The sequence below is a fragment of the Podarcis vaucheri genome, assembly GCF_965113315.1.
Source record: "Podarcis vaucheri genome assembly, chromosome: 10".
In the NCBI taxonomy this organism is placed as follows: domain Eukaryota; kingdom Metazoa; phylum Chordata; class Lepidosauria; order Squamata; family Lacertidae; genus Podarcis; species Podarcis vaucheri.
In genome coordinates this window covers 55,506,454-55,616,826 of record NC_138748.1, presented here as the reverse complement: position 1 = coordinate 55,616,826, position 110,373 = coordinate 55,506,454, and the positions used below count along the sequence as shown (strand labels likewise).

The 110,373-nt window shown below is 45.3% G+C and overlaps 2 protein-coding genes across 8 annotated transcripts; one reads left to right on the top strand and one right to left on the bottom strand.

Annotated features, from left to right (window-relative positions):
- Nucleotides 1–6,275: 6,275 nt before the first annotated feature.
- WASHC1 (WASH complex subunit 1) lies at nucleotides 6,276–74,766 on the top strand. Of its 2 annotated transcripts, none has more exons than XM_082240566.1 (11): nucleotides 6,276–6,433; nucleotides 34,928–35,082; nucleotides 58,173–58,284; nucleotides 60,585–60,731; nucleotides 64,339–64,475; nucleotides 66,334–66,469; nucleotides 67,263–67,467; nucleotides 68,562–68,708; nucleotides 69,439–69,597; nucleotides 72,115–72,183; nucleotides 73,978–74,766. In XM_082240566.1, exons 2-11 carry the CDS (start codon nucleotides 34,934–34,936, stop codon nucleotides 74,127–74,129), a joined length of 1,413 nt encoding a protein of 470 aa, XP_082096692.1. In that variant the 5' UTR covers nucleotides 6,276–6,433; nucleotides 34,928–34,933; the 3' UTR covers nucleotides 74,130–74,766. The 2 variants fall into 2 exon arrangements, with proteins under 2 accessions (XP_082096692.1, XP_082096691.1); XM_082240565.1 differs by lacking the exon at nucleotides 6,276–6,433 and adding an exon at nucleotides 34,623–34,649.
- A 1,617-nt stretch (nucleotides 74,767–76,383) lies between these two features.
- Nucleotides 76,384–110,118, bottom strand: DDX11 (DEAD/H-box helicase 11). 6 transcript variants are annotated; one of them, XM_082240475.1, is made up of 27 exons: nucleotides 110,001–110,118; nucleotides 105,180–105,323; nucleotides 104,374–104,592; nucleotides 103,186–103,272; nucleotides 102,522–102,679; nucleotides 101,664–101,715; nucleotides 100,993–101,100; nucleotides 98,369–98,456; nucleotides 96,478–96,683; nucleotides 95,513–95,665; nucleotides 95,337–95,383; nucleotides 94,388–94,467; nucleotides 92,973–93,017; nucleotides 92,775–92,842; nucleotides 90,775–90,813; nucleotides 89,880–90,000; nucleotides 89,163–89,297; nucleotides 88,632–88,744; nucleotides 84,127–84,199; nucleotides 82,797–82,900; nucleotides 82,291–82,440; nucleotides 81,049–81,117; nucleotides 80,789–80,889; nucleotides 79,958–80,042; nucleotides 78,788–78,863; nucleotides 78,187–78,341; nucleotides 76,384–76,535 (listed from the first exon to the last, which is right to left on the bottom strand). In XM_082240475.1, the coding sequence occupies exons 2-27, from the start codon at nucleotides 105,321–105,323 to the stop codon at nucleotides 76,488–76,490; spliced, it is 2,724 nt and encodes a 907-aa protein (XP_082096601.1). In that variant the 5' UTR covers nucleotides 110,001–110,118; the 3' UTR covers nucleotides 76,384–76,487. The 6 variants fall into 6 exon arrangements, with proteins under 6 accessions (XP_082096601.1, XP_082096599.1, XP_082096600.1 ...); XM_082240473.1 differs by lacking the exon at nucleotides 110,001–110,118 and adding an exon at nucleotides 108,434–108,532 and having other exon boundaries at nucleotides 105,180–105,326; XM_082240474.1 differs by lacking the exon at nucleotides 110,001–110,118 and adding an exon at nucleotides 107,131–107,263 and having other exon boundaries at nucleotides 105,180–105,326.
- Between the last annotated feature and the right edge of the window lie 255 nt (nucleotides 110,119–110,373).

Here is a 110,373-nt window from a genome sequence, read left to right as displayed (position 1 = left end):
ACTGACATTTTCAGCGCAATCCAGATTGTTTTATCCCTATCAAGCTGACAACGTGGTTGCCACTGCAAAATGATGTCATCTGCGTATTAGGGACACTGTGCACTCAATTCAGCATTTTTACAGTTTCTGCAGTAACTCAGAGGATTATCCAGAGATGTCATGTCAGGGCTAGTTCAAATATAATCAGGAACAGGTCACGTCATGCTAGACTTTCAATCACCACAGCATTGTATCATAATGCATTTGGCAATGAGCTTCCTCTTAACAATATCACCTATACCCTATAGCTGAAGAGCCAAGAGACACACACAAAATGGTGGGGACTAGTCCTACCATCAGGCGAAGTGAACCAGCTTCCTCACGTAGGAGATGCTGAGGGCAGGGAGTAACGGCAAGGTGGCAGAAGAGAAAGGTGTTTGTGGCATGTGGTCAACCCTTTGAACTCTAAACAAACCTGCTGCTTTGGGAACAATGGAGGGTGTTGTTCCATTACCACTGCAATGGGGCAGAGACTCAACTGCTAGTCTTCTGAGCTTTGTACACGACTGACTCTCTCTGTCTTTTTCAACCTTAGGTGACCAAATGTTGTTGGGCTACAAATATCGTCCCTAGCTAGCAGGACCAGTGGCCAGGGATGATGGGAGTTGTAGTCCAACAATATCTGTGGACCCAAGGTTGAAAAAGGCTGGAGCAGGGAAGAAAGAAGAGGGAGGAAACATTCCACACAGTGCTTCACCTCAGGTGACTGAACCTAGTGGGTGCCTTCAGATATGGATCATAGATTAGTTGGCTCTTAATCTCGGGGCAAAAATATTCCTGCATTGCAGGGGGTTAGACTAGATGACCCTCATGGTTCCTTCCAACTCTACAATTCTATGATTAGGCAGCCATAATTCTTACCAAGAATTTTCAGATCGTTGAGGCCGGGGCCACCTAGCAAGTTCACGGCAGAGGTGAGATTTTAATGAAGTACTTTCTGGTTCAGCTTGGCTGCTGTGCTAAATAATTTCTAGGATCTCATCGTACACGTAAACATTACAGCCTCAGTTCATGGACTCTAGTACAATCAGGCAATTAGATATGTTACTGATAGCTTAATACCTTGATGGTACAGTGTTAATTCCCTCCAGCCCAGTTTTTTTTTTTTTTTAAATGAAATATCCCAACCTGCCTCATTCTGGGGTTTCTTTCTATCTCACCACCGGCTTCCTTCCCATTCTCAGCAGGGTCCTGTGGTCTTGACAGCTGCCAGTTCCCCCCATCCTCTTAACGCTGGGTTTTCTGAATTGGATTGAATTGGATTTTTATCTGAAGTAATTGTGAAGCACTTGAAGAGCTTTCCATCAGCCACAGAATAAATAAAAATGGATTGGAATAGATTGGATTACTGCTGCTTCATCCGCTCCCTTCTTTCTGGTTCTGACAGGCTCCTACACCCACACATGTGCTCCGTGCTCAGAGTTGCTTACAGCTTGTTGTCTCGCAGGCCTGGTCAACACACGCAGCAGGATGAGGTGGCGGAATGAACTGAATTTTTTCTTTGGCTTATGATTGCGTTTTTGAAGGCTCTCCTGGGCTATAGAGCCCTCCAAGAATAGAGGAGGCGGATGGACAAACAGTAAGGGAAGCTCTTATGCCACCACGATATCCTGAACTTGCAGGGCTGGTTGCGAGGACGTTCCACCTCATAAGGGTCCACCTTAGCCTCACGACACCTGTCCAAGCATGTAGAAGCCTACCCCTTTGGTACTTCGCCTTCCCCTACACCTGACTAAACTACCATCCTTTTACACCTCACCCACCCCCTCACCTCTCCCCTCCCAGCTTGCCCCCAACATATCTGTGAAACACCTCGCCCCACCTCCCTTAAACAGCTTGCCTGGGCTGCCTGCCACCCTGTTGTCGTGCAGACTGCAGCATGATGGCAGCCTTACATGTCTGTCTGTCTCTCTCTCTCTGTGAGTGTGTGTGTGTGTGTGTGTGTGTGTGTGTTGCTTTCAACTACTCTTTGTGCACCACACCAGCCTTTCAAGTTCATGTTCCACTATTTTTATTATTATTGTTATTATTATTATTATTGTTACTATTACTATTAATATAACCACTGCTAGGTCGCTCATGGGAGAGCTGAGAATCACTTTTAAAAAAGGATCCCCCTACCTGCAAATGAATCAGTCAAGAAACTCAGCCAATTGTTCATTTATTTCAACTGCGTTTTAATTGCTCGGAATCACAAAGGAGTTCCGGAGGGAGGAAAGAGCAAGCACGTGAATGTGAGTCACCACTTCCCAGCGACTTCCTTTATTTCTTTTTCTCTCTCACTCCACCCCCCCCCCCACCATTCAAAGCAGTAGTACACAGAAGTGGGAAGACAAAAGGAAAGGAAAGCAGAGGAGATACTTTGCTGCAAGCTGCAGGCCCCCAGAACGAACAGGAAACAATGCGTCTGTGAAAAGATGGGTTCTGAGAATGCCAGCACACCTACCTGCTCAAACTGCAGCAATTTACACCCACGTTGAACATTCCTTTCTTACTGCTGGCATTACCACTTCAATGAGGAATAAAACAATTTCTGTTTTTCTCTGCTTTATCCCAGGCTGCAAAGAAAAGTTTTGTCTAGCTGGTATTTCCCTGCATAGAGTTGGGCCAGCTTTACCCACAAAAGCCTTTCTCCCCAGAACAGTAGCCACACACACACACACACACACACACACACACACACCCCTGAATTGCTTTTATTTATTTTATGTATGTAAAAACATTTACCGTATTTTTTGCTCTATAAGACGCACCAGACCACAAGACGCACCTAGTTTTTGGAGGAGGAAAACAAGAAAAAAAATATTCTGAATCTCAGAAGCCAGAACAGCAAGAGGGATCGCTGTGCAGTGAAAGCAGCAATCCCTCTTGATGTTCTGGCTTCTGGGATAGCTGCGCAGCCTGCATTCGCTCCATAAGACGCACACACATTCCCCCTTACTTTTTAGGAGGGAAAAAGTGAGTCTTATAGAGCAAAAAATATGGTATATACAGCTTTCCTTCCTGATAGGTTTTCTGGGTGGTGTACAACCAATTAGGTTGCAATACAAAAAAAGCAATAGTAAAAGAGAGACCGCTGTGATGGACCATAAACTAAGTGCTGCTGCCCCTGCTCATTCCACTTGTCTGGGTGGAATGTGTCACGGAACTGTGATATTACTTGTTTACATTAATTAATTAATGATAGTGTCTCCAGCTTGCCTGGGTGGAGAGAGAGGTGCATGGAAATCTCTTGACTTTTACGTAGCTGGAATGCAGCAGACTGTGCATAGGTAAGAATCACATTCATTGCTCTAGGCCATGGGTAGGCAAACTAAGGCCCGGGGGCTGGATCCGGCCCAATCGCCTTCTAAATCTGGCTCGCGGATGGTCCAGGAATCAGCGTGTTTTTACATGAGTACAATGTGTCCTTTTATTTAAAATGCATCTCTGGGTTATTTGTGGGGTGGAGGAATTCGTTCATTTTTTTTTCTTTCCAAAATATAGTCAGCCCCCCCCCACAAGGTCTGAGGGACAGTGGACCGGCCCCCTCCTGAAAAAGTTTGCTGACCCCTGCTGCCTCTGATCCCAACCACCATTGCCACATGGTTTCCAAAAGGTTCCTCATGTGGGAATCACCACTGCATTATGGGTTTAATGTTGAGTATAAACATAAAGCTAGCTGTCAGAACACCAAGGCAGGAGAGATCGTATTGATCAACAAGGAAGTGCTGTATATCCACTTCCACCAAAAAGTGATGTCACCATACTTGTTTTGTGGACACAACTAATCACCTGTTGCATTTTTGCTTGCACTACAGCTGTTACGAACAACAGTGTCAAATTTCTTGCAACATAAAGAACAAAAGGCTAGTATTTACTGTATTAAATGTGGCCTAAGTGTTTGTGAATCAGATGCATAAAATGTTACCCTTAGTTGGCATATACAGTGGTACCTCAGGTCAAGTACTTAATTCGTTCCGGAGGTCCGTTCTTAACCTGAAACTGTTCTTAACCTGAAGCATCACTTTAGCTAATGGGGCCTCCCGCTGCCGGAGCACAATTTCTGTTCTCATCCTGAAGCAAAGTTCTTAACTTCTTAACCCGAGGTACTATTTCTGGGTTAGCGGAGTCTGTAACCTGAAGCGTATGTAACCCGAGGTACCACTGTAATCTACACAAGGAGATACAGTGGTGCCCCGCAAGACGAAATTAATTCGTTCCGCAATTTTTGTCGTCTAGCGAATTTTTCGTCTTGCGAAGCACGAAATCCCATAGGAATGCATTGAAAATCAATTAATGCGTTCCTATGGTCAAAAAAAGTCCAAACAAAGCCAAATTTGGTACAACAACAGTTTATTAACTGCTCTTTAAAGTCACACATACTGTAAAGAGCAGTTCAAAAATTTAAGGGAAAATAAATTAACTTTATAAACAAAACATGTCTTTGTTTTTAGACAAAGAAAAAAAGTCGCGAGACGTTTTCGTCTTGCGAAGCAAGCCCATAGGGGAAATTCGTCTTGCGAGGCAAATCGCGAACGAAAAAAACTTTCGTCTAGCGAGTTTTTTGTATTGCGAGGCATTCGTCTTGCGGGGCACCACTGTACTGATAGGGGTTGGGTTAGGAAATGTACCCCTTGTGTCTTTGGATCCTCTCTACCTACAATTTCTCTCTGTAATGTGTGTGTGTGTGTGAGAGAGAGAGAGAGAGAGAGAGAGAGGGCGAGAGAGAGAGGGAGCTCTGCCAACTGTGACAATTAAGAACATCCTTTTGGATCAGGCCAATAGCTCACCTAGTTCAGAACCCTGTTCTCAGTGATCAAACAGATGCCAGTGGGAAACCAGCAAGCAGGATTCGGGCACAGGAGCACTCTCCCCTTCCTGTGGTTTCCAGCAACTGGTATTCAGAAATATTGCTGCTTTTCACTGTGGAGGCACAGCATAGCCATTGTGGCAAGGCCTCGCCTCCATTAATTCATCTACTCCTATTTTAAAGCCATCCAAGTTGTTGGCCATCACTGCCTACTGTGGGAGCAAGTTCCATAGTTTAACTATATGTTGGCTTCATTCATTTGATGAAACAAGCTATAGTTCATGAAAGTTCATGCCAGATTAAGGCTGCAATTCTACACAGTACACATTTACTTGGGAGTAGGTCCCGTTGAACTCAGTGCTGGGTTTCCCTCAGAATAGACATGTGTAGGAGTGCACATTGTTCTTTGGCACATCACATTAAGGAACATAAAGAGAGCCATGCTGACCTGTAAGCAAAATTCCAAAATTCATAATAGGGAAATACATTGATTAGGCCAATAATAATAATAATAATAATATTTATTTATACCCCACCCTCCCCAGACAAGACCGGGCTCAGGGCGGCTAACACCAAATATAAAAACAATTGATTGAAATACAGCTTAAAAACCAAGATTAAAATACAACATTAAAACATTAAAATGCAGCCTCATTTCAGTGGAAAATCAATCAAAAACCTTTTTGGGATAAAAACGTCAAGTCTTCACCAAGGCTAACTATCCAGACTGGTCCTACATGGGCCAGAAAAAAGCCAGGGAAGTCCCCAATTAGGAGTTCCAACACAGAAGGAGAAAGGAAAAAAGAAAGAGGGGGAGGGAAATTCATTCCAAGCCAAAGGCCAGGCGGAAAAACGTCCACAAAATAATGGGCAAGCTTTCCAGCAGGGAGGGGAATTGGCAGCAATGAGGCTCTGGTTGCACCAAGACCTGCTGAAAAGAAGAAAAATACAGCGGTTGATATTTCTGGCTATAAAAGTCCCCTAACTTCTCTCATAAATTTTATTTGTATGCTAACTTTTCATAGTTCAAGCCATGCCCAAGGCGGCTTGGAATATGAAAAAAGTGCATAAGTCAAACATAACAAAAGTAGTCATAAACATCAAAACATAAAAAATACACAATTTTCACATAAATCTCAAGACCTAAAAAAACACGTAAACAAAATTAATACCGATAACAGCAACAATTCCCAGCCCCTTAAATTACCCCTGCCCAAGAGTCTCTCTCCCTGAAAACAGACGGTTGCTTATCATGCTTATAAACTATACTGGCAACTTTGTTCCGCGCTTTATACTGTATTAAGAAGGCAGGCTGCAGAAACGTGCAAGGCACCACGCAGATCGCAGCAAGAGGACGCCTAGACCGAGTTCGAGAGATCAGATCTTTTGGGACCTCCGATGATCCGTAGGCACGCGGAGTCTTGCCAACGGCGGGCGGAAGCAAGAGCCGCAGGAGCCGGTGAAGCAGCCGAGCGCCCTTGTTGGGGCGGAAGTGAATTTAAGGTGTGGGCGGAAGTCCCGCGTCGTGCTGCTTCCTCGCTGCGTCCCTCACCTCCTCGGTTGCTAGGAGTGGGGCGGCCTGCCTCGAGTCTCTCCGTGCAGGTGAGAAGCCGGGAGGGTCCTTCGCAAGGCTCGCCCACCTGGGCGACGGGGCGGCGGCCTCGCCCGTTCACCTCTCTCTCTCTAGGGCGGCGAGCGAGGGCCTCTCGTAGGGCAGGAGCCGCCGCTTGGGGTCTGGCTCCAGGGCAGGGCGGTCGGCTGCTCGTTTAGGGCAGCTGCCTTTGAGGAAGGTTTGGATGCGAAGGGCCGGAAAGGGGAGCGGGCTATTGGGAAAAGGAATCCGCGTGCCCTTAATTTACCACGTCAGGCCACTTTTAATCCGTGTTTTATGAAGAATAGTTTCCCAGTGTCCGTCGCTCGAAAAGACAGAATTCCAGCCTCCCTCTCCTCACCTGCAATGCATTACAGAGTGATTTTCTCTCTCACACCCACCCTTTAACAACAGCGCTTTTCCTATAAACCGGCAGCCTTCTGCAACGTTTTGTCCCATGTTGTTATTATTGTTGTTGTTGTAGTTTATTAGATTTGTATAGAGTCGGACACGACTAAATGACTAAACAATAACAACAACATACCCCCCCTTCATCTGAGGATAATAGGGCGCTTTACAATCTTCTTTGTCACCATATCTCTACACTACAAACTGGTTCAGTAATTTTCTCCCCACCACCACCACCTGGGGAACCCTGACAACGGTAGTTCTGTGATGGAACGAGAGCTATGTCTTTTTATTTTATTTTCATGATTCATTTCGCCCGTACAGTGGTGCCCCGCAAGACGAAAAACTCGCTAGACGAAAGAGTTTTCCGTTTTTTGAGTCGTTCCGCAAGACAAATTTCCCTATGGGCTTGCTTCGCAAGACGAAACATCTTGCGAGTTCTTGCAAGTTTGTTTCCTTTTTCTTAAAGCCGCTAAGCCGCTAATAGCTGCTAAGCCGCTAAGCCGTTAATAGCCACTAAGCTGTTAATAGCCGCTAAGCCACTAATAGCCGTGCTTCGCAAGACGAAAAAACCGCAAGACGAAGAGACTCGCGGAATGAATTAATTTCGTCTTGCGAGTCACCACTGTAGCTTGCTTTTTCTTTTGTGTCATGCAGGTGGGGGACCTGTGGCCCTCCAGACGTTTCTCCCATCATCCCTGAACATTGGTTGTGTTGGCTGAGGTCAATGGAAGTTAGGAGTCCAGCAACATCCAGAGGGTCACATATTCCCCATCCGTCTATAGCGTATTTGGGGCTTCCCTATAATATCGCACCTGCTGACTGGCCCCAGTTCAGCTTACACTGCAATCCTCTTCACACCTATCTGGAATTATGCGCCTTTGAAGTCAGTGGGATGTGGTTCTGAGTAGTCAGTAACAAGCTGAACGCAAGTTAGTGCTGTGGTGTCATTGCAAATGAGGTTAATGTGATTTTAGAACCATTGTTTTAAAGTTATGGGAAGCAATAGTTCCACTTTGTTCTGCACTTTGTTCTGACTTCATCTTGAGTACTGTGACCAGGGTTTTTGGCACCACACTGTAAGAAGGAGTTGCACACTAGAACAGGTTCAGAGGAGGGCCTGCAGTGCTCATTAGCATGAAGAAGCATGAGGAGAAATTGAAGGAACTGGATATGTTTAGCAAGAAGATGGTGGAGGGGCTGATAGTATACTTCTAGGGCTTGGAGGGTTGTCATGTAGAAGAAGGTAAGGACTTGTTCTTCCTCAGAGGGCAGTGCTAGGTCATGTTTCAGAGGGTATAGTTTTATTGAACTTCTTGATGTTAAAATCAGTTTGATAATGGAACAATTCAGAGTATTGGGGACTCTTGCTTACTGGAAGTGGGTCGAGCTGTGTGTTGGGAGCACCCTATTTGGATTTCCCGTATCAAACAGGAGGTGGACTGAATGGTCTATAAACTGGATGGCCGATATCATTCTATAATCTAGTTGTAGGATTGTGCTGTTATCTTCAGCAAGCCTGAGATAAAATATGCCTTTGAGACTGTCCCATGGGACATGGATACCAAACAGAGAATCCTCAGTATCCTTGCCAGTATACATGATTCTTTGGGTGGCACCATGACAATTAATTTAGTACAAATCAATGTGATTTGTGCTGTGAATGTGTTGTGTGTTTGTGACTTGACTTGCACAAGGCTGTTTGGGCTGTTGATTGTTTAAAGGGCAACTTGTATGAACAAAACATTGACCTCTCGTAGCTTATAGGGCTTGTGTGTGCCCACCCATAGAGTGTTGCCGTAACAAGATGTTTCCGTGTGAGAGTTTTTTTATTACTTGTATTTGCAATGAGCATGGGAAGCCTACATGGTTACAGTGTACATCTGGCTGCCTTCTGTCCCATATGGATAACATTTATACACACATGAAATTGCACTGGATAATTTCAAACATGCTTTTTTGGAATTGTTTGGAAAAGCCTCAAACAGATTTTATGCTATAGATGAAAACTAATATAGCTGTTGAGTCTTCCACTCTCAAGAACTATAGTACTTAGGATTTCTGAGTGAGAAAAGTTCCTTTTAACTTGTCTTAGTGCTAGCGTAATAACATTTGGATGTAATGTTAAACCATAGTGTAGTGCTACACAAATGAGCCTTAAGTTCATGCTTATTGCTGTGCTCTGGTGCAGAAGCAAGGAAACCAAAAGCATCTGTTTCTGTTTTCAACTAGCCTCAATTTGTCAAAGGGTATTTTCTGATCTTGGATGGTTTTGGAAAAACAGTGGCTAAAATAACTACCGGTACAGTTTGTCCCAGTTCAGGTGAAATGATAACGTGTGGTTAGAGAACTGGATGCTTCCAATCTTCTTGTTTCTGTGTTGGGGTGGGGGAGGTATGCATGAGTCTCAGGACCATAAACTGTGGTTTAGTGTTACATCCAAATGCAGCTACAGAAGCCGCCACGTAAAATAACAGAGAATACTCTGTTGTTTTTGCCCACTTTGACAGCAGTCTCTGAAGTCTCTACCAACTTTTGTTGACTGAGATCCTGAGAGGTCAGAGACTGAACTTTTAGACTTTCTGCGTGCAAAGCATGTTCTTCGTCAATGAGCAATGGCTCTCCAATATTGCATTGGCATAAATGCTGGGTGGTTGACCTTTCCAAGTTGTTTCAGACAGCTTGGATAAGCTTGGACTAGCAGGCATTGGGAGTTGCTTAAATTTATTTTGATTTTGTTTGAGAAATTTTCTTCACTATGATACTTTTAAAGAGGACTTTTTGTGTATTTGGAAAAGTTGTCCAGATGCTGAGGTGCATCTCATTGAGTGCACGCTCCTACTAAATGTGGCGTGAGCACCTTCCCTGGGTCCCTCTTTCATCTTGTTTTTGTGTTGCTTCTTGCTCTCATCTAACATTCATGGTTCCGATTGGGCTGCATTTTGTTCCCAGGCCTAACTGCTCTCACTTCTAGTTTAGAGGAACAGTCGCCTCAGCCACAGAAAGAGGATTTAATGTAATGTGTGCAAAGCCATGTTGCCAGCAGTTGTACGGAGTCAGAAATCCACATATTAACCATTGAAGTTGTCCATAATTACTGATATTTTCTTACAAGATAAAGGCAGTCTGTGAAATAAATACCATGTGTACTGTCATTTAACGCGGCAGCAAAACTATCGCATGTGTTGTGAAAGGGATTTTCTTAGCGGCATAAATGCAGTCCTTTTGAAAAAGAGTCCGGCTGGCTTATTTAGTAGATAATCATGATTAGCTGAGATGCTAGTTATTTGCCCAGAGGTATGTTAACTGAAAACAGATAACCTGCAGAAAGAACGGAAATCATTTATAGAGTACGTATATACAAAATTATTGTAAACAAATTAAGACGTTAGCAGGCTTAATATAAAAACGTGCAGCAGTGGAAAATAAATGTATATGGAACATAAGGGATAAATAATAAATTGGTTTGATTTGGAAATGCAGTAAAATATAAAAATAAGGAGCCACAGAAAGAGGGGGAGTGGAGTCAAGATAAGATATATATGATAAATTGTTTGCATTTCAGGGTTTTTTGATATTGTAAAACTAATTTTGTAAACAAAAATTAAAAATGAAAACAGATAAACTGCACACAGGGTTTGAGTGCATTTTAAAGCCTCTCTCTTACAATTCAGCAAAATGTTTACAGAGCCTGACTCCAGTCTGAAGATTCTATTTCAGTGGGTCCATTCATTTCAGTGGGTTTTCTCTATGACTTAGTCACATACCACCCACTGTATAGACACCTACCCACTGAAATTATTATTTCATGCATCTGACAAATGATTCATCGTTAAACTTTCACCTTTTAATCTCTACATCTTCCCTCTGCACTGGAAAATGCAATATTATTGCATCTGTTGTTAACATTGAACAAGTTATATTTTATTTTTAAATGTTAATGTAGGTTTATATAAGCAGCAGAGCCTAAGCAGCCTGTAGGGGCTGACGGAGCAAATGAATGAGACTCTGTCCAAAGCAGGCTGCACATTGGTGACTGTGGGTTGTCTTGGGGGGAGGGGAAACACCCCTGAAAATGGAAAAAAAGTGCCCCATGTTGGATGGGCCATCTAGTAACATCAAACTATCACCTGTGGGTTGTGATCTGCATTTTGAGCAGCACTTTCAGGTTTCGCAAAAATATTTCTCTTCTGCATCATGCTAACATGACTGCCCCTTTGGAATATATTTTTTCTCATTTGTTTTTGTTGGGCTGACTCTAGGAGTGGATTAGGGGGATAGGTGCAAGCCATTCAGAATGCAGCTTTCAGAAGAAAGCTGTGGGGTATACATTGCTCAGTTTTAATTGATGCGTCTTGAATGAGATAGGACCAGCCTCTCCAGAGACTCTTCCTCTCCCCAGTTGCCTCCTACTTGAGGCATTAGAAGAAGCTGCAGGGTGTTGACTGGTTCTCATTACCCAGATCTCCAGCTGGTGGCATGCATTAAAGCTCTGAATATTACTTTGTGAAAGATTCATCTGTATACTGAGTGCTTGCAGTTAAAGCAAGTGATGGATTGAGCTGATGACTAAGCTTTGCAAAATGTACCAGTATTTTGTCTCAAAGCATTTTCTGTTTTGATGCTGTATTAAACCCCCTTGTGTTCCTTGTAGAAATGATTTCACGAATACAGTTCTGTTGTAAATTTCACCTTGATGCTCCTGAGCCTTGGCTTGTAAATACAGTGGTGCCCTGCAAGACAAATGCCTCGCAAGACGGAAAACTTGCTAGACGAAAGAGTTTTCCGTTTTGGAGGTGCTTCGCAAAACGAATTTCCTATGGGCTTGCTTCGCAAGACGACAATGTCTTGCGAGTTCCTGCTGGTTTTTTCCCCTCCCCACCCTTTTTCTAAGCCGCTAAGCCACTTATCAGCTGATCCGATCAGCAGATAAGCCACTAATAGCGCTAATCCGCTAATCCGTCAATGGGCTTGCTTCGAAAGACAAAAAAACCGCTAGACGAAGAGAATCACAGAACGGATTCTTTTCGTCTTGCGAGGCCCCACTGTAGTCTCTTACCTGGTCAAATGAAAACTCTCCAGGCAAGCTGCTTTTATAAAATGGAAGCAACCTGGTACTCTCCAATCCCCAGTTTGGACTTTCACTATGCCATATATAGCATAAGGTATGAACAGAATAGGTAATAAAAACATTGCAGCCTGTTAACATTTGTACGTGTAAAGGCAGCAACCATTTTAGGCGTCTCCAATTGATGCACACAAAAAAATGGTTGCTGCCTTTACACGTACAAATGTTAACAGGCTGCAATGTTTTTATTACCTATTCTGTTCATACCTTATGCTATATATGGCATAGTGTCCAATTGATGGGCGTCTCCAATTGATGCACAGGGGGACGTGGGTGGCGCTGTGGGTAAAACCTCAGTGCCTAGGACTTGCCGATCGTATGGTCGGCGGTTCAAATCCCCGCGGCAGGGTGAGCTCCCGTCATTTGGTCCCAGCTCCTGCCCACCTAGCAGTTCGAAAGCACCACTAAGTGCAAGTAGATAAAAAGGTACCGCTTTATAGCGGGAAGGTAACGGCGTTTCCGTGTGCTGTGCTGGTGCTGGCTCGCCAGAGCAGCTTCGTCACGCTGGCCACGTGACCCGGAAGTGTCTCCGGACAGTGCTGGCTCCCGGCCTCTTAAGCGAGATGAGCACGCAACCCCAGAGTCGGTCACGACTGGCCCGTACGGGCAGGGTTACCTTTACCTTTACCTTAATTGATGCACAGTTGCTGATGCAAGGGTCCTTTTTGACCCAGAATAGAGCAGAACAGGGGTGTAATGGCAGGGCAGAACAGGGCTGGGGTACAGCATGCTTATTCATGCTCCACCAACATGCATGGGGGCTGAGAACACAACCCCCACACAAAATAGTTACCATCTGTAATTCCAAAGTTGGCAGTACATGTTAAGAACATTTTAGATATGCAAACTATTGAGGGGGTACTTATTCTTAGAGAATCCTGTGGGAGAAGCTGTAGCTCTTCTCATTTTAGAGGTACGGAAACTCAAGCTGAAAAACGATGGCTTGCTTCACAGTACCATATCTTGGTCATTCTTTGCACGGCCCTGTAAACCAATTCATATTCTTTTTACCGTATTATAGATAATAGGGCTGCTGTGGAGAGATGTTGGCTTACCTCAGGAAACTATGGTTGAGCAAAAATCTGGGACTTTTTATATAAGAGTCTTCCTCCATGGCTCTTCTTAAATTATCATCTGGTTTCCTTATCAATATTAATGTTACTGTTCTATTATACCTGCAACATATATCTTACCTTACTCAGGTTTGGGGCATCAGAGTTGTTTTATTACGTTTTTTTACGTTCTTGCTTTGGAGGATTGTACTTGTTGTCTCCACAGTAATTCTTTTAAAAAATAATAAAGAAGAAGAACCACCTTCATAGATTAGCCTGAAGCCTTATCTATGAATATATTCTGTTTCCTACAGTGACTAACCATATACTTCTGGGAAGCCCAGTGACAGAACATGAGGGCAGTACTTCCTCCCTCCTGTTCTTGCTCCCCTGTAGCTGGTACTGAGATGCCTACTGTCTTTATGAGACATACAATCTGATTCACAGCTCGGTCTCTTAACCATTAGAGCAGGAATGGGAAATCTCTGGCCCACCAGGTGTTGTTGGATTACAGTTCCTGTTATAGCTGATCATTGGCCATGGGATTTTGAGTAGACGAGCATCTGGAGAGCCACAGGTCCTTGGAGAAGACTAAGCCACCTGAAATAATGTTACTAACCACTGACGACACTAACTCTGCATTTTGATCCGCAAACACTGGGGATCTCAATCAACCCTGCCTCTATCCTCTCATTACTAATGTTTGTAAAATGAATACAGGTGCTGCTATGATGAATGCCTTTGTTGTGATCGAAATTCTCCACTGCCTAAAGTAAAATAAAAAAAAAGAAATGACTCAGTGAACTGTTAATAGCATTTGCAGTGGTGTTAAAATTTAGTTTTGTGCTCAGAGGGAGATTGCTGGAAGGCAGACGTGCTGTGGAAAATGCTGTTACAAAGCCCACATCAGCAGAGGTGGGCACAGCAAACACTTTTGCATGCCGACCCATAGATCTTTGTTGAGATTTTTGTAATGTATGTGGAACTCTGAGAGGCTGAACAATACCCTGAAGAGGCGAGTTTAATACTGCATCTTCAGAGTCCTTGAGAGGAGTGGTTCTGTTACTGATAAAACAAAAATGTCATCTCCAGATCTTTTTGGCAACTTGGCTGTGTCTGCTACTTCTTTCTTTATTGGGGTAGATTTCACCATACAATAGCTGCCCTTGCAAAATGAGACAGTCTACACAATGACCACTATCAACAGTGCTGAGATGAACATTTCTACTATATTCTACTAATACTAAACTCTGAGTGTCAATCCTTGAAAAAGAGGAGTTAACATCAGGCTCGGGAAACCTGGGGTTTACAGCACTACAAAAATGTTTTGTTTTTTTTTATAATATTTTTTTTATTACGTTTTTTACAGAGATAACAAAGCAATCAAAGAATAGAAAGAAAAGGATAGGAAGAAAGAAAATAAAAAAGAAAAGAAACACGACCACTTCAATAACTTATTTCAAATTTCCATTGGACTTCCCCCGTCCCCCGCATAATGCATTCTTGACAATAAATTTATCAGCAAATTATACCCTTATTTCGTGTATTTCTTTATATTTTCAATTACAATTTAGATTTAAATCTCTTACTCACCATATACTCTAAAAGTATACCATAATATCATTTTTACCCATTTAAATCTTGGTTCTTTCATAAATCTTATCAAATTTCATAGATAGTTAAATTTCGTTACTGGGGCTAGATTCCCAATCATACGACATCTTATGTTTCATATAACTTATAATACTTTTGCAAATAGTCTTTAAATTTTTTCCAGTCCTCCTCCATTGCTTCTTCTCCCAAGTCCCGGATCCTTGCAGTCATCTCGGCTAGTTCCATGTAGTTCATCAATTGCGAGTGCCAGTCCTCCAGTGTGGGCAAATCTTGGGTCTTCCAATGCTTAGCGATTAGAATTCTTGCTGCTGTTGTAGCATACATAAAAAAAGTTCTATCCTTTTTAGACACCTTCTGGCCGACAATGCCCAGAAGAAAGGCCTCTGGTTTCTTGGGAAAGGTGTACTTGAACACCTTTTTTAACTCATTGTAGATCATTTCCCAGAAGGCCTTCAGTCTTGGGCAGGTCCACCAGAGGTGAAAGAATGTCCCCTCAGCTTCCTTGCATTTCCAGCATTTGTTATCGGACAAATGGTATATCTTAGCTAGCTTAACCGGGGTCATGTACCACCTGTATACCATCTTCATAATGTTTTCTTTCAAAGCATTACATGCAGTAAATTTCATACCGGTGGTCCATAACCTTTCCCAGTCTTCAGACATAATATTATAACCAATGTCCTGAGCCCATTTTATCATTGCTGATTTAACTGTCTCATCCTGAGTGTTCCATTTAAGCAGCAAGTTATACATTCTCGATAATAACTTGGTCTTTGGTTCAAGCAACTCTGTCTCAAGTTTCGATTTTTCCACCTGGAAACCTGTTTTTTTATCTAACTTAAAAACCTCATTAATTTGGGCATAATGCAGCCAATTTTGCACCTTATCCTTTAATTTTTCAAAGCTCTGCAGTCTCCAATTACCTCCAATATTTTCTATTATTTCCCAATATTTCGGCCAATATGCCTCCATATTGGTTGTTTTCCGAGCTTTGGCCTCTATTGGTGAAATCCACCTCGGAGTTTTGCTTTCCAATAAGTCTTTGTATTTTTTCCAGACCATATATATTGCTTTTCTGACAATATGGTTTTTAAACATTCCATATGATTTACCCTTGTCATACCACAAATACGCATGCCAACCTAACGAATTGTTAAAGCCTTCCAGATCTAGGACATCAGTGTTTTCTAGTAAAATCCAATCTTTCATCCAGCAGAAGGCCGCCGCTTCATAATATAACCTTAAGTCCGGCAGGGCAAACCCCCCTCTCTCTTTTGCATCAGTTAATATTTTAAACTTTATTCGGGGCTTTTTGCCCTGCCAGACAAACCTAGAGATGTCCTTCTGCCACTTTCCAAAGCATTCCACTCTGTCCACAATCTGCAAGGCCTGAAACAAAAACAACATCTTTGGCAAAACGTTCATCTTTATAGCTGCGATTCGACCTAACAAGGATAATTTCAGTCTTGACCAAATTTCTAAATCTTTTTTAACTTCTAACCAACATTTCTCATAGTTGTCTTTAAATAAATTCAAATTCTTAGAAGACAGATTAACTCCCAGGTATTTCACTTTTTTAACAATATTTAGTTCTGTCTCTTTCTGGAACCCTTCTGTTTCCATAGCCGTCAAATTTTTCCCTAACACCTTAGTTTTTTGCTTGTTCAGCTTAAAACCCGCCACCCGACCAAATTTCTGGATCAGTTCCAAAACTCTTTTTGTACTGGGTTCTGGCTCCTGTAGTGTTAAAACCAGATCATCTGCAAATGCTTTCAGTTTATATTGTTTCGCTCCGACCCGTATTCCTTGTACCTGCCGATCCTCCCTTATCATGTTCAGCAAAACCTCCAGGACTGAAATAAACAATAAAGGGGATAGGGGGCACCCCTGTCGTGTCCCTTTTTCAATATGAAGTTCTTCTGTCACCACATTGTTCACTATCAACTTAGCTTTTTGTTCTGAATAGATTGCTTCTATTCCATTCTCAAACCCCCTTCCCACTCCCATCCCTTCCAAATTTTTCTTCATGAATTTCCAGGAAATGTTGTCAAAGGCCTTCTCCGCATCAATAAAGATTAACACTGCTTTGGTGTTGATATTTGTTTGTAAAAGTTCCAAGATATCAATAATGTTCCTGGTATTATCAAACAAATGTCTACCTGGGAGAAAGCCAGCCTGGTCTTTATGAATTACTTCATTTAGTACTTTTTTAAATCTGTTAGCCAAAATATCTGCAAATATTTTGTAATCCACGTTTAGGAGTGAGATGGGACGGTAGTTCTTAAGTTGAGTCTTTTCAGTTTCCACTTTAGGTATCAATGTGATGAATGCTTCTTTCCACGTATCTGGTGCCTTCCCTCCCCCCATAATCTGGTTGCAAACCTCCTCTAGTGGTTGTATCAAATAGTCTTTTAACGTCCTATAATACTTGGAGGTGAGTCCATCAGGTCCTGGAGATTTGCCTAACTGCATATTCTGAATGGCATCCTCAATTTCCTGTTGTGTTATTTTACAATTCAAGATTGATCTCTTCTCTTGAGATAGTTCTGGAAGGCCATTTTCTTTCAAAAATTGTTCTATCTCGGCTGCATCCTCGGATCCTTGTGTGTACAGTTTTTTAAAATATTTCTGGAAACACTTTCTAATTTCTCCGGGTTTCTGGATGTTCTTTCCTTCAACTTCTAGATTGGTAACATAATTTAATTTTTGTCTCTTTTTCAACTGCCAAGCTAGCAGTTTCCCACATTTATTTGCCGACTCAAATGATCTTTGTTTCATTTGTTTAATTCTCCATTCCACTTCTTGGTTAATCAGTTGCGCATATTGTGACTGGTGGAATTTAATTTCTCTTAGAGTCTCTTTTGATTTTGGATTCAGTCTTAGTTTTTTCTCACCGTCTCTTATCTTCTCCAATATCTTGTCTTTTTTACCATTCCAGAATTTTTTCTTAATCGTATTCTGTTGTATCAGAAACCCTCTCATGACAGCTTTACTCGCGTCCCAGATTGTTCTTTTTTCCACCGAGGTATTTAAGTTGATTTCAAAGTAGTCCTTTAAAACTTTTTGGGCCTTCTTTACAATCTCTTGATCTCTTAGCAGGTTGTCATTCATTTTCCATCTGAAGGAATCGGCAGTAGTAAATCTCATTTCCATTTTCAGAGCGTTATGGTCGGAGCAAGTCTTTGGGCAGATTTCTATTTTTGTAGTCTTAGGTGCCAGCCCTCTAGTTGTCCAAATTTGGTCGATTCTTGTCCATGACAGGTGGGCTTCAGAAAAGAAAGTTCCTTCTTTACCTAGGGGGTTTCTCGTCCTCCATAGATCGATTAAATCCATATTGTCAGTTAGTTCAAAGAAAGTTTTTGGTAGTCTTCCATCTTTAGTCAGATTCTGATTCTGTGACTTATCCATCAAAGTAGAGACAACCCCATTCATATCTCCCATCATTATGATGTTGGAATAGTCCAGATAGTCCAGTAGTGTCTCATGTAGCTTCTTATAAAATTCTGATTTCCCCTCATTTGGTGCGTAGATTCCCAATATCAAAACTTTTTCTCCTTGGGTCGAAATTTCAATAGCCAGGATTCTTCCTTGTTCATCTTTGAACAAAAATTTTGGTGAAAGGTTCTCTTTGGCGTAAATCACCACGCCTCTCTTTTTGACTCTGTCTGATGAGATAAATTCTTGGCCTAATCTTTTATTTGTTAACACCTTCCTGTGTAGCCTGGTCACATGGGTTTCTTGCAAACAAATTATATCCAAATTCTCTTTCTTTAAGATATGGAAGATCCTTTTGCGTTTTTCTGGGGAATTCGCGCCGTTAATGTTCCAACTATACAGCTGCAGAGACATCTTGTGTCAATCTGTTGTTACTCTTGTTGGGTGTCTTCTTTTTTGTCCGAATCCGAGGGTGGTAACTCTTTTCCTAACTCTGGTGGTGGCCAAATAGCTGCCGCTCCTTTCTGTAAGTCTTCTCCGTGATCGTGTAGGAACTTCTGGCTGTCCTCTTTCGTTTTAATTTTTATCTTCTTTCCTTTGTATTTAAATGAAAGGCCTTGTGGAAACTCCCACCTGTAAGGTATTCCGTTACCTCTCAAAAGTCCAGCTAGGTCCGTGTAGTTAGCTCTTAGGTCTAGTAATTGTTTAGGAATATCCTTGTAAATTTGTGCTCTTCTATCCTGGATCACAAGTGCTTTGTTAAAATGTAAATCAAGTAGCTTGTCTCTCTCCTGTTTAGTCCTTAAAATAATCAAACAGTCTCTAGGCCTGTCCTTCCCGGCAACTCTTCCCAATCTAAATGCAGTCGTTATTTTGAAGTCTATGTCTTGATTTATACCCCAGAATTTGGAAAATTCTGCCGTTAGAAAGCCAGTCAAATCCTCTTTCTCAATCTCTGGGATAGAGCGTAATCTCAAATTATTTTCCCTGTTTCTCAATTCCACCAAAGACAGGTAGGCCTGCTGGTCCGTAATATGTTTGTGGAGCGGCCTAACCTCTCCTTTCAGTTCCTCCACTCCTTTGGCTGCAGCTTCTGCTTTCCCAATCGCAGCCTCCGCCAATTTTCGATTTTCAGATGTTACGTCGTTTAAATTACCAATATCTTGTGAGTGCTTAGCCACCTGTTCTGAAAGTTTGGTAATTGAGGATGTGGCTAAATCAATTTTTGCAGTTTGATCATCCACTTTTTTATTCAAAATTGCGAATTGTTGTAGCATTTCCTCTAGCAAAGTGTTAGATCCTCCAGATGCCATATCCTCACCTGTTGGTTGTTCAGCTTCTTCAGCTGGAGTTGTTGGTAAGGGTGCAGTCTGTAAAACAGCAGGGACTGAAGATCTACGTCCCTGAGAAAACAGGGTTGTTTGTGTCAATTTGCCTTTCCCTGCCTTCGACGCAGCTCTTGTTTTCACTCTGTCGCTCATTCCACACCTGTCTTTGGATTCAAGGTCAAACTGTCAAAAGTTTCATGAGAAAGACAGGCCTTGGAGTAAACAATCAAACCACAGAGAGACAAAGCAAAGTTGGTTCCCAGAGAGTTGTAAATCCCAAACTCCACTAGAGGGAGTAATGTTACAGTTCAGGAAAGAAGAAACAAAGTTTCAGTCGCCATTAAAGTTCCTTCAGTTAGGTAAATTAACAGTAATCCTTGGAAAAGACCTTTTCCCTCTGGCAGAGCTCTCACAATGTTGCCACAAGTTTCTTAAAAGGTGCAAAGTACAGTTGTTTAGTTGTATCCAACAGTAATGCCTCTAAATATCCATTTCAGATTTGTAAATGTATCCGCAAAATAGCCTTTTGTCCCGCTGCAAGTCCGGAGACTGGGGGTTTTAGAATCTTTAGGATTTTTAAAAGTCTAGCAGAGGAGAAAGTCCCCAGATGCAGTGCAGAAAATAACAAGAAAATAAAAGTAACTTGCCTCCTTCAGTTTCCAACTTCTCTAGACGTATGATGTCTCTCACTTTAAAAGCCTCTCTGTGCTGCTTCCAGCTTGTCAGATCTTTGCCTTTGATCACTAAGCATCATCGGGAGACGGACTTCCTTTTTCTCGTCTCCCGCTTTCAGCCAAATTCATAGATTTATAATCCAATTTTGAGTAAATCTTACTCACGAGTAGTTGATTTGTAATCCAATGTAAAAGGAAGAAAGGTCGGCGCTCATCAGTAACAGCCGCGCGGCTTCACTCCCGCAGAAAGAGCGATGAACCCACAGCACCGCTTCCCCTCCGCGCTTCCGAAACCCCTTACGGGGTCCCTTCTTCGTTTCGGGGGTCGCTCTTGGTGCCCGCCGGATCCCACGGCCACGAGCTCACTCTGCTCGTGGTTTTTCTTAATGGGTCGTCGCTTTGCCGCAGCGAACGACCCTTTTCTGCGGAGCCCCTCTTCGCAGCGCAAAGAGGACCGCCATTACTTGCTTCGCGCCGCCTCCGGAAGTCCAAAAATGTTTTGTTAAAGAAAATAATACATTGTAAAATCCCCTCCCAAACTGCTCAGTGTCTATGGAATGATGGGTAACTCTGGGGTGGGGTGGGGGCACACAGAAAGCCTGGGAGGAAATGCAGTTGAATATCCTGGCTAGAACCTTGCAGAGGAGCACTCCATGTGGCAACATTTTTTTCCTGCTCTCTGTAGCACAAAGTTCCTCAAGTGTTTCTGCCAGCCCTCCATTCACAGGCCAGACTGACCCCCTGCACCCAACCACGGACGGTGTGACAACTGGCCTTTCTGTACAATCTCCTATTGCTGCTGTGGCTTCAACTAGGCTTCAGGCCCTCATGAGTTGGCTATGAGATGTGTGAAAAAGCACATGAAAGGTTTGCTGTGCATTTATTGTAATCCTTAGATGAGCAGCCTTGTGAGACGAGCTGCGAACTCACCAAGGAGTTGGCAGGCACCGTGGTCCCCTCTAGATCCTGCTCACTTGTCTTAGTGGCTTGGCCACTGTCATCAGCCACAACCTGCTAGAATGAGGACCAGAGGTTGACAGGACTTTTCTCCTCATGGCAAACCTTACAGAACAATTCAGAATAACTTATGAGACAAGCACTTTGGGAACCTATTTCCTTGCTTGTCTGCCTGCATTTTTGGTGTCCATAAAATGCAAACTCCTGTTTCTAAGCTCTATTGCCTGCACTAATTTGTTCCTGTTGCCTTATTTACATTGATTACTTTGGCTCCTTTGGTTGCTTTATACTTGTTGGCTGATTTCCCTGGTTCCATCAGATCTGTTCTGCTCTGCTGCTGTTGCATTGCCTTTGGCAAGTTTACAATTGTGGCTGACTTGTTGCTGCTGAGCGTAACTTTCCCCTTTCTTCTGTATGTCCACAGAATACAGTGGTAGCTCAGTTTACGAACTTAATTCGTTCTGGAAGTCCGTTCTTAAACCAAAGCGTTCTTAAACCAAGGCGCACTTTCCCTGCTGAGGCCTCCCACTGCCAGTGCCCTTCCACCGTTCGCTAACCGGAACACCTACTTCCAGTTTTGTGGAGTCTGTTCACCGAATTGTTCATTAATTGTTCGTAGACCGAGGTACCACTGTTTTCTCTGCCACACCCAAGTTTTTGGGTCCCAGTTCTCTCTTTCCCTTCCTTTCTTAGAAATACAGCTGCTTTTTCATTTGCAGAAACCCACTAGTTACTTAAATATAACTTTAATAAGCATGTGAGTCATAAACTATGGGACAGTAGTACTGTGTTTGAAAGAATCCGGGTGTAATATGCATCTATTCTGTTTCTTTTCCCATCCACCCACAACTTTTGGGGCCCAGATGGGCTTCTTTCTTACATTGGCCCACTGTATTTACAGCTTTGTAAATCTTGTTTGTCCCTTGCATGGGGTCTTAACAAGTGTGATATCTCTGCTATTCAACTACTTAATTATCCTACCTGGTTCCTTGAAAAACATTTTTACTAGTTTAAAGCTGAAATATTAGTGGAACTAGCCTTTTTTTTTTTTTACACCAATGGTATTGATTTTGTAGCCTCATGTTTTTTCGCCTCTAACCATGCCCACTTAGTACCTATTCCTTTTTTAAAAAGAAGATAATTTTAACTTCTAAACATTATAATTAGCACCTACCACTAGACCTTATGACTGCCTGCAAAGAGAATACATATATTCTCAGGAGTGGCCTATTAATAAGTACTAGCAAAAGAGCTGCTGCTGGGATGCTTATATAAAGGACAACTTAATACATAGCGGATAATGTCCTCTTTCCCACTGAGCCCCCAAGTGCAGAAACTTTGATCAAAAGGTGTGTTAGGGGATACAAGGCTGTTAAGGATTTCCTTAAAGGTAGAATGGTAAGGGCTGTAAAACTTTTGGCCTGGAGAAATAATGTCCTTTTCAATTGGGAATAAGCCACAATGGCCTGGTTTGCACATTAACACTAAGCCAGAGCTTATTTGAGCATGTTGTAAACCAAGTCCAGCCGACTAACTACTGTTTGTTTCAGCTAACAAGCCATGATGTGAAGCTATGATTTGTTGCTGATATATGATCCATGGCTTACTTTTAACTGTGGTTTGGTGTTATGTCTGAATACAGTGGTAGCCTTACTTAACCATGGTTTGTTTAGCTACCCCACCCCAAACATTCATCAAGTTACAATGGCCAAGGGCAAGAGCTGCTGGAAAACAGGGAAAGCTTTAGTGAAAAAAGATGTGACTTGTCTGTGGGACAACTCATAGTATTATTGCATGCCATTCCAATCTCTGAGGGATGTGAGATTCCAGGTATTCTAGGAGCTTACCCTAAGGTTGATGTTTCCTTTGGAATGAGGTACAATGAAGTTTGTGGTGTCTTTATGATATATGGTTTATTTACTACCTGAGCCCCTGATGGAGGGGTTCACAGCATTAACACCCCAAGATGATCTGTCTTCTCCTATAGCCATGGCCTTGGATTTCAGCGGAAATCGTGCATGGCTCTATCCCTCAGCCTTTTCAGTCTGCCCCTTTTTCTTCCAGCTTTTAGCTCACATAACTCAAGTCTCCACTCTTGCCTTTTGTCTATTCCAGCAATTGAATCTATGCTGGATCCAGGAATTAGAAGCAGGGCTCAGGCATACAGCTTACTCCTCCAAAAAAGCAAGCAAGCAAGCAAACCCCCAAACCCTCATAGCAGTATGTTGAACAAACCAAGACTAAAATGGGCCATAGCTTAGTATTATGCAAAAGCAGCCACTGGCAATGTGATATACATTCCATATTCTGAATCAAAGTAGAACCCCCCCCCTTTGAGCAGCTGTTTTACTCTACCTGGCAGGGAAATGTACGTGCAGCTTTAGATTACTTTCATAATGCTGCAGAGCTCTCATTGCCTATGTAGGTCAGCTGTCTCTAGCAGCCAATACTGTGGGTAAGCGTTCTCTGATTCATCCATCTGATTATATTTCCTCCCTTGGATTTTTCTGGGGAGATTGCCAGCATGGGTCTTGTGGGTCCTGGGGGTTTGTGTTCTCTCGCACCACGGTCTCACACCGTCCAAACAAGAAATGCCACATCTCATCTTGCAGGCTCAAGGAATCCCCACGTTTACGTAAATGTGTGATTTTCTTTTTCCATCTTTCACTTTTCTCCCCAACGAGGGAATGAGCAGGGAAGGAAGCATGCAAACCCAAGACTTTCTTCCCAGATACCATTTGAGAGTGGCAGAAAACCTGAGTGAGGCTGCGCCTTTGCAAGCACACTGCTGTAACTGTCTGCTACTGTAAAATGTATGTTTTCCAAATTGGAGAAGTTAATGAAAACGTCAAAAGCTTTGACGCATTTCATCTCATGCATCAACATAATATAAACCATTCAGCTGAAGCATAATATTTAACACTTGTCAAGTGTGCTTGTTGGAACTTCATTTAATGCCCCATCCTTGGCAGCTGGATTCAAGTCAGTTTATTTCTTGCTCAAAGGTACAGGCATTAGTTGTGAAGATCCCAGGAGAAGCACCATTAAAGGGATGGAAGCTCATGGTTATATGAATGAATTGCTGCTTGCAAGATGAACTAGGGTAGAAGTGGGCAGCATCTTCCATACTCTCTTATCACAATGAATCTTCGGGTATTCATAAAACATTTCACAGCATGAAATGTTTTTCTTGTGGAATGGGAGAAGGGGTATTGTTTCCCATGTAGGTAGTCATGTTAGTCTATTTCCGAAAGAGCAGCAAAGAGTCTTGTGGCGCCTGAAAGGCATAACACATTTTATTCTGACAAAAACATTTGTGGACTAGATATACATAACATGTCCTACGTTAGGAGGCATATATACCCATGGTTTAGGAGGGATGCGTGAGAATCTTAAGCTTTGATACTCGTGGGGTAAAAACCCATTATCTCTATTCAGGCCACAGGTGATAGAACTGAACGGTGGTTTCATGCTGGCTTCTCCCTTTGAAGTTCCTTTGCTCAAGAAGGCCACTTTAAGGTAATTATATAGGTGGAATAGCTCAACACTTTTGCTGAAGTATAGTCAGCGCTGAAATTTTCATAGGAATGGGAGCAGGAATGGAAAAAGATCTGTTTGAATACAGGAAAGTATTTTTTAAAATGGTTAAATCTCACGTAGCTCTCTAGGGAGCATTTAGGCCTCAAGGGAGCACTTATGCTCACCTTTTGCCTGATGAATGAGAGACAGCACTTACTTGACTTGTAAAATAATAAAATGTAGTAAACTGGGGTTGTTTTCAGCACTACATGCACATTATCTCTTTATCTCTGTAATCCTCATAGCCACCGGGAAAGCTAGGCTAGTATAATTACCGTATTTTTCGCCCTATAAGACGCACTTTTTCCCCTCCAAAAATGAAGGGGAAATGTGGGTGCGTCTTATGGGGCGAATGCAGACTCCTTGGCTTCAGCGATAGCAACACGAAGCCTCCGAAGCCTGCGCTCCGGAGGCTTCGCGTTGCTTCAGCTGAAGCCAGGAGAGTCTGCTGTTTGAGGCTGGCGGTGGGGAAAGCAGTGCTTCCCCCATCGCCAGCCCGAGAGGATGGGGGGCAGCAGGAAGGCGCGCGACGCCTTGCCGCTACTCTCCAACCCGGCTTCGAGGCTGGCGGTGGGGAAAGCAGCGCTTCCCCCATCGCCAGCCCCAGAGGATGGGGGGCAGCAGGAAGGCGCGCGACGCCTTGCCGCTACTCTCCAACCCGGCTTCGAGGCTGGCGGTGGGGAAAGCAGCGCTTCCCCCATCGCCAGCCCCAGAGGATGGGGGGCAGCAGGAAGGCGCGCGACGCCTTGCCGCTACTCTCCAACCCGGCTTCGAGGCTGGCGGTGGGGAAAGCAGCGCTTCCCCCATCGCCAGCCCCAGAGGATGGGGGGCAGCAGGAAGGCGCGCGACGCCTTGCCGCTACTCTCCAACCCTCCTTTGGGCTTTTGCGGGAGATGGGGAAATTCCCCCACCTCCCGCAAAAGCAGGCAAAAGCCGCGCGCTCTTTAAAGGGGTTCCGCGGCTTCTGCTGGCTTTTCTACGAGGGGGGGAATTCCCCCACCTCCTAGAAAAGCCTGCAGGAGCCGTGCACCCTTTAAAGAGCGCGCCGCTCTTGGGGGCTTTTCCCCAAGGAGGGAGAAGGGACTGACTGGCCGAATCAGTCCCTTCTCCCTCCTGCGGGCTGGCGTGGTGTAGTGGTTAAGAGTGATAGACTCGTAATCTGGGGAACCGGGTTCGTGTCTCCGCTCCTCCACATGCAGCTGCTGGGTGACCTTGGGCCAGTCACACTTCTGTGAAGTCTCTCAGCCTCACTCACCTCACAGAGTGTTTGTTGTGGGGGAGGAAGGGAAAGGAGAATGTTAGCCGCTTTGAGACTCCTTTGGGTAGTGATAAAGCGGGATATCAAATCCAAACTCTTCTTCTTCTTCTTCTTCTTTTGCAGGAGATGGGGGAATTCCCCCACCTCCTGCAAAAGCAGGCAAAAGCCGTGCACTCTTTAAAGGGGTTCCCCGGCTTTTCTAGGAGGTGGGGGAATTCCCCCACCTCCTAGAAAAGCCTGCAGGAGCCGTGCACCCTTTAAAGAGCAAGCGGCTCTTGGGGGCTTTTCCCCAAGGAGAGAGAAGGGACTGACTTGCCGAATCAGTCCCTTCTCCCTCCTAGTCGAAAAGCTCACAGGAGTCAAGTGGGGCTCCTGTGGGCTTTTGCGGGAGGTGGGGGAATTCCGCCACCTCCCGCAAAAGCAGGGAGAAGGTCTTGGAGTAGCGCACAGGCTGCGTGCAGCCTGTCCGCTGCTCCCAGAGCTGCGGGGGGGGGGGAATCATATTTTTTTCCTTGATTTTCCCCCCCTGAAAACTAGGTGCGTCCTATGGGCCGGTGCGTCTTATAGGGCGAAAAATACGGTATCCTCTTAATAATGGCCTTCTTAAGGACTGCTTGTGAGAAGGACTGCTTGGCTGAGAAATTTGAACTGGAGGCTTCCTGACTCACTTAGCTGTAGCTTGTGAATTTTTTATTTTTTAAAAAAACCCAAAATGCAAATTTGGCATCTGGTTTTTTTTACTGTCAGCTTTCTTTAGCTTTATCACAGCTCAACAGGCAGCTGCCTGGACTGGCAGAATTTTAGGAGCACCAGGGTTATCATCCCATCCCAGAAAAACAGGGATTCCCCAGATTCCAGTTCCTTTCTCTGCTCCATGCAAGTAATGGGGATTTTAGTGAATATGGAGCAAAGAAGGCAAATCATACTGTCCTTTGGTTCCCCCCCAAATGCTTGAGATATGCCAGACTCTTATTATGCTTCATAGCTTAAATGTACCCTTGTATTCAAATAAGGGATGGGACATGGCTAGTTATTATTTGATTGATTGATTGATTGATTTAATAAAAAGATATACACTGCTTGATTCTAAGAAACCTCAAAGCGGTTCACAAAAAGATAAAACAATAAAATCGAGGGGGAAAATCACAGCCATACTTTAAAACATACAAAAGTTAAAATACTAAAACAGATTAAAATCACCCCAGCTTTCTAAGCATCTGGGTAGGCTTCCCTAAACAAGAATGTTTTTATCAGGTGTTTTTAAAAGGACAGTAAAGGCGCCTGCTTGATCTCAATAGGCAGGGAGTTCCAATGTTGCAGGTGCTGCCACACTAAACAGTTGAGTTCCTACAAATGCGGCATGGGTATTCTGTGGCATCTTTATTATTCTCATTGAGAACCAGCCTGATTAACTTCCAGGTATAAAGCACACACTTGCAGTAGATTAAAGAGGATGGACAAGAGTTATAGCGTTCCTCTTCCTTCTCCCGAGAGTAATCTGTTAAGAAAACAGCAAGGTTGTGTTCTTTGGCTGCAGAGCAGGAGAGCAAAGCAAATTGTTTTTTAGTGCTGGAAAGCAATTTTGTCTCTTAATAACCTCGGTGCTGACCCCATCCTGAGATAATCTTTGTCCAGAAGCAACCCAACCTGCCTTTATTTTCTAGCTTATTGATTTCCAGGGCAAATAAAAAGCTGGGCCTGAAGAAATAGGACACGTCCCTTGGCAGCCGTTCCCACTGGGGTGTTTCCTACTGGTGATTGCTACGTGCTATTAAGACCCACTTCCTTGCAGCTTTGGGGTGTGTGTGAGAGAGAGAGAGAGAGGGAGAGAGAGAGAGAGAGAGAGAGAGAGAAAATACAGAAGCACTCAGGGCTGCCTCAGTTTGTAAGGAGCACAGATTCTCTCTTTAGTGCCAAGTGTAAAAGATTGGTGGGATGAGCACGATGGGTTTGGCCATGGTCAGGCTGCATAGGGTTTCCTGTACAGTGGTACCTCGGGTTAAGTACTTAATTCGTTCCGGAGGTCCGTTCTTAACCTGAAACTGTTCTTAACCTGAAGCACCACTTTAGCTAATGGGGCCTCCTGCTGCTGCCGCTCCGCTGGAGCACGATTTCTGTTCTCATCCTGAAGCAAAGTTCTTAACCCGAGGTAGTATTTCTTGGTTAGCAGAGTCTGTAACCTGAAGCGTATGTAATCTGAAGTGTATGTAACCCAAGGTACCACTGTACTCAATGCAGTGACTACAGATTAGTTGGCAATGACTACATATAGAGGGAATGTGCTCTGGTTTGTAGGAAATAAGCGTGAATGGGAAAGGAAGGGAGAAAACTATTTAAAAAACAGGCCTATTTTACACTGGCGGGGCATACTTCTATATCAGCTTTGCATTAAAGTGGCTTCCCCTCCCAAAATTGAAACACTGAACGAGAGTTCCTGCAACTTCACATGACCGTTAGTTCCTGAATTTCCTGGAGAGAGAAAATAGCTATGAAGCCAAGTTTGGGAAGAAGACGTGTTCTTTATCTAGTTATGGACTCTACTGTGTCTTCATATGACACTTTTACTTTAATTTTTCTAACATGTGTAGTGTGGGGCAGGGGTAAGAACTCAGTCTGGAAACTTCTCCAACAGCCTATCCACAGAACCTATTCCTGCTTTATGTGGCAAGGGTTTTTGCTTTGCCATGCGCTTGACATAGATCACAGAATGTGAAATTGAATACCGCTACACTAGCAAGCCACGGGCATTCAGGGCATCGTGACATGTGTTTGTCTGCATCCCACTGTGTGTTTACCAACACAGTTTTCCATTTTATAGTTTATAACATACGTTTGCCAGGCATATGCCAGTGCATGTGTGGCAGCACCCTCATTGTGCCGCGTGAATTGGGAGCAGTGGTATTTCGTCAGTAGGGCAAGCGTGTGCTTTTATTTACTTTTATCTAGAAGGACTCAAGAAACAGAGCCATCTAATGTGGTGTTGTTCATTCAGATGCCCCAAGCACGTCTTCATAAACACAAGAAGAGCCTGCTGAGTCTGGCCAGTGGCCAACCAGGTGCCTGTGGGAAGCCTGAGGACTGTGCGCACTCTCACCTCCTGCAGTTTCCAGCAACTCGTGTTCAGAAGCATCATCTTGCGTACTCTGACCCTGGAGGCAGAGTGTATCTGCTGTGGCTGGTGGATAGGCTAGTTCCCTCCACATACAAAGAAAAGTAAGCTTAGGTCAGATACAGAAATATAACCACCATGCCTTCCGAATTCCAATGAAAATTGCTGAGAAATGAGTACAGTGGTACCTCAGGTTGCATACGCTTCAGGCTACATACGCTTCAGGTTACAGACTCCACGAACCCAGAAATAGTACCTCGGGTTAAGAACTTTGCTTCAGGATGAGAACAGAAATCGTGCTCCAGCAGCGCAGTGGCAGCAGGAGGCCCTATTAGCTAAAGTGGTGCTTCAGGTTAAGAACAGTTTCAGGTTAAGAACGGACCTCCAGAACGAATTAAGAACTTAACCAGAGGTGCCACTGTATTCTGAATTTACCTCCTAAGAAAAGTCCTAAAAGGGGGGTAGCCAACGTGGTGCCCTCCACATGTTGGACTACAACTGCTCATTGGCTCTGCTGGCTGGGGCTGATGGGGGTTGGAGTTCAACAACATGGACTGTCTTTTTCTTAAAAGCGCTTTTTAGTGTGGGGTAGGGAGTTTTGCGTCTGACTGTGAGGCCTCAGTGCCTTGCATCCATGGGACCAGATAATGGGGAAGTTAGCTTTGAAGCTGGCCTTTTCCAGTGTCTTGTCAATTACTGACGAAAATAGGAAAGGATGTCAAAATGGCTAAGGTGTTCCTTAAGATCAGCACTTATCTGTCTGGAAGGAAGTATATTGTGATTGAAAGGACAATGAGGGTGAGACAGCTCTTGCTTCACTGCTCTCTTTCTGAAAGGTGATGTGCCAGCTTCTTTTCAATAAAATACCTGGGCAAATTTTTAATTTATATGCAGGTTAGTGGAGTCCAAAAGCCCCGCCCCTTACAAAACAGAGATCCCTGTGTTGAATTTGATCCATTCAAGACTGGTACAGACCACACCACACCCTGACAAATCCACTAATACTCATTGGCTCCCCCAATCCTGGCTGGAATTTGCTCAGCAGCAACCCCGGGGAACAGGGATTTTTAAGCTTTACCAATGAAAATCACAGACTCAAGGGTGCACCTGAAACAAATCACTTAGGTTTTTTTTGTGTTCAGAGCTTAATGGTAACATGAAAGTTTATAGAATTTATAGGAGATAGGTTACCTAAGATAAATATCAGAAAATAAAGCAAGTTATATATGATGAAATTCATAGCATCTTAAAACAACTGGATATAACACAGCAATGAATTAGTGGTTTAATAATGGTATGAACTAATGAATAGTATTGGCAATGCAATCAGTCTCCTAACTCCGTTCAGCTTATCTGGTTGTGAAGCAGTTGTATGTTTCCTAGTATATTAGATTAATAAAATTCATAGTTACCAATTGAAGGCAGTAGGCTAGGCTTTGTGGTGTCCAGTTGGGTGAAGCATGCAAAGCAAGGCAAATAACACAGCAAGAAAGAAACCCTGAATACACCAATTAGTAAGAGAACCAGGAGGGTGGACTTTTCCATCAATTTTGCATTGATTTTGTTATGGGTACACCCATTTAAGATGTAGACTGTGAAGTACAATAATATTTGTTGATGGGGTAAGAAAGTAACTGGGACTCCTCCTTTACCAGTGGGTTTCCACACAGTACACTTTGACACATCCCAGCCTTCGCTTGACAAAACATGATATGCTTTCGCCTTTGTTTTGGCTTTGCGACTTTTTTTCTGCTGCTGTTACCATAATGCCAGCATTTCAATTAGTACAGCAACAAAAACTTGCACAGAGATCCAGGCAGCTTACACAAACATATCACAGACACAACAGTGGCATCCATCTTGATCCATCATGGCTGCTCAACTTGCCGTCATAACTGCTGGCTATGCATGCATAGCTGGGCCGAGGTTAACACCCTGATAGGGTCAAGGAATGGCTGAACTCCCTTGTGGAACTGGGCCTACCATATCTGACAAGGTTATGAAAACTCCGCTTGTAGCAGCCAATGGAAGATGCTGCTGGCACTTGAAGGTCACTAATACTCTTCATGCAAAAGAAGGAGGGATTTGAAAAGAGTGGGGAAGCTGTGACCTTCCAGCTGTCATTAGACTTGAGCTCCCACCAGGATGAGAGCCATAGTCCAACAGCATCTGGGGGACGACAGGTTGCCCACCCCTGTCTTAAATGTTGAGCTGTTAAATCGATTGAGAAAAAGCCTTGAGAAAAGACTTGTCTAAAGCACTCATGGGACTCTCTGTGTTAGGATCAGTTATTTAATGGAATGGGAGATAATTTGAGGCTTTCTTCTCTGATAGACACTGACCCACAAACAGAATTAAACAAGCATACATACAAGCTGGAACAGATAGAGTCGGTCAGTTTTAGTTGACCAAATACTTTAGAAATCCATAAAGTTTCTGCCACGGGGAACACTGAGTTTGTTCAAAATGAGTCCCTGAGCTTAAAACTTCTCTTTTTTGTTGTGTGTGTGCATGTTGCTACAGGTGGGGAGAGTGATGTTGCCCTCAGGTCTTGCTGGTAGACTTCCCATGGGCATCTGGTTGGCTACTGTCAGAAAAGGGTGCTAGATGGACCCTTGGCCACTGTCAGAAAAGGGTGCTAGATGGACCCTTGGCCTGATCCAGCAGAGGTCCTTCCTTCTTATGTTTTTTTTGTTGTTTCCTATTTGATGTCGGCATAGCTATAGCGTTCTGAGCGCGGGGGAAGCTATCATGTAATGCTCTCATGCAACCACGCATTCCAGAAAAGCCGTCATGAAGATGGCTGACGGAAACCTATTACCGTATGTAGCTAAATGGGCCTCAGGAGGATCTTTGTCCCACCATCCTTCACAGACACGCTGCAGTCCACCTTGGCGAAATTTGCAGCCGCCGTTTGGAAACTCATGGTTTAAACCATTTGTATGTGAACATTTTGTCTCTTGTGTGAATCAGGAAGTTAAACCTTCTGCGTTCCAGCTGCCTGCTTGTGGGACACGCTTTGAACTACTGGCTTTCTGTCAAGGGAAAAGATAACCACCATATCTTTGAAAGCTGCGGAACTGTTTGCCTCTTCTGCCAGCTCCTCTGTGTACTTGGACGGGCTGTGCCTGCCCACTTTAATTAGCTCATCCTGAGACTTGGGAAGGAGGGCACAGCTGGAGATAACAATTCCCTGTTGGGGGACTTGCCCACTTTAGATCTTGGGAGGCTAGCTCCACCTGGCCTCCCTTGCTGCAGAACAGTGCATTTTGACAGTGAATGTGGCCCAGAGCTGTTTGAATTAAGTTGATGTTGGTTCTTAAGATCTTTATCCAGGCTCGGCTCATCAGCACAGAAGCTGTATTTAGAGAAGTGCCAGGTAATGAGAACAGCCAAACAGCCTGTGAAGTGCAATCTGCTGGAGGGCCTAATTACACCTATACTTATGCTTTTCCCCCAAGCTCTTCCTTCCACCCATCAGATGATGATTAGACCTATTTATAGGGGCAAGTTTCTTATTATTCAGTGCAGTGAAACTCATGCCAATCAAATCAGTACCATCTGCATCTTTGATTGCTGCTTAATAACACCATGGAACACAGTTTAATTAAAGCAGGGTATAAATAGACTTCAGCTCTCCCCCCCCCAAAAAAAACCCCTTCTTCATTTTGTCTTACCTAGGTATCTGCCACCTCCTTGCTTATTCTAAATAAATGCAAATTGAAGGTTGCTTGACTTGGAGATCAACACATCTCCACCCTCAAATAGCTCTGCTGAATCAAGAGTTTATCCTCCACTCTCCAAAGATTTATCTATCTGATTTGTGCTCCTTCAGGACAGAATACATAATGCTTTCCCCCATTGGATGCAAATACAGACAAGAGGACCAATAATCTGCTGGGCAACGCAGATAGGATTTGACAGAATGGCAGTGTAGCTTCAGAAGGATTTGCATTTTCCAAAAACTACATGCAAATATCAAACTGCTAATAGAGCACTAAGGAACAGCATTTGTGGGTGTGCTTAAGAAAGCTTGGGCAGAATTGCTGGATGTTTTCTGTGTCCACAAAACTTTCAGATCTGAAGTCTGCTACCGTGAAGGGCTTGTGACAACTATCCCCTCCCTCCTCTTCGTCCAGAGCACTTTTATTTATCTGTGGCACAGTGAACATTACAAAACATGCAAATGGTACAGGTACCCACAATCACAAATTGGTAGCAGATCTAAACTCCTCCTAGGACAAACACTAGGGAAGCAGGGACAATTCATAGTACTAATATGCAACACTCAAAATTATCAGTAGAAATTGAGATTAACACCACCAGCAAAATACTATTGTGGATGATCCTCTTTGCAGTCCATAGAGGACATCTTTAGAAAATTGCAGTAAATTTGTTGCCTAAAGGTGGCGACTTCGTTTGTAATGGTTTGATTGTGGTGCGCCAACAGATCACAGAAACTATCAGACAGGGTCCAGCCAGTTCTTGTCCTCAAAAGGTTCAGATCTCTCTACAAGGGACTCGTTATACCATGTAGGCTGTGCCTGCACTTTCTCGGATCCTTGAATAGCTAGCCAAGCAGACGCAACCTTTACATGGACAGTTTGTATGCACATAAGCCCTCTTGGACACTGTGCTAAAAAATTGTCTCAAGTGGGATCAAAATGGCTGATTCTGCTCTCTGTGAGTCCATTCAAACAAAAGGTTAAATACACTCCTATATCTCCCACTTGTGTTTGCTACTTCCAGAACCTCAGCACAAGTTGCTGTTGTTTTTCAACCTGAGGAAGCTCACTGTGGTTAGATGTGTTCCAAAAAAGCGTTCCAATTCTTCTACTTGACATCCCTGCTGTCCTACTACTTCTCATCTGGAAGTGAGGTGTAGCCCTCTCAAAATGGGCCACTGCTTGGCCCACTTCTGTCTATCACAAGGGGAGATAAAAGCCTCTTTGACAACTTTTCATTTTTTTAAAAAAAAAAATCGCAACTTCAAGGGTGTTTCTGGCTTCTCCTGCCAGTCTGTCGTTTTGAATTGATACTGCTCAACACTCCTGACTTATTTTGATGATGGAGCTGCCAAATCCTATGACCCACTGTCTGATGCTCTCTTTATCACTTCTTCATGGGGGGAACAATCTCAGAAGGTGGTGGAGTAAATTCCAGTTTGTCGGATGGGCTCTGTTGGCCTAAGCTTTTTCCTTTCGCTTTTGTCTTACCAGTCTGCCTTCATCTCCTAGTAATAAATGAATCCCACTTGGACTTCTGGGCATGTGCTTCTAGAGGAGTGAAGCTGGTGCTAGAGGTTTGCTGGGTTGACCAAATGCCTGGGCCCCTGAGGTTCACTTTGATCTTCTCAAGCACCCAGTGGAAAATGAAGGGTTGCGTTCCCCATCCCAAATCCTCTGTAGCCTGACAGTCCCCAAATCCTGGTACAGGCCCTGCAGAGGAGTAAATCGGGGAGCTCTAATTTCATGTAGCAGCACTTGGATTTTCGCAATTACTAATATTGTGTACAAATAATGGTTAGAGGCACTAGTTGGTGCATAGGGTGTGAGGTTGAGCAAAACCAACTAACTCACTAATGCAGTTGTGTCTGTGAATTTGATCTGCTCTTGCATCTTTGAAATAATTGCCATGGGCTTATGATCCCAGACCCTCTAGAAGTCCAGAGGGATGGACTTGGAGGCAACAATCAACGCTATCAAAAGCTTTCTGCCGTAGAGCGTTGCATGGCACTAGAAAACTCGGGGGTTGGCAAGGCAACCTTTTGGAACTGGTTGTTGGACTAGAACTCCATCGTCCATGGCTATTGGCCATGCTGGCTGGGGCTGATGGAAGTTGTTGTCCATAGCATCTGGGGGGCACTAGGTGTGGGGCGGCTAGAACAGAACTCTACTCCCAGGAATCAGGATGCTGACATGGGCATGAATAAACTTTTAACAAGCTGTTGGTTGTCTTCTCAGGCAAAAATGGCTACTGTGACCCGGAAGTATTTCCTTGAGGGACAGACGTACTCTGTTCCCCTCATCCAGCCTGACCTCCACAGGGAAGAAACTATTCACCAGATAGCAGATGCACTTCAGTACCTGCAGAAAGTCTCAAGCGATATCTTCAACAGGTATGGTTCAGCCATATTGTGCGGTGGGAAACGGAGAAGTACATTGTGTGTGTGGGGGGGTGCTTAATCACCCACTTGGGTTTTTTTAGCCTCTGGGTGTCTGGCAGTCCAAGAAGTGAAGAAAGCTCAGATCTGAATAGGCCCAGATTGCTGCCTGCCCTCACATCTCTGTGTGATGGATCCGTGTTATGAAAGCAGCAGCTCTGTGAGTCCAGGCAGCCCTTGCTCCTGCCTCGTCCCCCACACAACAGAGGAGGTTGATTAATGCCTAACAAATTAAGAATTGAAAAGTCTCCCCCTGCCCCCCCAAAAAAAACAGATGATCAAAATTCTGGTAGCTCTCCCAGCAACAATAATATGTTAGGAAAGTCTCCTGTAGGCCCCCGGCTATGCAGAAATCTAGTCCAGAATCTCTTCCACAGGAATGTTGACGGTAACCAAAAATGTGTTCGATATTTTGCTTGGTGCCACCTGTTAAGATAGTCTAAATGGGCCCTGTTCTGCATTACTTCTTTGTGTGCTGTTGAATATCTATAGCAGGCATGGGCATCCTGGCCACAGTCCCCCATGCTCAGCCTTCTGGGGCCAACAAGGTTGGCCAGACATTCTCCACTCCATGCTGACAAACCAGAGGCCTTATCACAGGTCAAGGACACATTCCAGTTACATGAAATCAGTAGAGGAGGGTTCAGAGCAGGGCCAGTTAAGAGGTATAGCAAGGATGTGTGTTGCCTGGACAGAGTCCCAAAGACCATGCAGAAAGACCTGGGGCCACATTCGGAACTCCAGGCCTGAGGTTCCCCACCCATGACATAGCAAGTAGCAGGGCCTTACAGCAGTAGCCTCATGTTTATGGAGCAATCTCCATCTGTGTCTCCCCCAGCAGCTTTTAGGAAACATGGCAGAGTCTGCCTACCTTGTAAAATGAGACTGAATTACTATATTGGGCAGTTATTGCATTATGATTTGAACTGTCACTGAGACACAAGTGTTACTCTGACGTTGCTTAGGTTTTTTTAGTCTATTAAGTTGCTGCTGTTCTTAAATGGAGTGTTGTGTATCTATTCGTGGGCTGCCTCGAGCATATGGAGACGTGGGATATATAAATGGTCTAAATTAAACAAATCAACCTTCCAGTTGCAGTGGGGCTGTCAGAATTTGGAATACCGCAAATGGGTGTTGGGGGTGAGGGTGCCACTTTCCAAATATAATTCAGCTTTCAAGAAAGCGGGTGCGATTTAGACTTCAGGCGTTCTTTGTTCTTACAGTTTTAATTCTGAGCACTGTTAGGCTGTGACAAATTAAGTGCTGTTGCATCAACAGCTACAGCGACTGCAAGATCTTATTTCTGTACCCTTGTCTACATGCACATCACAAATGTAGCCTTGGATCTGTGTGGTTTTAAAACAGTACAGTGGTACCTTGTGTTACATACGCTTCAGGTTACATACGCTTCAGGTTACAGACTCCGCTAACCCAGAAATAGTACCTCGGGTGAAGAACCTTGCTTCAGAATGAGAACAGAAATTGTGCTCCAGCGGCGCAGCAGCAGTAGAAGGCCCCATTAGCTAAAGTGGTGCTTCAGGTTAAGAACAGTTTCAGGTTAAGTACGGACCTCCGGAACGAATTAAGTACTTAACCCGAGGTACCACTGTAATGTGCACTGAAGAGGCTAGTTAAGGTAACTGCTGAGAAGTGTATAGCAAAGCCACTCATTTCACCCACCCACCACAAAACAAGTCAATGTTAAAAATGCAAACATTCCCAGTGGCCAGGAATTGCAAGTGGAGCTTGTGCTGTTGCAGTCAGGTCCTGCTTGCCACAGGCCTGTCAAGTCCAGCATTCTGCTGTCATAGTGGCCAACCAGGTGCTTATGAGAAGCTCACAAGCAAGACATGAGATTAGCAGCTTTCTCATGATCCTCAGAAACTGCTATTCGGGGGCATTCTGCCCCAGATGCTTCCCCTTGTACAGAAGCAGAAGGCAGAATGTCAGGAGGGGATGTCTAAAAAATTATGGCAAAAGATAGAGGCAGGACTCCAGTTCACAGGTGGCCCTTTTTCTTGAAGTGGTCTTACATTTTACACTGGGGTGACTAACCTGCAACCCTCCAGATGTTGCTGAACTACAACTCCCATCATTCTCAGCCAGCCCAGTCAGGGGTGATGGGATCTGTTGTCTGGCAACATCTGGGAGGGGTACAGATTAACCACCCTTGCCTTCTAGCCACGGGAACGTATGAGTTATTTCTGTATACCGCAGTGCCCCTCCCATCCTTCCCCGGGAGAAAGGGCTCCCTCTCTTAGCATGCCTGTCACACTCAAATCTCGGAACGCCAGCCGTGGCACTGCTCCCTTACTCTTGAGTGCACTTCTGGCTTGTAATTACTAATTCTTTCCTACAACAGGAGAGACTCCATCAGGCCTTTTGTTTGCTTTGCCTTTCCTTGGAGCCCTCTGATATAATTAATAATGATTCGGTAATTATGCAGGCGTCTGATTAAAAGTTCCATAACCTTGGGTGTTCTGTGCCAATCAGAGGGAAAGCTTTCAAGGTGAGAATCTCACCACTTAGCAGAGAATGACCTTTTCTTTCTGTTATCTTGAGATAAGGTGTATGGATCTCACATTTGGGGGTGGGGGAGAGCTCTGGCTTATCAGGGTGAAGTGTTAAGCTTTGAGCCTTCAAAGAGGGAGTTGTGCTGAGGGTATGGATTGGAGTGCCTCTGGTGCAGCATCTGCAGTGAACTGGTCGGAAGGACTCTCTCTGGGCCTTATATCACACCATTCCAGGACTTCTTTGGGGTGAATGTGCACTAAGATTTTCCCCTCATCCTAAAGGTGTGTTTGTCTGTAAGGCAGGACTCTGCATCTGCTGGTGTTTTACTTCCACCTAAACGCCAAAAGGGAACGCGGGTGGCGCTGTGGGTAAAACTTCAGTGCCTAGGACCTGCTGATCGCATGGTCGGCGGTTCGAATCCCCGTGGCGGGGTGAGCTCCCACCGTTCGGTCCCAGCTCCTGCCCACCTAGCATGAATGAATGAATGAATGAATGAATGAATTTATTACGGTCATAGACCAGAAGAAAGGGGAAAAAAACAACAAAAAAAAACAAAAAAGGCAGCAATAATTTACAAGGGAATGATGGTGTCAGTTAAAAGTTGTAAAATTATACATAAAAACAATACACATATACACACACACACACACATATACATACTCATATATGCACTACAGTATATGTATGGGCTTAAAAAAGGGGGGGGGCTTATCCAGGGGTCAGATCTTTTACTTTTTTACAGCTAATGCCCTCCGCTTGATCGCGGCCGCAGAAAACTTGGCCACTTTCAATGTTACTTCTGGGTTTTTGTCTCCTAGTAGGATTTTCAGCCGCTGAGATTCAGATCGACCTGGAAATTTCTGAACGATAGGGGAGATAAACAGTAACCTGATATCCCCGTAAAGGTCGCAGTGTAACAGCACATGTGAAGCCGTTTCCACCTCCTTCAGGCCACATGGGCAAACTCGTTCAGCATAGGGTGTGCCCTCGTATCTGCCCTTTAGTAAGGCAGATGGCAATACATCAAATCTAGTAAGGGTAAACGCCCGCCTATATTTTGCGATTTGTAGGTCCATCAAATATGGGGTTAGATTAAACCCTTTTCCATAATCTTGGATAGTTGGATATTTATCTATCTTGCTCATATGGTCCTGAAGCTCTACATCTCCTATTCGCTGGCTCACCATCATTTTAGCCTTTTCAAAGCCTGAGGCTATGAGTTCTTGTGAGGAAAGCCCCAGGCCCCTCAATTTTTCATAAAGCGACAACCTCCATTTAGACTGGAACGGGTCTAGTAGAGTCAATGGAGCCACTCCCACTGGGAAAAATATGAGTTTTAGCCAGAAGTGAATCTTCAGGATCCATATCCTGGCATTAATAGGGAGTTGGCCAACCTCCAGCCTAACGGCAGTGTTAGAGACACAGGTAGGTAACCCTAGTAGGGAACGATAAAATTTAGTTTGTACAGATTCCAGGGACTTGAGTTTTTGACAATTAAATATCTGGGTGCCATACGTCAATTGTGGAAGTATTTTTGCAACAAAGACCTGGGAGGCAGCAGGAACATATTGACCTCCTTTTCTGTAAAAGAATCTTAAGCCCACCTAGCAGTTCGAAAGCACCCCTAAGTGCAAGTAGATAAATAGGTACCGCTTTATAGTGGGAAGGTAAACGGCGCTTCCATGTGCTGCGCTGGTGCTGGCTCACCAGCTGCAGCTTCGTCACGCTGGCCACGTGACCCGGAAGTGTCTTCGGACGGCGCCGGCTCACGGCCTCTTGAGCGAGATGGGCGCGCAACCCTAGAGTCGGACACGACTGGCCCGTACGGGCAGGGGTACCTTTACCTTTACCTTTTTAAACGCCCAAAACTGCAGAAACTTGACTCCCAAGGCTTTCAGCGTATGTTTTGAAAAGTTTCTAGATGCCATGTGTAAAGATTTTATTGGAAAAGTGTGTTGAAATCTTGAAGGCCAGAGGAGTTGAATAGCATTCCAGTGATCAGAGGGTGTGCTGCAGTAGCCTTATGTAACTTATTGTCTCTCCCCTTGACCATCACACACCTGTCGCTGTACCATAAGCTTCCTAATCCATAACCAGCAGAATAAATGGCGCAGATCTGCAAGATGTTGGGGCTGCCATTTAAAAGCCCAGAACATGCACAATCCTTCTCGTGTGTTCCATGATAACCAGTTCAAAAACTCTTTGCATAGGCCAGGGCAGGTATCCAGCAACTAGATACAACCCAGATGCCCCTGAGCTTGCAAAACAGGGAGGCCATGTTTCCTGCTGTACAGAGGAAAATCCTCTATTTGAAGGGCTGTCTAACTCCAGTGCAGTTTTAAGATAAAGCAGTTCTAAGAAAGGGAGGGTGGAAGGGTTCCTGAAACAGCCCATCAATGGCTAGCACTTGGATTTCAGACTGAGCAGGCAAACAGGTCACATGCTTCACAGTCTTCCCTGCTATATACATTAGCATATGAAAATTTTATGTTTATTTGTGCCCTGTCCTGCCCTTCTTGGTGATCCGTAAGTCACCACTCTATTGCAAAACGACTACCGTGTGCTCCAGTTGCACATTAAAAAGGGGGAAAGTGGGAAGCTAGAGACAGAATGGTTGCTGTCTAGGACATCTGCATCAAGAGTTGGACAACTTTCCAGCATTTTGAAGTGAAGCATTGAAAACCATAATTGGAAGTAGTTTGGATGTCTGCTGGTTGGCCATCATTATCCAGGCAGGCCAGAGATCCTGCACACAGAGGCGTAGGAAGGTCAGGTGGTACCCAGTGTGGAAAATTTCTTGTCACCCCCCCCCATTGATTTGATTTTTTAAATAATTTTTTTGCCTGCAAAGATGGTTTTACATTATTTCATATTTTCTTACAAAGGAATGTGGATTCTGAGCCTCTGATAACAAGGAGGCGACTATGGACAGATACTTAAATCTACAGGATGGATTGTGTTATTTTATTTATATTTATTGTTTATTTATTTAATAAAATTTATTTTAAGAAACCTGCAAAGTGGTTTACCAAAACAAAAAACAAAAAATCCCCATAGCAGTAAAATCAAGAAAAATTAACAATCCTACTTTAAAAGATACAAAAGCTAAAATATTAAAGATTAAAATTACTTCAGCTTCCTAAGCATCTAGGTATGCTTGCCTAAAGAAAAATGCTTTTAGCAGGTGCCCTTAAAGAGTCTAGCAAAGGCACGTGCTTTGTTGAAATTTCAGCCTTCACGACATAGGAAAACGGTTAAGTAAACAGCTGTTTTCGTGGAGGAGGGTCGAGATATTAACTGATATGCATGAAATTTCATATGTAGCTATATAATCCCTAGTGCAGTAAAATAAGACCTTTGGAGCAGGCATTATATAAAAAAAAGTTTTTTATGAACCGCCCTAGTAGGGCAGTAATTGTTCCTTGATAATTTGTCACCCCCCTCCATGATGGCACCTGGGGCGGACCGCCCCCCGCCTCCCTTTCCTATACCCCTGCCCACACAATGACCTAATTGCTCACCTCCCTCAAGAGAGTTTCCACAGCAGCTTGGGAGACCAATCCTAGCCAGTCCTTATAAATTGCACAGGACTCTGTCCCCTCGTATCCTGGGTTCCAGCACTTCAGTTAAACAAATGTTCCCAAAGACATGCTGAGTACATGAGTTGCTCAATGTAGTTAGGTGGCAGGCCAGAGTCCGAGCTCTTTTTTAAAAAGCACATAAAAATGGATGAATTAAGTTTTATCATGCCACAAAAGAAGTTCACGGCACAATGCATTTGTTAGTCTTTAAGGTGCCAGGAGGCTTTTCACTGTCCTCATAACAGACCGGCGTGGCTACCCTTCCAAAATGGAACACTGTCCCTGCTGCCAAGCAATACCTGCTAAAAACGTACTGGGGAGAGTTGTACTTGCCACCCTTGCTCACCATAATGCTGTGTACACATGTCGTGCCGAGTGATGCTTGATCGATGCCACGTGCGTTTTGAAGAGTCTGGGATTTTGCAGGCAGGACTCTTTGCTTCCGAAAGAAACTGAAGGAGGTTTTTAGTGGCACTTGAAAAACAAGTGGCCTCTGCTCTGTAGCCTGAGACCTTTGGCTCAAGCCGATTATCAGATCAACTTTGGATGCCACCAGGGCAGTGCTGGCATGGTAGGCATACCATTCCGTAATGGCTGGCAACACTCAGCAGCACCATTTTATAAGCCTTACCGGCATAGCTGCTTGTGGGACTTACAGGGCATTTTGACACCTTCCCTGTCCTTCCTATACTGCAGTTAGCAGGACCTCATAAGCAACATCCACAGAGGGCCAACCCCAGGGATCTTGGATGGAATTGCAACTGGCACCAGTATATTTCTTAAAATGCAGCATAGATTTCAGAACAAGAGTCAAATGTCGTTGAATGAGAGCCATACACCCACCAATTAGGGACCAGTGCCCTGGGAGAACAGAGCTTTGTATCGCTTAAGGACAACTTGTTCTAGCATCTCTGCATGGTGGCTCTCAACTCCCCAGGAAGGCGTGTTACTCACTGCATGTGTATGCTTGCTGGCCCCTAATGTATGTATACCCTCTAAGCAGTTCAATAGCATAACGTCTCTTAAGCCAGCAAATTGTGTTCTGGGAAATGCCAAGTGCAGAAGGTTGATATAGTTAGCCCCTACATGCTTCGACTCTAAATGCCTGGTGTATTTAGCAAATCTGGCTGCAGTTCTTCCTTTCCCCATATATTATACGAAGGTCAGGCTTCAGGGGAACGGTCTTCAGCTTGCTAGTATAGTTAGCACTTAAATGGCAGGGAAGGGCCAGAGCGGAATGGTAGAGAGTCTGCTTAGCATGTGTGCAGGAAGTCTCAGCTTCAGATCCAGGTAAAGCTGGGAAATACACCTGTCCGAAATGCTGGAAAGGTGAGCTAGTTGGACCAGTGCTTTGACTCTGCACAAGGCAGCTTCCTGTGCTCATACATAGCACATCCAAGAGAGAGTCCCTATGGAAGTTGTGTCCTTAATCAGCTTTGGCTGTGGCCAACTTCCTTAAATGTGGGTCATGCTTGTCTAGACAGGTTGCTCTAGGGTGGGGTCCTCTGTCATGGCAGCTTGGTCCGGATGTGTTTGGCTCATTCAGCTACCCACTCAAGGGCTGAACATGCCTCTCCTAAGAAATTGAGGAGGCCCTAGAGGAACCACTCGCTTCCCAGGAGGAAAGAGTCGTAGAGATGTGAAGGCTCAGGAAAAAAGTGGGGAGGGGACCCCATTTTCCTTAGTTCTTCTCCTGAAGCCAATTTTTGCCCAAAAAATTGGACTGTTACATGTGAAAGGATAGAGAAGCTTGTTTCAGTCCCAGCATACCTTCAGTTTTTAGAGGTCCATTCCTGGATAGCTCAATTGGTTAGAGCATGGTGCTGATAATGCCAAGGTTGCAGGTTCGATCCCTGTATGGGACAGCTGCATATTCCTGCATTGGAGGGGGTTGGACTAGAATTCAGGGGTCAGCAACCTAAGGCCCATGGGCCAGAGGCGGCCCACGGAGGCTGTTTAACCGGCCCATGAGCTGCCCCCAAAGTGAGCTGCCTATTCGGCAATTCCCCATGCTAAACCAGCACGGCGCGGGGACTCTTTTCTGCAGCTCCGGAAATCGCTCCTGCGCATGCCCAGACGCCGGAAAGCGCTTCTGCACATGCCCTGATGCCAGAAATTGCATCTGCGCAGGCTGATTTTCAGCATCTGGGCATGTGCAGAAGCGATTTCTGGCACCGTGGACATACGCAGATGTGATTTCTGGCATCATGCTGCGCCAGCCCGGTCCACGGAGGATCTCTGCAGGAGTGATCCGGCCCATGCCCAGTGAGCCTTGCTGACCCCAAGACTAGATGATCCCTAGGTTCCCTTCCAACTCTCCAATTCTATGAAATTTGACGACAAATGCAAAGAAGTAGCCACTGATAGTGATAGCTCAGCAAAGGAGACTGATTAAATTGGTTGGTGCCTGACATAACCTTTATTTGGGAACTTTGTGTGAAGGATGTATCTGGTTTGCTCAGGTGAAAGGGAGGGTAGTGGGTTTTTTGTGGTGGGTGGGGCTGGACAGTGCTTCTTTTCCATTATAAAAAAACCCCTTAGATATTAGCAGGTATGAACAAATTTGACAACCATCTCAACATCAATGCTATCTGCACACTCCTTTAAATAATTCAGCAACACTCTCACCAAGGAAGTTTATCTCCAGTTGCATGATATACCGGCCCCCTCCCCACCCACTTTTTTCGGGTCTCTTGTGATTTGCAAGAAGGCATTATATGCAGGTTTCCTTTGCCAGTCTTGTTTATCTTAATAAAAGCGGGAAGGCCTGCCTTTTCCCATCACAGTCAACCCCTAAGCCCTCCCACTGGAGTTCAATTTCATGTTCTTTTCTTATGGGTACGTTTCTTCCATTCATTGGGCCCCCAAGGAGCAGATTCAGAGAAGTCACTTCACTTTACAGGCATGACTTCAGTCAGAGGTTTGGTGAGGAGGGAGCTGTCTGGAAATATAACACTCTGCAGCTTGAAATATCTCTTGCTGCAAACTCCCAGCAACCAAGTGGGGAGGGAAGGGAGAAGAAGTGCGAAAGGTCTGCTCTTCACACTTGGATGGAAGATTACGCTATCTCTCCCTCTCCCTCTCTCTAGTCTTTCCTTTTTGACTAAATGTACTGTCAATGGGCCGTGTCTGAAATTAGAAAGGGCTTGGAGGCTGGGGGGGGGGCACGTAAAGTCTTTTGTTAACAGACTCATGAAAAAGGACAAATCTCTCAGTAGTTTGGGGAGAATAAATTTCTCTGTGACCGGAGAGCACCAAGGATGTCAGGAGAACTACACAGGACCCGTAACTGCATGGACAGATTTACTACCGTATTGGCCCAAATATAAGCAGCATCTGAATATAAGCTGCACCTTTAAAATTCAAGGGGGGGGGGGAGAGAGAGAGAGGGAAAAAGACAATACCTGAATATAAGCCGCTCCCTTAAAATTCTGCAGGCACTCACACCTGTTCCATTTTACCGTATGTCTGTTTCAGCAGCGATATCGTAAAAGCCAGTTTTTGTAAGGTCGCGAATTTAAGCTACACTTTAACTTTTTATGGTAAGAATTTGGAAAAAAGTGAGGCTTATATTCAGGCCAATACAGTATGTGTGAACACAACACAACTTTATTCAGGGAGGTAGCCATTTTAAAAACCAATGTGGGTGCCAGAGGCCTTGTTAGGGGGTGGCCTAGGGACTCCAAGCCCTGGGTCTTTGGGGCAAGATGCCTAATCTCCAATTCTTACCCTAGGGTTGCCACACGTCCACAACTTCCTGGACATAGCTGGTATTTTGCCCTCGTAAACAGTGTCTGGGTGGAAAGTGTAGATTTTGTCGAATTTCATTAAAAATAGCTCAAGAACTCTTTCTTGTTGAAGAAGCTCAACAACTTTGGGCAAAACTCAACAACTGTTGTGTCCATATTTCCACTTTTTTAAAATACGACAACCCCATCTTACCCCCTTTTAAACTTAAATTTTGTTTTCTTGCTTTAAAGGGTGGGTGGTTATGTAGCAAAATGCAGTGCTAGTGATACCCAAGTTGACTATCAATGGATTTTATTTAGTACTATCATTCCTGTGGATTTTTGGCGGCACGTTGGAGCTTCCCCTCCCTTTCTTTAAAAAAGAACTTTAAATGAACTAACACCACCAGCATTATTTTACTTTTTAAAATGCTAGAGCGGTGTGCAAGACCCTTCAGATCAGGGATCTGCCTTGTGCTTATGCTGCTTTGTAAAACACCATGTAGACAGATAAACTAAAATCTTAAGAACAAACGAGCAGCTTATACTGACTACAAAAAGGATAAGGGAGTTAGACAGGAAGACCTATAGGAAGGGCAAAGATGAGGATGGAACAGCAGGCAGAAAAATCCAAGCCGAGCGGCAAAACGAAGAATGCAAACAAGAGGTTGGGAGATGAGAAATGGGTAAAATCAACAAAGAGAACATTGCAATAGTGCAGATGTACGATAGCAAGAGACAGCCGGAAGAACAGCAGCGTTGACACAGAAGGAAGACTGGATCTTAGAGATTGTGCAAATGGAAGTGGCAAACTTATGAACTGATTTGAAATTGAAGAGTGAAAAATACAGAGGAAGGAAAAGCTGCAGGAAGTTAGAAGTGTGCAGTCTACAAAGTGTATGTCAGAAGTGCTACTTTTTTATTATTAAAAAAAGGATAGGTTTGCGTCTCATCCTGAACATGCAGCTGTAATAATACTCATGTCAGTGTCATTTAATGAAGGTTGACGCCGGAGTCAGCTTCCTTTTATATACTTGCTTGAGTATTGTTTAGCGCAGATTTGACAACCATCTTCCAGTCTCCAGTTTTCCAATAGCACAATAAAGATTCACAGATTTTACATGAAGGTCCCACTACTATAGATCTGTACAAGAAACACACGTTGGCATCTGTCTGTCTCAAAAGATAATAGAAGAGTGTGCCGTTGGGGGTCAAGTCAAGATGTTGGAGAGTTACAATGCCTGCTGTGGCTGTAGAGACCAATATGGAAGAGACTTGTTTTGTTGCAGCTGGGCAGGCAGAAGAAGGCATCCGTGCTGATGCAAATGTACCATAGCGTTTCTTCTTTCTACACTCCTCCCAGTGGTCATTCCTCCTCTGGTCACTTCTGTGGATTCATGACCTGACTTATTGTCTCCAGGCGCTGTTGGTTGTTGAAATCTGACCTTACCCGCTGAATTAAAGCTCGGTTAAGCAAAACAACTCTTTTCTGTGCATCTGATAAGATCCAATTCAGCGGGTGCAATTGAATTTTCACAGGGCACAGCCGTGGAACAGTAAGAAAAGCTCTTGGACCCGGGGGAATTAATTGTTACATAATACAATTGAAATACGGGTCAAGTGAAAGTGTGGGTGATCCCTTGGTGTCACCAATCCCAAGCTGTGGGATTGGGCAGGCATCTCTACTTTTGACTTCCAGGTGTCTCTTGAAGACTTTTTTTAAATGTCAACAGGCCTATGCAATTGTTTAACATCTTCTTCAGCATCCAGTTATTTTAATGATTGTTCTATACAGCCAATAACCATATCACACAAGAGTTCTGTTCCCGCCCCCCACATGTGTCAACAGGGCGCATATAAGCAGTTTTTTGCCCCGCCTCAATTTCACCCCCGTTCTGCCTTCTTCTGGGTCCATTGCATCAATTGGATGTGCCCAAAATGGCCTCCGCCTGAATTACTTTAAGAGTTTTTAAGTGTTGCTGTACGCCTTTCTGATGTTTTGCAAGAGGGCAGTATGTAAGAAATAAATAAATAAAATAGTTCTCCACACAAAAAAATAGTTCTATACAGACTGAAAATTCCATTTGGTTGCAGGAGGGGAGGTTAGGGTAGAAGTCTTCTTCTATTGGACACACTGGCTGTCTGAATGGGTTTCCCCCCCCCCTCTTGTATGGGGGAGCATTCAGTCACGTGAGCCCCCACTTTGCTCCTTGAAGTGGTCCAGTCCAGGCAGAAGACTGGTTCTCTCTGAGAACCAGGGGCAAGGGGCTGTAGCACACATTATGCAGCAATAATGGAGCTGCTGGCTATCCCAGCTTCCTGACAAGTGTGCCAGCATGTAGGCTTATCATCTGTTACTTTTTCAGTGTACATATAAACAACATAATGTGTGAGGAGCCTTGTTTAAAGACAGCTTTTACCCATGACAGATGGCCAAGTTGACTTGCTTTTATACTAAAAACCTCCAGTAACTTAAACCCTTGCCTGTTTTTAAGTGTCATTATGATAACAAAAAATGGGTGAGCATGCAATGGGGCTTTTTAAAATAATAATGCAAGTGGAAAGCTGAGTTAACAATAGATGCCTGCAACCGCAACTTGCAAAATGTATATAAACTGTTTTTTCCAGAATGATAGATTTTGTGTACTTATGTAACTGTCTGTTCAATATTTCCAAGTCAATTTTACAACGTTTAATTCGTCAAATCAGTCAGATGAGATCTTGTTTTGTTCCATCACTGTTTCTGCATCAATAGAGAAGTTCCCCGTCAAGGTTATGAGCAGAATTGGTAAACATACTGAGAATCACCGTAGATTTTCTCTCCCAGACCCATTTAAACTAGTGCTCTGTAGAAACTTGTTCTCTCAAAGGTGTTGCGTTGCTGCGAAAAAGGCTTCCATTTTTCTACTGCTTTCTCGGGTATTATTATTAATATTATTAATTGTCTTTTATATCCATCTCAGAAGGGACGCGGGTGGCGCTGTGGGTTAAACCACAGAGCCTAGGGCTTGCTGATCAGAAAGTCGGCGGTTCAAATCCCCGCGACGGGGTGAGCTCCCGTTGCTCTGTCCCTGCTCCTGCCAACCTAGCCGTTTGAAAGCACGTCAAAGTGCAAGTAGATAAATAGGTACCGCTCCGGCGGGAAGGTAAATGGCATTTCTGTGCGCTGCTCTGGTTCTCCAGAAGCGGCTTAGTCATGCTGGCCACATGACCCAGAAGCTGTACGCCGGCTCCCTCGGCCAATAAAGTGAGATGAGCACTGCAACCCCAGAGTCGGTCACGACTGGACCTAATGGTCAGGGGTCCCTTTACCTTTACCTTTATATCCATCTCAAGGCAGTTGACAAACGTACCCTTTAAACAGCTACAATACCAAAAAACAAACAAACCACAATTAAAAATAGGCTTAGAAACAAAAATGAAAACCTAAGGCAAAATAAGCACCTTTTAATCTAGCTGGAAAAATGTGTCAAAACAAAATGTATTTAATAGTTTCTGGAAAGTACACACAGTGGGTTCTCTAGCCACACTGAAAGCCTTGATGTCAGTTACTGTGCAGTGAGCTACTGATATTTTGGGGTCTTTAATGAGAAATTCTCCTGCAGAACGCAGGTGGTCTCTCAGGTAACCCAATCCTGATCTGAATAGGGCCCTTATACTGTATGTTAGTACCAAAAATCTTCCAATTAACCCTTGTTCAGCTCCATCCTGTGCTCTTAAGGCGATGTCATTAAAGAGCCCTGAACTACACAGAGGAAACCGTGTCCATCGTTCTCCCTACCCCCTCCCAGAAACTAGGGCAGTGCTTTTGGAGGAAGGAGCTGCATAGTGGACTCATTCAGTGTGGCCTAGGACAGGGACGTCCAACTCCCAGGGGGAAAAACTGGCAGTGATCTGGAGTTCAGAGTTGTTGAACTTTTTTTAGGGGAGGAGCAGAAAGTTGTTGACTTTGGGGAGGGGCTTCTCAAAGTCCTTGCCCTTTTTTAAAACAGTAAGTGTGCAGAATTAAAGTGTGCTCACCAACAGCATCCGCTAACAAACGAACACAGTGCGACAGCATACAAGAAAGGAACGCAGGGAAAGGAATGCAGGGAAAGACCGAGGGGGGCGGAGGCATTGTTATAAACAATGCGAGTGATCCTGTGATCGACCACGGTAATCTGGGGATTGACCTGTTGATCGCGATCGACCAGTTGGACACCCCTGGCCTAGGATGTTTGACATTACCTGAGCACCGTAAGACGGAGAGGGTGTATGGGGTGTTAGGGGAAGAGGAGTACCTCTGGTGGGGGACACCTTGTACTCTTTCTGGGGTACTTTGACCACCTGTGGTCCCCACCCTTCACTCAGCTCTCACCAGTGGCTACTAGAAGCTATCAGCATGTGACAGTGGCCGCACCCCAAGAATGGCTTTGACTGGACGGCTAAACCTCGGTGAATTAGGAACTTCCCCTGCATGCAAAGATAGGCTTTGACCGGTTGAGCAGAATAGACCATCCAGTAGTACGTCCAGTGGTCAAGGAGGCGTGCACTTGCTGTAGAGGGAAGTGAGGGGCAGATGGGGTTCGTCAACCTGAGAAAGTAGCCCATCTAGGAGAAGGAAAGCTCTGGTTGTAAACCTCCGCTGTCTTACTGGATATCTTTGGGAGAAGAAAAGGCTATGGAGTAAACCCTGCACAAATCTGGAGTGGAGTCCCTAAGACAATTGGATGGCGTCTTGTACATCTCCTTCTGGCAACTGCTACAGCCAAGCTGGTGCCAAATGTATTGCTCTACTTTCCTTTGGACCACATCAGTGAGGCCAAGAGGGGGGTCTTGTCGCATGGGCAGCCCTGGACCTCCAGGCACACTCGCCCAGGCTTCCACCCCGGGAGGTCACTTTGGTGCTGCTAAGGAGCAGTTTGATTTCACCTCTGGAGGCGCACTCCATTGTTGCTCAAGACAGACGGATGCCAGCAACAATAAGATTCTGTAGCCCTTCCCTGCTGGAGCAACATGAAGAAGATATTTTAAAAATTGGAGGTCTGAGAACTGATACCTTTTTATTTTATTTTTTATTTTTTTTAAAAAAAATTATTAATAATTTCAAAATTACAGAAAAGAAAGAAAAAAATTACAAACAACACTACAATACATAGGGGGAAAAACAAGAAAAAAAAACAAGACATAAAAACCAATGCAACAATACAGCAAAAAGATAAAAAAAGAAGGGGGGGAGACACAAATCCCATATTACATATCTTTAACTTCCATTTGCTTGTTTCATTGACCTCCTCACACTTCCCTTTTTGTATTCTAGTTTGATTGATTATTTCAGCAAATTCTTTCCATCTTTCTCAATTTTTACTAACTAATTTATCTTAACAATTTAACCTATTAATTAACTCAACAAATCCTTTCCATCCTTTCCCCATATTCTGTTATTCAAATTACCTTAAGTTATTTAACCTTATCTTACCAAAAAATACTTTAGAGCTTAACGCATAATACTCGATTATACATAACTCCTGATATCTTTTCTACTAGAGTCATATAGTTTCATTCCAACATTTCCCCTAATGTTCATTAATTTTAGACTAATTCCCTAGGGGGGGGGGAAATTCTTTATAAATTTTCTTCCAATCTTCATCCAACGTCTCTTCTTCCTGGTCTCGGGTCGTGTCAGTCCTTACTGTCCATTCCATCTAGTCCATCAACCTGGTAATCTAATGTCCGAGGCCCTTAAGTCTCTTCCATGTCCCTTCTGCAGATCTTCTTCTTCTTGTTTATACTTGCACTTTTCCTTGTCTTTTGTTGGTCTCTTTCTTAGTTTCTTTCCTTTCTCGTTGGGGAGTAGGTCTCTGGGGGATTCCAACCCAAAATTATCTTCATCTCCCTTCATCCAACCAGCCCATTCCCCAGAGTCCCACTCCTCACAGTCATCAATGTAGTCCAAAAAATATTTAAAAACATCTTTCGAGGTCTCTCCAAAGTTAAGAACCTCCTCAGCTCCAGACTCCCCCTGGCCGACTCCAATTTCAATCTTCAAAGACAGCGGCTTATGCTCCTATAGGGCCTCGGGTCTCTCCATTTATATTATTTGAGGTGCAACCGCAACCTCCTCCATTATCCTCTGCACTTGCCCAATCAGTACAGGTTCCTGAGTTGGTCCCTCAATAGTTTCTGTATCAATATTCCCTGTTTGTCCACAGTTATTAACCACAACAGTCATCAAATCCATTTTCTCATTCATCAAATCCATCTTCTCATGCATCTGTTCCAGCAAGGCACTTGTCTTGCATAAAGCAAGCACCAAAACTTCCTCCCAGCTCATATTTAGTCAAGGTCAAAAGGGACTGGTCCCACGATCTTAATCTGACAGCTGTAGAGTCCTCAAGTAGACTGCAGCAACAGTTTAGCAAGCTCCCGCTAGAGGAGACAATTTCTATTTGTATCCATTTTTTTTAAGGCAAGTCCAACAAAGGAAAATTACTTTCATTTTTCAGATATTTTGTTTCTTTAGAATGCAGAAGGCAACATTGGAATCAATTTATTTCTCTTCTTTAGCTATCTGTCAAAGTATTCCATTCACAGTCAATGAACCTCTCCAAGAATTTCTGTCTCTGACACCCCGTTCCCAGGTTAGAGACGATGGAAACTTATATTTCTTCACTCCCTCTCCTGCAGGCGTTAAGCAAAGTCCCCCCCCCTTTTTTCCTGCTTCCAAGGGGGTTTCAGTAATTATAAATGAAGGAAATTTAAACTTTTTAAACGACTTTCCAGGCTTTAGCTTACAAGGTTTTTGCTTCAGTCTATGTACAAAAAGTGGAAGGCGGACTTCCTGTTTTGAACCTTCCCGCTTCGGTGCCAAATTAAGATATTTCTTGATCCAATTTTCCGTTTCTACTCACAGGTACTTGTTTTAAATCCAATTGTCCACAGGAAAAAGTCAGCGCTCTCCGGTAATGGCTGTGTGGCTTCACTCCATGAAAGTAGCAATCAGTTCGCAGCACTGCGCCGCTCACCCCACTTCACTCCGGAGCCCCAAAATGGGGTTCCCGGTGCGCTCCTGGTGCCCTGCCGAACCCCAAGTTCCCAGGCTTCCTCCGCCTGGGATTTCTAGCGGGTCCCCACCTTCGCCGCGGCGGGAAGACCCAGTTTCCACAGAGCCAGTTCCTCTGGTTGGAGGAACTCCGCCATTCGCCGATGGCGCTAACCCGGAAGTCGAACTGATACCTTTTTAACTCTGGGGAGCAACTCTATTTAAACGTAAAGTTTGGAAATCAAAGCAAATAGATAGGGTGAAAACATGCCCTGTTGAATCTGCTGCAGAAAAAAACACACCCTTTCTCCATGTACTGGTAAGTGTATGGGTGAGATGTCTTTATGTCTGCCTGTGTGCAGCCTGACAGCTCTGATCTTTACAATTCCCCACAAGGCAGTTTAGCACCTCCCTAAGTGGGACTGTCTGCTAGCATTTCAGCACCTGCAAATCAGGCTCAAGGAGTAATCAAAGTGTGATAAACATTAATTAGGATAATCGCCAATAGCTTAATGGGGGTGGAAGAAGAAATCTTGATTACGTTTTCCCCTCATGGGAATTCTACCCGTCAAGTTTTTGATTGCACTTACTCAGACATGAAATAAGACGTGGAGAAGCTGCTTTGAATGTGAAAGGGGGGAAAGAGGCAAACAAGTAGGACTGGGATGTTTTTCCCCCCTTGTGACCGAACACTTGAACTTATTTCGCTTTCCTGTGGGGAACACACACGCAATAATTTGTTGCCTTTCAAACTTTTGAGGGAAAATTGGCATTTATAATGGTCTTTAAATGCATCCCTGATCACCCATAAATTGGAAGTGTCTGCTGTTTCCCTCTGTGCTTTCATGAGCAAATAATTGACTGTATAGAATAAGTTTTGTGCGGGGGTTTTATTGAATGTGCAGCACTCTTCAAGGGCACCGATGTCTCCAACTCTCTCCTGACAGTTGTCTAGGCTGGTACCATGCTTGAAGGAGAGAATCATAGAATTTTAGAGTTGGGAAGGGACACCCAAAGGTCGTTTAGTCTGACCCCCTGCACTGCAGGAATCACAGCTGAAGCATCCATGGCAGATGGCCATCCAACCTCTGCTTAAAAACTTCCAATGAAGGAGAGTCCTGCAACTTCTGAAGAAGTCCATTCCACTGTCAAACAGATTTTACCACCAGAAAGTTCTTCCTGTTGTTTAGTCAGAATCTCCTTTCCACAGTCCTACCCTCTGGAGCAGGAGAAAGCAAGCTTGCTCCATCCTCCATGTGGTTTTGTATCTATTGTGGCATTTTATGCATTGGGACTTGCAGTTATTTTTATTATTCATAGTTTAGTAAGTATTGTAATTATTAAGAGTGAATTTCTAATTACCATTTGCTGATGTTTTGAGAGTTAATTTTATAGTGTATTATTATATTCCAATAGATTATTAAATATTACTTTATTTGATATAAGTCGTTTCATTTTAAAGTTAGGTTTTATTATTACCTTTTATATTGAATCAGATTATTATAAGCTATGCGTTCTTTGTGGTATATTTTGATGCTGTAAGTCGCCATGTGCATAGCAATATTGAAGGGCGGCATACAAATTAAAAGTCAAATGAAACGAAATGAAAATTCATTCTTGGCCCTGCACCCCAGTAGTGCTGTGGCTGCCCCACACTCTTGAACTCATACGCGCGCACACACGCACACACACCTCTCTGCCCACCGCAGTGCTGAGTCTATACTTCAATTCCCCCTTTTTACTGTTGCCACCCAAACCTTGTGTGAACACAATAGTTTCTGTCTGGAATTCAGCCTTGTGCTCACCCTTAATCTGCCATTTTGCATGTACGAAAGATGGGCTTCAGGAGCTCCTATGCTTGGCGTCTGCCAACCTGCAAAACCACAGGGCATTCCTGCTGGCGACTGTTCGGTTTCAGCACCCAAGGCTGGCAGCTGTACAGACCACCTTTCCCTTCGCCTGCCCCCCTCCTCTTTTACTGCTCTATCCTATACATATGCAGTAGGTCTTAGGGGGACAGTCATTTAATACTTGAGCTGTTTTATCCTCTTGTGCTGTTCATTTCTCATTTCGTTCTGTAATGTTCTTTCTCCTTGACTGATCATTTACTTTTCTACTTGAGACATGAAATTGGAGTTGCTTGGTATTCTGGGAAGGTCTACTTCGCAGCTTTCCTTGACGTTTCTGGTGCTCAGCTGTAATTGCCTAACCTCCTCCCATTCTTTCGGGGGCCCTCTCTTTATTGGAGTGAGTTATTGTTAGTCGATTTGTGCCTGCCTAGGACCCAGCTACTGATTACAAATGACCCTTCGGTGACTTATCTGCCTCAGGCAGTTAGTGCCGGCTGGTCTCTTGTTTATCGAGCAGTTTGGCACATATTAATTGCGAACACCGACCTTCATTTCTGAGCCATCCCTAGCCCTGTATTGCCCTGTGAATCCAAGACCTTATAAACCACACTGGAGTTCACTCTCTTTAACTCCTAATATGGCCTCTCTATCTTATTCAGGCCCCTCTTCTATCACTGCATGCATCAAATCCAGGGGCAACAGCTGCTACCAGAGCATCGGTGCCTTATCCCATCAGACAAAAGGCACTGCATAGTTGTGAAGATCACTGATGAACAAAGTTATGCTCTCACTTATGCATTAAGAGTATGGATTGACAAAGTTGCCACAAAGCATGGAGATTCTGGAAATGCACTGGTCATCTGTATACAGGTTAGAATTGGGAGCTTATGAAGAGGCCAAACAGACAAATCCAGTGTCCATTTAAGTCCAAGGGTAGCCAATGTTTTGCCCTGCAGATGTTGTGAACTAACTTCTATCAGCTCCAGACAGGATGGTCAATGGATACATCCTGAGAGATGTAGTCCATATCAACCGTAGGCCACCATGTTGACTACCCTGATCAAGCCTTAGCATCCTGATTTCAACAGTGGCTAACTGGGTGATTCTGAAGGACCAGCTAACAAGGGCATGACAGCAACAAGGGCATGCCCTGCTATTTACCTGCTGGTATTCAGCGGTCCATGGAAGCTGAACATGGATAATTTTTCAAAGTCTTAACGCCAAGGTTGCCGGTTCGATCCCCATATGGAACAGCTGCATACCCCTGCATTGTAGGGAGTTGGACTAGATGATCCTCAAGCTCCCTTCCAACTTTATGATTGTATAAGGAGCTCAGGGTGGCATACACTTTTGTCTTCCTGTTCCATATTTTGCCTTCATAGCAACTCTTAGGCCGGGACTGGGGAACCTGTTGGGACTCCCAGCTCCCGTCAGCCTCAGCTAACATAGCCAGCGGTCAGGGATGATGGGAGCTGTAGTCCAACAACATCTAGAGAACCTCACATTCCCTATCCTTGCATTTGACTGTGAGATGGTGACTGACCTGAAGTCATCCAGTGAGCTTCATGGCTGAGTAGGGATTTGGACCCAGGTCTCCCCAGTCTTAGGTTGATACTCTAATAATCAAACCAGGGACGAGGAATCTTTTCTTGTTAAAGGTTGCATTCCCTCAGGATTAAATTGAAAGGGGACCTTCCTTCCTTCCTTCCTTCCCTCCCCACCCAGCGGGCTACCTGGGGAGGGTGAGATCACTCTCTTGCCAAAGATCTGGACAGATTGCCTGCAGAGCAATGGCTTCACAATTGGAGGCAGTAATGCTTCTGAATACCAGTTGCTGGAAACCACAGGAGGGAAATGTGCTCTTGTGCTTGGGTCTTGTTTGTGGGTTTCCCCTGGTTTGCTGCTGCCTGCTGTTTACCATTCTGCTACAGAGTCCTGGCCATCTGAGACCCTTATCGGTGCTCCCCCCATCACCACACTATCTCTGTCCTTCTGCCTTGAACAGATTTATATTCTAGTGCTTTTGCAATTCAGAGAAAAGGGGCAGATGTTGGTTTGTTTGAACTGTAGGTTGGACTCACACCTTTATCTGCCTCTTAAAGAAAGGACCTCTGCCGCTCTCTGTTTCTAAACGTGTCCTTAAGACTCACCTGAAAGGAATCCTTGATTTTTCATAGCAGAACTTCAGGCTGTACTTAGAGAGGAGACATAACACGGCATTCCAGCTGGTTAAGTCAAGGAAGCCCTAAATATAGTATAAGGTGAATATAAAATGCATTGCGGATCACCAGCCCAACTACAATTGGGGTGCATGCAGATGACTGTTTGCCAAGTAATTTTTGCCATCCTGTTACACTGTGGTTGTGATTCCCTGTAACCACTTGGGAAGTAAGTCATCTTCATCTGCATTGGCTTGCAACTTGGGAAGGAAACCTTGGCAAGCTTCTGTATCTGATCAGAAATTTAAGGAGCAGGAAGAGGAAGGCAATACCAGTGACCAGCTTGCCAAGTGGTCATATGCATGATGTGGTGACTTCTCAATTATTAAAATGTTCTCTGTCTTCATCCTTAATTCCTGTTTGAACCCCATGGAGCTTCAGTTGGTCACAACTCATTGCCCTGGTGCTCTGAGTGTTGACATGCTTCCTTTGTGGATTGAGAACCCTTGCAACAATATCAGTATCATGTGGGAAGAGGACAGAAAGGAAGAATAATAGAATCACAGAGTGGTAGAGTTGTAAGGAATCCTGGGGGTCATTTAGTCCAATCCCCTGCAATTCAGGAATCTATTGCCCAACACAGGGCTTGAACCTGCAACCCTGAGATTATGAGTCTCATTGCTCTACCAATTGAGCTACCCCAGGAGTTAAAATGTGAAAGGCTTAAAGGCATGTGCTTTGCATATTTAAGATCCCAGGTTTAGTCCTTTGGGTTTTGAGTTTAGGGATCTTAAGATATCAGACCCGAAGGCCACAGAGAGCCTATTCCATTCAGAGTAGATAGAACTTGGGTGGGCGGGCTGCTAGTCTGACTTGGAATAAGGCACATATTCATTCGAAAAGGAAAAGGTAAAATGATGCTGGCATGCTTAGCTGTGCAGTTTATTTCCTTTTCATGTGGAAGTTATTGGAGGTGCCATTGTTCACTGTGAGGCAGCTTTCGAATTCAAAGTGTTCTTCTTGTTGTTTCAATATTTTATGAAATATTACAAATACTCAATGACAGTAAATAGCAGTGAAAGTTCCAAACTATGGTAGAAATAAATAAAAATTTCTTGTTCATAGTCACACCTGTAAGTATAGAGCCTACTCTAGGATGCAGTGCAGAAGTAACAGTGTGTATCCCTCAGTTTCTTGGTTTTATTTTTAGGTTCTCTACAGATGTGTTGTGAATTTGCTGCCCTAGCAAGGCTGCAGTAACAATCACTTTGTACACCTCCCTTAGTCAGCAACAATTGGATTATTGACTTGGGGATCTTATATGCAGTTTGAGCACTTGTATGTGCCTCGGGCGGAGATTTTGCTGGCACTGGTGAAAAGCTCGGAAGGATTAAATTTGGGTGGGAGGGGTAGGTTTCTTAATGGGGGGAGGGAGTAAAGGAAGGTGCAAAATGAAGCAATGTTAGTTATTTGGCCTGCCCACTACATTGCCACTCCAGCAGAGCTGGATTCTAATATTTTCCCATCAAAACAAAACCAAGCACTGTCAGACCCTCAACCCTGTCGCTTGCTCAATCCTTCTGTCATCTAACACAAGCAAAGTGTTCGCCTGCTCACTCAGCACTGCCAAATCTTGGAGGTGGTTTATAGAGGACAGTGTAAACAACCACATTGAGATCCAAGAAAGCTAAAATGTTTGGCAGACGGTAGCACAGGGATGGGGAACCTCAGGCCTAGGACTCCAATACGGCCCTCCAGCCCTCTCTGTGTGGCCCTTGGAACTCTCTGCAGGCCACATCCTTCACTAGCCCAATTTCACACTCAAAGGGCCTTTGCCCAGCCAGAATGTGTGCCTGAACTCTGATAACGCCTCTTGTTTTTCCAGACGTAGGTTAAAGAGTGGTGTGTGAATGTGTGTATAAAGGTAAATTTTGCATTAGTTGGTCTGCCCACTTTTGTCTCTGACCTCACCCACCACCGGCATGTGGCCCTCCAAAGGCTGCCCAGAAAGGAATGCGGCCCTCGGCCTGTAGAATGTTCCCCGCCCCTGCTGCAGACAAATGCAGAAATAGCAAGAATAGCTGGTTTCAGAGGCCACAGGAAAAGTCTGAAAAGTGTAGGTGGCTGAGCAGTTAAGTGGTTTGTTGGCTTAACAGTTGAGTATTTTGTCTGAACGTTGGATTGTTTCTTAGGATTTCCCAGCAAGTGGAGGCTAGCCGGACACAGCTGCGGGCTATTGATGAGAGAGTCACTCTTGCTCAAGCCAAAATCGAGAAGATAAAGGGCAGCAAGAAAGCTATCAAGGTACCGCATGCTTGCTGTGGCTACTCTTCTGAAATCCCTAACACTGGTTTGACTAAAGGGCCCAACTTATTAAATATGGGAATCTGGTGTTGGTGGATTCTTGCAGTTGCCCAGTCCAGATTTCGCCCCCTGCTCTTGGCCTCTGTACTGGAAGAAATGTTTTCCCTGACCTGATGGTCCAAATATATTCCGCATGCAAGGAAAGCCAATGTCATGCCCTCCAAATATTGGTGGACCTCACCTCTCGTCATCCCTGACCATCGCCCTTGCCAGCTGAGGCTGCTGGGAGTTGGGGCCCTATACGTAACACCAGTGTCCCCTTTATGGACTTTAGTTATCCTTTGATTTGGGTCGGAGGAAGAGGAAGTTTTCACTGGCAGAAAAATGCAGGGCATTACAACCACAAATTCGAGGTGTTTGGAATTTTTCAGAGCTCTTATGCTGAAGCACTGCACAGCTCTAAGCTCATCTGCAGCAAGACTCTCTTCTCTTTTTGGAGGAGTGGGGGTGGAATTCTATTGCCTTTAATCTCCCCAATTCAGTTTCTCCTATTAAATCCTAGAGCATTACTGAGCCCAAAGGATGTTTCTCAATAGATGCCCCTGCTTTCCAATATTCCAAAGTCCTCTTCTCTTTTATTATTTCTGCCGCATTTCTCCTCCTCCCTGAGTGCATAAAGTGCCTTGCAGTATTTCTATCTTTCTTTCATTGGCAAATGGCTGAGTTTGAGCGTTAGAAGTCAGAGATGAGGGTTCGCCCACAGTCACTGGGGAGCTGTTTAGCTGAGACAGGGCTTAAACTGATTTCCCCCGTCTGGAATCACATTGACCCACAAGGGGTCTCGCTAGTTACATTGCAAGTGCTCCATTCTCATATTATGCCTATGAGTTTGAGTCCACTAAGTGCATTGTTGTAAAGGGTTCTCCTGGGAGGGTGCCCTTAGACAACCCCACCTATTCAGGAGTTCCTTGGAAGAGAGATGCTGAATGACCAGGATAAAAACCACCCCTGCCAGGTAGTACCTGCTGCCACCTGTTAGTCCCCCAGCCTGAGCCAGGGGAAACTCAGGCTCTTTCTGGACATCCTTGGGATTCTCAGAGGCAAAAGACAGACCAATCGCTGTCCTTTGAGCCCCGAGCCCACAGTTACTCAACAGCATAACACCAAGCACCCAGGTACCAGATTTAGAGCCACAGCAGGATAAGTGCAATACTTTATTCAGGAGGGTATAAGCATAAAACCCACTGCCAATAAAAGACAACTAAGAAAAGGCTAAGGACACGGGTGGCGCTGTGGTCTAAACCACTGAGCCTCTTGGGCTTGCCGATCAGAAGGTCGGCGGTTCGAATCCCCGTGACAGGGTGAGCTCCCGTTGCTCGGTCCCTGCTCCTGCCAACCTAGCAGTTCGAAAACACATCAAAGTGCAAGTAGATAAATAGGTACCGCTCTGGCGGGGAGGTAAATGGCGTTTCCGTGCGCTGCTCTGGTTCTCCAAAAGCGGCTTAGTCATGCTGGCCACATGACCCAGAAGCTGTGCGCCAGCTAATAAAGCGAGATGAGCACTGCAACCCCAGAGTCGTTCGCGACTGGACCTAATGGTCAGGGGTCCCTTTACCCTTTACCTTTAAGAAAAGGCTAATGGTTCAAAAATGCATTCAGGAATTTGAGTGCAGAGGAGGAAATAACAAAGCCAGCTTCTCTTACCCTAATACCAACCATTAAAGTCATGGGCCCCACTGAGGCAGCAGGCTACACCCAGGCCTGCATAGAAGTTGCAATTCACGACCCTTCTTTGAGCCAGGGCGATCAGACCAAAGTCGGAGACCATTTTAATAGAGAAGGGTAGATTTTGCTTAGCCAATCAGGGTCTTGGGGCATCTCCCCTCTATCGCTGGAGGCTGTACGTTCAGGTTGACCATGCAGCTGCTCAGTTAATTCCTGCGCATAGTGACCTTGGCACCAGACACCCACAGGTGGCAAGATGAACTAATTAATGGAGCTTTTCCCCCTCAGTGGAGACTGTACTCTAATTCTCAATAAAAAGCCATTTTAACATGAGTCAAAAAGGGGGAGTGATTTCTTTGCAAGTATATTTCATATCTCAGAGTGCCTCAGCATGACTTGTAGGTTTATTGCACTGGTAAGGAATTGAAAGCACCCAAATGCCGTTCATGAGTCCTAACTTTGCATTAACAGACTGATCCCATATGTGCTCTTTCCATCGCCACATTGCATGTGTCCAGGCAACATGCCCTTTTCCTGTTCGGGTTCTACTTCTCCCTTTGCGTTTGTCGTCCCAGGTGTTCTCCAGTTCCAAATACCCTGCTCCCGAGCGGCTGCAAGAGTACTCCTCTATTTTTGCCGGTGCTGAGGACCTGGATGCACAGAAACGACCAAGGCGCAAGATTCAGAGCAAGCACAGAGTATTAGATGAGAAAACTCTGCAGGTGAGGCAGACAGCTTGGCAGCATCCTGTATCCGCAGGGATGGGACTCTTCTTGGGTTTGGATTGTGAATGGCTGGGATGTGTGGATGAAAGCCTTAATTGGGGCGGCAGGAATAGCATTAGGAGAACCCTAGGGAATCAGAAGTATGGCAGAGAACCGGGGGGTTCTCTACCCCTGTTGCTGTATCAGGGTACCAAATCAGGGTGGCAAGTGTGTGTGCATGCATGCACATACGTGCGTCCGTGTGCCCTACTGACTATTGGCAAACGGAGAGGCCAATAGTGCCTTGAGTGCCAAGGAAAACAAACATGGAGTCCAGGCACGCTTCCCTGCGCAGCTCTGCTGCCTGTCCGTGCTGATCCAAAAATCCTTCCGGCCTCTGCCTCTTGCCGTTAGCAGAGATAAACACAGCGGTGAAGCAAATGCAGCATGTGGGTAATAAATTCACACACACAGGCGTTCCTTATCTTGTTAGCCTTTAATCTTGAAGTAAACCAGATCTTACATCTGTCCGGGTGACAAAGCACACATCTTGCACCCTCTCTTCGCTAAAAGCGAAACCAGACTGAAACTCTCAGAGTCAGACCACTCCCTTTAGAGTTTCTGACCACGCCTCAGGAAAGAGACGTCACCACAGAACTCTTTAACCCTGTGAGTTCTGAAACCAATAACACTGACTGTGTCACCCAGAGGTGGGGGACAAACTGCTTTCTGAGTTGTTTGGGGCCCACAGGGACAGGCTGAGGAAGAAGAGAGGAAAGAAGCTCTCAGTTCCCTTGGTAATTGTCTACTTCTCCCAGGCTCTGGTCTGGAGGTTTTCAAATTCTTATGCCTAGGAAGTTCTTTGGATAGTTCTTAAGGTGTTCTCCATAACGTGAGCTTCCTGTTCACAAGGAGCTCCATTTCAGAGTGTTCTGCCCTCGCTAGAACATTGGAGCTACTGAACCAGAGTCTGTGCCCACAAACCTGGAGTATTTTTCCTTTTAGCAAGTAAGTTTTATAATGCAACTGGCAGTTTCTCCGGCTCTTAGGATTCCCTCTGGGATTCCCTTGTTGGCTGCGGAGAATCAGCCAGTTAAGTACCCGAGAGTGGCAAGCAATATAGCTCACCAATCATTTTACAGGTCTTATTTTAGCCAGGGAAACGTTCTTATCCTCAAGAGGAGTGCCAACATGTGATGCTGCCTTCCTCGGACGTGGCTAACATGCAGTTCTGGGACCTGGAACAGATGGGAAAGCTCTTCTTCTTTTTTTCAGACCAGAGATCAACTATAAACTGCTTCTGGGCGCACTCTTTCTTTCCTCCTTCCTAGAGAACCCAAAAATAAAGCTGCCTTTGAATTATTCAGCGCCTTAAACTTTCCTGCAGTTTAATGGAAGCAGAGTCTGTCACAGTAAAAAGTGACATGAATATTTCAGACTGGGCTTGGAAGTCATGGGAAGTGTGCGGAGAGCTTGTTAGCCCACCCAAAGGCAGGGCTGCTCCCAGCTGCTCCCCTCTGGCCCTCGCTAGTCAGCTGGAGTCTGCCAGTGACATTTTTCAAAGGGAGGCTGATAAAATATGCCGTGTGCTTCTCTCTGAAGGACACATAGCAGGCATATCTGGAAGCATGTCGCTAGTCCTCACAAAGATGGCCATTCAACTCTCACATATTCTCATGAAATGAAACAAAAACAACACTCCCCACCACTGAGTTAAGAGTATCAGTTAGCAAATAATAATAATTTATTATTTATACCCCGTCCATCTGGCTGGGCTTCCCCAGCCACTCTGGGCGGCTTCCAAAAGAATATTAAAATACTATGATACATCAAAGATGGCGGGGAAAGATCTCTGCCAAGAATTTTAGTGAGCCACTGCTGCTTTGGGCTGGGTGGGCAATCTAGTCTGTTTCGCTTCCCACGTGCAAGGCTCCAGTTTTAAAATCCGGAAAGTACGAGTTGGGAAGACCTCTGTAGAGCTAGCACCACAGTGGAGTATAATTCTCCATTTGATATTTGAATACCTGCTGAACCCATCACACCTATGCTGTAGCGGGGAGGCAAGAGCGAAGCTACACCGTCATGAGAGATGCGAAGCAAGACCCATCAGACAGAGTGGCAGGCATGCAGTGCTAATTGAAATTTATCAAAGGGAGGCTTTTGCAACCACTCGCTGCTCCAGGACTAAGCGAGGACAGGGAATGCTGCTAGCAAAGGCATCAGCACTCTGTGGTGCTTAAAAATTAAATGTTGATGCATGAATATTAATGCTCAGAGGGACGGTTTTATTTCTGAAGTTTATTGACCCCTTCCCCAATAACAATTCGTCCTTTCCTTTTACCTTGGAACATGTTAAGATGTTCATTTCTCAGTGTATTTCAGTTTATCTACAGAGTCTCTCTCTCTCTTACTCAAAAGTGTGTGTGTATGTGTACCATATATCATAGCATCATAGAGTTAGAAGAGACCCCGAGAGTCATCTAGTCCAACCATATCCAATTTGAAACCATATGGAACCCTGCTTAGCTTTTTGCAAATGTGCTAGCAGTTTTATTGCTGCACTACTAGGTATATATGTGTGTATACACACACACACACACAGAGGGAGAGAGAGAGTGTGTTTTATTGAGGAGATATAGCTATATTTCCAATAAAGCAGTACCATAAAACAGAAATACAATATAAAAACAAGTTCAATGACATTATGAAAACAGATGAAGCAGGAATTTAATAGTAACAGAGTCCAGTCTTATGGGTCTCACAGAGCCTGGGCAAAAAGGTATGTCTTTACAAGACATCTGAAGCAACTGATTTGTGCTGCTCAACGTACAGCAAAGGGAAGAGCATTCCACAGTGCAGGAGCAATGGTGGGAAAATGTCTATTTTGAGGGTCACCACCCTGTGATACTCTGAAGGCTGCAGTGCCATGGGCAAAATTCCCAAAATTATCTGAGCTATCTAACAGATCTATGCAGGGGCAAACCGTCTTTCGGGGTTTCAGGTCACAGTCTTCCATGCTGGTAACAAGACCCTGAACTACACATGCCTTTAACCAATCAACCCCCCTATATCCTTAACCTCCCCCCACCTCCAAATCACCCATTTGGCTTTGGGAAGAGAGCAGGGGAGGCTACTGCAGAGTCAAAGAAGACATGGCAGGCACCATTTGGAATAGGTGAGATGGTGAACTCAGATAGGATAGGGAGGCCAGCTTGCATGTTTTGATTTTTTACCTTTGAAGTGTTAGAGGAAACGTCTTCTTCCTCTCTTCCATATAAGTACTTGGCTGTAATCATTCCTATGCATTTGTGGGAGGGGGGAATGCAGTGCTATATTTGGAGGACAGAGTTGCAGTGGGTGGGTGGCGGAAAACCTGCCCTCCAACCTTGGCGGGGACTGCACAGGGGGTTCCCTGAGCTGGAACAATGTCTCTTTCAAAGGCAACCCCAGAGTGCACAGGGAAGGAGCAATACTGTTTGACCCACCCCTCTCAACCCAAGAGAAAGTGTGGCAAGCAGTGCAATGCGCTTGAGAGACAGAGATGGCACCCCATTTCCTGGGAAATGGGCAAAGAACCCGCCGCCTCGTCTACGTTGTTGACAGGTGCATTGCTTCTGTTTTGCAGGAGAAACTGAAGTACTTCCCAGTTTGTGTCACTGCAAAAGTCCATCAGGAAGACGATGCAGAAGAAGGTCTCGGAAGCCTCCCTGGGAATATTAGTTCTCTGAGTTCTCTGCTGCTCTTCAATACCACAGAGAACCTGTAAGTGTTGTCTGCTAATTGATGCTTTTTGCTAGTCCCAAGTGGACTGAAATACCTGCTGTGAAGGACGCTGACACCCTCCTGCAGCCCCAACCCAATATGGTAGCTCACTACCAACAGATGAACCTCCCCTCCTTTTTTCTTTTCTTGCCACTGCTCACTTATGGCAAGGGATGAAGGATTCTCACTTCCTTACAGTGGTCTTCTTGGGAAGACTGCCAGCCAAATTCAAAGTCTCCTGCCTGGTCCCTTTGGCCCGCCACCCCTTCTGATCTCCCACACACGTTAAACCAGTAGCGTACCTTTTTTTAGCTGAAATAGTCCAAGCAACATGAGGGACAGCCAACATCTGAGTGTGCCCAGTAACCAGTACAGCCCAGAAATCCAATTAAGCAGTTTATTTAAGAGGTGCATTTTTTAAAAGTGGAGAGAAGGGGGAGAAGCAGAGAGCGTGCGCAGTCCAAAAGATAATAAAACACTGAACTGGACTAATTCATTCTAAACTAGGCAAACAAACACAGCACACTGTAATCTCTGAAGATGGCAGCTCCTGCAGCTGGTTGCAGGATTGTTGGCAGCATTTTATTTGTAAGGGCTCTTAGCCTGGATGGGCTCCTGACTGACATGTGACTCCAGGGTAGCCAGTCAGAGAGGCTACACAGAGCCAGGAAGGTGCAGACGACACCTTTCTGGAAATTAAGAGATTGGGCAGCTTCAGTGTTGATTTCTGCCCAAGTGGTCCAGCTTTCCTTGTAGACGGTCAGCTTCTCAGGAGGAGCTGTGACTTTTCTAATGGACATAGTGAAGGACTGGAGAATGTGGCTGTCTTAAAGGAAACAGGCTAGGGCAAGGCAGAGCTGCATCACACCCGCTGAACTTGTTTTATTTCTGAAGCAGCCACACCTGAGAATCCCTTAGTCCTGTTTCTCCCTGTGTAACCCACCCATCTGAAGCCTGGTTTCCTTCCCAGCCTCTTCCTATTATGCAGATTCTCCTCCCTCCTTCCCACCCACCATCTTCCTGTTCCTCCCCCCCCCTTTTTTTCTTTTTTTGTCTTCTCATAAATAATTGTGCTTATAACATTCTGAAGCACCAGCTGCGTGTGCACTTGAAAGAGGTGTGTTCTTGGGGCAGTGGATTTGCCCTGGACAACAGTATAAAAAGTAAGAAATGAAAAGGGAGGGGCAGGTTTGAGCAGGAGAAATGTCAACAGGTTGATAGATGTGTCCCTGCTCTTTCACGTTCCCCTTTATGGTACCCTTAGATCTCAGTTCCTGCTCTATGCCTGTGGAAGAATACTTGCCCTTGACTTGGGCCCTAGCTGGTGCAATGTTATGCAGTTTTGTGGCCCAGTGAATTAAATGTGAGCAGGATTTTAGACGTTTGTCTGCTGCGGTTTCCCTGGGCAAGGTAGAATCTTTTAACCTTAGTTTTTCATCAGCAAAATGGGAGCAATGATGATCTGGCTAGAGAGCAGGAACAAAATTTAAGGAAGTAAAGATACAGATATGTTTCAAATCTTCCTCTGACTTGGGAGCTGCTGTTGTCTGACTCTTCAAGGTTAGTTTTTGAAATTCTTTTTTTAAATTTTTCAAATAAGTTTTGTTATCCTACAATAAATCGCTGGTAGAGCTGCTGTCTGTTGTGTTGCTTTGAGGGAGATCTGTGCAGGTTCAGGCTTGTGGCAGCATTTCTTGGCTCTCTGTGGAGTCTGCAAGAAGGTGAAATCCTGATAATTGGAGCAGGAACTCATTTTCATTTTAGTCTGGCCCCACATTCCTGCCTGCGTGAGTCTGCTGTGCTCTGGTTGAGATGGACTAATGTGATTCTTCCTCCCCCCCCCCTTCTTTGTGGCCAGTTACAAGAAGTATGTTTTCCTTGATCCTCTGGCTGGAGCGGTAACCAAGACCCATGTGGCTCTAGCGACAGAGACAGAAGAGAAGCTCTTTGATGCCCCGCTCTCCATCACCAAGAGAGGACAGCTGGATCAGCAGGTGAGACATTCTGGGGTGTGAGGTTGAGGAGCCAGGAAAGGTTTAGGTTTCTTAAATGTGTGCGTTGCTTCCCACTCTGAATGTCCCAAAGCGATTTATAACCACCGTAGAATAATATTGCAGTGATTAAATCACACAAAAATTATTAAAAACAGATTTAACAGTACTGTTGTTATCACTGATGCTGCCCAGGAATGAAAAAAATGCATTTGCCTGATGCTGAAATGACCAGGTTGGTGCCAGGCAGAGCTTTCTGGGGAAAGCATGCCATAAGTTGCAGGAGGCTGCTGGAGAGACATCCCATTCTGTCATGACTCTCCACACCTCCCTCAGATGTGGCATGCAGAGGAGGACCTCAGAGGACTTCTCTCGGGGTCTGGGGAGGTTCACAGAGGGGAAGGTGGTCTTTTTTGGTGCAGGTGAAGAGATTCCAAATTGCCCGTCTTCCCAGGGCTGGGATCCAAGTGTTGGTGATGAGGGTGTCCTCTGAAAGAGATCCGTTGCCTCCCCACACCTTTCTGAGAGGCCTGTTGTTAGCTCTTAACTACCTCACATTTGATTTCAGAGAAAGGTCACCGTGAGCTTGCCAAGAAACCGGCGAGGGCCAGTAGCATGTACATTAAAAAAAGAAACACCAGTTTATCATACCATGGCATATTTCTCCAGGTTCTGAGAAGAGGGAGGCTCTGGTTGCTGTTTCTCCCCATGTTCCTCCTGGTTGTCCTGCTTGGTTGTGTGTGTGTGTCTTGCTGTTAACCACAACTAATAGTCTCACTTTTTGTGTATATTCCAGGTGGCTGAAAATTACTTCTACGTGCCCGATCTAGGGCAGGTGCCCGAGATAGATGTGCCTTCCTATCTGCCCGACCTCCCTGGCATTGCTGCTGACCTCATGTACAGTGCTGACCTTGGGCCTGGCATTGCGCCTTCTGCTCCTGGTCCCGTTGTACTGGATCTCCCCACCTTCAGCACCGAGACAGCAGAGCCCTTCCGGCAAGGTATTCCTCCTCCTTTTTTTGCCATTAACCAGCCAAGATGGCTGTACTCTCACAGTCACGGGCAGCAATGCTTCTGAATACCAGCTGCTGGAAACTGCAAGAGGGGCAAGTTCTCTAGTGCGGAGGTCCTGCTTGCAGGCTTCCCACAGGCATCTAGCTGGCCACTGTGAGAATGGCCATTGGGTGATGCGGCAGGCTCTTCTTGCCTTAAGTAGAATCCTATGCAAGGCCTGCTAACTTTCTACATTATTTGTTGTTTGTTTCTGAAATGTAGGTGGAAGGAGAGAGCATACCGATGTTAGCTCATGACCCTTGATCCCTGCTCCTGATGTAAAGAATTAGACCCAGAACACCCTTGATTTAGTTTAATGGTTCTGGTGAACATTGGGGAATAGTGATTTGGGGCTGACTTGTATGGTGGTCCTGTTTCTTAGGAGGTTTGGGGTTGTGACAGTGTCTGATTTGGTTGCAGAGGGGTCAGACAATTTCCTTCTGTGACTTATTACTATTGCATTCCGCCCCCCGTCTGTGTGATAATTGTATTTTTTCTTGAAACATGGGGGTACAACTAATTGAAGAAGAAGAAGAGTTTGGATTTGATATCCCACCTTTCACTCCCCTTCAGGAGTCTCAAAGCGGCTAACATTCTCCTTTCCCTTCCTCCCCCACAACAGACACTCTGTGAGGTGAGTGGGGCTGAGAGACTTCACAGAAGTGTGACTGGCCCAAGGTCACCCAGCAGCTGCATGTGGAGGAGCGGAGACACGAACCTGGTTTCCCAGATTACGTGACTACCGCTCTTAACCACTACACCACGCTGGCTCTCTTAAAGGCCTGCAGAACTGAAAACTCAGGCGCATCCAGGACAGGGTTGGGAAACTTGTGGTGCTCCAGATGTTGGCGACTCCCTTCTATTGACTCCAGCTAGCACGGCCAATGGTCAGGAGCAATGGGAGCTGTAGTTCAGTAAGAGCTAAAGGGCCACAGCCTCAGCAGCCTCCATCTAGGGGGGAGGACTAGTGTTGCAGGAAGAGGGCTTGCGTTTGCACTCCCCTTTCATTTTGTTAATCTTTATTCCGTTGTCCCTCTTTCAGATCTTCAGGAGGATGCACCCCCACCACCGCCTCCTCCCCCACCTCCACCCCCACCCCCTGCGAGTGCCCCACCTCCCCCACCCCCTCCTCAGGCCCCACCTCTGTCCAAGTCTCAAGGGAGCAAAGAGAGCAGTGCAGCAGCATCAGGTAAGGCTGGCACGCTTCTGGGTTATTTGGAAGATTGAATTGTAATGCAGTTGTATAGCCCTTTCACGTGTTCATGAATCTGCACAATCTAATTGTAATTCTTACAACAGGGGTGGCTAACCTGCAGCCCTGCAGGTGGAAGAATATTGCTAGACCTCGACTCCCATCATCTCTGACCACTGAGCCATGCTGGCTGCAGTTGATGGGAGTTGGAGCCTAGCAACATCTGGTGGGCCACAGGTTCCACACCCCTGCTCATTACTGTCCCCCATATGACAGATTTGGGGTGCAGAGGGAGTGGGGAGGAGCTGAGGTTGACAGTGGCCTGCCTAAGTCCACTTAGCAAATTCAGGGCTGGGGTGAGAGTTGGACTGAGGACTTCCTGCTTTGCAGCTCAGTCTCTCTAGCCACTACACCAGCATTTGTTAAATTTGTAGTTGGCTTGACCTCTCCTTTAAAGGAGATTTTCTTGAGCTTGGTCCCTTGGTCCCTCCCCTGGGATTGGCACCTAGAGAGCAGGGGGACCTTGAGGGAGGGAGTGGAGTGGTTTAACATATGATGCCCAGGAAGCCACGACACGAGGCTCCCAGGGCAAAAACAGCAGAGCTCTTTAGCAAGGCATCTTGCCGCATCCTTTTGGACTGGTCCCAAAGCCAAATCAGGCATGCAGTCCCTGCTGGGGACCACACTGTGGGTCTTTTGAAGAGCCCATTTCTCTCCCTCTCTGCAGCTGCTGTTCAGGGGGCGCCAAAGGAGGTTGTGAACCCGTCGAGCGGCAGGGCCACTCTGCTGGAGTCCATCCGCCAGGCTGGCGGCATTGGGAAGGCAAACCTCCGCAGCGTCAAAGAGCGGAAGCTGGAAAAGAAGAAGCAGAAGGAGCAAGAACAAGGTGCTGGCTGCTCTCCCCGTTCTGTCCCCCCCCCCCCGCCAGTCAGAACCAATGGGTTGTGTCAAATGGGATCAAACATGGCAGAGCCTAAGGTGCCTCCTCCAGCAGACTGGGCCCTGTATTTACTGACCACATTTAACCTCCAACTGCAAGACTACATTACTGCGTTTCCTTAGGAATGACTTGGCTGCTGGTTAGAAAGGTTATTACGGGAAGCATTCTCATACTGAGAACCAAGGAGGCAGGTTAGAGGAAGTGGCCTCTTAAAAACGTGGCTTAGCCTTTTTCTAAGCCCTCTGCACTCTCTGCTTGGGCTACATCACAGCCTTGCATTTCCTTAGGCTTGTTTCAAATAAACTGTGTGGTGCTAATAGGGCCCATTTGGTCTGGTAGGGCAGGTGGCAGGGAGACAAGCACAAGGGGGTTTGAGTCAACTAATGCTAGGCTTTGTCCCCTTCTGCCCAGCCATGAGAGCTAGAACCTTGTTGCTTTTTAAAAGGAAAGCTCTGGACCTGGTTTCTGTGCTCCTTTGGCACTGCAACACACTCATAGCCCTGCCCATGTATTGTATGCAAGTATTGCTATCGACTTTCAGAGCGGTGCAGGTAGAACAATCCCACCAGGTTTCCCATTGTCTTTTTAAAAATGAAGTCTGTCAAGTGCTATATAATTTTATATATATATATATATATATATATATATATATATATATATATGCAGGTTTTGGTGTCTTCGGGTGTCTTCCCGTGTAAGAGTCGGGGTGTCTGGGCGACGTTTCGACGAGGTCTCACTCGTCATCTTCAGGCTGGTGCTTTCGGCTTCTTGTTACTGGAACAGAGCAGAATCTGGTGTTTGAGTTTCTATAAATACTGTTGAGGGGTGTGGTGTATAGCCTCCAACGTTCTGGGCAGAGAGGAAGTTCCTAGATTAGTGTGCCTTTTCTTCTTTTGTTCCTTAATTACTTGAGGGATATCTTGAGTGATTTCATGAGTGATATTCTGAATACCACTGGGTGGGTCATTAAGTGTAGATTAGTTGCTAAAGCTTTCGTGTCTTGACCTCTTGAGCTTGTGAAGAGTTTTTCTGAGAAGATGGCTGTGCTGCATTTAGTTGTGCTCTGGCTTGGCTTCGTGTATAGGGGCGAGCTGTGATTTTGTGCCTTGTGCCAGCCAGATCTGTGTAGGGATTGCAGGGGGGTGCAGCATCCGGAGGTGCCACTATAGTTTGGCTACTGGATGGAGTCTGTAATATGTCTGTGGAGAGGGTCTGGGTTTGGGTCTGGTGTGGTTGATTGGTGACGGCGTTCTGTGTGCCTCTGGTTCTGGTGTCGGTTTTTGTGGGGAGGGCTAATTTCCAGATGTCTGGCAGGCGGGACGTGTCGTCACGCTTGTTCATGTTGTGAGGGTGTTTCTCTATCTCAATGGCTTCCATGATTATTCTCTTGTGGTGATGTTCCATGTTAAAGAGTAATTTGGAATCTGCAAAATTAATTTCGTGTCCTGTTTCTTTCATGTGTTGGAAAAGAGAGGAAGTTTTTTCTTCTTTTTTGACGGCATTCTTGTGTTCTGCGATACGTGCATTTATTCGTCTGTTTGTTTGTTTGGAACATCACCACAAGAGAATAATCATGGAAGCCATCGAGATAGAGAAACACCCTCACAACATGAACAAGCGTGACGACACGTCCCGCCTGCCAGACATCTGGAAATTAGCCCTCCCCACAAAAACCGACACCAGAACCAGAGGCACACAGAACGCCGTCACCAATCAACCACACCAGACCCAAACCCAGACCCTCTCCACAGACATATTACAGACTCCATCCAGTAGCCAAACTATAGTGGCACCTCCGGATGCTGCACCCCCCTGCAATCCCTACACAGATCTGGCTGGCACAAGGCACAAAATCACAGCTCGCCCCTATACACGAAGCCAAGCCAGAGCACAACTAAATGCAGCACAGCCATCTTCTCAGAAAAACTCTTCACAAGCTCAAGAGGTCAAGACACGAAAGCTTTAGCAACTAATCTACACTTAATGACCCACCCAGTGGTATTCAGAATATCACTCATGAAATCACTCAAGATATCCCTCAAGTAATTAAGGAACAAAAGAAGAAAAGGCACACTAATCTAGGAACTTCCTCTCTGCCCAGAACGTTGGAGGCTATACACCACACCCCTCAACAGTATTTATAGAAACTCAAACACCAGATTCTGCTCTGTTCCAGTAACAAGAAGCCGAAAGCACCAGCCTGAAGATGACGAGTGAGACCTCGTCGAAACGTCGCCCAGACACCCCGACTCTTACACGGGAAGACACCCGAAGACACCAAAACCTGCATTCCTGTACCCGTGAAAATCTACGAAAGCATATATATATATATATATATATATATATATATATATATATATATATATATATAAAAATAATTTGCCAGCAGACTTCTGCTACTTTCTGCATTCCGTTATTGTCTGTCTGATTTTGTATTTGTGGTTTTGTCCCCCGTCCCCCCAGTGAGAGCCACAGGGCAGGGTGGAGACCTCATGTCAGATCTCTTCAACAAACTGGTCCTCCGACGCAAAGGTACGTTAAGATGCATCAAACTGTTCCCTCTGCAGGTTTCTAGCAAGGCAAAAAGTTAGGGAGCCTCCTGATGGCAGAAAGTATGGCTTTCTTCTTGCAGCTGATCAAGAGGTTCAGAGCCAAGTTAAACATTATGTAGATTTAGATTCCCCCCAGTACTTTTTTCAAACCTTCAAAATCAGTTGTGTGTGTGAGAGAGAGATTCCCCATCGGGGGGGAAGTCAGGTGCACTCGACGTCCCAGGCCACTGTGGGAAATGCTGGACTAGATGGGACTTTTGCACCCTCCTGTCCAGAGGGAGGGTCTCATGCCTACTAGCAGAATTACCTGCTGCTCTGTTCTGTCAACCGGGTGGCTTGCTGTTAGGAGGTATTTTTTGCCCCTGTCAAAATGAATTTGGATTCTCAAAGTGTTCCAAACTAATCAGTCACTCAGATAATGTCAAGAGGTTTCTCAAGTGTTGGATATGAACACTCAGATATCCCAGCTAAGCTGCTCTTCTTGCCCTCTGCTGCTTGTTAACTCTTCCTCCTTCCCCAGGGTTTTAAGGCCCTTTTGGGTGGGGGAAAGGCGCAGGGAGGGCATGGCAGCAGGGGTGGCAAGGGGCAAGCCCAGCTTGAGTGGAGCAGTGCTCAATGGATGGCTCCTTTTCGCTTAAATTGGGGCTGACCTGTTCAAACCAGATGCACCCAACCCTACTATGAATATTCATGCCCTCTCTAAGTTTCATCTGTACTAGAAAGGTATTAATGTCACTCCCAAAAGATTGGCAGGGTTTGCCAAATCAAGCACAACTAGAAGACTTCTGTAGTGGGAGCACTGCAACAGCAGGACTCTTCTCTTGCCTCCCCACCACAACGATTCAGTTTGCTCCCAGACCTGTTACATCTGGGAGCAAGATCTGTAGCCCCCTACCAAGTGAAACAGGCTCCAACTGTGTTTCTTAATGTGAAACTCACTGCAACAGTCTGAAAATCCATGTGCAGCAAAATAGCAGGGAAGATGCAACACCGGATTGCTTTTGGCTGACTTGGCTGTGATGGCTGTACATAAGAGCCTGCTGGATCAGGCCAATGGCCCATTAGTCCAGCATCCTGCTCTCAGTGGCCAACCAGATGCCTCTAGGAAAGCAGCAAGCAGAACATGAGCACAAAAGCTCTCTGCCCTTCCCGTGGTTTACGGGTACGCAGACAAATTACTGCCTCCACCCTGACAGCCCTCCTCCTCCTCCATGAATTTGTCCAAAATCCTCTTTTAAAGCTTTTACCTGTCCTAAGTTATTCCAACATTCAGCCTTGTTGGATGTCCACAAGTTCTAGTGTTAGATAAAGAGAAAGAGAAAATCTTCTGTATCCACTTTCTCCATGCCCTGCATAATACTTTTCTCTAAAGTCCCAAATGCTGCAGGCTACTGTTGTTCTTGAGTTCCCGAGAAGGGAACATGAGCAGTGGCAAGACAAAACACTTGCTACAGAATTAGGCCCAGGCCTGACCATGGTGTTCTCTGAGGACTATGAGGCATTCTCCTCCCATTAAGCCCGTAATGAGGAATTTCTCTCTCCCATCACCCCTGACAACTGGCTATGCTGGCTGGGACAGGGGGCAGCTGTAGTGCAAAAGCAGCTTGGTTCTCTGTCCCTGCCTTAAGCCTTCCTTTCCTGGGACTGGCACCAGATTCGACAAGCAGCTTCCCGGTTCACTCTGCTTTTGTTTGCTTTGCTAGTTTGCTTCCCTTGCCCTCTAGCTCACCGGCTGCCTTCATGCACCGTGTGCTTTCCTTTCCTCCCAATGCAGGCATCTCGGGCAAAGGGCCTGCAGCTGGAGGAGACAGCAACACCCCCAACGTGCCAGCGGGCGCCTTCGGCCGCATCTCTGATACAATCCCCCCTCTGCCGCCACCCCAGCAGCCAGCTGGCGAAGAGGATGAAGATGACTGGGAGTCCTAGATCTGCTTTTGGGACTTTGTTGTGAGTTCACTTCCATTCTGTTAACCTGGGACGGCTGCTGGGCTGAAGAAAGCGCTTCAGTAAGAGAGAGGCAACCTCTGGTCAGGGACACACTGGTCTCATCGAGAGATCGTATGTTTGTCTTTCCCCGTTCTGGCTTGTTTCTAACTCTTGCCAAGTATGCTTATTGATGGACAGCTGCTGCTTCTGCCCAGCTGTGTGAACCATCTCAAGTTGCCCTCTCTGCAGGACCTGCTGCTCATGCTCAGAAGACCAAAGTCAGGTTATTTTCTCTACTTCTGAGAAGAGCTGCCCCTGCAATGGGATGGGCTGCATGAAAGAGCATCATCAAGGCCGTTCTGGTCAGCAAAAAAACATTTCCCTCCTTGGTCTGAGGCCTGCAGGGGGGAGTGATATGGGCTTTAAAGGGTGCATAAGGACTGGGAGAGGTTTTTTATTTTCTCTCTCAGCCCACTTTTCTATGTAGTCGGCTGTGCAAGGAAGCAGCACCCTGACCTGTCAATGCAATGGAATACTGATTTTTAAGTCAAATGCAAGTTAACTGCTGATTTGTTTTCTGCTATGTATCTTCAGTGCAGAATGTAAAAGACAGAATTAAAAATCTGATACCCAGGAAGACAGGGGTAATGCCACTTTTTTTTTACAGCCAGCACCACTAAGCTTTTTGGGACAGATACACATACGCCTTGCCTCATTTGAATGGCCACAGGAGAAGCTTAATTACACTAGTACAGTGGTACCTCTGGATGCGAACGGAATCCGTTCTGGAGCCCTGTTCGCATCCAGAAGTGAATGCAACCCACGCCTGTGGGTCGCGATTCGCCGCTTCTGCGCATACGGTCATTTTGGCCGTATGCACAAGCAGCAAAACCCGGAAGTTACACGCTCTGTTACTTCTGGGTCACTGCAGCGCGCAACCCAGAAATACTTATGCTGAAGCTACTTCAACCCGAGGTATGACTGTATAAAAAACTCATTCTCCAGTTTTCTCTTCTCTGCCCCCAAACAATAGGAGATCATCATATACAGGAGGTAAATCTACATCTCCCCTTTCTCCTTACCCTCTATTATCTGTGGACGAAAGATTACATTTGCTTATGGTCACATTAGGTTAAGGCAGTGGAAGCTCTTTCTAGTTGCTCTGGGGAGCACTTAACGGCTGGGTGCATCTTTAACAGGGACGTATAATTGGCCGGGAGTTCATAGCTATCAAATGGCTATGGTCTCCCATTTATATAATACTTTAGGAACTGTAAAAGGTGGGTCCCGGTTTTAATGCATGGAGGGCTGTAAGGAGCAAGTGGTTTAACGAAGCCTTCCGTTCTTTAGTTCTTGCATGCATGCAAGATCTGTGCCTTCTTTCCTGAGGCTTTAAAAGGGAAAAAAGGGATCGCACTCTCTTCCTTCTCCCCCCCTAAACACAGCTTGTCTTCTTCACCAGTCCTGTGGCTGTTGCTCTGACAACAGGAACTTTTTTGCTTAAAGTTCAGATAAGCAAGCTGAAAGCTTAGCACTCCCTTTGCTGAAAGGATTTATTCAGTTTAAACTTCTCATCAGCCAGGCTTACAGCTTCAAAAGCTGAAGTGACCCCAGTCAGTGTCCTCCTGACACACGTTCGCTCTCTTTCACTTTGTAGTTGGTCACATTCGAGCAGAGGGGAAGGGGAAAGAAGCTTTGGCTTCTCGCGCTTTAAAGCATATTTAAAACAGACCTCTACAATTCTCCAAAACCTCTGCTTGGGTTTTCTCTCCCTCCCATCTGAGCCAGTTCTAAAAAAACCAAAAACACGATTTTTCCATTGACTTGTCTGAGATGCAGGCATAGCTGTCAACTTGTCCCTTTCCTTGTGAGGAATCCTATTCCGAGTAAGGGAATTTCCCTTTAAAAAAGGGAAACGTTGACAGCTATGGGTCCAGGACAAAGTGCCTCAGTTCCACTAATGAAAATCCCTGTAACGTCTGGGAAAATCCAGACGCATGGCAGCCCTTATCTATAGAGATGACAAGAGGGGGGGGGCAAAACCACCACTGGTGCAAATATGCAAGGGGAGGAACTAATGAACAAGGGATACATCACAAGGGATGCAGCTGCTCCCTTACCCTCAGGAACAGAGCACCTCTTGTCTAGCACAAATAGAAGAGTACCCCTCTCCTCCCACAGGGTTTCTGTAACCTGAACTCCTAGTGCAACATGCCTTAAAGGCTTGGCAACACAAAACTCCTTGAGCATGAAGTTTGAAAGAATGCTTTAGCTATTGAGAAATTCAAAAACAATACTGACATAAACAAACACTGAAGGCACTCACACAGAGGGACGAGGCAGCTGCAAGCATTTCCGTTATCTGAAGGGTGAAGACTCACAACTTGATCTCTTCTCCACATGAAACTGCAGAACAGAAAATGGAAATTACATCAGGCATGGAACCACCAGAAGCAACAAGGAGCACAATCTCAACAGCCGAGCCATAAGCAGGCTTAAGCACCTGCTGGAACTGGGGAGGGGGGAGGCAGAACTAACTAGTGCCAAGTTGTGCCCCCACCATTTCTCCCACCGAGGTCTACAATGCCAACATTGAGGCGACACAGGAGGAAGCTGCTAGGCAGGGCCACCCCCATGGACTGGATGTAGAGAGGTAACAGCCTAGGGGGAATGGAAAAACTCGGGGGGGGGGGGCTTTTTCCAAGCCTTTTTTTTTTTGTTTTTCCCCTCAAAAAAATTGAAGGGAAAAAAGGATTATGAAATAGACCAGGTGTTAATATATTTAGTCTCCTAAAATGATTTCTGAAACTCTTAACAGGAAGACTTCTTCGTAAAACTATGTACAGTATCATTACAAAACCCGTACACCAAGGACAAGGGAGCACCAAGTTGTATACTCTCAAATGTAAGCGCAAGATGTATATCTGCCTCTCGGAGGGCACTGCCATTGTCACAAGAGAAGGGAGAAGGACTCAGTGCCTTCTTTGCTTGTGGCCCTCTCAATGGCACAGCCGGTGCATGTTTCTGCCCTCTTAAAGGTAAAGGTAAAGGTACCCCTGCCCGAACGGGCCAGTCTTGGCAGACTCTGGGGTTTGTGCGCCCATCTCACATCTATTGGCCGGGGGCCAGCGCTGTCCGGAGACACTTCCGGGTCACGTGGCCAGCGTGACAAAGCTGCATCTGGCGAGCCAGCGCAGCACACGGAACGCCGTTTACCTTCCCGCTGGTAAGCGGTACCTATTTATCTACTTCCCGCTGGTAAGCGGTACCTATTTATCTACTTGCACCCGGGGGTGCTTTCGAACTGCTAGGTTGGCAGGCGCTGGGACCGAGCAGCGGGAGCGCACCCCGCCTTGGGGATTCGAACCGCCGACCTTTCGATCGGCAAGCCCTAGGCGCTGAGGCTTTAGCCCACAGCGCCACCCGCGTCCCTCTGCCCTCTTAACTAGGCCTCAAAAAACTTGGGAGTGGGAGAAAGAACTGAGCAATGTTAATATTGTTGCCATCCAATTCATAATGCTGCAAATATGTTGGATCAAAAATTCAAAAGACAAAAACGTAAGCGATTATAACACCACGTCTGCATTTGACTGGACAACAAGGCCAAGGAATGCAGCCTGGAATTCTGCCAAGCACATCCCTCCTGCAACATGGTGGCAAGAGCTTTGCTCAATACAGCCTCCAACTCCTCTTGCTTTCTTACACGCTTCCGTTTTCTGCAGCGTGTGGGGAGAGGGAACCTGATCTATGCTTGGAAATACACCAAATCAAGAAATAAAATGACATGGGGGAAAACTGGAGGAAAAAGTATTTTCCCCCTTCCAATAGCTTCGAAATTTCCATAAATTTTATGTCTAACGAGATTTAAGAAAGAAGGCAGGCATGTGATGATGTCGGTGAGCTGGTGTTTCACACATCCTCATAAACCACCTCCATTGCAGGCCATGGTATCTTACCAAAGCCAAGATTCTCATTCCATGCAGTGTGTGTGTGTGTGTGTGTGTGTGTGTGTGTGTGTGTTTTGTGGGAATAAGCAGAGCCTGGCATTAGCACTCACCTTTCTTAGTGCTGCAAAGGCTGGCCCAAAGACAGGTTTGGTCTGAGTCCTGCTCTTGATCCACTGAGGTAGTTTGTTGAAAATAGCTGGGCGGGCATACCTGTGATCTAAGAGCACAATGCTGGCAAAGTCCTTCTGATGGCGAATTGCTCTCCCTGTTAAGAGAAGCCACACACACAAATCACTCAACTGTCAACTTATTACAGCAGGAGCAGCCAACGTGATGCACTAAGGCAACCTTACACATGTTCACAGAATTACTGTCCTCTCCCCCCCCCCACGTATAACACCTGCATGGGGGGGAAAAACAGTTCCTCTTCTGGCTTACAAAAGCTTCCTTGCCCAGTTACTGCTATGGGGAGATTCTCTCTCACCATGAACAGCTAGGCATGTGGCTATTAACAAGGCTGGAGGATGGCAGCTTGAGGACTGCGCAAAAATATTGACAAGTTGGTACTTTTGTTCCTGTTGCTTTCACTGCTTGAGGTTCAGGCTACATGCATCAGAAATAGCTGCTTCTAAACTCTGCCAGCCCACAGGAAGCCACCATCAGTGCTCTGTTGGAGAACATCAAAACCCACTTGCGAATTTCTGCACTTACCTATTGACTGGTTGACCGCTTTCATGCACAAGTTCTCAATCAGAGTTCTGCCTGGTGCCTGGCCTGCGGTTTTTGGCTGGAGGAGGGAAACCAAGATGACAGAGGAAGGTAAGAATGAGCAAAGTATCCCCAGAGTCAAGAGCCTTCCTGGCTACCCACCCTCAATGCAGAGGGCAGCACCAGAGCAGGCATGAAAGTAGCAAGGACTTGAACTACATTTTGGCCTGCCAGTCAAGTCAGGTTGCATATCCAGTACTAGCTGGAGCTGGGCTTGAAGAAAGGGTAAAAGGAGGAGTCAAAAGTACACAGTAGGGAGCTATCCTAAATAATGGGGAAACACCTGTCTAGGTGTTTAGCTTTAGAATAAGGTAACGACAAATGAATTTCAAAGCCTGAGATTCCATCTTGATTTGGGCCCTGCATAAGAAGCAAAAATAAGAGGTGTCCCAGGAACTGAGCAGGGAATGTGCCGCTTGAGGTACAAACACACATCCTGCCTGATTTACCAAAGAACAACCCCCCCAAAAAAAACCTTACATCATGAAAGCAGCAGCACCAGCTCATTCCCAAGCCAATAAACAGCCAGTGCTCTCCACGCACAGGGACATTAAGGGCAATTAAAACAACATGCATGGCTCATGCACAACGAGCGAATCATGTCACAGTATCAAGGAGCGATGGATCAGCCACCTAAGGAACTGTGCACAGTTTCCCCCTCACCTCAGATGTAATAAAGTTTTCAGCTGAGGCTGCCTTATGAGCTCCCCATGAAGAAGCCCCAAGCGCTGTTCTGCCTGATGCTATGAGCCTCTGTTACCAGCCACTAATTTGATACTGCAGTAGTTAAATTCCATTACAAGGACCAAGCTGTTAACCTCATGTAAGAAGGGGGAATCATTACAAGCCTCTCTCACATAAGATGAATGAAGTGTGTGTGTGTGTGTGTGTGTGTGTGTGTGTGTGTGTGTGTTTAAGCACTTTGGCTTTCAAAGGAGCAACATTAACTTTCTAATTTGGGTGGCCAATTGGGGGGGGGGAGTAGCTCTTTCCCAAGAACAGCAAAAAGGTACATGGCTATGAAAAGAGATCTCCATAATGCAAGTGTGTCCCTACACTGCTTTGCGCATTGCAAAGCAGATCCAGCAAGAGTGGAAAGGGGTGGACAGTTACCATAGTCTTGTCAAGGTATGCCATTTTCTCTTGAAGTTCTGGCGACTTGATGTTGGGGTAAGGCATGCCCACCATGATCACACACCTAGGAATGGGGGGGGGGGGAAGGCAAAGGCAAGAGAGAAAGACAGACACCCACCAACCACAGGTATTTTGTTAGCTTTTGTAATAATACTGCAATGCCCCTTTTAGCAGGAAAATGTCAAAGAGGCCATGTTTCATCCTAACATTGCATTAATAGGATTGTGGAGCAAGTACATTAGATACAAGACAGTTTTCCTCCCCCTGGAATCATGCATAAGAGCTCAGGAACTTTCAAATAATTTGGGCAACCGTTTTTTGCCCTGGGGGGCGGGGATGTGTGTCGCAGAAGAAGGTTTAATCTAGCGTAAGTTTGCTCCCTGTGCAAACCTGTCCCTCTGCGAGGAGCACTTCTAGCTCAATTCAATTTCTGAAACCGATTTTAGTCCTCTAAGTAACAGTGGGGTAGGACAGAGCCTTAAGAGGAAATGCTAAAGGCAAATCATCGCTTAAGGAAGTACTTCCAACATCCAGAGGCTGCTAGTCTCCAGTCTATGCATTTAATAATTTTATTATTTATATGTCACCCATCTGACTGGGCTGCCCTGGCCATTCTGGGCAGCTTCCAGCAAAAAAAGGGGGAAAAACCCCACAGTAAAACAGTTCCTTTGCCCCCTCTACCTCACTGCCAAAATCAAAAACTTGAACTAGAAGAAAGTATTTATTTCAGCTGCAGAACTGCACTGGAGAGAAAGGGTTAATGGGGGACGGGACGTTTCCCACATCTCTGATCACAAGCCAGTCATTTACCTTCCCAGGTCATCGGAAAAATTGATTCCTTCGCTCATTTTCCCACCAACGACAGAGAACAGCAGCGCTCCTGTCATGGGGCCTCCTGATTGGCTGCAACGCTGCATAAAAGAAAGCCCCGCCCCCAGGGGGTGGGTGGTTAAAAGCTGGGAAAGGAGCGCACCTCTGGGCCAAAGCAGCAGAGTTCAGCTTAGCTGATGCAAGGGCATTGCCTTTTCCCACTAAGTACCTTAGCAGCCTGCCAACCCCTTGGCTCTCACCTTGATGCTCTTGGCATATTCAGCCAACACCTGCTCCACCTGGTTCGCTCGCTTTGGCTCCTGAAATATCTGTTTAAAAAACGCAGAAAACATTTCAGCTGATGGAGAGAGATGCTGAACTTGCCCAAAGCACATCGTCGTCATCAGTTTAGCTGCATGTTGTCTTTCTGCACACAAAAATCACGCTGAAAGTTGCTTAACACAAGCAACACATCACAGGATCAACCACTGCAAGAACAATTTCATAAAAGCAAGCAAACTTAACAGAATACAAAAAAACAAAAAACCCCACCCCAGAATTTCAATTCAGTAAGTGTAGCAACATTACACCTCCAGGCAGTAGCAAATACAACTCAACCTTGCTCCAAAATATTCCAGCAGCTGTTTCTAAATTCACTACAGATTAGACAAGAATCAGGTGAATCTGACCCAATATGGAGGCCTCAGCTTCCCCACTGAGAATTAACTGCTCCTTTGGCATTCCCAGCTCAGGCAGCATCATAGCAGGAAACATGGAGGAAGACGACAAAAGACTTAGTACCAGAATAACCCCCTTCAGACCTGTGTAGCACCTGCACCATCACAGCAAGAGGCTCTTGGCTTTGCTTTTATTTATTTTTAATTAAAAACACAGATTTTGTCAGTAGGAAACTAAGGTTCAAATCCCCAATTGACTGTGATGCTCCTCAAGTAGGTCCTGGGCAACCTGGTTATGAGGTTGAATGGTTGCTCCTTGGAGGAAGAGGACACAAATTGAGAATCACACATACACACAACTGAATGGGTTTTTATTATGCAATGCCATATGTCCTGTTTGCTCATGATTTGTTGTGCTCACAATGAACTCTCAGGATTTAGCTCTCCAGGTTACAGAAGCTTAATTTTCGATTTGCAAAATAAATTTCAAATGGCCCTCATCTCTGGGCTCTTGTCTGCCTCCGCTGCCAAAGAGCCAAGCTTGCTGCGCTTTGAGAAAGCATGGAGCAGCGCTTAATCTAATTTAGACCCAAGTACACCAATCAGTCGCCCAGCAAGTATTGCTTATTCATTATTTGGGGGGGGTGGAGGGGAATTGGACATATAAACAAACATCCTCTCTGCTTCACTGTGCAGGCAGCGGGAACAACTCAAGGAGAGGGAACAAAAAACAGAGCAGAGGACTGTAATCAGCCAATAATGGTTTGATTCCGGAACGAATGGCTTCCGCTTAAAAGCACCAGCAGCACCAGGCTGAGCAATTACCTTCTTTTTAGAGGCCAGCTGGGTAAGCACCCCGGTCTTCTCCCAATGCGTATAAACCTGCTTCTCGTACTCGTAAGAGGGGAAGAAGCACACCACGCCCCCAGGGACGACGTTGCACAGGTTGCAAAGGATCCGCCCCACCTCAGCCATCTAAAGAGAGAAAAGAAGCCACCACAATCTTTAGGGCACCGGATTCAGAAGCCACTGCCTGTATATTAGGCCCGGAGGAAGGGGCCAGCCCCCAAGCCCCACCCGCTACCCTCCTCTCCTCCACCCCATTTGTCCCAGCAGCGGCTTATTATTTTGTACAGAACGCACTGCCAGTTCTGGAAAGGCTATCAAAATGGAGCAAGTTTTGCTACATCCAAACAGCTGCTGTGATAAGAGAAGGCTGGGCTTGATGGGTGCCTGGTCTGATCCAGCAAGGCCGGTTGCCTCTCCCCCAGCAAGCTCAAAACATGAAGCGACATATCTTGAACAGTCAAAGTAATGGGACGGATACTGACCATCTGAGGCAGGCCTCGCTTCTCATAGGTGAATTCCAGCTGCTGGTTGGATGGGCCACTGCAGAGGATGATGGGTAAAATGTTGTCTGGGGGAATCACGTGACCTGACAACGTATGAGCAGGCAGAAGGAATGAGAGGCAGCGAAGCTGAACAGCCATCCCTATTCATAGCCGCTTGGAAGCAAAGCCGTACCCCAGCCCACCTCTGGACCCACGGAGGCCACCATCAGATTTCAGTGGTCAAGCAAATTGTGTGGCAGAGTCACCTTAAAGAGAGCCACTAAAAACACAAGGTGTAATTTAATCGGAGCAAGGATTCCTTACTCCCTGACTGAACGCTTGAAAGTCACAACTGAAGGGGTGACACGGGAAGCAAGGTGGGATGTGCATAACACAAGTAGCCGTGGATTCTCATAGCAAGCACTGATTCTGTCTGGGGACTGGCATGAGCCACGCTGACTGCTGATTTCGTGACATTTCTTCTCAGCCTGGAGATCTGTAAACAGGCATATTTCCATGGCGACACCCACGCCTTCAAGATTCTCTCCTCCTAAAGAAACAGGTCCTTGAAACAATGCCCTGAATCACTCCTACTGGCAAGCAGGAGAGAAAGATCATTTGGCTCTTAACTATCATATGCTAATAGCAAATTCGATTACCCAAGTGTGAATCCAAAAGGGCACCACCCACAAACAAAACTGGGGGAGGTAGGAATGCTTAGGGAAACCCCAAGGTTTGAGAAGTACAAAAAGAGAGAGAGAAAGCCTAAGTGGACACCACACACACACACACACACACACACACACTCACTCAACACTCCAATGCAGACAAATTCTCAGTGGGCAAGGAATGACAACTGACTTGGGGGCATGGATTGGAGTCTGCTGGAAGCAGGCATGGCTGGCTGGAACCTTGAATGGGAGCAGTGTTTCGTCCCTGTCCCTGATGTCCCTGTCCTACACAGTCATGTTTATATGGCAGAAAGCCCTAGTTGATTCACTGGAATTTGCAGCCATAGTTGCATTTTCCATCTTGGGTTTTTAAAGTGGAGGGAGGGAGACAGCAGTTCTGGCCCTTCTGCTTTCAGCTTATTGCAAGTACAGCTGCATTCACCAGTATGGATGCTGCCAGGGATTCCCCGTGTAAAGTGGTGCTGGAGGTGGGAGGCCACTGAGCTGCAGCATTTCGGCAGGCAAGGATGGAGCAGGGAACGTTTTGCTACACACAGTGCCATAGCAACAGGCAGGCAGGGTCCATCTGCCCACTGCAATTTGCTGGATAATAGTAATTTTAAAAGCACTCCTTTCCCTTCCCTGTCTCCGAGGCTCACCGCAGGAGAACTCCTCGATCCTGTCGGCACCGACACCAGCGCAGACAAGCAGTTGCTCCCGGAAATCGGCCACCTGCAAGTCACAAGGCTTTCATAAAAAAATAGGAAGGCTCAAGCAGCAGGCAGGGCTAGATGGGTGACCTTGGCCAAAATCAAGGGCAGAGCACATGGGCCAAAGTCCTCCTACGCAGAAACCAAATCCTGCTACCTGTGTAGGAAGATGCTGTATATATACCAGTTCATGCTACTTGTCCATAGAGCCCAGTATTGTCTACTCTGTCTGGCAGCAGCTCTAAAGAGCTCTGCTAGTTGAGATCTTTTTAAGTGTAAATTGCAAGAACTGGACCTGGGTGTCCTGCGTGCAAGGAATGAGCTCCCTTAGCAAACTATGGTCCAGTCAGACGCACTGACCCATTGCACCACGGGAAGAAGCCATTCAAGAGACTGAACCAACCCTCTCAGCATATCGCCTCCCTGTTTCTGAGATGCCTACAGAACCTCCCAGAATCTCTTTCACCCACAAGGCAAATATTTCAGTGGTGCACTGTAGTAATATTCAGCTGTGGTTGCCAGCCTGCCCTGTGACTTTAGCTGCTATCAAACTAGCTTCTATGATTTATAGCTGTTTTTCTGCAATTTTATTGAATCTGTATCTTGTCATCTGCCCTGGGAATCTGCTAAAATGAAAGGTGGGTTATAAATGCACCTAATAAAATAAATAAGCAAAACAAAGAGCAGGCCCAACTCTTTCCATTGCATCTCCAGAGCACACGAGTAAGAGAGCAACTTTCTAATAAATTTATCACTCTGGTGTGTGGTCTTTTCTTATTTATTTTTTTCTGGGCTCCACTATGTTTTAAACTGTTGCTGCTTACTTTGAATTTTTTGGAACTTTAAAAAAAGTTTTAAAGTATTAATGTTGTATTATCTCGATTTTATGCTCTATAAATGCACTGAACAGACTTTGTTCAGAAAGGCAGCCTAAAGTAAGTAACGTTCAAAAATAACATTCAGAAACCCCCAGTGAAAAGTCCTTCAGATAATGCCTGCGTGGAAAGACAAACCCAGATTTGCAAACTATCCTTTTAAGGCTGGCTGTACACCAGCAGGTTGTCAACATCGCAACTGAACTGCGACACCAACCAGTTGTGTGCCACATGTGGAAGACCAAAGGGGCATTTGCACCACAAGGTTGGTGTAATTATTAGGCTGCATCCAGAAGAGTAAATGGCCACAAGACCATTGTGCCCCGCCCCATATTTCAGGAATACAGTTCATACTCTGACCATTTCTCTTATTTCTGTCCCATCTGACTTGCTTTTCCAGATGGTGCAAGCAACTCTGTCTCCCTCAGTCCCACTGGCCATGCTAGGAAATGAAGTACAGTACTGCCACCAAGTGGCTCCTTCATCACATCGTCAGATTTTGTTTATTTTATTCCTTTCTATATTGCAAACATAGGGACGCGGGTGGTGCTGTGGGTTAAACTACAGAGCCTAGGACTTGTCGATCAGAAGGTTGGCAATTCAAATCCCCGTGACGGGGTGAGCTCCCGTTGTTCGGTCCCAGCTCCTGCCAACCTAGCAGTTCGAAAGCACGTCAAAGTGCAAGTAGATAAATAGGTACCGCTCCGGCGGGAAGGTAAACGGTGTTTGCGTGTGCTGCTCTGGTTCGCCAGAAGCGGCTTAGTCATGCTGGCCACATGACCCGGAAGCTGTACGCCGGCTCCCTCGGCCAGTAAAGCGAGATGAGCGCTGCAACCCCGGAGTCGGCCACGACTGGACCTAATGGTCAGGGGTCCCTTTACCTTTACTATATTGCAAACACAGAACCATTAGAGTTGGAAGGGACCCCTGGGGTCATCTAGCCAAACCCCCTGCAATGCAGAAAAGTGCAGAACCCCATCCAGTTTGAAACCATACCAAACCCAGCTTAGCTTTGCAAATGTGATAACTGTTTAATTGCTGCACTGCAAGGAGAACACTATCAGATCTCGGTTAAAAGCGAAACATCCTAAAAAATAAAAAACTGAAGCAAGATGTATTCAAGAAAACAGCAAGGACAAAATGGACCATCTAACAAGGTTTTGTAAAACAAATGCATCTTTTTTTCTTAAGAAGGTTTGAAGTAACTAAGCTTTTTATAGTTGGCACCTAAAGCTCACAGCAGATGGTGCCAGCTTGATTTCATGAGGCAGAGAGTTCCACAGTCTCCATGACGCCACACTCCATGCACAACTTCTCGTCATGGACAGCTGAATACGAAGATTGTGCAGTGGTCAAGGGAATAAGGTGGCCTTTTTAAGTACATAGGAAGCTGCCTTATACCGAGTCAAGCAATTGGTCCATCTAGCTTAGTACTGTCTACACTGACTGGCAGCAGCTCTCCAGGGTTTCAGAGATGCCGGGGACTGAACCTGGAGCCTTCCACATGCAGAGATGCTCTACAACTCAGCTGCAGTCCTCCCTCACAGTACACAGAACCCAAGTTGCTTTGGGTTTTATAAACCAATGTTAAGGCCTTGGAGACAGAGCACTGGCAGCCAGCGCAGCTCCATAATCATGAACCAATGAAGTTGCACTGTTTTTATCCTAGCTGCAGAATTTGGAGCAGGAAGTATTGTAACCTTGCCCAACGGGGGGCTCGAACCCACAATGTCTCATGCTCTACCACCTGAGCTATGCGTTGTCAAAGCCCATCCTCCTCCCTCTTCCCCAGTTAAGAGGCTTGTACTGGCCTCGTATGGTACAGCTTAGAGCTATGGGGCTGTAAAGAAATCCATACCAACAATTTCCATACCTAGTTATATGACCATATGAAGCTGACTTAGACCAGATGAGACCCCTGGGTTCATCTACCTCAGCATTGTGCCCACTGAGTGACAGCAGCTCTACAGGGTTTCAGACCGTGAACATTCCCAGCCCTAGGTGGAGATGCCAGGGATTGAATTTGGGGTCTCGTGTGTGTGTGTGTGTGTACGCACACACCTTAAGCAGGAAAGCAGAATTAACAAAAACATTCCTCCCTGACTTCTGAAACAAGCACAGCCCCCTTCCAACTGGGATTGCTAGTTAGCTATCCACCCACGGGTTACTCCTTTCCCCACCCCCTATATTCTGCAGCTCCACTTATACCCTGCCAGCAGTTGGGGCTCAGATGCAAAAAGCCTGGCAGAGACTGGTCCTGCCACCATGGTGTTACTGAAATTCCTGATTTTTCTGAAATGACCCCTCCTGGCAAGATCACCGCTTGAAGGTCAAACACAAGAGGCTAAGGATCCAGGACTTATCAAAAGCAGGAGGCAGCCTGAAGAAATAGGGCAAAGAAGCACAGGCTTGAATGTCAAGCTAATAAATAATAATAATAATAATAATAATAATAATAATAATAATAATAATAATAATAATGTGAGCCAAAGACTCAAGGAGACACCTTATAAACCTAGCAGATTCTGTTCTTTTGCCAGCAAGGGCCTGCTCCATAAAGGTTATGGAGGATTTGCTTAGGTTGTGTACACCACCAGTTTAAAGTGGATTTGGGGGCCTCCAGTTGTGCAAGTGTTTGACACCACCCACATATTGTTGTCATCCAAAGGGAAACCTACACTCCCCCTCCAACGCTTATTTAATTCAGATTTTCCTGATCCTTTGATAACATGGTAGGAGAGAAAAAACCAGACATAAAATTGTTACCCAACGGTGGGCATTCTGGAAGCGCATTATGTGAGCCTTCCCCCCCCCCCCTTTATGTTCATGGTGATTGATGGGTCCCATCTATCGCCAAGGTTACAATACTTCCTGCTCCAAATTCTGCAACTAGGATAAAAAGCAGTGCAAGTTCGTTGGTTAACCTTCAGTGTGAGTTCACAGCTTCCTAAAGACAGCATGTAGCCCCTTCTACCACTGCCTGCTTGTAAGCAACCGCTATTCAGACCAAACAAAAGTCTAGAGATGTCATCCGAGACCAGGGAGAGGAGTTGGTGGAAGAAGATTGGAAAAAGTTTAAAGACTATTTACAGAAATACTGTAAAATTTATGAATGTTAAACGGACGTTGGATGGAAAATAAGCGGTGTTGGTAAAAAGATTAATAAGAATATGTAAATATAGACTGATAATGAGGGAAAATGTATTGTTAATATAGGTTAAGATGTTGAGTAAGGTTAAGTGATAGAGGGTAAGGATTTTCTGAACTAAATATCTGAACTGGAATACAAAAAGGGAGTTGTGAGGAGGTCAAGAAACTAGTGAATGAAAGATAAGATAAGAAAAGACTAATCTTTTTTACTTTTTTGGGTTCCTTGTTTTTTTTTGTTCTTTTTCTATCTTGTAAACTGTTTTTTTATTGTGTATTCTATAGGTGTTTTGTTTTGTATCTTTTCTATTTTTGTTATCTTTACTGGCTTTTGTATTTTATGTTTAAATTCTGAAGTTATTGTTTTTCTATGAAATCTTAATAAATAGCATTAAAAAAAAAAGTCTAGAGATGTCAAGAAATGTCTCTCACCGGTTGCATGGTGCCTCCGGCAATGACCACGGCCCGACACTCCTTCAGCACCTGGGCAAAGTGCACCGCCGGATTCAGAAGAAGAAACTTGAGGCTGCTCTGAGCTAAAGTGCCTGGAAAAGGAATCACAGAATTGGAAGGGACCCCAAGAACCATCTACTCCAATCCCCAGCAATGCAGGAATCTCAGCTAAAGCATCCCTGACAGTGGGCCATCCATCTACCCAACACTGTAATTTCGCCTAAAGATACATTTTGAGAGCATGGGGGTTGGGGTTTGACAGCACCATTGCTGCCTGTACCAGAAGAGCACTGTTGGTTTTCCTGTCCAACTTCTGGCTCCAAGAAAACAGATCCTTGCAGATTTTCAGGCTGCTTTGAACTAAACTGGGGGGGACGATTCTCTGAAGGAGAGAGTGGCTTCTCACAGAAGCAAGAGGCTTTTCAATCCTTGTGGCCCAGGCCTCAATCTATACCAGCAACTGCAGTTTTAGTTAGTTAAATAATGTACGCCCGTCAACTTGCCCCGTACCTTGCCGGGTGAGGATGACTCTTCCATCTTGGTTTGCGTTTGTGAGCGCAGCCAGGAACCCCTCAATGTGCATCAGGGGAGATGCCATTTTTGGCTGCTCATCCTCATCCTCTCCAGGGGAGCTGTGTTGAGTCCCTGCAGACCAAAAGAGCAACCTCAGATGGTGAACTTCGTGCCACAAAGCCAGGGGATGCTCGGCAGCTAGGAGGGTAACAAGCTCAGAAGACCATTTTCATTCATACCACATCTGAAAATTGTTAATGAGATCAAGCAGAGAAACTGATGAAACTCTTGCCAGTGCAGGTTTTCTGCTCGTGGTCTAAGCGCCCTGTGTAAAAATGCCCACAGCCCCCATCAAAACTTAATTTATTTTGGAAAGAAGGAAAAAATTCAAGCTGTTTCCCCCTAAATGAAGAAACGGCATTCAGGAAACAGCTTCAGTAAATTAACTTGCTCCCCAGGGTGGAGTGAACGGACACACCCTGGTCCACATGGACCTGAAGCTCTTGCATGCTTGAAAAGGCCCCACAGAGCGAGCAAACCCATACATGTAAAAGAATACATGTGGGTCCTCTGATTCCACTGAGAGGAAGGGCAGCACACACAGGCAGAGGATACACCAGCATCCCCATGGGGTTACGAAATCACTGCACTGGCAACCATTATAATTGGTTCTGCCTTTTCTAGCCCATTTCACAACTCAACCCCTGAGCCCACCTTCCTTCTCTTGCCTCTTGTTCAAGGTTTGCAGGAAATTCTGCAAGCCCGATATCTTCTGGTCTTCTTTCCGAGTTTTCAGAGCTCCAGAAGCCCCGTACCTTTCGATAAAGCCAAAGAGCTGCCAAAAATGTAGAAGGATTAGAAGTAGTATTAAGGTATTGCCCATAACAACTGGTTCTACGCTCAGGGACCTTTGCTGCAAAGTCTGTAGAATCTCGCATGGTAAAACTTTAGAACCCACTGCAACTTCTACATTCAGACAATGTACAGGTTTGGCTATAAAGTGATGCCCAATTGGCTGGGATCACTGTAGAAAGGAGATGAAATGTATTTTATGCTATTCATTCTTTGTTAAGCTTATTGTTGTTGTTGTACTGTATTATTATCTTGCATTTTTATTCCTCTTTGTGGCTGTTTTAATTATTTTTTTACTTTGATATTTTGCTTGTTGCATTTGCAAATCTTATAAAAACATTTTTTTAAAAAAGAGTAAAGAGACAGAAGCCCTAACCAGGAATAAAATGGTATCAAAGCAGCAGCAGATATGGGAACAGACAAAAAGAATTAAAACAATATTTTCATTATTAATTTCCACCCCCAGAAAATAGTCCCCTCCCCAGTGCTACCTTTTTGCTCTGAAAATTCAAACTGGCAACCATTCAGAGCAACTTCATATAAGTGACCTTTTCTGTGAAATTGCAGAAATCAGTTCCATTAAGTACCTCAGATTTTCTTTGCAGGAGAGAAAGGGGGGGAAAGAGTTTCTAGTCCCCAAGACTGCAGAGAGAAACCTGCAAAAATGCTGCAGCAACAAGCAGCTTTTGTACAGGCATCTGGGCAGAAAGTACCTGCCCCCACATTCTAGCAGAATAAAAGGCAGAAAGAACAATACCTTCCTGCTGATGAGGCTTTTCGCACAGTAGTGTTGAACCTGTTGGAAGAGAGAGAACACACAATGGAACGCTCTTACTCATCTTATTTGCTTAGCTCCATATCCCAGCCGCCTCTGTTCAACTGTCACAACTCAACTATTTTATTAGTTGCTCCAGCAGAAGACTGAGCTACACTTCACTTCACAGGTCTAAGTTAGAGGTGGATTTGTAAGAGGCAGAAGCAAGCAGTCCTCCAAAGGATTCCTACCACGCTCCAAGGATGCTCAAGCTTCGAGAGTCGCCACTCTGCCACTGCCAAGCATGTGGCTGGCTCTTCCAGGAGGAGAAAGTCCTTGATCATTGTTAAGTAACATACACATGCATTTTCTTCTAGAGAGATGGAGTATGTGCCTTCCCAGTAGAAAACCAGCACAGTAGAGAGGAAGCGGGGTAAACGTTTCAACCCCCCCCCCTCCTGATGTGCTAGGTTTGCATGCATGGAGTATATAATTTTTTATGCTTCTCCGAATAAAACAAGAGCTGACAGAAACAGAGTAGCCTATTTTATATTATCATTCTGGTTAGATCAGGCCAGGTTTCAATAGAGGATAAAAGAGGGAACTGACCAAAATAATAAACTGGGTGTGGGGATCAAATAAATTGGAAACATCACTGGTTGGGTGATTCCTGGGTCTGGGAAAGCCTGAAGACCTCTGGTGGAAACAAGAGGTCTGTTATAATATCCAGTTTTGCATATTTAAAATGTTTAGATCCTAGCCTCAAGTGCAGCCATTTCCAGAATAGGTTACCTTACCTAGCTCCTGCTGTCTGCCTTTGACGACTGACATTCATGTACTTTATGGCCCACCCTATCATTCCACCTGTAAACTGTTTGAATTGGTTTTAATACTGTGTTTTTATATTGTTTTCACCTGCCCAAAGACCTTATGCTGATGGGCAGGAAAGAAATTCAAGAAACCCTATAAATAAGTTTTTAAAAGTGTAATACAGTGGCACCTCAGGTTACAGACGCTTCAGGTCACAGACGCTTCAGGTTACAGACTCCGCTAACCCAGAAATAGTACCTCGGGTTAAGAACTTTGCTTCAGGATGAGAACAGAAATCGTGTTCTGGCAGCGCAGCGTCAGCAGGAGGCCCCATTAGCTAAAGTGGTGCTTCAGGTTAAGAACGGACCTTCAGAACGAATTAAGTACTTAACCTGAGGTACCACTGTACTACAAACCAGTGTAGATAATATCTATTAAAATAAACTGAGACGATGCTGTGGATGATTCAGGCAGACCTATCTCACATAAATGCCTGGGAAAACAGGTTATATTTTAAGCTGGCACCGGAAGGAGAATGTTGTCAACACCAGGGCAGGGCCAGAGCTCAGTGGTGGGGAATCTGATTTGCATGCAAAAGGTCACAGGTTCAATCCCTGGCAGCTCCATTGAGGGCTGGGAACATCCTATGCCTGAAACTCTGGAGAGCCATTGCCAGTTAGTGTAGACAATACAGTGCTAGATGGAACAATTTGGTATAAGGCAGCTTCCTATTGCCCTTACTTCCATGGCAAGGGCATTCCACAGCCAGGAAAAGGCCTTCTCACATGCTACCACTCATTTTCCCATCCCTGAATATCAAGAAGCCCCAGCTCCCCACTGTGGATGACACCTGGAAAACAGGGGGAGCTGACTAAAGGGAACACCACCACTTTAAACTTTGTTGCTTAACAAGTCCAGAGGAGGAAATAAAAACACATACTGGAATGCAGTATGTTTTGATTTGGAAACAGAGCATATTATTATTATTATTATTATTATTATTATTATTATTATTATTATTATACCACCCTTCATCAAAAGATCTCAGGATTGTTCACAAGCTAAAAATACAAATAAGTAGTTGAAACAAAAACAACAAAACACTCTTCAGAGCTGGGACGTTGAGTTCTCAGCTTCACAAAAATCCTATCAGCACAATTCTAGACACTGGAACAAATCAATCCATTCCTAACCTTGAAGAGGTTGATGTTGTCAATCTGGCACTGGAACAGAAAGTCATTGATAGATTTCAGCTGCACCCCTGGGGGGGGGAAGAAAAAGAGAGAGAGAGAGAGAATTATCCTAGAGAGATATTCCTTATTCACTCCCAATTAGGTACCCCATATATCCAGCTGATCCATGTCATTTCAGACATTGGAGGCATGACGTACCTGCTTGTGGAATGTTCTGAGTGTTTGGATTCTGATTTATATTTCCTGTAGAACACAAAGAGCAGAGCAATGAGAAATAGTTTACAAAAAGCCACTCTGAATTAAAAGAGCTGTTTCCCAAAAAAATCCTAAACAGGGAGCTGAGATGACAAGGGCAGACTCCTAAGTGCACATATTAGCTCACACGTGCCACTGAAAGCAGGGGGTGACTTCCGAGTTGCCATGCTTAGGATTCTGCCATAAAAAGAATCATTTACAGCTGCAGACAGCAGCTGCCTAGAAACTGGTATCTGGAGTACTGTGTCTACTTCTGGGTTCAACGTATGATTTCTGTTTATTTTTTAAAACTGGAATATGTCCAGAAGTGAGCTATCGGGTGAGGGATCAGGAAACCACGTCTATATGAGGGAACGGGTGAAAAATGTGGGTAAGATACTAAAGGGAGGCATGAGAGCTGCCTTCAAGTAACTGCAGATGAGCAGACTTGCCCTCTGTTGCTCCAGAAGGACTCATGGGTAGAAATGGAAAGGAAGCAGATTTCAGCCAAACTTGAGGAGACACTAAGAACAGCAAGAGCTATTTGACAGTGGAATAGACTGCCTTGAGGTGGGGCAGGGATGATGGGCTTTCCATTGCAGGGGATGGCCAACCACTTGTCAAGGACGCTATAGCTGCAGACCCCTACACTGAGCAAGAGGCAGAAGTAGGTTATGTCTAAGAGGCCACGCAATTCTGAAGTTCTGTCACTCTCCAAGGCTGCCACCTACAAGGAAATATTTTGTTCCAGTGCTGTGCATTCACGGCTGTATCCCCCCCTAAACACAAATTCCAATTTGCTTCTCATTAAAGGGCTTATTGCATTTGTACATGCTTTAAAAAAATAATTCAACAAGCAATTTGGAATTTGATTACATTAAGCTGGTAGCAAGTTCGGTAAATACAGGAAGTTGACTTAATTATATGGCGTATAGCCAAAGCACGAGCAGACACCTGGGGGGGGGGGGTGACCCACGTGCAATAAGCAGATTCCTCTTTATGTGCCTCTTTAAAAACCTTCATTTTGCTGCATAGTTTCCTATTAGAATGAACAAAAATGGCAACCGGGAAAAGGTTGAGGGAGAGGTGGAAGACAGAGGTGACCGAAGGAGGACTGGGTTGGGGAAAGGGGAGAAACAAGGTCAGTACAGGCAACTGGGACTGTTCAGGCTCTCCTCAATTTTTCTCTTGCATATTCACACACAAGAAAATTCAGAGGCTCCCAGAGCAATGGGAGCCCATATAATGAGGGATCAGCTTCACCTCCCTTGAGACAAACACTGTCTCTCAAAGTCTGGTTTGGCTTGATGCCTTTGAGGAAAGTAGCAGGAACCTGTTTCCAGCAGAGTGGAAACCAACAAACCCACATTCTCTCTTACCTCCAAGAACAGCCACAAACTTCTCCAGCAGAAACAGAATCTGCTTAATGTACATCAGGTTCTTTGCTTTCAAGCGCTTCCTATTACAGAAATAAAACGGTGTCTTAATGCAAACAGGCAGTGCTCCTGACACAACAGAGCTTACATTGGGCTTTAGAATTATGCCCCTGGTGGAGAATGAAGCCCTTGGTGGTGAATAAGCACTGCCACATATAGACAACTACGACTGGCGCCTTACTGTAATGGCAAAACCACGTATTGCTGTTTCACGAATGAGCAACCTCCTCTTGGGACTTGCAAGCTCCCCCCCTCCTTTCTTCAACATGCAAAGGGGGAATATAGTTTTGAATTGTTTTACACTATCTCTGCTAGAAGGAAAGTTTTGTGCTGTGCTTTATGCTTGTTTTCGCCTTTTCCCACAGTTGAATTTTTAAAACATGGCTGAGCACGTGTGAGAAAACATGCACTGCAGTGCAATGTGGCTCTATTGCTGCTATGCTATCCGAGGCGAAGCCATGGTTTGGCCTAGTGCTACACCCAAACCGAAGACTGTGGTTTGTCTCACTCCAGACAAACCAAGAGCAGTAAACTAAGAACAAACCTTTAGTTACTGCTTGTGGTTTGTCTGGAGTGAGACAAACCACAAGTTCTGATTTGGGTATAAGCAGTAAGCCAAACCATGGCTTAGTCTTGCCTAGCACAGGAGCAGCAGGTCCCAGGGAAGAGGGCTGTGGCTGCCATCTTACATCCAAGAGACTACATGTTTGCTCATTGGTGCAAAGCCATGGTTTGGTTTTAGCATAATGTCCGAACTGGGCCATTTATGATGCTTGTTTCTACTTTGTAAGCCACCCGAATAATTTTACAGATTGGCAGTCATGTAAATAGCAAAAAACCCTAGTTTCACACTGTGCTCAAACACGTCAACCCGAGTTGTAAATAGCTTTACCTGTAGCGCTCCATGTACTGCAACAGCTGGGAATGGGCGCAGCACAGCTGTAATAGAAATAAAATGTTGGCATTGAAGGCAGCTTAAAAGAGAAACCCACCACTGTGGAAATGTGAACTCTATGGTGGAAGACCAAAAAACACGCAGCAGAGCAGGGGCTCTGAGGTCTGGCTCACCTGAGAACCGCTAACCTGGGCACTGTAGATGCAGGTGAGGGTATCTATCAGATTGTGGGCTTCGTCAATGATCACCACCTGATCCTTCAGCTTGATCCCAGACGCACTTCTAGTAGCTCCATGCAGAAGCATTTGATATGGCAACACCACCAGCTGAAGGAGGGACACAGGCTTGGGTTACAAGGGCGATTTGTCACGTTTACGGGAGTAAAGGTAAGTAAGGTCCAAATGCATTCCCAAAACACACACATAAAATTAAGAGTGAACAGGAAGTAGGGGCGAGATGCGTTTGCAAACATGGACTACTTTCTAGTCCCCACTGAGTGAACTTTCAGGGGCAAACCCAAGGTTGCCAGTGCACAGCAGGCAAAAAGGTTCTGGGAGAGGCATATAAGGCAGGAGGCGACAAACGGAGCCCTTTTCCTCCACTGTAGAGTTAGGCAATAGGGTGCCCTCAATGGTCAGGAATGATGGGCGCCACAGTCTACAGCATCTGAAGGGCACGACATTGGCTACCGCTGCTCCAACAGGGCAACAGTTCGAAAGGAAGGCACTACCAAGTTTCTGCTGCCAGGCAATTAAATCACTTTTGGTTGATCTGATCTGGGCCGTATCCAACAGCGTCCCCTCCGCCGACGGAAAGCACTTTAATTAATCAGCAGTGATGGGGTGGAGGCAATTTCTGTAATTTATCTATCTCCCAACAGGACTAGGTCTTTTACATAGCCAATTAAGGCAACTGATGGTACTAGGTGAGGTAAACTATTTAGGTAAGTCTAACAATTAGCAATCGTGAAGTCCAAGTTTGTGTACTTGGCTCTAAACCTGCTTTCGCCTTCCTTATTTATAGCCCAGTGTTTGAGACACACACAAATGCAGCACCCTGGTTTTCACCTGCCTTGCTCAACAGCTGAAGAATTTGAGGCTAAAGGAAAGCGGCTGGTTTGCCTTTTTGTGGGGCTCACCTGAGCAGCTGGGACAGCATATCGGCTTCCATAATACGGGCAGGCCTTCATTCCCTTCCCCAGAGTCACCAGCTGCTCAATATCTTTCACCTCAACCAGAACTTCATCCCGAAGGAGCTGCATGGGCTCATAGGAGTAAAATGGACAAACTGTTCGGCTCACGCGCCTTTTCTTCCCCTCTGCCTCCTCTCCTGTGCTACTCTTCTCTGGAAGCAAAAAAGGTCAGAAAGAAGAGTTGGGAGAGCCAAGTGGAAAGAGGCGTTCATATTAACGTGAGTGAAAGCAGTGCAAGGGGCCCTTCCTACAACAAAGGTGGGCAGCCTTTTTTCTCTAGAGGGCCGATTCCCCTTGAGGGTAATCCGCCAGGGGCTGCCAGCCGCTGGTGAGCAGAGATGAAAGTGCTCTGGGGACATGGCTGGCTGGAACCCTGAACAGGAGCACTCCCCGCTGCAACATTTTACTGCAGGCCCCACTTTACTGATGATGGTAGAACCTGCCATTGAATTGCACTATATAGTACCACCAAGGCAACTATCTGTGAACAAACAATAAATGTCCATAAAAATGGCAAGTGATTTTAACTAACTGAAGGACATCATCCTCTGTCTATGCTCCTCCCGATGGGAATATGCAGATGGGGACAGATATACCCCTGCTTTAAGTCATTTACGTGCTTTCTTCTCTTGTACATTATTTACTACAAAGCTCGATGACCAAGGTCTTTACCGATGTTGGAGCACTGAACCACTGGTATATCACAAGTGGGCTCTTTATTACTGCATTTGCAATTGTTCAATATAAGATCCATTTTGGAAATAGAAGAAATGAGCACTGAATCACTGATATAATACAAGCGAACTCTTTATTTACTATGTTTGCAATTGTTTAAGATAAAACCTATTTCAGGCACATACCTCCACATGTGGTGGGAGTGTCCCAAAATCCAACTATTCTGGACAACAACCATATGAGAAATATGTAAAATAACCAAGAAAGGATTAGAAATCACCCCAGAATTGGCCTTACTAAACATCTTCCAAGACAATAATGCCCACTTAAACCACAAAGAACTTATAACCCACCTACTTTCAGCAGCCAGAAACATCATAGCCAGACACTGGAGAGACCTGTCAGGAGTAAGCATGGACCAGTGGTACCAAACAGTATGGGAAACAGCCTTACTAGAAAAATTAACCAATAAACTGAAACTGACACAGGGACAAATAGAAGACGCCTTCACCCTGGTATGGCTCCACTTTATCACACACACAGCCCAACAAGACAATGACAAAAATCCACCAACAGCATACAAATCAATATGGCTAACCTGATCCAAAACACCCACCCACCCCACTCACACACGAAAACAAAGACCACCACAGCCAACCACAAATGAACAGCCACACCCTAGGCCAACCCCAACCTCTCTCACCACCAGAGGAACACAAGTGAACAGCAGAGAACCTGCACAAGCAACAATGACACAAAACCCCACATATATTAAGTAAAATAGAAACATCATCACCCGACACCCCCCATCTCCCCCCTACCTCTTTCCCCCTTTTCTTCCTAATGTCTCAACAAATGAAAGTGGTTAGTAAAAATGTTACATGGGGGGGGGGGGGACACGACAGACAGACATTGCACATACTTTTGTAAATCAAGAAATTTTTAAATAAAAATACATTTTAAAAAAGATAAAACCTATTTGGGAAAGAAACTACTTTTGCAATTTTTATGGACGTTTATTGTTTGTTTACAGACAGCTGCCTTTGTGATATTATCTTGTGTCATTTGCAGTAGTCATTGTATCACCAGCCTGTTCATTTTTTTATTGAAATACACTAGGCACCATTTATGTCATTGTTCCCAGCATGTGACACTTTCCTACCATGTTTATTCTTCTGCATCTCCATACAACGGTCGTTGATGAGCTGGACGGCTCCCAGGTGCCTCACTTCCTCATTCACACAGAGGTTCTGAGACAGGTAAGGCAGGAAAAAGCAGAAACCAGTTACAAAAAAAGAGAGACATTCACAACATACACGGAGCAGAATTACGAGAGGCGAATTGTTTGTGGTTTTCTCACGGTCGAGACGAAATATAACAAACATTGAAAAACTTTATTACGAATCTATAAAGCAGCAGGTTAGAATAATTACTTATAAATAATGAAATAAAAATAATAGGATTATGTTCCACAAGAATAACTGATTTATAATGTATGGATTGTATTCAACCAAGATCTACTGAAATTAATGAACCTGTTAGTTATGCCCATCAACTTCAAGGGCTCTACTCAGAATCGGACTAGCACTGACTGCCGCCCTATATAGTGATATACTTTTTTGTATGCATGTATAGGGAAAAAAATGAATAAACCATATTTAAATGTTTCCCCCTCCAGCACCTCAGATTCTTTGGAATGGAAAACTATTTGTGATTATCGTTTCTGTGGTATGAAGTGCCATAAGCATTGCAGACACACAAATCCAGGACGAAGGGTGTTCAGTATTTGTAATATCACAAGGGCAGGCGTCTGCAACCTTTAAGACAAAAAGAGCCACTTGGACCCATTTCCGAAGGGGGGGGGGGACTGGGAGCTGCAAAACCATTGTGAAATTTAAAACAAATATATCTCCGGAGCCGCGATCCGACAGCGGGCGGGAAGGTGACGTCGGGACGGTGCGTGACTAACGCACGCACCGCCCCCATGCGACGTCACAGGCAGTACAGAGCCCGTCACAGTGGGGAGTGTCGGGGCACACAATGCGCCTCCTCCCCTCGCTAGTATCCGCCCCGGAGCCACGGCAAAGGTGTAAAAGAGCCACATGCGGCTCCGGAGCCGCGGGTTGCCGACCCCTGCACAAGGGTGTCATGCTGCTCAGTATCCAATGCCTTACTCAGAATTTGTATTTCTGAAGATGATTTTTCTGGTTTGCATCTTTTAACATTTTAATTAAATAATTATCATTTCCACCCGCCCTTCAGTCTAAGGTCCCAGGGTGGGTTATGACCATTTAAAATGCAACATTAATAACAATCTGTCAGGGAACTGACATCGGAGCCAGAGGCGGAGGCAAGGCTCCCGAGTGATGCTGGAGAAGGGCCCAGCAGGGAGAGAGGCAGCTCATCAGCGGGAGAAGGAAATCAGCGCAACACCAGGGATAAAGGGGGGCAGATGGGGGAATCGGCGAGGGGGCTCCAGGACTCCTCGCCGGACACCAGCGGGGAGAGCACGGGTCCTCCGCTACCCACACCCTCCCTGCGCAGAAGACTTCCGCGCAGGGAGAGTAGGAGGAGACTTGGCGTCAAACAGCTTTTATGCTGGAAAAGGTTTAAGAAACGCCCACTGACGGATTCTGCTAGCGATTGAAACAGCCATGAAGTGAAGGGCTGTCCAGACAGAAAAGGTTTAACAAGGCAACATAGCCAGGAGTGGCGGCAACTTACACACGAGCAACCCCTATTATCATTACACAATTTTTAAAAAATCACAGAGAATACAGTCACAAAAATCAGGGTGGGTGCTAAAAATACAACAAACGGGGGGTGGGGGTGGATGCAGCAATTCCTAACCCTGTAGCATTTCACTATATATATATATATATATATATATATATATATATATATATATCACATCACTGTTTCAACTGCTCCTAAGTGCCACCAAGAAACTATTCCCATGCTAGGGAGTTCTAAGAATAGACACGATGTAGGTCACAAGGTGTTTCCTCAATGACAATACATTCAGTTCCTCCTCTTCTCCCCATAAACGTTTAGAAAGGGAGACATGTGACGTAGCATCATCACACCAAGTGTTCCCTTGCCCCATTTTATTGACTGTTGTGGGGAAGTTCGCACAAGGCAAGCAGGATACTCCATACCCGTACTCAACAGCTCCACAGTGGTACCTCGGGTTACATACGCTTCAGGTTAGACTCCGCTAACCCAGAAATAGTATACCTCGGGTTAAGAACTTTGCTTCAGGATGAGAACAGAAATTGCACAGCGGTGGCACAGCAGCAGCGGGAGGCCCCATAGGCTAAAGTGGTGCTTCAGGTTAAGAACAGTTTCAGGTTAAGAATGGACCTCCAGAACGAATTAAGTTCTTAACCCGAGGTACCACTGTGTTAAAGAATTCAGCAAATGGACAGGGAGGGCACATACCACGTGGGCGCTGTGCCCCTCCCCCTCGTTCCTGACCTTCACATTTTCAGCCCATTTCGAAGCCTCTCTGTAAGAGGATACACTGATAATAAGGGGGGGGGGGCAATTACCATAAAGCTTTCAAGTGCCTTAGGCTGAATGTGATTAGAACCTCCCTTCAGGAATGGAGGGCCGGGGCCAGCATGCAGACTGAACACCTGGATAGACCTGGGAAGGGGAGGAGGAACTGGGAAAACAGCTAGCTAACTTTGATGGCAACCCAGTGGTCAGCACTGTCTAGTTCCGCCCATAGGGAAATTTCATTAGCAACCCAGCTTGCCCAAGGAAAAGCAGAGGGCTACGCACCTGCCTAGACCCCAAGGAGACCAGTCGTGTCGCCTTGCCGAAAGGGCTCTTCTGAACCTCATGTACAAACTGAGCCAGCTGCGAATGTGTTCGGCTGCAGTAGTAAATCTGAGGAAGAGAAACAGAAGAGAAAGACGACCGGGAAGCAATTCATACAGGGCCAGCTTAGATGTGTTAGAAATGCAGGATTTGTGCTCTCTTCCTCTTGCTTCTGCAGTAGGACAGAGGCATCTGCAAGGCCTGCCCAACAAATACAAAACTTTGGCTCCTGGGGGGCTCACTCTGGCCCAGAGTTTGCTCTCAGGCAACTGCTTGGGCCCATGCATCTCAGAAGGGACCAAACAGCCAGAAGGGAAACATTTTGTATGCAACGGCATCAGTCTGACCCTGGGCTCACTAAAGCCAGATGTGAACATCATTTGAAAAATAGGCAAAACTCTTCCACTTGCGATAGACTTCAGCAACTGAGATAGTGACTGGACTGAGGGTAGGAAAGTCAGATGGGATTCTCACTGGATTTTAACTGTATTATGTGTGTATGTATGTGTGCAGTTATCTAATTTGAGCCTTAGAAGCTGGGGGAATTCTTGCCAATTTGTCATGAAACTTTCCACCTACAAATTTGACGGACAGCTGCTGGTGCAGGAACCAGATGCCCCTTGAAGCCTTACCTTAGTTACATGCTCCTCCTCTAGATCGTCATCATCGTCTTCTTCACTTAACCTAAGGGGTGAAAGCACAATTGTGTCTCTCTTTCCTGTAGCCCCTCTGAAACATCTGTGTCATAATCCAGAGCACGTATGACACCGTCTCTCCCCATCTTTAAGCAGGACTCTGTCCACATACAACAGAGAGCCAGCACATTCCTATTTAGCAATGCGAAGGCACAAAAGAGGGGAAATGGAGTGGGGAGGACATAAGTTTCCCCTCATTTTTTTCTGATGACTTTGCAGAACACGGGGGGGGGGGGAGAGAGACTTCCTATGAAATATTTTATTTTACAATGAGTGAAATGCTTTTCGAGATACGCCATAAAAGACAATCCACAGCATTAGAGGACGATTATTCTGGCATATCCAACCCTTAAACCCAAGTTGTACTTCTACACCTAGAGGGTGCTGCAATCTTCATGAGAAGAGCAGATGGGGCCTTCGCTGCTTGTGATTTGCTGCTTCCTTCTTCTTGGTGACCACTAGGTCTAGTATGTGATCGTAGGACCAAGTAGAAGAGGAGAAGAGTTTGGATTTGATATCCCGCTTTATCATTACCCAAAGAAGTCTCAAAGCGGCTAACATTCTCCTTTTCCCTTCCTCCCCCACAACAAACACTCTGTGAGGTGAGCGGGGCTGAGAGACGTCAAAGAAGTGTGACTAGCCCAAGGTCACCCAGCAGCTGCATGTGGAGGAGTGGGGAAGCGAACCCGGTTCCCCAGATTACGAGTCTACCGCTCTTAACCACTACACCACACTGGCTCTCAAGTAGCCTGCTTCTGATGCCCCTTTATCTTGCCATCTTATTGCCATCCTTACCTACTTCCCACTTTCTTCTCCTCATCGCTCTCGTACTCTGCAAGGATCAGATCTTCCTCACTCCGATCCAACGGCTCCAAAGTACCCAACTCATCCGGGTGAGACAACATGTCCTTACTGAGCTGGAGTAGCTGCTCTGCCTCTTCCTCCTCCATCCTCTGAAATAAGCATAATGGAACTGTCAGCCCCTCCAAGTCAGTTAGCTCACTGTCCTATAAGGAAAGGCTCCAAACCCTTAGTGTTTAAGGAACTCAGTGTTCAACCGCCAGAAACCAGAGAAAAATGCTATTTGTATTCCTTGAAATTTCTCAGAGAACACAAGCAGTAGGCAACTACTGTGTCAATAACAAGAGCAATCAAAGCAAATGTGGTGGGGGGGGGGGACCCAACCACTCAATACAGCAGCCTTATAATGAATAACAAGTGGGGCCTTCAACAAGTGCAGAGTTTTCCTCTTTAGAGTGCCAGTCATTTTATTCTACTCCCCTGGCTCAGTTTTTCATCATTTTCTCCCTGCCAATAGTTAGTTAGCGTTCAATACACGAACCATGGAACTCTCAGCATTCCGGGAACCACAACTTATCAACGAAGCTGCAATTAAACATGGTTGGGATTGTGCTGTTGGCAACCGAAGGATAGGCCTGTGGTATCTGAGTCCTCTCACCTTTCTTTTAGAAGTGTATTTCAGCTGCACGTTGTGGCGAATTTGCTCCAGACGTTCTTCTCGCTTCTTCCTCCTGACCTGCTCCTCCTAAAAATTGAAACAACAGTCTGTGAAAGTCAACCATAAGTCCTGGAACGAAAACAGCAAGCCGTTTCCGTACCCACTGTGAATCCCAAGCACATTAGAGCCTCCCAACTTCAGTCTTTCCTAGGTTATATACGTTTCTAGACCACCTGGTGCATAAGGTTTTAAAACAGTGGCTATAACCCAGTTTTCACACAGGTGAAAGAGGCTCGTGAGAAAATACCCCAGAAGAATCTTTCACTTTATGTGTGTCCCCCATTTCTAATTCACCTTGTACTCAATGGGCAGGCAGAATCAAGATGGTTATGCAGTAGTACGAAACACTAAAGACACTGTCATATTTAACAAGGAAATGTAGCACCTGGTACATTTCAAGATGCTACTAACCAGAATCTTTCTCTTTTTAAAAATAGCTTAAGTAGCATTTTCTAAGAGAACTTTTGAGTAAAGTGAGACTTGTGAGCAAATACTTATTTAGTTCTCTATTAAATATTTGAAACTTTTTTTGTTCTTTCAGTGTTGCAATACCACCACAGTTTAATGGTATTCGAGTTGGAAGGGCTGCCATCTTATACTCCTGTGGAGATAATTTTCCAGCTATTGGCTCTATGCAGGAGTGTAGCCATAGGCCATGAGCTTTAAACGTTTCAGTTAAGTTTTTTCCTTATGGTTTGGACACCATTGTTCTATATTAAACTAGTATTTCTGGGTTCTTTAAAGAGATGGCACATGCAAAAGATTTAAAGGTGATGCTAAATGTACATGGCTCAGAGAGAAGAACTGAAGCTACAAGATGAAAAATGATCCCTACATCCAGTGTCTACTAACTCTGCCTACCTCCACTGTTAGAGGCAGCATGCCTCTGAATACCAGTTGTTGGGAATCACAGGAGGGGAGAGTTGCTGTTGCACTTTGGTCCTGCTTTCAGGCATCTGCCATAGGCATCTGTTTAGCACTGTGAGAACCAGAAGAGCCTTTGGCATGATCCAGCAAGGCTTTTGCTATCTCTTGATTATTTACTTAATGTTCTCATTATTCTTTTACAGTTACATCTCTGAATTCGCCACCTAGACAGGCTTTGCTCTAATTAATAAGCAGCATTACCTTCAGCCTGTGGACCATTTCCCGTTCTTCTTTCTTCTGCACAAACTGGGTGATCCAGTCGGGCTCCCCGGCCGATGCCTGGCTCCCCTTCTCAGGCTGCTCTTTGGCACCCTTTCCATTACTTCCGTTTGCCAGCAGGCGGGCCTCTTCCTGTCTCTTTTTCTCTTCAAAGTCTCGGAGCCACGAGAGGGCTCCACAAATGAGACTCAAAGATTTCCCCTAAAAATAAAATTCAGAGTTGCTGCTGTTGTCTTAGTACCACTTATTCAAGAATCTAGGCAGCTGCATTTAAATTTAGAATACAAAAGCCCAGACATTATCTACAGTTCCCAACAAGCCAATACCTGTTTGTTGTCTATTCACAACAACAGATTATTTCTGCAACCCACATAGCTAAGAATTCTGGGTTGCTACAGCACTTTGGGGAAGAGCTGTAGCTCAGTGGTAGAGCATGTGCTTTGCACGCTAGGCTTAATCCCCAGTATTTCCAGGTAGGACCAGGAGAAACAGCTGCTGCCAGTCAGTGTAGACGACACCAAGCAAAGTGGGCCAATGGTCTGTCTTGCTGTGAGGCAGCTCCTTATGTTCCTAAGTAGCAAACCACACTATTTCTCCCGTTCCCTCCCCTCCTTCCACAGCACCCCACTCCCTGGCTGCAACCAAGTCCTGAGAGCCTTTCCTCCATGTTGCAAGGCATTCCTTCTCCAGCCACATGAAGCTCCCACAGCCACCTTGAGGCCTAGGTAGCAGAAAGATGAGGAATTGTCAGCGCTTCAAATATCATTAAAAAATAAAGAGATAATTACTGTGCCAGTTGGGCTTTCAAATATACCAATCTTCCCAGTCTCCAAGACCTGATAAAGTTTAGCCATGAATTCTTCTTGAATGGGGTATGGCACATAAGGAAATGGAAACTTCGTTTTGGCGGCTTCTTGGCTCTCCCCAGCCATCTCCTGAAATGAAAAAGAGACCCATAAAACAGTATTCTGACTCACCTTAACCCTGACTATATATAAACTAGCATTTCTACAAAGGCGGGCAAAAAGGACATTATCAACACAGCTGAAATAAAACATTACACGAGCACAAGGAGGACGGTAAAGATGGCCCTCTTCCATTACGTGCGCATCTGAAGTTATCCCAGGAACCCAGCCAACAGTGGAATCTATCAAAGATTACGCCAAATGCCTACAAGGCATTCCAAACCACCTTAATATTATCATTATTTATTACATTTGTATCCCACTGCTCCTCCAAGGAGCTCAAGGTGCTGCAACTTCCTTTCCCCCCCCCCTCTTCCCCTTTTTATGATGACAACACTTTTGAGGTTAAATTAGGCTGAGAGACCATGACTGGCCCAAGGTCACACACTGAGCTTCATGACTGAGTGGATATGTGAACCCTGGTCTCCCAGGTCCTAGCCCAACACACTAACTGCTATGCCACGCAGGCTCTCAAAAGATAGAAGCATTGCTAGATTCCTCGTACCAGGCCAGACCATTAGATTTAACTAGCTCAGTACCTTGACTGGCAGTGACCCTCTGGGGCTTCAGGCAAGGAGCATTATCTGGGGATGCCAGGGATTCTTCTTCTGCATGCAAAGCAGATGAGCTATGCAGCTTGCGTCAACTGTGCCAACAAGGTGGCAAAACGCTGCTTACCGGTGCAGCATTCTACACAACCAGCTTCAACTAGGACTGGCATAGGTCAGGACATATCTGGAATACTGCAGCTGGCAGTAGCGTCCAGGCAGAAATCAGCAAAAACGTCTGGGGAAATCCAGACGTACGGCAGCCCATGTTGGCAGTGTTGCTTTTGCCGATTATCCAGAAAAATAGCTCAAAAACGGTATGTTTTTTGCAATTTTGCCGAAAAAGGGAAACTCTAGCTTCAACCTTAATACTAGGCCTACATTATGCCGCTTAAAATGGTAGAATTCTGGACTCTCCCTCTTCAAGACTGCTGGTGGGGGGAGTTGGCATCTTTGAACACTCCCTCTATACACAAACACACACCCACACACCCTCCCATATGCCCCTCAGCTTCTGTGCTGCTTCCTGTTTCTGTAATCAAGGACAAACTACAGTAATTCCAAGATATTAGAGACAGGGCAAGGCTGCATATTCACCAGTACACCATGGAGCATCTCTCCCTTTCATACTCTGTACTTGTTGCACAATTGCCCAAGTACTTAAAACAAGATAAACTACTGGTGGTTCAGAAAAAAAATATATATATGCCATCCTGCACACACATGCATATGATTTCACTGCAAGTTCTGGCTAACATCTAAGGAGACGAGAAGGCGGCATTTTAGAGCCTCAGTGTTGGGGGGGGGGCAGGAGACTCCAGAACCTTGTAGGGCTGGGCTTGCAACACAATCCTATGCGGGGCCACAGCGTTTTTCATGAAAAACCTCCCAGGTTCTAATTTTGGCGCCTGCAGGTACGCCTAAAGAAGACTCCTGTTGCAAATCTTGCACAGCTGCTGCCAGTCAGCGCTGACCACGTTGAGCTAGGCGGACCAACAATTTGACTTGGGAGGAGCTTTCCGCGTCCCCTCCGCGCCCCCCCCCCCCAAAAGAGAGGTCCCACTGTACTTCCAGGCAAGAGAGCACACGATTCCTGGAGCACGTTTCTACTTCCCTCCGCGAAGCGCCCTACTCAGCCACCTCTTACCCCACCTTCTTGTCCCTTTGCGGCCACTCTCTCCCCCCGCCCCCATATCCCCCCGCCCCCATATCCCGCCGCCACGGACCCTACTGGAATTGCTCGAAAGCGCGCCAAACGGAGAAGAGCTGCTTCGGCCCGCCTCCCTCCCGCTGACGTCAGAGGTTTCCCGAGAGAAAGAGCGAGCCACTCAGCTATTAAGGCCCCGCCTGACGGGGCGGGTTGGGTTTTTTTCCCGCCCAAATTTTATTGGCTAGGGAAAAGTCCCGTCAGCCAATCGAGTGAGCCGCCCGGGGAAAGAAAATCAACAAGAACAAGACACCGCCTCCGCGCGCGCCGTTTCGTCACCAATGGGAAGTTGTCTCACAGCATGTACACTCAGAAGCAATCCCCGTTTATTTTTATTTTATTCTATTTTATTTGCGCTGACATCCCATTCCTCCAAGAGCCCGAGGTGGCATATACATCCCTTTCCTCATTTAAACCTCCACAACAGCCCTGCGAGGTAGGGATACAGTGAACTTCATGGGATTTGAACCCTGGTCTCGCAGGTCCTAGTCGCGCACTCTTACCCACTACACCAGGAAGACTTAATCCGAGGGAGAGTTTGGTATAGGTTTCCTAGTCAGTCTTACTGCAAAAACCAACAACAGCAAAGGTTGGCATCAGAAGCCCGCTAAGACTGCAGTCCTATACACACGTATTTTATTGCATTTACATCCTGCCTTTTCTCCAAGAAGGATCTACATGGTTCTCCCCATTTTGATATATCGCAACATCTCTGTGAGGTAGCTTATTTGGATGTTTTATTGAAGGGTGAGACTATACATACAAACACACACACACACATACATAGACAATAAGAATACTGTATAAAACAACAATAGACGAAACAGTAGAAACCTAAACAAGGGGACAGACTTCAAAGCAAAGGGATGGAAAATCATAAAGCTGCAACCCTAGGTGGAAGAGCAGGACTTGTTTCTGAGAAAATATCCATGGGATGATATAAGGATACTTCCAAAGGGACAATATTTAGCATTGCCCACTCAGTGTGGGAAACCACTGTATGCTTTGTAACTGTCCATGCTTCAATATGCACCTGCTGCTACCTTCTTTCATAAAAGAGATAACAAGACAAAGAAATGTTGCAATGCCACACTAAAGCATTTAGCATAGACACACCCTAAGACTGCCATCCTATGCCAAGATTCCCACCCCAAGCACATGTCACTGGTAGCAAGTGCCGCTGAACATAGTGGCATTTATTTCTGAGTAAGCATGCACAGGACTGCACTGCAAGTTAGGTGCACTTCAATCCACAGATTTAAATTAGTTTTGGCAAGACTTTTCTAAACTTTCTGTTTTCAGGTGGAAATTCAATCACATACCAGAAAATTCGGGTCATGCCATTACCGTTGATTGGGAGGTCTTGCACAACAAACTTGTAGAATAAATGTTCGTTAAGTAGCCAGCATTGTGAAATCTTCCTGCAAACAAATCAGAATCAATGCTCAAAGCTACCTAGAAGCACTTTAAGTGCCTAGACTCAAATGCAAAAAAAAGGGGGGAGAAAGGAGGAAAGACCTCTAACCCCCCTCTTTGCAGTTCATCCTACCTTTTAAATATGAGGTTTTCTAAATTGTATTCCCTCCCCCCTTGAGCATTAACCCTTGCTTGCAACCACTGCTGTATTCTCTTGTTTTATTTAATCCCTTCAGGTGTTAGCATCTCTTATTTACATCCTATTTGTAACCTTATTTATTTTGAAGTAATCTCCACTGATTGTAATCAAATTTATTTGCATATAAGTGGGTTTGGGATTGCAACCAAAATTACTTTGTATTGCTTCCAGCTTTGCATTGCAGACTGTGCTTGTTGTTTTTCTTGTAGTTTTATTTATACCTTTCACAGAACAGTCAATCTTCAGTTTGTCACATATGACAGTGCACGCTATCTAATATAGAAATGAAAACTAGGGTATGTTGTTGTTGTTTTTACAGCACACGGTGCTTTTAGATGTTTTTCAAATGAGTAAGTAGCCCACATAAGTAAATCACATAGGAAGCAACCCTACCTTAAAACTGCAACCCCCAAAATATTTAGGCTTATACAAGCCCTACAAAATGCAATAGGCTTGGCTAATAGGTTCAGGCCTACAGGCTTGCCAGGTCTATTAGGTTTGCTAGTTTTCTACACACATACCCAAATAATATATATATTGCAAGGGCGAAGTTCTCTCATTCAGATATATCACTCGATTCTTTTGTGCTTTATTATGGTGTGCTTGACAACGCAAAGCTAATGTGTGAACTAATTGATATAAAAAGTACACAGGAACAAACCTTGGTACCAAGTCAGAACATTGAAACAGCAAGCATTATTGTGCATATTCACAGGTAGTAGTTATCCTGAGTTTCAGGCAGAGGTCTCTTCCTGAGCCAGTGTGGTGTAGTGGTTAGAGTGTTGGACTTGCACCTGGGAGACCAGGGTTCAAGTCTCCACTCAGCCATGAAGCTCACACTGTGACCATGGACCAGTCATAGACTCTCAGTTTAACCCTACCTCACAAGAACCTTGTGAGGATAAAACGATGAGAGCGAGAACCATCTATGCCACCAGTTCCTTCGAGGAAAGTTGGGATATAAATGTAAATAATTATAATTATCATCATCAGTTTACAAAGATCAAAAGATTTCAACAGATATAGGACAGAATTGGCCTCACTGCTCCTTCTGCTATGTTGCAAAGAGATTGGCCACTGAAAGACTTGCTGGGAGAGGCCAGGCAGGTTCGTGGAAGGTCCTCCTTCTCTCCATAATTTTGCAGTCCCTGCGATACCCATACATCAGAACATAAGCAGTTTTTAAAAATAATACAGGGTTCTCAGCCAGTCTGATTTAAAACGGGTTGATTAATTGACTGATAAAAAGGTTGTAGCCGCACTCACAGGAGTACTCACCACATCCTTATTTCTTGAGAGAGATGACAGCCAAGTTTATGCCCAGATGGTTCCGCCATCAAAAGCGGCAAGTTTCCCACGAGGAGAGGAAGCAACGCAGAATCAGGCCACACCATTTCACTGGCAAAGGTGAGAAGGGAAGAACCTTGCTGCCCAGTGATGTCACAAGCATTCCTGGTTACCTAGGCCACAGCAGGAGCTCCTGGTTGGCCTTTCATGCCGCTTCCCCTTGATACCCCACCAAAGCAGTGGTCCAGCAAACAGAATAAAGTGAGGATTCAAAAGAACCCAGGAACTTCCTTTATCTGTACAGCCTGCTAATGGTTCCTCCTTTAGACCGACCCTGTGCCCAAAGCCTCAGCAAGGAAG

Excerpts from the sequence above, each read along its gene's own strand:
- DDX11 (XM_082240475.1), bottom strand. The coding sequence starts at position 105,323 with ATGGCTGGGGAGAGCCAAGAAGCCGCCAAAACGAAGTTTCCATTTCCT. Across the intron at positions 98,457-100,992 it reads TCTCCTTGGGGTCTAGGCAG|AACCTCTGTGTGAATGAGGA; the intron begins GTGCGTAGCCCT and ends TACCTGTCTCAG. Across the intron at positions 78,864-79,957 it reads CATACCTTGACAAGACTATG|CCAAAAACCGCAGGCCAGGC; the intron begins GTAACTGTCCAC and ends TCCCTCCTCCAG.
- WASHC1 (XM_082240565.1), top strand. Across the intron at positions 64,476-66,333 it reads TTCAATACCACAGAGAACCT|TTACAAGAAGTATGTTTTCC; the intron begins GTAAGTGTTGTC and ends CTTTGTGGCCAG. Across the intron at positions 67,468-68,561 it reads AGCAGAGCCCTTCCGGCAAG|ATCTTCAGGAGGATGCACCC; the intron begins GTATTCCTCCTC and ends TCCCTCTTTCAG.